Source organism: Fundulus heteroclitus, chromosome 8, assembly GCF_011125445.2.
Source record: "Fundulus heteroclitus isolate FHET01 chromosome 8, MU-UCD_Fhet_4.1, whole genome shotgun sequence".
Taxonomy (NCBI): Eukaryota; Metazoa; Chordata; class Actinopteri; order Cyprinodontiformes; family Fundulidae; genus Fundulus; species Fundulus heteroclitus.
In genome coordinates, this window is record NC_046368.1 from 29,666,826 (window position 1) to 29,811,004 (window position 144,179).

General features: G+C 40.1%; 4 protein-coding genes and 1 long non-coding RNA gene across 8 annotated transcripts; 4 read left to right on the top strand and 1 right to left on the bottom strand.

The window, feature by feature from the left end:
* The first annotated feature begins 1,708 nt into the window (after nt 1-1,708).
* plekho2 (pleckstrin homology domain containing, family O member 2) lies at nt 1,709-30,643 on the top strand. Of its 2 annotated transcripts, XM_012858509.3 has the most exons (7): nt 1,709-1,986; nt 20,130-20,279; nt 20,415-20,537; nt 26,763-26,867; nt 27,521-27,619; nt 28,003-28,266; nt 28,360-30,643. In XM_012858509.3, exons 1-7 carry the CDS (start codon nt 1,978-1,980, stop codon nt 29,650-29,652), a joined length of 2,043 nt encoding a protein of 680 aa, XP_012713963.1. In that variant the 5' UTR covers nt 1,709-1,977; the 3' UTR covers nt 29,653-30,643. The 2 variants fall into 2 exon arrangements, with proteins under 2 accessions (XP_012713963.1, XP_021169841.1); XM_021314166.2 differs by lacking the exon at nt 26,763-26,867.
* A 13,547-nt stretch (nt 30,644-44,190) lies between these two features.
* LOC118563972 lies at nt 44,191-44,576 on the top strand. Its single transcript, XR_004931553.1, has 2 exons — nt 44,191-44,356; nt 44,418-44,576. It is a non-coding gene; the product is annotated as an uncharacterized LOC118563972 (long non-coding RNA).
* Nucleotides 44,577-49,901: 5,325 nt separating this feature from the next.
* znf414 (zinc finger protein 414) lies at nt 49,902-62,539 on the top strand. 3 transcript variants are annotated; one of them, XM_036140542.1, is made up of 8 exons: nt 49,902-50,177; nt 50,320-50,436; nt 52,856-52,962; nt 53,176-53,335; nt 57,215-57,320; nt 57,397-57,923; nt 59,596-59,667; nt 61,453-61,571. In XM_036140542.1, the coding sequence occupies exons 1-7, from the start codon at nt 50,126-50,128 to the stop codon at nt 59,628-59,630; spliced, it is 1,104 nt and encodes a 367-aa protein (XP_035996435.1). In that variant the 5' UTR covers nt 49,902-50,125; the 3' UTR covers nt 59,631-59,667; nt 61,453-61,571. The 3 variants fall into 3 exon arrangements, with proteins under 3 accessions (XP_035996435.1, XP_035996434.1, XP_012713964.2); XM_036140541.1 differs by lacking the exon at nt 59,596-59,667 and having other exon boundaries at nt 49,903-50,177; nt 61,453-62,539; XM_012858510.3 differs by lacking the exons at nt 52,856-52,962; nt 53,176-53,335; nt 59,596-59,667 and having other exon boundaries at nt 49,910-50,177; nt 61,453-61,931.
* Nucleotides 62,540-72,168: 9,629 nt separating this feature from the next.
* On the bottom strand, nt 72,169-108,633 carry mtch2 (mitochondrial carrier homolog 2). The gene is made up of 13 exons (XM_012858814.3): nt 108,493-108,633; nt 107,859-107,943; nt 99,511-99,617; nt 99,216-99,242; nt 97,975-98,031; nt 82,125-82,182; nt 81,955-82,006; nt 81,813-81,872; nt 79,371-79,464; nt 76,594-76,641; nt 76,443-76,510; nt 76,291-76,366; nt 72,169-72,780 (listed from the first exon to the last, which is right to left on the bottom strand). The coding sequence occupies exons 1-13, from the start codon at nt 108,577-108,579 to the stop codon at nt 72,694-72,696; spliced, it is 906 nt and encodes a 301-aa protein (XP_012714268.1). The 5' UTR covers nt 108,580-108,633; the 3' UTR covers nt 72,169-72,693.
* Nucleotides 108,634-132,056: 23,423 nt separating this feature from the next.
* Nucleotides 132,057-135,023, top strand: LOC118564030. Its single transcript, XM_036140722.1, has 2 exons — nt 132,057-132,864; nt 134,845-135,023. Exons 1-2 carry the CDS (start codon nt 132,057-132,059, stop codon nt 135,021-135,023), a joined length of 987 nt encoding a protein of 328 aa, XP_035996615.1.
* The last annotated feature ends 9,156 nt before the right edge of the window (nt 135,024-144,179 follow it).

Here is a 144,179-nt window from a genome sequence, read left to right on the forward strand (position 1 = left end):
TACCTATTAGAAGGGGAAAACTCATATCCAGACTGTTTAAATGAATATGTATGTCAGCCACAACAGAAGCAGTACCTGCACATAAATGGGAACTTGACCAGCCCTTGTCTCCCAGCTCTGACTTTTGGATTAAAATCTGCAACAACATATTCCCCCATCAGTAACCCAAATCTACGACTTATACAGTATAACGTTATTCACAGACCCCACATCACCCAAAGAAAAATGTTTAAAATGGGTCTTGCCACTTCCAACACATGCGTACAATAATGCACCCTGGACAATACCGACAATTACACTACTTAAAAAAGGGAACACTTAAACAGCACAATGTAACTCCAAATCAATCACACTTCTGTGAAATCAAACGGTCTACTTAAGAAGCAACACTAATTGACAATCAACTTTACAGGCTGTTGTGCAAATGGAATAGACAACAGGTGGAAACTAGAGGCAATTGGCAAGACACCCCAATAAAGGAGTGGTTCTGCTGGTGGTGACCACAGACCACTCCTTAGTTCCTCTGCTTTCTGACTGATGTTTTGTCACTTTTGAATGCTGGTGGTGCTTTCACTCTATAGCATCAGAAGGAGTCTACAACCCACACAGGTGGCTCAGGTAGTGCAGCTCATCCAGAATGGCACATCAATGTGAGCTGTGGCAAGAAGGTCAGCTGTGGCTATCAGCGTAATGATAGTGATAGTGATAGTGATCTGGCAGTGCTCCTCCATCAGGAGGAGCACTGCCAGAGCCCTGCAAAATGATCTCCACACATGTGCATGTGTCTGCTCAAACGATCAGAAACAGACTTCATGAAGGTGGTATGAGGGCCCCGCATCCACAGGTGGGGGTTATGCCTACAGCCCAACACCATGCAGGATGTTTGGCATTTACCAGAGAACACCGAGATTGACAAATTCACCACTGGTACCCTGTACTCTTCACAGATGAAAGCACGTTCACACTGAGCACATGTGACAGAGTCTGGAGACGCCGTGAAGAACGTTCTGCTGCCTGCAGCATCCTCCAGCATGACCGGTTTGGCAGTGGGTCAGTAATGGTGTGGGTAATGGACTCTAGAGAAGTCCGTTTCAAGTGGATAATAAAACGGAAAGCATAAAATACTTATGTATTTTTCTGCTGATTGATCAAGTTTGTAAAGTTACTTTTGCTACTTATACTCTGTGATGACAATATTGTTATTATCATAGTTTTGCTATAATAATAAAAATAATACACATATAATATGATAATTATTATTATTATTACTTTTTTCTCTTTTTTCTTCTTCCCTTTTTCCCCTCTAATGTTATAAAAATCGCATTCATTTACTACATCTAACACAGCACCATGGATACTTAAAGGACTACGCTGCATTTTTACAGAATATTTTCGCACATCTTGTTTTGTCTCTGTGTCTGTCTACGTCCCAAAAAAGTAACCAGAATATCATTAAAAAGTTTCACGATGAGTTCAAGAGTCCTCTTTATTGCAAACCAATACGGCCCCCGTCCTCAAAGCTTTCTTTCTGCTTTCTTTTGCAATCTGCATTTTACTTTATAAAGGCCACGCCTGGTTGTTTGATTTATTTATTTTTGTAAGTTTCTACATGCTGTTCTCTGTAATTGTAAAACGTGCCGATATATACATGGATATACAGGATACCTCCCCATCGATATGCAGGCAGCTGCTCGTGTTGCTCCTCCTCAAACATTCACGTGTGAAACGGGACTTGAACCGGAAACCAAACTTCTCTGTTGAAACTTTTTTTTTCTCCTCCGAGGCAAAAGAGGAAAACGCCGCGACCCCTGTGGTGTCATAGACTGCCCAGTTCCTTGTTCTGTGCATTTGGGCTTTCTGCTGGAGATGTGTCAGCCGTCCACCCGCAGGCAGCGGCCGCAGCATTTCTCGGGAGGCTTGTGAGCTCAGTGTCGCGTGACCGTGGATCAGCCATCTAACGGATCCTGCGCACCTATCATGGAAGATGTGAGTAGCTACTCCGCGCGCGTGCCGCCCAGCCTGCTTGCTGCTCGCGTTTTACTCCTCCGAACTGCGCCTTGTTGCGGGAGACGTCCCGCCGCTTTGGACGCATCCCTGAGAATAGATGTTTGGGATGTTAAGACACGTCAGTGGTTAGACACACTTTGGCGCGACCCACTTAGGAGTAAAGTTGGGGCCCCAGAGAAGTGAATTAAGCTCATATTCCAGAGTGGTTTGTGGTTGGTCGTGTCCTTAATTCAAAGCGAAACACTATATCTGCCGTCAGCTCATTAAGGTCCTGTCCACCTGTCAACCTGCTGCTGCAGCTTGACGGTAAACCTCCGACAAATGCAGCCGCTACAATAATAAATAAATAAATAAATAAATAAATAAGCGCCATGAGAGGGAGCAAAAACCCAACTTGTGGGTCACAGACTAGAATCTGCTCACAGTCAGAGGACCGCTGCTATGTCGGACTGAGCAGAACCAGGGCTGTGTGTATGCACACAACCCGGGGAGGAAGGAGCCTGCAGTCGATGGGGGGAGCTGGTACCATACTTCCTAGATCACACCTTATCCGTGGCCGTGATGAAACGCACATATATCCGGAAGAGTTTGAGCAGGTTTTTAATAAAGTTCCGTTTTCCGTGTGGGAGTGGTGGCCAAGTGCTTAGAGAGCCGAGCGTTCTTCTCCGGTATAGGCTCCAAAAGGTCGGTAGTTCGAAGCTCTGGGAGCCTGAACAAGAGCCCTGACCACAGATTGCTCCCCGTGGGCCTGTCAGTGTGGCAGCACATTGCTCCCTACGGGATCGGTTAAACACAGAGACCATTTCCCCTCTGTGGGGCTAGAGAAATAAATGTTTATATGTTCATTACTGAAGAACCAGACTGAGATTAGTGTTGTTTCTGAGTGATGTCTACAGGGCAAAGATGAGGACGGGATCAACATAATTCATACTCGTCTCGGGTCCGTTGTTTAGCAGCAGTTTATGAGCTTCAGCCTGCGGCTTGACATTTTGAGGAAGCAACTTTTTAGAAACGGGAAGTCTAGCAGAGACTACTAGATTCAATGACTTTATGCAGGGAGCAGGTTCCATCCACTTTCACATGCAGGACCACACCCTTACTACTGTTATTCTTTGAGACTTACAGAAACCTCCCGTGACTCATTACCTGCACCCAGAGCATGCGTTAATACCACCAGCCACATGCCACATATACGTGTGATTTGGAAAATATCCTCTTTTGTTATTCACACCACTGCTAGCCAGAATTGATTAGAGACAAAGACCTTTATCTGGCCCTTTAGAAGACATTTGCCCCCCCCCCCCCCCCCCCCACAAAAAAATTAAAATACGACTGGAAAATACCATGTATTGATCATTAGTAACCTTAAGTCCTTCTATTAAAGCATTATCTGGGGCATACAGATGTGTGTTAACACTATTCCAAGGACAGGCAGCAACAATCTTCTAGGTTTCACATCATTCTGAGAAAAGTTAGAAATGGCTGCACATAACATTTTTGGTCTTCACATTTTTATATAAATTTTTCCTTAGCCCATCTCTCAGAAGCAACAAAATAGTCAGATGTGTGGATGATGTAACATGCACTTTAGTTTCAGCTGAAAATAAAGAGAAGCAGCACAGCAAGATATCGGAATTTTAAAGCCTTCTAACTTATCACAAGACGGCTGCATTTCAAGCTTTGAGAACTATATGAGCAAATATCAGCTTCTCTAACCCTGGAAGAAATTAAATAACAGCTTTTTAAGCAAGAGTTGCTATTTTAAAGCACTGAAGCCTCTTTTATCCTACAGAATGCCGTCATCCTGACTCTCTCTCTGGCCATCTTCCTCTATTTCACAAACAGCAGAGGTGGTGGTGGACGCACCAGGCCTACTCCTTTCTCCCTGCTTTAGCCTGCGATTAGCTGTTTACATCCACAAGTTAAAAGCCGGTCAAAGGTCTCCATGGTGGCGACAAAACGATGTGCATCAGAGATGAGAGGCTGCCATCAGATATTCAGGGTCTCTACTTGTTTTATATGATATTCCAATGTGAAAATCCTATTTCACTTGTAGCACTGCTCAAGGGCAGTGGAAGGGACAAGATAAGGACCATCTGTCTGTTGGAGTATCTGTTGGGATGGCTTGTCTTCACCACATTGACCAGGTCATGAGGAGAGGAGGCTGCTAGTCGCATTGCAACTTGCTTTAAAGAGGAAATCCAGTCAACAAGGAAAAATCAGGGGATCATTAGCTATACCTAAAACTAATACGTCCATGGGGATTTAGCAAATTTAGCGTTAATCAATAAGAAAATAAAAGCATAAATTGTCGACTCGATCACTGTGTATGCCCCGGCCATTATTGCCCAAATATGGGCAATAATGGCCGCCCGACATCACATCCTGTGACGTCTCTGTGCGGTAAGGCACTGCGCTCTACAAGCTAATTCAATAGGCACAGCTGTTGTACACAGCTGTGATCAACAACGATTATTTTGGACTTCCAGAAGACTTCACCATTGAAATTCGCGAGAGCTATTGTTAAAGCAACAATGCCCACGTGCATGGCAGTTGGATATAACAATACATTGGGTAAAAGTGGAAAAAACATTATTTTTTTCACCTTTCCCATTCATGATCCACTGGTTCTTTTGTTGGAATGCCTATTTGAAGAGGGAGGATTTTCCATCGAACTTCTTACCAGAGAGAAAACACGTCGTCTGTAGCCAACATTTTGAAGAAGAATGTCTTCAAGATGACATGAGAGTGAGACTTTTCGGTAGGTTTTTCTTTTTTATAATGTAGAATTTGCCGGAACATTTGTTTACCCGATCACAGGGGCGGAGCGATACGACACACTAGTTAAGAATGCTCACTGTTGCGAAGCCCATTTATTTTATGTGACTTTGGTCGTATTTTTTCTAAAGTAGCTTGTAAATTCCATGAGTTGTGGGGTTGCAGTTTTTTTGGGGCTTGTTTCTGAAAGTGAAGTCGATTGTTTTGGCTCTAAACTATGTGACGCTGAAATATCCCTCCGCCTCATAAACCCACTGGAGCTCATCCTGACAGGAGCAGAGTAAACTCAGAAGGAGCCGATCTGCCCGTATCTTCTGCGTTTACGGCTGCAGAGATTGGTTCTAAAGATGACTTTTATACTCATCTTATAACAATGCAGAACCCAACCCATAAACCGTACTTTAATGCTTATCTGTTGTCATTTTATGTCTCTAAAATGTAAAATTAGTATTACTTTAAATTTAAATGCTTAATATCATGTCTATCTTTGTTTAAGACGTTAAAAAAAAATTTTGGTATGAAAACGGATATTTATTTACAAGGGGACAGATAGGACTTTGGGACTTGCTCGACAGCCGATACCGCACAGTGACGTCACAAACTGGGAGGTGGCAGTACTGTTCTTTACCAAGATGGCTGCCCCCATAAAAGGACCTTCAAATGAAAATTACTCTTAATTAAAAAAGCTTATAATTTATTGAACAGTATGTAATAATTTTATATTTAAAGTGCAGTTTGAATTCTGATTTTGATTGGACTTCTCCTTTAAACACATCAGCTCTCTTAAAGTGGAGTCTCTATCAGCAGACACGGCTTCATATTTCTCCAGGATGTTACTGGAGGTTGTGCTGCTAAAACGGGAGATCTTTCATTTCAGGAGACAAAGCTGTGGAATCAAAAATCAAAAACTTATCTCACGATTGAAAGGATTCATATCTGCATTCATACTCGTGAATTAGAGCTCTCAGTACATGAATCTTGTCCTTGTCAACATCAGCATGTGACCCAGTCTCTTTCCTTTTCTTGCTTTCACTCTCCATCAGTAGAGTCAGCTGTCCAACAGCAACCATGAGCTCATCTTTGAGTTCACCACTAGTGAGGTTGTCCTGCTGAAACCTGAGGGAGGAGAGCTACTAAATGTTTCCAACATCAAGAATGTTAGCTAGGAAACAACAAAGACGCTCTGTGCAGATGTGTTTCAGGCTAGGGTCATCACTTGTTGCCACTTGAATCTGGATGGCTAGTAGGTAACCTCCATATTTTCTAGTCGCCTGTCTCCATGCAGACCATTTGATATTGTGAAACCTTCATATTTGGACACTGACTATACCCTGCTCTTCACACATCATCTTTAGTTGTGCAACACGTTTAGCACCCCCTTTCTTTAAGCAGAATCGTAGCAAGCTGACAGTGGAATTATTAAATTACTCACAGTGTGGGACTGTGTGATCAGCTGATTTGGGACAGTTGTCCAGGGTGTGTAGGGCCCTATAATTTCCGCGATCACGGAATCGCGGACAGAATCGCGGAATTGGCAAATTAACGCAGAATCTAGTGTAAACGCGGAATTTCTACATTTGAAATGAAATTCTGTTTTTGTGTGGGAGAAGAACGCACGTCTGGGGGAAATGCACACCGGGGGACGCAAATCTGCGCGACACAACCCCTCCCGCTCTGTCATTTCAGCTTCCCCCCACCATCCCCCATCAAAACATTGAAAAAATGATGAAGCGGCTCTCCACAGCTCCGCTTTCGGCGAAAAAGTTGAGAAACACTGAGGCTGACATCCCTTTGCAAAAGATGACAAAACTGTGTCAGTTTCTAAAGAAGCACTGCAAACAGGGAGGAGCCCTACCTGAAAATGTAAGCACTCTTCGCTAACTTCACCTAGTCATATAACCAGTGTTTCCCGCAGCGCTATCTTTGCGAGGCAGCTGCCTCGCCAAACTCACGCTAACACGATATACTTCCATGTTTATTTGACATTAACACGCGGTTGTTTGTTGTTACTTTCGCGCGTGCATACAGTGATTGGCAGGGAAGAAACAGGCGCCCCCCCGCTCCGTCAGTCAGTCGTCCGCGCAAATCTTGTTCCGGCCAACAACTCACCGCCTCGCCTAAACAAATTCCTGTGGGAACACTGAATTCTGAAATTGAGATGTCCTATAATATTTTTTTACTTGAAAAAGCTAATGGAGTACTTTTATTTATAACAATTGGTTCATAACCATTAATATTTTGTTAGTACTTAGTGTTATGTTGCATCATGCAGTAAAAGTATTGAGTAAATGTGATGTTTTTTACCTCAAATTTAAGGTCATTCCTATTTTATTTGTGTACATTTTAATCATCAACATTAAAAGCACATTCTTTTTACGACTGAAATAACAGTAAAGGGTAAAAAAACTGAATTCGTAAAAATTAAAACGGAAAAAACAGAATTTTCAAAAATTAAAACGGAAAAAACGGAATTTGGGAAAAAATAAAACGGAATTTGGGAAAAAATAAAACGGATTTTATAGGGCCCTAGGTGTGTGCAGTGCGCAGAATATGCGTTAGGGAATGCATGGTGTCCATCATCTAGCGTAATGTGGAAACTAACCCAGTTGTACGTTTCAGTGTTAACAGACCAACCTCGTCTTCCACTCTGTTAGACAGCACGCATGGAAGAGTTGCACAAGTTCACACTCCGTCCTGTGCTGTTCATTTGGCTCCCAGATGAAGTAATCCAAAGAAAATCTGAACCGAAATGACACAGAAATAACATGGACAATGTCACATTCCATTTTTGTTATATCTTCAGATTCTTCAAAGAGCACAGCCCAATATTTAGCTGCTTGCTTTTTTTCTTTCAAATCTGAAAGTTATTGTCTGTGCAATGCTCTGGATAATATGGCTCCACCTTCTCCAGAAGGATACGCGTTCCTGAAAATAACTCCAAGCCCCTTCCCAAGCAGAAATAGAAACACATAGGATATCCATGTTTCACTTTGTGAAAGACTAAAAGGAAAACATTACTCAGAGCTTGATGCTGTTCTTTATTAATTTTGTCTTTCCATTTCTCAGTGGACCATTGGGCGTCTGGTTCTGGCTGCATCTGTTTTCATTACTGATTGTTTGAGCTAGTTTCTGGTGCTCTCTGCTTTTGGCTTTTTTATTAAAAGCTGGATGGCTGAAGTCTAGTACCTGTATAAAAGGTGCTGCTTTTGTCCACCAGAGTGGGAATTTCATGGCATATTTTTTACCACATCTTTGGGCGTTCATAATCCTACAACCACTTTTCCAAGAACACTTCTTTTGCGGCTCAGACCCAGTCTGGCATCTTTGGAGGTGGACGAACACCAACTACTGGAGCTTGCTTCTTTGACAGTTTGATGATGTTCTAAAACAATGGCTCAACATAAACCTATCCTGCACTACAGGTTGGTCACCTATCCATCCTCAAATCTTAGGTACGCAAATGAGCATTAGGACATTTCATCTAGTATGCTTTTTTTTTTTTTTGACAGTGCATGTGCACCTGTGCACTGCCTATGTGCACCTCTGGTAATAAAGCAATATCCAAACATTTTTGAGTTTCATATTCTAATGTGAGAAAAATTAGTTGCAACAGTGAGACAAGTACAATCTTCTCCGGAGTGGCTGTCCGAGATACGAGATCTCACAGATCAGAGAAATTACAAAAATGCCCTATACAGGGGTTTTCAAATTCATTGAATGTGAGCCTCCCCTTAAAATAGGTAAAGATAACCACGCCCCCCCCCCCCCCCCCCAAAAAAATAAAAAATAAATCCACAAACCTACCGCACACAGGTCCCTGCAGCACATGCATCTTTCTTTTGTGTTCCTGGAATCCTGTGTTTCACAAAAATCTGATAGCCCAAAACATGTTTTTATTGTATTTATTTTAACAAGGTACATCCATAAAAAAAAGCCTATTCATAAAATCCATCCATCCAAATATTTCCATTTTACATGCTACTTTTACATCACGGACAGAGGGCCTATTTTTAAAGTTGAACTGTCATTAGAGCAAATTCATAAACTGTCAAACTGAACTAAACAGACGCCAATGTCAAACTGAACTCACGTCAACAGGAGAAGTCAGCTGAAATAATAATAAAAAAGAAAACCTGAATTTAACAGACGACAACACATTTACTTTTTAGGCTAATTATACACAATTTAAACCTATTGCTATTTTAACAACCAATCATTTCATTATTATCACTTATCTGATGTGTTTCTGATGTTTGGCACTTTGTTTTACCTCGTGCTAAAGTGCTCTTTAAATAATGATAACAATGATTATGATCAGAATAAACTTTTGCATCACCTCCCAGAAGCTGGAAAGAAAAGAGACACAAATATTTTTCACACCTCACTTTGTAACTCTAATATTGCAGCATTTTGATTTAATCCATCTGAATGCAGCATTTGCAAGCCATACTCTGATTGGATGGAAAAAAACATGTCTGTGATTGTCTGGTGGAGTGGACAGTTTTTGAAGTCGCAGCGCAGAAACAACCGAGCGAGCGCACAGCTGTTGTTGAACGTGGAATGAGCAGGTGCGCACGAGCAAAGTTGCGCGCGAGCAGAGATGGAACTGAGCGCGAGGAAAGAAGGATGAGAAGAGTTTTTCAGAGTTGAGCGCGCGCCAGACCAGTTTTGAGCGTTGAGAGTTGTCTCACTGCGCGCTTGATTGGTTCCTGCATTCCTGCGACAGAAGGCAAAAATATCGCTACATAGTATTTCACAGAGCTGAGCGGCAGCGCTGGCTTCTTCTTTCTTCTTCTCTGTCTTCTCGCGCCTCCCCTGTGACTCTTTGGCGCCACCCAAGGGAGGCTCACCTCACCTATTGAAAACCACTGCCCTAGAGTTTCATCACTACTCTACAAGCCTCAGTTAGCATGCTAAATGTTCAAGACAGGATAAGGAAGCAGTCTGAAAAAGTATGGCTTGTTAGTGAGGCTTAACAGTTAAGGCCCGGTCTCGTTAAAAAGAATATGACAGCAGAACCTAGGATGCCTTTGAAGAACCACAAGATATTTTGGTTTGGACAAATGACGCCAAAAGAAAGATGATTGGCTGAAATTTACCACAACAGGTTTTGCAAAAAACAAAGGCTGCATATCACACAAACACCTTAACAGGCATAGTGGTGGGGAGCTGATGATTTGGACCTATTGGTGCAGACACAGAACCTGAGCATCTGGTCAACTTTAACTCATCTGTGTACCAAAGAGTCAAACACGATAATATTCTATAACACAACACCAAATCTACAACAGACTCACTGAAAATGAAAATAACGAAGTTGCTGTAATGACCCAGTCAAAGTCCAGACCTCCTTCTAATTTGACACTTGATACCTCACAATAACATTTCTACTGAAAGTCCCAAGATTTAAATACCTGGGATTTTTTCCCAGGTAAAGGGAACCCTGGGTTGTTTATTTAATCCTCGAAGAACTGCGGCAGTTGTACCATCATTACAGGCATGTACAAACGATGAGCAAATTATTCACATCCACATATACTGTGGTGCTCTTTAATCAGATGTTAAAGTTAAATGAAACTATCCGATTATGAAACTTTTCTTTAAACTGATTTTCTCAGTAACAAAAGAAACACTGAAATAAACGAAACAAGAACAGTTAGAAATCACCTGACTGAACGGTATTTGTGTTAAACTTCCACTCTGGTGAAAGGCAACAGGAGTTGGAAGACGTTGTGCCGAGAATCAGAGGTTCTTTCTGGGTGTAGCAGCTGTCAGCACCGTGGGAAAGGACATGTCTGACAACATATGAGCACATTTGAACTTAAGCGATATCCTTAGTTTTACATAGCTATGTAAAACTAAAAACATGGTAAATTATTCTGTGTCAGAGAATGTGTAATATATAAAAGCGATAGTCACATTTTTAGCTGCTGTCTTCTGTCATTGTTATTCTGTTTCAACAATCCGCTTCAAAATTGTATCAAAACACACGTAGAGCTTTCAAAACGACTGAAAGTCCCTGCAATAGAAAAGGGGCTACTGTTCCTGAATTGAAACAGTCTGAAAAGGAAGTAGTGACAAAGGACGGAGGTTTTTCAGTACTAAAGAAGAGGAACATTGACTTCGAACTGCCTTTCACTCATGAATTCTCTCTTTAAAGAAATGTTTACATCTTGTCACTTTTAGAATGTTTGGGTTTAAATGTTGGACAATAAAATAGTCAAACTATGCCTCTCAAACAACTGATTGGTCTAAGCTAACTACAGGGAATGTCTGTGGAAGTTCTAACTTCTCTGTTTCTTTACTCTTACTGTTATCCGTTCCCTCAGCTCTGCTTTATCTTTTACCCCCAAAAACAACGTGACCATTGCAGCATGGTCCTTTGTTTCATCTTTGTGAGCCTTCTCTGTATCTCCATTGCGCTGACCTAGAGTGCATAGTGTGACGTGTCTTCTTCCCTCATCTAGCAAAGAGCCAACAGACTGTCACACTATGTGTTGGCCAGAAAACAATTAACCCTCTCTTGGGATCAGCCTCTACTGCACAATGGAAGTGTGTGTGCAAGATGTCAGACTAATACTCTGTGCTCAGTTTCTGGGAAAGCAAAATTGAGTTCTCATTCTGAATACATGTGAAATCTGGGTAAAACATCAAAGAGTGTGAAAGATACGTTCAGAGTTAATGGAGAGTTTTACATTGAAGAATAAACGCACCAATCAATTGGCTAGTGATGAAAATGTCCCATGATCCTTTTTGATTGGTGACCAACAGCTCCAGTACTGAAATGTCAGATTTTTTTATTCTGTGTGGACAATAATTTTATCAAAAACCTGACCTTTTATTGCACTGTTTCTGTTTCTGTTTACCAAAGATAATCCAATAATTTGCTGTCAGTAATGTAAATAAATATGTTGCAAAAAAAATCAGCTTTTAATAAAATCACCAAAGACATGATTATTGGTAGCCCTGCTCTTAATAAGTTATACAATCCTCCTTTGGCCAAAATATAGTCTCCTACAACATTACCAAAAGTTGGAACATATACAGATAATATCTTGACTATGGCTCTTTGCACACTAGATGATCCGGGGTCCTTGGTCCTTTCTTTTGCTTGCTCTGCTACTAGTTTACTGTGCAGATTTTCTGGTGGACATGGTCTGTGGATCTGGGTGGTTATTTGAACATTCGTCTAGTGTCTGGTGAACTATCTCTTTGTTGTCTTAGCCATACGTTTTGGATCATTTTGCTAGTGGAAGATACGTATAAAATCCGACGTATAAAAATAATTTCACTGCAGTTAAAGAACTTTTGCGCCACTAAAGTCCTCTCATCACTCCCGCCATGGCTGAGGCAAAAATCTCTTAAAGCTGTAAATGGCCCCCAGGCGGTGTTTCCCTTTTCCAGGCATTTCTAGGCCAGCCGAAACACAAACCGTGCGGGTAAAACTGAGCAGGGAGGAGGCAAGCTGGGCTGGCAAAATCTAGTAGGGTTGGTGGAAATGGAATTAAAACGTCCAGTTTTTTTCTTGTGTGATAAAAGTCCACAATTCTAGTTAAAGTTCCAGATGAACATATTTTGTGATTGTAGCATGTTGCCATGTTTCTCACACAGCTGATTGGCATATAGATGTTGTGTATTGGTGTGTCGGTGACCCCAAGATGCTGCTTTCTCTGGCAGGGCTTTTACATTGCTTACAGATCTACAAGTATACAAGAGAGATTATGGATCATAATCCAGGGAAGACAGATCACCCGCTATTACCATCTAATGTAGAACAGATTCCTGGATCAATGTGTGCTTATGTGCTTTTTTGTCTCTCTTGTTGTGTCTCTGCTCTGTCTTCTGTAACCCCCAGTCAGTTGAGGCAGATGACCGTTCATACTGAGCCTGGTTTTGCTGGAGGTTTTCCTCCCCGTTAATGGGGAGTTTTTATTTCCACTGTCGCTTCATGCTTGCTCAGTATAAGGGAATGCTGCAAAGCCATGGACAATGCAGACGACTCTCCCTGTGGCTCTATGCTTCTCCAGGAGTGAATGCTGCTTGTCGGGACTTTAATGCAATCAACTGGTTTCCTTATATAGGAATTTTTTGACCAATCTGTATAATATGATTGAATTTGACTTTGTAAAGTACCTTGAGATGACATGTTTCATGAATTGGCGCTATATAAATAAAACTGAATTCAATTGAATCACAGCAAAGTGGTTGTAATTGAGATTTGCCAAGTCAACAAGGAAGAGATATCAAGCGTTGAAAGTAAAAAGTTCTGTTTTTATCCATTTACGGTTATAATATCCTCTGAAACAGGCATATGGTGTAAATATTGACATAACACATTTTGTTATGAAAATAAATGTTACCGCATTTTACATAATAGAACTATAATCCATCCATTTTCCGACACACTTATCCCTGCTGGGGTCATGAGGGGCACTGGTGCCTATCTCCAGCTGTCAATGGGCGAGAGGCGGGGTACACCCTGGACAGGTCGCCAGTCTGTCACAGTAGAACTATAATGTTTAAATACAATGTTGCTGCTCCTGTCAAAGATCGCTTCATCAATAACTTAACAGTTCCAGATGTTTTCAAATCATTATGCCATGGTTGGGTTCCAATTGGAAGAGAATGTTGGTTTGATATTGAAATGGCTACAATATCAATGGGTACACATCCCATAATACTGTAACCAGCTGCCTTTTGGGTTTTTATCGAGATACTTAAAACGGAAACATCCACTCCATCTGTTCTCTATACCAGCTCAGTCCTGTTCAGGGTGACAAGGGGCTGGTACCCAACTGCAGCGGTAAATGAGCAACAAGGGAATTACGCCCTGAACCACGTCTAAAGTAATTTTATAGTCGTATGTTTTGGGAAAGTTGGAGGACACTTTAATGCCAGCTGAAAACCCACACATGAAAGAGAGAACATTGAAACTTTATACAAGTAGACCCCGGTGTGGACCGAAGCCAGAACCTTCTCACAGTGAAGCCTGATGGATTCTGGGTTTGTTTCATTTTGAGATTGTGCTGACCGAGGAAGTTTGGATGGATTTCTTCAGAGCTAGAGATGCTGGAAGCAGCAGCGTCTTGATGTCATCATGAGAGTGGTGCTGCAAATAGCGCTGGCGTGCATTAGTCAGCTGGATGGTGAAGCACCCTCGCTCATTGCTGCAAACTTTTTCCAGTAACTGAAGCTAAGGTGAATAAAATAAGTCAACAGATGATGTCATAAACTGATTTACATATACATGAGGAAATGAGTGTTGTGCTGACCTTTTAAAGCTTTACCTTTTACTTTGTGCTCTCTGTTCTCTTTCCTATCACTGTTAAAAAGCTCTGAAGTTGGGTCTAGAAAAAAACTCTGTAAAGGTTTTCTAGTTTGCTGTTTTTTTTGTTGGATTCCTATTTTGATCCCACAGGGGTGTTTGACAGTTACCGCCTAACCTTGTTAAAACACGTAGAATGAACAGTACATGTACTCGCCCCCACTGCTTCTTGCCTACATGTACGTCCAAGACGTACATATCCACAGCTACATCACAAAAGTAGCTAAATGTAGTAGCTAAAAAAGTAGCCCACGCAGCACTTGACCCTACTATGAATGGACAGAACTGTGCTGACTCCTGTCAGCTGATTGAGACTGTTTTTATTTTTATTTCAAATGCTTGTTGAAAGAAGCCGTCCAGCTGTCACCAGAATTATTTAAAAATGATCTTGTGATTCGATTTCTTTTGGAAGTGACTAATGAATGCGACCTTTACCAAAATTAGTTTGAGAAGGAGGATCGGCGCCCACTGTGAGATGACGGCTTAGAACTTGCCTGTAAAAGGAAGAACGTGGATGCTCGTGTGCACCGATGTTCTTCAAAAATACTTCATCACTTGACGCTGTTACAGAAATAGATTTCCTCTCTGTAGTTGATCTGTGACAAACCCCAACACCACCATCTTAGCATCAACCACCTGATGAGGTTAATGCTTTTGCTCTGAATATGCTCTAAAGTTCTATTGGGCTTGATGAAACCAAGAAAATGTACTTTGCACACGCACACACACGCACACAAACACACACACACAAACACACACACACACACACACACACACACGTAAGCACACACACACACACACACACACACACACACACACACACACAAAATAGAAATCCATCATCACAATTTATAGTCACTTCACTGACTCTTATACCTCATACCTCTCATACCTCCAGTACTGTGTGGATGGTTTAGTATTTATTGCTGAACATTTGGCTGTGTTTAAACCTGTAACACAAAACCAGAAGTTGGACCTGATAATGACCTTCAGCATATATCTCCAAAACAGGAAGTTGATCCTGAAAATAAAGTGTAGCAGGTCTCTATTGGGTCAGTTTATGGTTTTGCCAGTGTGCTTGAGGTAAAAAAAAAAAAAAGGAATATGCACACTGACGTTCTGCATGATGGCACATTGTTAGCACTGTTGTCTTGTACCTAGAAGGTCTGCTGTTCAAGTACTGGTTGACAGTCTTGGGGTTTGCATGTTATTTCAGCACATGCATAGTAGCATAAGGGTCCCTGCACAGTCCAAAAACACAAGTTTTAGGCTCATTTGTCAAATGGCCTATGAGTTTCTGCCAAAGTGGCTGTTTGTCCTATTTTCTGTTGCCCTGCACTATACTGGCGACCTATCAAGGCGGTACCCTCCCTCTTTCCCAAGGACTGCTGGAGGTCTGGCCCAGGATGGATTAAATAGGCATTGACAACTATGAACGGACGGACACTTCCACACATGGTCCAGTTGTTTCTGGTTATTACTCATTAATTAAGTTCTAGTTCAGTTCTTTTTAGTATATCTTAAATAACAGTTTGTAGAAAAGAGTTGTCCCTCTGGGATTATTAAAGTATTTCTGATTCAGATAGTTTGTGATGTACCTGACACCCATTTATGTGAAATATAAATAATTACATACTTCCTTTTTTTCTGAAGAAGTGGTCAAATTACTAGGATTAATTTTAACAGTATAAACCAAAAGTAAATCAGTCAAGCTTCACTTCTCCCCTAAGCTTTACCTCTAGGAGAGTGTGAGCTGCAGTGAGGCTTGCAGTGAGCTGTGTTGGGCAGGTCAGCTGGAAGATCGATGAATTCCAGATGTTCCCTGACCTAACCCTTCACCAGAAACACATGTCTGCTGAATTGTGCCTCTTTTGCTAAACCCTACACTTTGTTCTCTCCTCCTCTGTAAAGGCTTGCATGAGCTGGCGTTGCTTAAAATTATCTTTGTGCATTCTACAATAGCTTCACCGTTTGTTCTTTAATCTTTTATCTTAATGCTCACCACAAGTTCACAGACAGGACAGCAAAAACATCTGTGGGCTGCTAGTTTGGTTAGTGTTTGGGAGCAGAGTGGACTTCCTGTCTCTGTCCGGAAACGCAGCTCTAAAATGTCATGACTGATCTGCTGGTACAGTGGAAGAGTTCTGGTTGTCAGCAAAAGGTTGACTAATTATTGCACTAGTTTTGATGTAAGTGTTTGGGGCTGTTCTCTTGTGTCTCACCGCATACCAACAGGTTTTCCATGCTTACTTTTATGGGATGCATGGTAAGCATTTTCCGCAGCATATTCAACAGCAAGCATCTTTGTTTTTGCTGTGTTATGTCATTTCTGACTGACTGGCAGCAGTAGAGGCTCTTCTTGATCTTCTGATTGTATTTTTGGGATGTTTTGCTGTTCCTTTCTGCAGCAGCAGCAGCTGCTGTGCCTGTTTATCAGGCTGAGAAACTCTTACACTTGGTGAAAGTGGAAAAGTTGTAAGACGACCTCCCACACAATGCCAAAATAGATAAAATGATATCCTGTGGAAGTTCCTCCAGGAGAAACAAAGCCTGTAAATCTGCGGACATCTGCACCTTGCAGGGTTTTAGTCATCATGGAAATTAGCATGTGGCCTTACACTAGTCGAGATACTGCTCAGAGATCAGCTGTCCTACATCAGTCTTCTGTTGTAATGGGTCTTAAGATCTAGAAAATCTTTATCTATATTTTACATCACCCAACGTACTTGTTGGAGGCCTCTTTGCTAGCTTGTAACTCCAGAAATCAAGAAAGCTGTTACCTGCCTGGTCAGGCCAGTTAGTCAGCTCCAGCGAGTGAATCCACCCTTCTGCAGTATTAGGTTTGACATAAAAACCCTAAGAGCAGTAGGAGTCCTAAACATTTTAGAGGTGTTTACCAGAGAACACCTTTTCTCATAACTGTAATATCTCATCTACACCATTGCTTCTTTGGCCTGCAGACTCAGACAGTGTTACACAGGAGCCTCTAAATTTACTTTGATGAGGAAGTTTGTCGGCATGTAGCTAAAAACCACAGCCACTAAATATTTGCTGTTCACACATACTCACAATGACAATAGCATATGGAGCTTTTTAAACATTCATTACACGGTACACACACAAGCTGATAAAGAACCCATTGAATTTCTGAAGCTGGTCAATTTCAAGCCATTCTACCTTCACCATTCTCAACTTATCTCATCATGTAGCCCACAGCTTTTGATTTATTTATTGAAGTTTTACAACTCATTAACTCATTATCTAGCATGTTGTAAAGCAAGCGTTTTGTGTTTTTACTGACTATATTTCTGATGGGGAACTGTAGCGGTGGGTGCTTACTTTACTCACTTGCATATAGGGGACTGGAGAGAGTCTTAGGAAAATACTTATTTATGTTTTTTTAAACTTCTGTCATGTTTAAGCAGTAAAAGTATCTAAAGGTACTCTGTTGAATACAAAGTAAAGAATGAAGATTAAGTTGCAATATAGTAAGTGAACGGGGGAAAATTTCAATCACCAATTATATACACAAATATCCAAATAATAATATTTTGAAAAAGTTTAATATTAATTCTACCTCATTTTAGAATGTAAACTCATATAGAATCATTATACATAGAGTGAAATATTTTAACCCTTTATTTTAACCCTTTGATTATAGTTTACAGATAACTAAAATTCTAGATTAAGTGTCTGAGAAAATTAGAGTATCATTGAAACAGTCACATGATGCAAACCTATACACACACCCTAATCAGCCAATGAACTCTAAATATCTGCAACGATCTCAGTCTGGATCAGTAGGCTGCACCATAATGGTGAAAAACTCCTGACTGGACAGGTGCCCAGGAGCCAGTCTCCCTCTTTACATGGAGCTAAATATTTCAAACCTTCTTTTCTCAAAAATTTGATAATCATGGTAACAGTCAATGCAAACTCAAAATTCAGTGTCTCAGAAAACGACAACAAATGTTACATAAGACCAGTGCATGCTTCCTCCTGCGGATGAGCTTTGGTACCAACCAACACTGCCAAAGGAACCAAAAGCTGCTTTAATGACCTTGGTGTTACTGTGCTGGATTGGCCACCAAACTTTCCTGACCTGAGCCCAGAGAGAATCTATGGAGTGTTGTCAACAGAAAGATGAGACACCAGAACCAACAATGCAGATGACCTGAAGGCAGCCATCAAAGCAACGTGGGCTTCCTGAACACCTTAGCAGAGCCACAGCCTGGTCGTCTTTATGTCACGCCCCACTGATGCAGTAATTCATGCAGGAGCCTAACCAACTATAGAGTGCATAGAAATAGTTTAATTAATCTATACAACCCAAAAGCTTTGCTTTCTGGATTGAGTGACAAAAAAATTCATAATATTCACATTTTTATTTTTACCCGTGTACAGTCATATTTCATAGAGTTTCCATTTACAGCTTATGAAAACAATACATTTAATTTGTAGCGAGGGTAAAATGCAACATCAGACCAATGAAAACATTAATAAATGTGGCCTTAATGAAGACTCACTTTATTACCTCTTTAAGGGACATTATTCTCAAAAGGTACTTTCAATCTGACAAGCGAGCCTATTTTTACTTTATGAATACAAATATCTACACATATCTCTAGATACAGAGAGAGAGCAATAAGCCTTAGAAAATTATAGTACTAAAATAGTGTGGCCTCTGATGGCTTAGCAGTAAATCTGACACATACTGCTAGATCTTTTCCTCTTACACTTTTTTTATCTGTATATATTTTGTGTGCTTTTGATGTCATCTGTTTACATATTTCATTCCACCACTACAATTATTTTGCAGATGTCACAGGATGTCATATCTAAGAATAAAACTGGCTGAGGGAAAGTTAAACTGCTTAAGAACAATTGCTGCTCTACAACCTCTATACGGGGGAAACCGAGCACGGCACAGAATAGGCACAGAAATGCAAATGCACGATGATTTTTTTTTAGAACAAGTCTTATTATAAAAAATTTATGAATTGCTATCAATAATGCCTCTTTTTTTAGGACTCTGTGTAAGAATCAATGCCATGCTATAATATTAATTATCACTTTATTTGTTATAAAGAAAACAAATTAGTTGGTAGGGGAGCCAGCAGTATTTGCATTATAAACACGTTTTGAGAGCCACAGTATTTCATTACTGTGCTTTCAGTAGTCCCTGTTAAGTTCTGTCATAAAACTGGCATTACATCAGAATATATGTTGAAATCTGAAGGGATTCAAACCATTATTTTGCTATTTCTAACTATTTCTGACAGCATCAGTCTTACAAATGACGACAACAATTTTTTTGCCACAAATTTGATTTGAACTGTTACACTATGTCGTGGAAATATCAACTCAACTACAACAGTTTTAATTGTGGCGTTGTTATCCAATCTCCAACGATCTGCAGAACTGCCTCAGGTTTATATGGGAGTGCTTAGAGAACCTACGACAGACGCATATATGTATATATATATATATATATATATATATATATATATATATATATATATATATATATATATATATATATATATATATATATATATATATATATACATATATATATATGTATATGTATATGTGTATATGTATATATGTGTATATATATGTGTGTCTATCTATATATATATATATCTCTCTATCTCTCTATATCTATCTATATATCTATCTCTATATGTGTATATATATGTGTGTATATATGTGTGTGTGTGTATACGGTGTTGTCTTCTCTGTGCTTGTATTAACCACAGAAGTGTGGTCGTCTTTGCATCGCCCTGCCCCAGATGTGTCCATAAAAAATGTAGAAGTAATATAAATGTATGTTTGCATTGTATATACATATATATACAATATACACGCATATATATATATGCGTGTAAATTGTGCGTGTGTGTGTGTGTGTGTGTGAGAGAGAGAGAGAGAGAGAGAGTCTGCATTTAGCTGCATTTGCACTCTGCTAGTTGTCAGATGTTCATAAGTGTGACTTCCTTCCTCTCTATCATTGCAGGGTACAAAAGAGGACTCGGCCCAGCAACATAAGACAAAGTTCCTGAGTAAGGCTGGCTGGGTGAAGAAAGCTCATGGTCGGCTGTTGACGAGCTACAAGGACCGCTATGTCCACGTGGAGAAGACAGAAATTGCGGTTTATGAAAATGAGGTACAACAGACCATTTGGAGCAGCAGCCTCGGTGTTGTCTTCTCTGTGCTTGTATCATCTTCTTTGTATCACCATGCCCCAGATGTGTCCATAAATTTTTTTTGCAAGTAACATAAATGTATGTTTGCATTACAGGACCTACAGAACTGCTTGGAGCGGCTTGACCTGGAAAACTATGATACATGTCATGAATTAAAGAGCCCCTTCAAGAAGAAGCACAGACTGATTCTGATTCGATCTCTGAAATCTGGAAATAAGGTTAGCAGTGACATCCTTTTATTGTGAAATCAAATAAGTGGGGGTTGGAAAGTAGGTTTTTATTTATTTATTTAGAGCACCCATTAGATAAGTTTCCCATATTATATAACCAGAATATTCAGTTATACAGATTGGAAAGTGAAAGATTTTCTTACTTGTGACAAATGATTCACTTCAAATCAATTTTATTTATAAAGTGCCAATTCACAACACATGTCATCTCAAGGCACTATACAAAGTCAAATTCAATCAAATTCAATCAATTTGATTGAAATTAAACCAGGAAGCCAGCTTCCTGTGAATAATCACCTTCTTTTTCAAGGGAGTTACATTGTCTAATGCAGAACGCAATGAGGAAGTCACACCAACAACAGAGTCAATTTGTGAATGGGAAGAAACAACATTGCTGCCATCTGCCGGGCAATTCTGTGATACTGAGGAAATTGAAAGGGGGACAGAATCTTTAAAGTTTGATACAGCATTATCTGATAAAGATCTACTACAATTAAACCTTCTTTTGGGGTGGAGAACTCAGTTAAATTGAACTCAGAGGTTATTAAAAAGGGTCAGATAGGACAGGGTTGTGAGGAGATACTGTTAATTCTTCACAATCAATGCCATATGTCAGCACAAGGTCCAAGTTATGAAGACAAGAGTGTGTCAGTTTATGGACATTTTGAGCAAAACCAATTGAATAAAGGATAGTTTTAAAGGCTACACTAAGGTTATCACATTCAGTGTCAACATGAATGTTAAAATCCCCCACTATAATAACCTTGTCAGTGTTTAACACCAAATCAGATAAGAAGGCTGAGAACTGATCTAAAAACCGAGAGTAAGGGCCTGGTGGATGATACAAAACAACAAACAGAAGAGGTTTTATTGTTTTGCAGTTTGGATGAGGGAAACTAAGGGTTAAATGTTCAAACGAATTGTAGTTATTAATTGGCCTGTGATTATTAATTAAATCAGACTGAAAGATGGTTGCTACTCTTCTCCCTGTAGTTCTGGGAATGAGTTGACTCATTTATACTAATATAGTCCTCTTGCAGCCAGGTTTCTGTGTGACAAAATAAATCAATCTGATTATAAGAAATCAATTAATTAACTAATTGTTCAGGAATGAGGGGAAGATGGAGCGGGAGATCGACAGGCGGATTGGTGCAGCGTCTGCTGTGAAGCTGGCGCTGTACCGATCCGTTGTGGTGAAGAGAGAGCTGAGCCAAAAGGCGAAGCTCTCGATTTACCGGTCGATCTACGTTCCTACCCTCATCTATGGTCACGAGCTTTGGGTCGTGACCGAAAGAACGAGATCCCGGATGAAATGAGTTTTCTCCGTAGTGTGTCTGGGCTCTCCCTTAGAGATAGAGTGAGGACCTCAGTCATCCGGGGAGGAATCAGAGTAGAGCCGCTGCTCCTCCACGTCGAGAGGAGCCAGTTGAGGTGGCTCGGGCATCTGATCAGGATGCCTCCCGGACGCCTCCCTGGTGAGGTGTTCCGGGCACGTCCCACCGGGAGGAGGCCCAGAGGAAGACCCAGGACACGCTGGAGGGACTATGTCTCCCGGCTGGCCTGGGAACGCCTTGGGATTCCTCCTGAGGAGATGGCCTAAGTGGCCGGGGAGAGGGACGTCTGGGCCTCCCTACTGAAGCTGCTACCCCCGCGACCCGACCCTGGATAAGCGGAAAGAGACGGACGGACGGACGGACGGACGAACAAAGTCTTTGGAGGGAGTGACCTTATATTTAATATAGATTTGAACCAAGATATTAAAATTTTGTTATATTTAACTTGTGCCTTGAGTGTACCCTTCTTCACCTGCTTCTCACAACATTCTTCACTGTGGGTGTAGTGTTATTTTGGTGATATTTTTTGTATGCAGAACATTTAGCAATTCTTTTCTAAAAGCTAACTAGATATATGGAGGCGGAGATTTTATTGGTGCCTCTATGTTTACTTTATAAGTAAAAATGTCAATCTTCTGCTTATTAGTCCAACCATATTGAGAATACATATTGAGAGCTCAGTTCAGGTAGTGTCCAGCAAACAAAGTCAGAACATAAAATCAGGTAGGGAAAAATCATTGGACATTTACAGGCAAAAGGCTTTAAATAATCTGGCACTGCCTGTCCAGTTTAGGCAAATAAACAAGTGAAGGTGATTATCTAGATAGAGCCGCCAAGGGAGGCTGCTCACTGGTGCATCAGAGGTGCAGGATGAGCGTGGCAGCAAGCAGGTAGGCCAGAACATGATACATGTTGCGCCAGTCGCTACAGAAAGTTAACAGTGACACAAATCCCTAGAATTTATATATATATATATATATATATATATATATATATATATATATATATATATATATATATATATATATATATATTAGGGCTGGGCAACGATTAAAATATTTAATCGCGATTAATCGCATTGTATTTACAAACTCAAAGAATGAATTCAAAAGTAGTGTAAAGAGCACTTTTATTTTAATGTTCTGCTGCCATATGAACAAAAGTGTTGTAACATTTGTAGCACTTATACAACACATATTTAGTGTAAAGCTCAACTTAAACATGTAAAACAAAAAATAGCAATAATAATAAATTAAAGCTTATTGCCACTGACAGGGAATTCTCTTTATGGGGAAAAAATCTACCAAAAACAGGCAATTTCTGAGGTAACTGCAGGGAGCAGCATTACCATTTTATGTTCAATACCAAAGTTTAACTTGGCAGTGGTTACAACTAACTTGTTTCTGTCATATTCAATGCTGGAAGAACTTTAAACTGAAATGCTTGCTAACTCGATATGCTTGCGTTTATTTGACGTTGACACGCAGTTTTTTGTTGTTGCTTTCTCGCGTGCATATAGTGAATGGCAGGGAAAAACAGGCAAAAACACATGGATACTTTGAAACGAGAAGCGACTTCACCGACGGCGTCGATGCAGACTCCGCTCCGCTCCGCACAAAACTTGTTCCGTTCGCCAACTCACCGCCTCGCCTAAGCAAATTCCTGCGGGAAACACCGCCTTCCGCATGTCGGCTTTGTTTTTTTTCCGGCCAGCACCTTTCTTCCTCTGAATCCGAGGCTTGGCTGACAGCGAGGTTATTGGCGCATTATCGCCACCTACTGTTCTGATTCAAACCCCTACACCGCAGCAACAGACCTTCACAAAATAAAAGCATGTGAGCAACATGCGTTAATGCGCGTTAAAGAAAATATCGCCGTTAATAGTCTAATGAGTTAACGCGAAATTAACGCGTTAACTTGCCCAGCCCTAATATATATATATATATATATATATATATATATATATACTGCTGAAAAAAGAAAGGGAACACTAAAATAACACATCCTAGATCTGAATGAATGAAATAATCTTATTAAATAAGTGTTCTTTACATAGTTGAATGTGCTGACAACAAAATCACACAAAATTTATCATTGGAAATCAAATTTATTAACCCATGGAGGTCTGGATTTAGAGCCACACTCAAAATTAAAAGTGAAAAAAGACACGACAGGCGGATCAAACTTTGATGTAATGTCCTTAAAATAAGTCAAAATGAGGCTCAGTAGCATGTGCTGCCTCCACGTGCCTGTATGACCTCCCTACAGCGACTGGGCATGCTCCTGATGAGGTGGCGGATGGTCTCCAGAGAGATCTCCTCCCAGACCTGGACTAACACATCCAGCAACTCGCTCCATCCACCTCTGTTGGTGGATGGAGTGAGACATGATGTCCCAGACGTGTTCAATTGGATTCAGGTCTGGGGAGAGGGCGGGGCAGTCCATAGCATCAATGCCTTTGTTTTGCAGGAACTGCTGACACATTCCAGCCACATGTCTAACTTTGTCTCGCATTATGAGGAACCCAGAGCCAACCACACCAGCATATTGTCTCACAATGGGTCTGAGAATCTCATCTTTGTACCTAATGGCAGTCAGACTACCTCTGCTGAGCACATGGAGGGCTGTGTGGCCCCCCTGTGAAATGCCACCCCACACCATTACTGACCCACTGCCAAACCGGTCATGCTGGAGGATGTTGCAGGCAGCAGAACGTTCTCCACGGCGTCTCCAGACTCAGTCACATTTGTCACATGTACTCTGTGTGAACCTGCTTTCATCTGTGAAGCGCACAGGGCGCCAGTGGTGAATTTGTCAATCTTGGTGTTCTCTAGTAAATGCCAAACTTCCTGCATTGTGTTGGGCTGTAACCATAACCCCCACCTGTAGACGCCACCTTCATGGAGTCTGTTTCTGATCATTTGAGCAGACACATGCACATGTGTGGCCTGCTGGAGGTCATTTTGTAGGGCTCTGGCAGTGCTCCTCCTGTTCCTCCTTGCACAAAGACGGAGGTAGCAGTCCTGCTGCAGGGTTGATGCCCTCCTATGGCCTCCTCCACGTCTCATGATGTACTGGCCTGTATCCTGGTAGCGCCTCCATGCTCTGGACACTACGCTGATAGCCACAGCTGACCTTCTTGCCACAGCTCACATTGATGTGCCATTCTGGATGAGCTGCACTACCTGAGCCACCTGTGTGGGTTGTAGACTCCTTCTGATGCTACCACTAGAGTGAAAGCACTGCCAGCTGTCAAAAGTGACAAAACATCAGCCAGAAAGCAGAGGAACTGAGGAGTGGTCTGTGGTCACCATCTGCAGAACCACTGATTTATTGGGGTGTCTTGCTAATTGACTCTACGTTTCCACCTGCTGTCTATTCCATTTGCACAACAGCCTGTAAAGTTGATTGTCAAAAAGTGGAGAGTTTGATTTCACAGAAGTGTGATTGACTTGGAGTTACATTGTGCTGTTTAAGTGTTCCCTTTATTTTTGAGCAGATATATATGTGCCTGGTTCATATGGCAAGATTTCAAAAATTGTCGGTTGGTTTCTTAAAACCTGAGGGACCCCACGCATGACAATAATAATGCTAACAAATCATAGATAGAGCAGGTTTGGTCCCACAGTGTATAGCGTCTGGTCAAACAACAAGCACAACACACCACACAGATTTGCACAAACATTCAGATGTCAGATGGGAAATCTCCCAATAACCTCTCAAGTTCAGGGTAAATGAACATGGCCGGTGAGGAAGAACAAAGGAAATAGTTTGTGGACTAATTTTGACAGAGAAAAAAACGTTACAAAAAAAGACTTAAATAATGGGCTGTTAAATAATGTATACAGGGTGAACAGAGGCTCTTTTTGCCACACTATGATATGGAGGTGAGTTGTTGTGTTTTTTTTTCTTTCTGTGCTTCTCCAGAGCAGCATGAAGGGCAAATATTCCATGGTGCTGGCTTTGTGATTTTTTAGTACACATTTTGTAGTTGAAAAATCTTTAGTGACTTAATCAGTCAGTTTGTACTTCAGCACATCCAGCAAAGCTGTATTAGCCATTTCTATCTGCCTGTTCACTGTAACCTTAAACTTTGATTTGAGGGGAAAATCTATTAGTTTACTCCGCTTCAAACTTTAAACATGCAACTGCTGTGAAGCACAGCAGCATTACTTAAAGCTACCAAGTTGCCGAGACCAACTACTGGAAATACTAAATTGTAAAAATGGCAAAATGATACCCTGACTGACTGATTTCAAACTTACAACATTAAAGTATAAAAAACAGGCTACATATCTAAATCTAAGAATCAATATGTGTGCTGCTTTAAATCTGACCTAAAGTACAGCTCTATATCTGTTTCCTCAAATAAATGTAAATTACCCTGAGACACCCATGTCATGCCTTCTGTATCAGTTTGAACTAACTTAAGTGAAAAACAGTAGGTGTGCGGTTGTGGGTAGAGCATGCTGGAACTGTTTTCCACATGTTACTCAGTATATAGTTTCTAATGATTACTGGCTTATCTGCTCGGCTCAGTGGAAACATTCTTAATTTTATGCAGCTGTATAGCTTATCTGCTTTCTTGCTTAAAAACAAAAAGATGAGTGAAACCTAGATGTGATTTGAAAGCCGAGGCTGTTGCTCTCCCATGGGAACGATCGGGATGTGAAGAGCTATTTGGCTCCCCTTAACGTTCTCCAGGGTAACCCTTCTCAGTTGCGGGGCTGAATGGTAGCAGAAAAAAAAAACTTCTGGAAGTAACACAGCAGCAACAGTGTGTCCCTAAACTTTGACGATGAGCTACTGTTCAAATGTCCCTAACAGCGGAAACCCTTTTTAATTAAATGTGAGGAGGTGCCTGCTTTGTCACTGGCAGATCCATGATGTGAAGTTCCAGACTCAGACTGTGGAGGAAAAGGAGGCGTGGATCAAAGCCCTTAGTGATTGCATCAGTCGAGCTAAAAACAAAGTCTTTGATGAGGTAAACATCTGTTTGAGCTATAGATATATATCATAAAATCTCTGAACGTCTTCTGGTGAATGATCATCTACCTTCCATCCTCTTTTAGATTTAGATTTTGACCACACCAACTGTGCATCTGTCCTGTCTGTTTTGTCACCAAAACTGAACCTCACAGCTTTAGTAACTCCAGCTCTGCCCTGTTTCTTTTGGTTTGTGCACCAATCTCCAAACCTCAGTCCCGTTTCCATGTCTTGGTATGGCTGGGCTCTACTTCGCTCCTCCCGCTCTGCGAGCATATTAGCAACAGGGCCAGCCCGGGTTTCTCCTGCTCTGCCCAGGAGAAAAGCGGCTTATGCATAATAGTGGCTCTCAAGACTATCTTTTAAAATGTTACTCTTGTGTCTTTTTGTCTGTCACAAATCAGCCCTGATGCTCGTCTCTATCCGCTCTGCCCTAACTACCGTTTCTTCTTCAGCTCGGTTGTGCGCTGCTCGTTACATCGAAAGGTCGACCCTCAACAACTTAAATTCACCAATCTTGTAGCTCTGCTTGCAGCTTCACTATTCCACTGCTCTATCCCTCTTATTCACACAAATACATTGTCTTTTTTTATTTGCTCACATAACTTTCATTTGTCTTTAAAAGTTTAGATTTGAACATGTTTATTGTAGGTGAAAGTGGATGAAAGCAGTAATTTAGAGCACATTACCCGGACAAGACCTCAAGGAAACCGTAACCGGCGCCCACCAACCAGGATCCACATGAAAGAGGTACGGATCTTGCCCTTATACGGTAAAGACTGACTCTTCTTTTTGTTATGTTTTTATATAAGTGCAAATAATAAAAACGACATTATACACCATTTTTAATTGTTCTCCAGCATACCGTAGAACCACAAGCAATAACCATTTGGAGGCCACAAAATCAATTTGTGTGTCTGTCAATAAGTTTGAAATACTCTTTTCTGTTAGTCCCATTTTTTAATGCATTAAGAATGCTAATTTCACCAGAAACGTTGTTTGTATTTCGTTTACAGCTAAATATATTTCTTCCTTTACATTTTACACTTTGGAAATATGAGATGCATCCTATATGTTTTAGAATTTGTAGTGTATGTTAATGCATTATTTGTTTGTATTGTTTTCCTCTCTAGGTGGCTGGTGTGTCCTCTGATGGTCTCCTGCGTTTGGATCTCGATCTTGAGGATGCGGTGATGCCTAATGGAACAACTAACGGCAAAACAGATGGTTCTGAAACTTCTGAAACAGCCATAAATCCAGCTTCTGCTGCAGAGAAACAATCAGTGCCGGGTACAGATGAGGAGAAGAAGGTCATCAAACCTCCCATTCCTCCTACTAAGGAGGCCAAATCCAGTTTCATACCTGAGAACGAGCCTAATACACAAAATGAAAAAGAGGTTTGTATATATGTTCAGTGCAGGAAAAACTAGCTACCAATATACTTTGCTTGAATAAAATGATCTATAAAAACTGATTTCATGTTTTGCAAGGTCCTGAAACCACCAATGCCTCCATCAAAAGAATCCAAACCCTGCGTTACAGCTGGGGAAGAGATTATAGAAGACGATGCGCATGTGAAGAAAAATACAGGCCCACCACCAACACCTCCCAACAAACCCAGCTCCAGCGGCTCATTGAGCAACGTTACAGAAGTCTTACCAACCTCGCCAAACCCCCACCCCCCAACACCTCCATCCAAGGACAAGAAGCCTTCTCAAGCTGTTGTGGAGCCCAACCAGCAGATACACGATGGTGCTATTGAAAAGGAGATGGAAGGAGATGGTGAGGATGAGGCAGCAAAAACAATTGTGGGCAATGATGAGATAGACCATCTTGAGAAAACTGTCCAAAATGGTAGACCCATGAGCACCACTGAAGAAGTTTCTGTGGAAATTGGCATTAGAAAGACCTCAGATAATGACCAAAAAAAAAACAATTTGCCAGAGAGAGAGAAACTGAGTGTTTTAATCCCCAATGAGATTCCAAAGAATCCTGTTCAGCCTGACATGCAGCGCCAAGAAGACCCTCCAGCTGCCATTCAGCCTAAAGAGGGATCAGACTCCACCACTTCTGATACCTCAGCAAGTTCTCTTCACGTACTAGAACCATCACCTCACAGTGCTCCCTCTGTAGATGTCTGCCTACATAACCCAACCGCTGAGAGCCTTAACCTGAGTCCACTCCTCTGCCGCTTGCCAGGAGAGAAAAAAAAGAAGGCAGAGGAGAAGTCTGTTGACAGCGGTCAGCACTCAGATGACGAGAGTGAAGGCTCTGTGAGTGAAAACACACTGGCAGCTTCCATGGCTGCACTCCGTGGAAGCCACGCTGGCCTTAATGTGTTGGATGCAACTGAAGATGAAAGTCAAACCTCTGTTCATTTAAGGCCATCGGCCAAGCTTCAGGTTGAACCAAATGTCATTCCCTCTCGGCGCTCAGAGCCTTTTCAGAAACCTCTCAAACCTTCAAGCAAGCCCAGGTCTGCATCAATTGGAGATCTACTCTCTGACTCCTTGGACTGCAATCAGCAGAAGATTACCAACAAAGCCGAAGACAGGAGTGTACCAGCTTCTAAGAATTATTTCACAAAGCTTGAGAGTGAAGTGGCTCTGGAGATGAAAAACACAAGTGAGCTCCTGAATCAGGCTCAGGAGAGAAGTTATGTTGAGGTCATGCCGGAAGATTTGCTGGCTAAAGCTTTGGAGAAGCTCCAGAAGGCTGACTGCGTCCTCAGAGAAGTCAAGAAACTGAAACTCGTAAAGAATTTAAAGAGGATGAGCTGGTAAATACCAATAATAGCCAGTCACCTAGGAATTAACTGAACGGGCTGTCATTCTCTGGTTAAAAGAATATGAACCCAAAACAAGCCCAGATCAGCTTACGTTTCAGATGGGTAGCATTGATTTTGGGAGAATAAAACCATTCTTTTTGTTTTTATGAAACTGAAGTTGGCTTTCATATTTTGCTTTTAAATATTGGTTGACACAGTCTGTTGAAGTGAGGTTAAACTCAGTTAAGTCTACGTTTATGTGAAATAAATAAACCCATATCGCAAAATGTCTTAAAGATGGGTTTTGATGCATGTGGTAATATTTGATTAATCACAGTTTGGAAAACCAATGTGGGTAATGGGTCAGGGTTTGTCCTTTTATTGGCAAATATTTTTTAACATATATAGCATCACTTGCAACGTCTTCTTTAATTCTTTGCACTTTTATAGCTTCTATTTTTGTTAACTGATTTTTCTTTTAAAAGCAAATTAAACACGAGTTTCAATGCTTTCATCCATGAACCTTTGCTTTTCTTTCAGATGTACGTGGTTTATTGGAGGGAATATAAAATGTACATACTTGATGATTTCGCTGCAGCATGTGTATTAGTATTAGTAGTGGAATTAAATACACCTATGTAGCTCAGGAGTTTTTGAACTAACTACATAATTAATGAAAAAAAAAAGATATTACGACTTTACATAAAGGGATCAGTTTTTAACAGTAATATATATTTTTGTATTATTTTGTACTTTTCACTGAGCAAAGCTCACTCTAAACAGATTTTACAGTTTATTTTACATAAATGCTTTTTAACGTCACATTTGCATGCAAGTAACCTTCCTTACAAAAAAAATAAATTTTTTTCAGTACTTTGTTATCAGAAAACAGTTTTAAGTATTGCTCAGCATAATAGAATGTAAGTACATTTTCTGTTAATCGATGCAGTTTTGTACACTGATTAAAAAGACTTTTGATATCGCTGAAATAAACTAAGAAAAGCATATTTGCTTTTGACTTGTTCTTTAATATAGCTAACCACTCTTGGGTGATATCTGTTGGACTGTGGGTGGTGTTGCATTTTTTATGACTTTCTGTTGTCCTTTTTTATCTGGAATTAAATTCTCATCTGCAAAAAAAATCTGCTAAGAGGTAAGGCTGAACCCACCTGAGCTAAATGATCAAAGGCTCAACCACCTGGTGCTCAATAGTGTGTTGCCCCCCTAGACTGGCCTTAGGAGGGGTCCCTCCTTCCCTAGTCCATACAAGATCTGGCAATTGTTGTGATCTGCTGTCTATCGGGATAATTTTTCTTAGTTTGATAATTCCCTTGAAGCAAATTTATTATAGTGGTTCTACTCTCACTCCCAACTGGTCAAATATTGATGCCTGGTCAAGCCTCATTGTCAATGGCTTTGCAGCAACCCCTCATACTGAGCAGGGCATAAAGCGACAGTGGAGAGGAAAACTTCCCTTTAACAGGGAACTTTTAGCCTTGTTCGCCAGCAGCTTTTAGCTGTTGTCATTTCAGCTAAAAGCTGAAATGACAACAGTCATATCAATGCAATGCAAAACTACAGAACAGTAGAAATCAGATCGAGAAAAATAGGCCCTGATGTCCTCCAGTAGCCTAAGCCTATAGCAGCATAACTATAGAGGTATCTCAGGGTAACATGAGCCATTCTAACCATAAGCTTCGTCAAAAACTACATTTTTAAAATTTGTCTTAAAAGTAGACGGGGTGTCTGCCTCACAGACCAAAACTGGCAGTTGGTTCCACAGGAGAGAAGCCTGATAGCTAAAGGATCTCCCTCCCATTCTACTTTTAGAGACTCTAGGAACCACCAGGCGACCTGCAGTCTAAGAGCGAAGTGCTCTGTTAGGAACATATGGAGTAATTAGAGCTCTAATATAGGATGGAGCTTGATTATGGGATTATGATTATTAAGGGCTTATACGTTAGAAGAAGAATTTTAAATTCTATTCTTGATTTAACAGGAAGCCAATGAAGGGAAGCTAAAATTGGAGAAATATGATCCCTCTTTTTGTTTTTCATCAGAACTCTTGCTGCAGTATTTTGGATCAGCTGAAGACTTTGAACTGCATTTTGTGGACTTCCAGATAGTAAAGAATTACAATAGTCCAGCCTTGAAGTAACAAATGCATGGACTAGTTTTTTAGCGTCACTGCTACACAATATAAATTTAATTTTGACGATATTCTGGAAGTGAATAAGTTTAATATGGGATTTAAATTACAAAAATAGCACCAAGGTTTTTTACTTTATTACCAGAAGCCAAGTTAATGCCATCCAGATTGTGATTAAGAAGCTTATTTTTTATGCAACTCTGGTCCAGATGACAACTTCTGTCTTGTCAGAATTTAAAAGCCGGAAATTTAAGGTCATCCAGGTTTTGATATGAAGACATGCCTGTAGTCGAAGTAATTGATACGATTCATCAAGATTTATGGATAAATATAGCTGAGTGTCATCAGTTTAACAGTGGAAATTAATCCCATGCTGTTTTATAATTTCACTAATCAGAAGCACATATATAGTAAAGAGAATTGGCCCTAGGATTGAACCCTCAGGGTAAGCTAATGGATTGCTGCAAAGCCATGCACAATGCAGACGACTGTTCCTGTGGCTCTACGCTCTTTCATGAAGAGTGAATTCTGCTTGTCTTGATGCAATCTACTTGGTTTCCTTAGATAGATTTTTGACCAATCTGTATAATTTGATTGAATTTGACTTTGTAAAGTGCCTTGAGATGACATGTATCATGAATTGGCACTATATAAATAAAATTGAATTGAATTATCCTTTTAAAACAGAATGTCTCCTGAAACCTCTTCCTTTTCCTAGTGTACCAGTATGGATTGGCATTAGTTTTAATTCATTTTTCACTTTAAGAGACACTTCCATCTACCCTTCAGTCTCCCAAAAGTGACAGCCCTTCACTTTTTCGTGATATTTAAAAGTGCCTTGTTAGAATGGCCCTTAGAGGCTGGCTTAAGCAGGAGACTTGAGGCAGAGAAAATGTGCACCCACTTGGTATTTATTGTCCAACCTTGGCAAACAGGTCACAGGAGCAGCCACAATCACACTAGCTTCTTCTTCTTCTTCTTCTTGTTTTATGGCGGTTGGCAAGCAACTTAATGATGTGCATTACGGATCGGGATGCTATGTATATATATTCTCCCACAAAAAATAAATAACTAGATAAATAAATAAATATAAATATAATGATAATAATAATTACATAAATATACTTATATCCTTTCTATCAATTTTGTTTTCTTAAGGTAGCTTATCAAATAACCAAAATACTCAGAATTAGAAATTTTTCCCAAAATATCTTTTAAATTTAACTGTAATTTATTTTCTTGTAATTGACGTAATAATTCTCTTCTCTCCATAGAATATTTATAACAAACCAACAAAACATGCTCCACCGTCTCCTCTTGATAACAAAAGTCACAAACTCCTGTTGGATGTTTTCTCATTTTAAATAGATTTCCATTTAACCCTGTATGTCCGAAACGTAATCTAGATATAATTGTTTCCTCTTTTCTATTCCTTCCTGTTATCCTCATTGCACCAACTTTCCTTTGAATACTATAAAGCCATCTTCCGGTTCTATCTTCTTCCCACAGCTTCTGCCATCTTTCCTTAACCTTTTGTTTAATAATAGATTTAATTTCTTCCTTACTAAATGTTACCACTATATCAATATTAAATATTTTTTGTAGCTTTTTTTGCATATTTGTCTGCTAACTCATTTCCTTTTATTCCTATATGGGATGGTATCCATGTAAAAATAACTACTAAACCCATTGCCTGAATTCTATACCTTAATAACTGAATCTCTAATAAAAGGTCTGATCTACTAGTAGAATGATTATTTTTTATTGAATATAATGATGAACTTGAATCGGAACAAATTATGCTTCTCAAAGGACGAACTTCCTCAATCCATTCTAAAGCTACAATGATTCCCATCATCTCTCCTGTATAAACTGATACTCCATCAGAAATTCTTTTACATTTCTTAATATTAAATTCTGGAACAATGAATGACACCCCATTATTGTTATTTGAGTTTTTTTGAAGCATCTGTAAAAACTTGAATATATCCATAATAGTTATTGTCTAAATATGATTGTATTGAACTAAAATCTAAATAGTTTCCTTTTTCCCTTTCCTTCAACAATGTTAAATCAACAATACTATTAGAAAATAAAGATGGATGAACTGGTGAAAGAGGGACTGTTTGGCTAATATTTATATAATCTAAATCAAATTCTTTTATATTTTCAATATCCCAACCAAAAGATTTTAAATTCTTTTTTCCTTTTTCCCAACTAGGATTTAAATTTTTTTGACATGGATGATTTCCCTTATGTCCCTTTAATTGACACCAATAAGAAATCTTTAACTGTAGTCTTCTAAGATGAAGTGGTAACTCTCCCATTTCTACCAGTAAAGCTGACGTTGGAGTAATCACACTAGCTTCTTTACAAGCAGCCTTTTATAGATCACTAACTCCTCCCATTAACCAGATCTACCAACAAACAAGGGAAACACTCACACTCTAACATACAAACACTGACAAATAATACTGCTAAAAGATTACACTTTATTTAACAAACAGTCTAAAAATATCTGAACATTTATATCTAAATTCCTAAAATACTATAACAACCAAAATACAGTCCCCCCCATAATGGACTCTTCTGGAACCTTTAAATGGTGTTCAGGCGCCCGGGGAATCTTTTAGCCTGAACACCCTGCAGAGGAAGAGACAGGAGGTAAGTCATCTACACAAACAATCACAATTCTAAACAGTAATCAATATTATAAATGGTTTGGTTTGTTGACAGGTCATCAGTGCCAGCTGAGAAGAACTGCACAAACCATCACAACTGAAAATAAAATACTTTAAATCACAGTGCAAGTTATTTGCATACAATATTCTAAAACTGCATTTTAAGTGTCATAGAAACAGTAATGAAGCTTTTCATTACATGCCTATAATGTTAAAATAAAAATATTATCACTTTTCTACAGATAAATAGTATTGGTATGCTTGGTGCCCAAAATAGGTGGAAAAGAACATCTGGCACCTACCATGATGCTGTTCTTCCAGGTCAGGGAGAAGCTTCCAGAACCCACTAACATAGCATTCCAAGTAGTACCAGTAATACAACCTCTTTAGCAGCAGTGCAACACCTGACAGCCACCAGCTCCACAAATAACATGCTAAACTAATCAATCGAAGCACAGAATTTCTCTAAAAAACATCCACCCAGTGAAAAGAAAGTTAGAAAAACAGTCAAAAAGACCTTCTCTCTGCCTTCTGCTCCTTCACCACACTCCTCTCACACAAAGAAGAAACAGCTTGGTCAAACAGAGGGAGCTCTGGGAGATGTGAAGCTAAAAAGGCCAAGTGGAACGAGTCAAGACAGCCAACATTATTAGCTGTGTTTAGTCTGTGAAGAAAGTTCAAGGACAGACCAGAGGGAGAGAGATGCGTTTGGACACTTATCTCTCAAGATTCAACATCCCATGTAGGACAGAAAGAAAACAGAACCTAGAGCTGGTTATGTTGTGGTGATTAACTGTGTAGATCAATTAAAATTCAAAACCTAAAATACAATCAACATTTAAAGGAGCAGAGAAATTCTTTGGCTTAAAATACATTATATAGAAACATTAACAAAGGACTCAGGCAGATCAGGCGAGAAGGACACTTTAATCATTCTGCAGTGGAAGGCTCTGAGTTTAATAGCAAATTAAGAATTTAAAGAATTCATCAAGAAATCTCAGTAAGAAAGACATATTTTCAGGACACTTGGCTCAAAGCAACTTTAGATTTTGTCGACAGAAGATATAGCTGTGTTCACAGAAACAGAAGTGAGGTTCAGTTAGGAGGATGTGTAACGTTTTCAAAAACAGGAATTCGGTTTAGGTTTTTGGCAACAGGAAGACAGAATATAATGTTGAGTTTGGAATAGGAAGGAAAGCATCAAATTGTTCATTTTTCCCATCCATGCAAAAGGCTTTCATCTGAGTCAATGGAAGAACTTGATACGTGTTTGAATGGAAATGTGTTTTAGCGTGGTGATTTTAATGCCCACACCTTAGATGGGCTACTGAAATGATCAAAATGGAACAGTAGTTAAAAAACTAATGGACAATAAAAATTTTATATGTTTTATTAAGGGCACAAAAACTTCATATGAAAACGGGTATAAAATCAGCAAATGGTCTGACAACACAGGTGCTGGTCATATAATTAGACTGTCATGAAAAAGTAGATTTCTTCAATAATTCCATTCAAAAAGTGAAACTTGTAAATTATATTCATTCATCAGTTATCAGTTATAATCATCAAAATTAAAATAAATAAACAATTGAAATATATCAACATGTGTGTCATGAATTAATATAATATAAAAGTTTCACATTTTGTATTGAATTACTGAAAAAAATAAACTTTTCATGATAATCCAGTTATATGACCAGCACCTGTACTTCCACATCCCCTCGCAGAATTAAACACATAGCAGGTAGTTAATGGTACAATAGGAAGTGACCATGATCTTTTAATAACTGGAATAAATATGGTTATTGAAAAGTATGAGACTTGAGGTATGGTGTTTAGGTTAGGTTGTAGGAAACATTTGGTCTTGTTGTGTAAGTCTTGAATATAGATGTTGATCATTTAGATTGTGGTGTTGTGCTCTTTTACAGGCTGCTAAACAATCTATAAAGAAGAAAGGGAGTGATATCAATATGAAGTTTTTACCGATATGGACAAAGGAATGTGACAAAACACTCCAACTTCAAAATAAAGCTGTTAAACACATTGAACAGGAATCACTACTCCCAGAATCTTCTTGAATACAAGAGTAGGAAAGAACTATAAAACATGTGAAACGAGATTTCTGGAGGCAATTTTGTAATTCAGTAGGGGAAAAAACAAGAGATGAAAATGTATATAACTCAACTCTAGAAAGGGAAATTTCTTGGGGTTTGGTTTAATGAAAGGGTGACATGAGCCACACACATCATGAGCATTTAACTGGAAGCAACTGCGGAGCAGATAGAGCAGCGCTGAGGTTCATTGTGTCAGACCTACGGATGTACAGTTTCTAATTCAGCAGCAGACACAACACTACAAAAGCTGGATTCTTTCGGTACGAAGCATTGAGACTTTGTACAGGAGCAATTAGAACAACTCCAACAGCATCATTACAGGTAGAAAAGGGAGAAATGCCACGTAACATTGGAGGAGAACAACTAACCCTCATTTGCTGGACAGAGTTATGAGGTCATGGACAGGATCACCTTGCTGGCAAAAGGAAACTGTAGAAAGTAACCAAAGTCAGAATAGATCTGGTGGGGGAGTGGTGGTTAGAGCAGGGCGCTTGCATCCTGGAGAAGGCACAAGATCCCTGGTTAGAATACCAGGGACTGTCACGCTAGGTCCCTGAGCACAGAGGATTCAATGATCATTTTTAGGAAAGCAGAAAGAAAGAATATTTTTAAACAGAAAATGGAGAGAAGGAAAGGATGGTGGTTTTATGAAACAAGGAAAACTGTAGAGATGTCACGATGTACAGGGAGGAGGAGGGTAAGGAGACAATCCTTTCCCCTTTCAGATCTGGGCCCACTGGGCTAAACAGCTGCACACTATCCATTATAGGGAAACATTGCAATGGAAGATGTAAGTTCTGTGGTGATGATGATCAGCAGCATGTTATATCTGCCTGCCAGACGTATGAAGAAGAGACAAGACACCTGAGTCAAAACACAAGTTGCAATAATTAGAAGTAACTCAAGAAGTAACAGTTATCATCATGCAATACTTAAAATCGCATTTCTATAGGATGAAATTCCGCTCCACACTCCATAACAGCAGAGGGCGGTACTGTGCTGTTTGCCCACTGCCGATAAAGACCAAGCAGCAGGGATCAATTATCTTTAAACTACTGGTGAAATTTACAGGGACAAATAAATGATCATCCAACATTAGAGGTGCTTAAACCTGGATGGCAGAATGAAAATTCAATTCAGTTTCAATTCAATTTTATGTATATAGCGCCAATTCATGAAACATATTATCTGGAGGCACTTTACAAAGTCAAAATCAATCATATTATACAGATTGGTCAAAAATTTTCTATATAAGGGAACCAGTTGATTGCTTCAAAGTCCCAACAAGCAGCATTCACTCCTGGAGAAGCGTAGAGCTACAGGGAGAGTTGTCTGCATTGTCCATGGCTTTGCTGTAATCCCTCATACTGAGCAAGCATGAAGCGAAAGTGGAAAGAAAAACCACCCATTAGTGGGAAGGAAAACCTCCAGCAGAACCGGGCTCAGTATGAACGGTCATCTGCCTCGACCAACTGGGGGTTAGAGAAGACAGAGCAGAGACACAACAAGAGAGACAAAAAGGCACAGAAGCACACATTGATCCAATAATCTGTTCTACATTAGATGGTAATAAAAGAAACAAAGAGCTTTGGATCGTTAAACTCTAAAGTTAATGAAGTTCATTTAAATCAGTTAGATATATGTCAGACAGTTCCATTAACTGCAGTGCCACCTTGGATACTTCCTGATGCTGAAGTTGATTTTTCATTATTAGAAAAGAAGAACAAAGATAAATTTCACATTATGAATAAATATATAGTACAAGAATACTTAAATAAATATTATAACTATATACAAATATACACAGATGCATAACAAAATACAGCTAATAGGGTAGGGATAGCATTTATTGTATGACAGTTTCAAATTAAAGGCATACTATGCAACATTTTTCAGTTAATTAATGTGTTCCATACCGTTTTGGATGATTAAATGAGTAATTTCAGGTCGAACAAAGGTTTTCTCGGCCGCCCTGGGTGTCTGTGGGGGAAATACCGCACTTGCAATTGCAAGAGCTCACGGCCCGCACACACAGAAGTCTCGCTTTACGGCAAGAACTCCATGTGTTTTTGCCCTGCAATTCACTATATGCACGCGCGAAAGCAACAACAAAGAACCGCGTGTTAACGTCAAATAAACATGCAAGCATATCGAGTTTTATTATTATTATTATTATTATTATTATTATTTTATTTTTTTTATGTTGGCGAGACGCTACCGCGGCGAGGCGGCGGCGAGGCGGCGGCTGCGGCGGCTGCGGCTTGGCGAGGCGGCGGCGGCGGCCGCCTCGCCAAGATTGCGCTGCGGAAAGCTTGATGTTCATACCTTCACTGTGTTAGTCATTGTTTGTACTGCCGTTTTTTCCACTTTTCGTTGCGTTCGCCTGTCTGCTAAGCTCAAAACAACCGCGCCTGGCTTGACGGAGGAACCAGAACAGCTGAGCATCTTTATGACAGTGCACTTTTACTTTCGCCCTCTGGGGGGAGCCTCGCTGGAAAATCAACCCCGGTTGCATAGTATACCTTTAAGGTAGGGAAAAGGATTAAGGACGGAGTCTCGGTGTCTACAGTAGAAATGCTTTCTTTGCTTTTAGCAGTTCAATGGGTGGAAGAGGTATTGAGACTCTGTTGTGGAGCAATGAAAACTACCCCAGTTTCAGCTCTACAAGTGGAGATGGGTGAGATGCCAATGGAGCTCAGGAGAGAACAACTAGCCATAAATTACTGGGTAAATATTAAAGGACATACTAAAATTCATCCTCCATATATTACACTGCAACCTTGTCAAGAAAAAGAAAATAAATTAATAGCTTTGGATGGACAATTATAAATAAATTAAAAGATGTAGGAATAGATAACTTTGTAATCAGTCCTGTGGTTATTATTCCTGCTATTCCATCATGGATCTTTGGACAGGCTGAAGTTGATGTAAAGTTATTGAGGAAGGGGAGACAGTAAGAAAAAAGAGAGGTGGAAAGTTATTTAAAAAAAAGAATATTCAGAATATATACAAATTTATACTGATGCTTCCAAAACATTAAATGATAAAGTAGGTATAGCATTTATAATTCCAGACTTAAATATTATAAGGAATAAAAGAATAACAGATAAATTGGCAGTGTATACAGGTGAATTAATGGCTATTTTAATGGCTTTAGAATGGATTGAGGAAACAAGAGAGAGGGAGGTTTTAATTTGTTCAGATTCAAGTAGTGCATTAATAAGTATTCTAGAATTTAATTCAGAATCAAGGCAAGATATTATATTGGATGTTTTCCACTACATTTTTAGGATTAGAAATGGTGGTTCTAATGTTAAATTAGTTTGGATTCCTGCTCACATTGGTATTATAGGTAATGATTTAGCTGATAGTTTTGCAAAGAGTGGCGTAAAAAAGGATCTTGTTGAGTTAAATATTAAAATAAGTAAAAATGAGGTAAAGAATATTATTAAAATGTATTTCAAGAAGAAATGTCTAGAACAGTGGGATAAAGGAGGGAATGCTAGGTTTTAATATAGTATTCAAAAAAAGGTTGGAGAATTAAGAAAATTTAATAGAATTAAAAAAGAAGAAGATATCTAGGATAAGATTCGGACATACAGGATTAAATACTACTCTTAAAATAATTAATAAGCATAATACAGGGTGTTGTAATTGTGGGAAATTAGAAACAGTCAAACATATTTTTTAGAATGTAATAAATATACTCAAGATATGTTGCGTAGAGAGTTAGGCAGAAATAAAAATAAATTAGACATAAGGGAATTTCAGAGATCATCTGGGGATGTAGTTTTTGGGATTATTTTTAATTTTTTAAGAAGAACGGGTATTTTAGAGAGGATATAATAGGTTGTCTGATCCATACTCCATTCTGGAAGGTGGCGGTAATGCACCTATAAGTTGTTTGCCAACCGCCATTAAAAAAAAAGAGGAGAAGAAGAAGACTTTTTTTTTTTGCCAGTGTATTATATACACTGAGCTATATTATACACTGGAGTGCTAATCACCGTCTGTTTGAACGAGTCTCTGTGAAGCCACCAGCCGCCATATTGGTACTCCCTATTTTCCCCCAGTAACTAGGGAATATGTGCGCTACAGCATCAAATAACGAGGATTTTCTCATGTTCAGGGGGGGCTTAAGACTTTTAAAATGTCAAATGCCATATAGTTTTATGTTATGTTCTAAAAATATCAAGTACTGAGAAAGTCATGTGCTGAAATATTTTGCATTTTATTCATTTAAATATATATGTTTAACATTTATAAATATATAAATAAAAATATACAAAGACATATATTTACATATGTGTATACATATATATACATATATACATATACACATACTTATATATACATATATATATTTAATATGAATAACATGTAAAATATTTCAGCACCTAATTTCCTAGTAGTTGCTAGTGTTAGTACATCCACTGACTGTAGAATTACCTGTAAAACGTTTTCACTCAGCCAGAAAACTGCTTGTTGTTGCAACCAAATCCTATGGGATTCTGTGAGAGTAGGGAGTAGCAAGATGGTGGCCAGTGACTTCAGTTTTGCGGCAAAATCAGCACTCCAGTGTATTATATAGCTCAGTGATTATATAGCTCAGTGGTAGTGACCATAGATATTAGTGACACCCCCCCACACCCCCTCTATCCTGGGCCCGGGACAACTGACCCGTTTGTCCCCCCTGTCGGTGGGCGTGTTTACACTCACCCAGTGAAAAAGGATAGCAAAAAAAGTAAGAAAAGCCACTCAAACAGATTTTCTCACATGCTCTTCCTTCCGCTCCTTCACACTCACTCCTCCCACATGAATAATAATAATAATAATAATAATAATAATAATAATAATAATACTCCAATCTGGAAGGTGGCGGTAATGCTCCTAAAAGTTGTTTGCCAACCGCCATAACAAAGAGAATAAGAAGACGAAGAAGAAGAAAAGCATTCTGCTAATGGGTAGAGGAAATAAGACCTCTCAGAGTAATAATTTGTTCAGATTCATCTTCATCATTAATCAGTTTACAGAGAAGTCATTCAGATAGTAGACCAGATATTTTAATAGAAATCCAGCAAACATTGTTCAGAATTCAAATGACGGGAATTACAGTTATATTTTTGTGGGTACCAGCACATATGGGAATAAAAGGAAATGAAATGGCAGATAAGGTTGCAAAGGAGGCTACAATTAGAGAAAACATTGATATCTCAATTAAAGTTAGTAAGATGGAAGTAAAGAGCATTATTAAACAGAAGATGAAGGAAAGGTGGCAAAAGCAATGGGAGGAAGAGAGAAAAGGACGGTGGCTGTACATGATTCAGAGGAGAGTGGGAGAAATGAGTTGTGCAGGGAGGAGCAGAAGGGAAGAAACAATCATATCAAGACTTAGATTTGGGCACACAGGATTAAATGGAACATTATTCAAAATAGGGAAGCATAACACTGGAAGATGTGAGTATTTTGGGGAACAAGAAACAGTTGAGCATATTATGATATACTGTAAGAAATATGAAGAAGAAAGAAGGGAAATGGTTAAAAATTTAAAAAGGAAAAGAATAAAAGTTGATTTAATAGAAATGCTTAGAAGTAATTCAAGAGATGAGTGTTATGGGATTATGTTTCATTATCTTAGACTAAGTAATTTAATTGATAGGATTTATTTTTTTAATTTTTTTTTTTGGTGTTTGTTTTGTTTTGGTAGTTTGGTTTAATTTATTTTAGGTAGTATAAATAAGTCATTCTGATCCACACGAGAGTTGGGTGACGGACTGCGGACGCGTTCTTTCGGCGAATTTTGGAAGTGGCGGAAAATATAAGTATTTTTGAGCTTGGTGGTAAACTGAAGTGTGACTGGATCGGGATGACATCGCAGGTAGATGACGATGAGGACATGGATTTTGATAATTGGACTCCAGTAGGTAGAGGAAGAGGAAGAGGAAAAGGATACTTGAGAAAAGATGACAGCAATCGGTAATCAGAATGTTAAGAGAAGTTTAGAGGAAGACAGCTCGGAAGAGGAAAATAGAACAGTGAGAAGGAAAATGGAAAAAGAGGAATTTAAAATATTACTGAAATTCAGGAAGGAGGATGAGGAGATGATTTTGAGTCCTGTTGCGGTTTCCAGGGAACTGAAGAAGAAGTTAGGTGAGTTGGAAGTAGTGAAAGTTCTGAGAGATGGAAATATGTTGATTCAGTGTAAAACCGAAGAACAGAAAAATAAAGCGATGCAAATTGATAATGTTTGTAAAAAAGTAGTTTGTGAAAGGAAAATATTTGGGGAAAATAAGGTATGTCGTGGAGTTATCTATGGCATTCCGATTGAAGAGGACCTTGAAAAACTTCAAAAAAGTATCCAGGGAGGTAAAGTTAAAAGATTGAAAAGGCTGTTAAGATCAGTGGATGGTAAAAAGGTTCAAAGTTTGTCAGTATTATTGGAGTTTCAAGGAGATGTTCTCCCAGATAAAATTAAAATAGGTTTCATGAGTTTTCCAGTTAGGCCGTATGTCCCTCCTCCATTGCGTTGCTTTAAGTGTCAGAGATATGGTCATATAGCATTGGTTTGTAAAGGGAAGGAAAGATGTCCTAAATGTGGAGGAGAACATAAATATGAGGAATGCAAAGGTGATCAGATAAAATGTTGTAACTGTGGTGGTCAGCATAATGTTGCATATGGAGGTTGTAAAGCTAGGAAAAGAGCAGCAGAAATACAACTTAAAACAGCTAAAAACATTAGCTATGCAGAAGCAGCCAAGAAGGTTCTGGAAGGAAAAAGAACAATTCAAGGAGGTTCACAGATTCAGCAGATTGCAAGATCAGAGCAAAACCAAAGAAATATGTCAGGGTTGGATATAACAATGGATAAATTAATTTTATTCATGGCTTATGTTATTAATTGTACTGAACAAGTGAAACAAAAAACAGAAAAAATAAAAATTATAGTGAAGGGGGCAGAAAAATTCTTTTCTACAAAAGATCTTTCTTGGGAGTTGATAAATAAAAAGCTTGAGAATGATGGTAAAACAGGGGAATGGAGAATATGATTCTCCTTCAGTGGAATGCTAGGAGTTTAATAAGTAATGGTCAAGAGTTTAAAGGTTACATAAATCATTTGGAAAATAAACCGGATATCATTTGTGTGCAAGAAACATGGCTTAAAACAGAATTAGATTTTTTGATAAAGGGATATGATAGTGTACGAAGGGATAGGGAACAGGGAAGTGGGGGTGGATGTATAATATTTATAAAACAAGGAGTTCAATATAGATTTCTAGGAAAAGGGAAAAATTAGAATGATAGCTATAGAAGTTTGGATTAAAAATGGAAATATTAAATTTTTATAACCCTTGTAAAAAGCTTTGTTTAGAGGAAATGGGTGAACTGATAGAAAATATAAATGGAAAGATCATTTGTTGTGGGGACTTTAATGCTCACAGTACACTTTGGGATAGTAGTAATGATTCTAATGGAGAGGTGATAGAAGAAGTAATGGATATGAAGAACTTGGTTTGTATTAATGATTGGAGTGGTACCAGAATTAATATTAGGAATTGTCAGGGTTTTGTTTACCGACGAACTCAGGAAGCGCACACGGGACTAAAGTTTAAGAGTTTTTAATTTAAAGGAAGTGTGCTGGATGGCGGATGATGAAGACCGGAGGTTCAGGGCTGCAAAAGGTCAGGGATGTAGGTGATGCCCGTAGCCACAGCAGGTTAGCAGTTTGTTTGCAGACACCAGGACACAGAGCTGAGCTTCTCCAGGGCGGCTAGTCAGGTTAGCAGAACTTGAGAGACACCAGGACACAGAGCTGAACTTCTCCAGGGCGGCTAGTCAGGTTAGCAGAACTTAGGAGACACCAGAGCACAGAGCAGTGCCTCTTCAGGATGGCTAGTCCAGTTAGCAGTTCTCTGGAGACACCAGGACACAGAGCAGAACTTCTCCAGGCACAAACAGCAAAGTATGAGTCAATAGAAACTGGCAGGACTAACCTTAAGAAAAACAAATCTTCCAAGGCAAAAACGGGGACTGGCATGGAGAGGTGTGGAATGATGACGGCCCAGTGCTGAACTGAAGGCAGAGGGAGGTTTAAATAGAGCACTTCACAGGTGGAACAAGGGTCTGGCTAATTGACTGGTAAATTATATCAGGTGTGACTGACTGCTGAGGAGGTGAAGTGAAAATTGACAGAAAATAACTGATGACTGAAAACTAACAATAAATAAAGTCAAACCTAACCCAAAAGAGATGAAAAAATGAAAATAACAGAAAAACAAAGCCAAACCAAAACTCAACCATGACAGGAATGGGTCAGAATCAGCAATAGATATTACATTAGTATCTAAAGATATTGCAGGAATCAGTAATTGGAAAGTTTTAAAAGATTCAACCATAGGTAGTGACCATTATCCAATACTAATAAAAGTGGGTTGTGAGACAAGACAAAATTATATTGAAGGTAGAGAAAGATGGGTTTTTGCAAATGCTGATTGGGAAAAATATAAGAGAATTAGTGATGAAGAAATTCTCTTTACTATATATATGCTTCCGATAGGCAAAATTATCAGACAGCATGGGATTAATTTCCACTGTTATGCTGATGATACTCAGCTATATTTATCCATAAATCCTGATGAATCCAATCAATTACTTTGACTGCAGTCATGTCTTGATGACATCAAAAGCTGGATGACTTTAAATTTCCTGCATCTAAATTCTGACAAGACCGAAGTTGTAATCTTTGGACCAGAGTCCTCAAAAAATAAACTTCTTAACCAATCACTTAATCTGGATGGCATTATCTTGGCCTCTGGTAATAAAGTAAAAAATCTTGGTGTTATTTTTGACCAAGACATGTCATTTAAATCCCATATTAAACAGGTTTCCAGAGTTTCCTTTTTTCACCCTCAGGAATATCGCCAAAATTAGAAACATTCTGTCCAGGAGTGATGCTGAAAAACTAGTCCATGCATTTGTTACTTCAAGGCTGGACTATTGTAATTCTTTACTATCAGGAAGTCCACAAAATGCAGTTCAAAGCCTTCAGCTGATCCAAAATGCTGCAGCAAGAGTTCTGATGAAAATCAACAAGAGGGATCATATTTCTCCAATTTTAGCTTCCCTTCATTGGCTTCCTGTTAAATCAAGAATATAATTTAAAATTCTTCTTCTAACTTATAAAGCCCTTAATAATCAAACTCCATCATATATCAGAGCTCTGATTACCCCGTATGTTCCTAATAGAGCACTTCGCTCTCAGACTGCAGGTCTGCTGGTGGTTCCTAGAGTCTCTAAAAGTAGAATGGGAGGCAGATCCTTCAGCTATCAGGCTCCTCTCCTGTGGAACCAACTCCCAGTTTTGGTCCGTGAGGCAGACACCCTGTCTACTTTTAAGACTAGGCTTAAAACTTTTCTTTTTGACAAAAATTATAACTAGTGGCTCATGTTACTCTCAGCTACCTTTATAGTTTTACTGCTATAGGCTTAGGCTACTGGAGTATATCAGGATCTAATTTTCTCACTCTATTGAGTTCTACTGTTCTTCAATTATGCATTATGTGTTGTCATTTCTGCTTTAACTTTCTGTTCTCTCTGTTTTATCTTCATAGTAGGTACACCTGGTCTGGCGTTCTGTTAACTGTGACATCATCCAGAGAAGACGGCTCACCCGCTACTACCATCTAATGTAGAACAGATTACTAGATCAATGTGTGCTTCTTTGTCTCTCTTGTTGTGTCTCTGTTCTGTCTTCTGTAACCCCAGTCGGTCGAGGCAGATGACCGTTCATACTGAGCCCGGTTCTGCCGGAGGTTTTTCCTTCCCGCTAATGGGTGGTTTTTCTTCCCACTGTCGCTTCATGCTTGCTCAGTATGAGGGATTGCAGCAAAGCCATGTACAATGCAGATGACTCTTCCTGTGGCTCTACGGTTCCCCAGGAGTGAATGCTGCTTGTCGGGACTTTGATGCAATCAACTGGTTTCCTTATATAGGACATTTTTGACCAATCTGTATAATCTGACCCAATCTGTATAATATGATTGAACTTGACTTTGTAAAGTGCCTTGAGATGACATGTTTCATGATTTGGCGCTATATAAATAAAATTGAATTGAATTGAATTGAAATGCAAAAGGTTGATATTAATTTCGATGTAGATAATATAAATGTTTCTGTTTGTGAAGCTATATTAGGTGCAGCTAGACAATCTATACAAAGGAAAAAAGGAAGCGGGAAGAAGAAAATAGTACCGTGGTGGACAAAAGAATGTGACTTTGCTATTAAATCTCGAAATAAAGCGTTTCGAATGTTAAAGAAAAATCAAAATTTTCAGTATTTTATTGAATATAAAAGGTTGCAAGCTCTAGTCAAAAGAACTGTTAAATATGCAAAAAGGGTTTACTGGCAATCGTTTTGTGAGTCGGTTGGTAGAGAAACAAAAATTTCAAATATCTGGGGAATGATAAAAAGAATGAATGGAATTAAGAGAGAATATGGATATCCAGTTCTGAAGGATGGGGATATATGTGCTGTGACAGAGGAGGAGAAAGCAAATATGTTAGTGGAGAAGTTTGCTAAAATTCATAGCTCAAATAATTTAACTGAAAAAGAAATAAAAGCAAGAGAAGGTACAATTAATGAAAACAGGCAATTGTTAATGAAAAATATAAATAGTAATGACTTATTAAATCTTCCATTTTCTTTTGTAGAGCTTAAGAATGCTTTAGGGAAATCAAAAAATTCATCTCCAGGTAAAGATCAAAATTCATATATTATGATAAATCAGTTAAGTAATTCATCTAAAAGGATTTTATTGGATTTCTATAATAAGATTTGGGAAGTGGGTCATTTACCTAAAGTTTGGAAGGAGGCAATTATTGTTCCTATTTTAAAACCAGGTAAAGAAAGATCAAATCCAGGGAGTTATAGGCCAATTGCATTAACATCGCATTTATGTAAAGTAATGGAAAGAATGATAAATGAACGGATGACTTATTTTGTTGAAAAGATAGAGTATTTATCTAAGTTTCAAAGTGGTTTCAGGAAAGGTAGAAATACAATGGATCCTATTTTGTTATTGGAACATGAAATAAGAAAGGCACAAGTTAATAAAGAGAGTGTGATAGCTGTATTCTTTGACATTGAAAAAGCTTATGACATGATGTGGAAAGAAGGATTTTTGATAAAATAAAGAAGATGGGAATTGGGGGTTCAATGTTTAATTGGATAAATGATTTTCTCAATAATAGATCAATACAAGTAAGAATAGGAAATCAATTATCAGAAAATCTTTATGTTGAAAATGGTATTCCTCAAGGAAGTATAGTTAGTCCATTATTTTTTTTTTAATTATGATTAATGATATGTTTGAGGATGTGGAAAATGAAATGGGTGTTTCTTTATTTGCTGATGATGGAGCAATTTGGAAGAGGGGTAAAAATATAAGTTTCATCATTAAAAAAGTTCAAGAAGCCATTAATAAAATAGAAGATTGGTCTTTTAGATGGGGATTCAAGATTTCTGTAGATAAAACAAAGATTTTATTTTTTACAAGGAAAAAAGTTTCTGAAGAATTAAAGTTACAAATTTATAAATATGATTTGGAAAGGGTAAAACAATTTAAATTTTTGGGTATATGGTTGGATGAAAGGCTTACTTGGAAAGTTCATATTTGAGAAGATGATCGATAAATGCAAAAGAGTTATAGATGTTATGAGATGTTTGGTTGGGAATGAATGGGGAGCTGAGAGGAAGGCATTGAAATCAATTTATATAGGATTAATTAGGTCTGTTTTTGATTATGGATGTATAGCTTTTGGTTCAGCATTAGTTTCATTACTTAAAAAATTGGATATTGTTCAGTATCAAGCTTTGAGATTATGCACAGGGGCCATAAGAACTACACCAACTTCAGCATTACAAGTAGAAATGGGAGAAATGCCACTAAAGTTGAGGAGATTACAATTACTTTCCACTTACTGGTTTCAGTTAAAAAATCATTGTGAAAATCATCCATGTCAAGAAATTTTAAAACCAAGTTGGGAAAAAGGGAAGAAGAAATTAAATTCTTTTGGGTGGATAGCAGATTCTAATATAATAGATCTTGAATTATCTCAAATAAATGGCAGTAGAACAGTTATTAGATCAATACTTCATCCATCTATCCTACCTGAAATTGATGTAGATTTAAGATTGTTGTATAAACGGAAAAATAAACAGGATATTTTAGATTCAAATATGGTTGAGCAATATATAGATAAAGAATATTATGAATATGTGAAAATGTATACAGATGCTTCAAAAGATTCAAATAATAGGAATGGTGTTTCGTTTGTAGTTCCAGAATTTAATTTTAAATCAGGTAAAAGAATTAGTAATGAAGTTTCAGTTTACACAGGAGAAATGTTTGGCATCATGTTAGCATTAGAATGGATTGAAGAAATTAGACCATTAAGAAGTGTAGTTTGTTCAGATTCTAGTTCAACATTATATTCATTTAAAAACAATCATTCAGATAGCAGACCGGATTTATTGGTAGAAATTCAGCAACTATTATTCAGAATTCAAGCAATGGGATTAACTGTTTCTTTTATATGGATTCCTTCTCATATAGGAATAAAGGGAATGAGATGGCAGATAAATATGCAAAAAGAGCAAGTAAATACAGTTTAATTGATATAATAATTCCATTTAGTAAAGGTGAAATAAAATCAGTAATTAAGAAAAGGATTAGAGCAAGGTGGCAGAAACAGTGGGAAGAAGAAAGAACTGGAAGATGGTTTTATAATATTCAAAGAAAAGTAGGATTAATGAGGATGACATCAAGGAATAGAAGGGAAGAAACAGTAATGTCAAGATTACGTTTTGGACATACAGGGTTAATTAGCACATTATTTAAAATTGGGATTCATGATACAGGAAAGTGTGATTTTTGTTTTGTTGAAGAAACAGTGGAGAACGTTATATTATTTTGCAGTAAATATCATATTGAGAGAAATTAATTGATAAATAGATTACAAAACAGTAAATTAAAGTTAAACATAAAATATCTTTTAGATATGAACACCAAATCAGAGGGTTATTCTTTATTATTAAGATATCTTAAAAAGACTAATTTGATAAAACGGATTTAGTTATTTATTTATTTATTTATTTATTTATTTTTATTATTTATAGTAGTAGGATATTAGAGTAGGTCATCCCGATTCACACTCCATTTCAGTTGGTGGCGGTAATGCACCAAAAGTTGTTTGCCAACCGCCATAAAACAATAGAAGAAGAAGAACACTCCAAACCAGTTGGTGGCGGTAATGCACTGTTTCGTTGCGTGCCAACCGCCAGAAAAAAACATAAAGAAGAAGAAGAGAAAGCATTCTGCTGTTTTTGTTTTTAGACGCTCATGCTTGGTAGAAGTGAATGAAATCAGCTGAGAACTCCCGGGTTCCTGCGCTCTGCTTTAGCCTGGGATGTTTGTTTTCTTTGGCGGGACCGCACCGCCCTCCGGTTTTCTGTGGCGTTTTCCTCTGACCTGTCTTTATTGTTTCTGATATGATGTCTATGGAGGACTCTGTCTTGCAGCCGCCCGAGAATGGAAACGGAGGTTTGTTATTCCACTACTCTCACCATGATATTGAAGTTTTTTGGTTTTTTTTTTACTGTTCTGGTGGCTGCTGGCGCCGTAGTCGGTTAGCCAAGCAGCTAGGCTAGCTCCGGCTCATTATGTGTGAATTCCCACCTGCCAGCCCCAGGAGGCCGAAGACTGCCCTGCCCGATGACCGGATGTAAGCGCATGTACGCGGAGGCGGCGGCTTTAGAGAGACACGTCAAGGACCATGATGCCCCAGCGAAGTCCCTGCCCGGTGAGCCATCTGCCTGGGGTCACTCTGCCCCCTGTCTTTGGAGGCATTCCGGGTTATAATTAGTGTTGCGCCGATGCCATTTTTTGGCCCCGATACCGATACCTGGCTGTGCAGTATTGGCCGATACCATACCGATGCCATCTGTTTGAAATTGATGTGTGTGTGTATGTATGAAGAACTGCATACTACTTAGGGTAGTAGAACTTTTTATTGCCTACCTGGAATGGGTGACAATTGTTGAATAAACTTTTGTCTTTCAAAGGCCAAAATAGTGCAACATTTGTGAAATTATAACATGTATAATAGTAGTGCAACAGTAAAATTACATTAATAATTGAATTATCTCTTTTAAACCCTGAGTTTTGGCTCTCAAATGCCAAAATAGTGCAACTTTCATGAACTTATATAACATGTATAGTACTAGTTGGGAGAGAGAAGGCTGCATTCAAGTGACATACAAACATCAAAATGGTATTGGTGCCCCATTTGTTGGTACTCACCTTTAGTGCTGGATCGGGGCCCCGTCCCATACTGGTATCATTATTGGTGCAACACTAGTTATAATCAATGTTTGTCTCACATCTGACTTAAGGTGACCAGATTTCTGAAATCAAATCTGGGGACATTTCTAGCTCGTGGATAAAAAGCAATACACCTCATCAAGATGAAATTGGAAAACTGGGACAGTAATGGTTTTATTTATTTTTACATATTTATTAATATTTAAACAACAAAAATAAAATGTTATGGCTAGGAATGTGCCTCTCCACACTTTTAGTATATCCTAAGATTAATAAAATTAATACATTGACAGTGTTAATAATGGAAAACTAGAAATATGTCTCTGGGTTGGGGGAAAGTGGTGGGGGTGGGAGTTGAGGGGTCAAGGGTGGTTGGCAGCCCTGCCAACCACCCTTGGACAGGCACTCAGCGCGACGCCCTAATGGGTTAAATTTCAAGGCAATGAGGACAGGCGCGGTTCTAGGTTTTCAGAGGATTTAGATGAAATAGAGAAGCAAAATGTGTAGGGCTGTGCATAAAAATCGATATAAAGATTAATATTGATTTTTTTTTTTCTTTTTTTTTTCCTAACGATTTAAAATCAGTATTCTGGTTTGCAATATCGATATACCTCCCTACCCTAGGGGGCGTTGTTACAGCGCCAAGTTACTGTTCACAGCGAGGAAGAATTTGCGTAATGGCTAAAAGAATTGTTGACGCGCCTTTGTCTTTAAAGTCCGACGTTTGGGCACATTATGGTTTTAAAGTCAATGAAAAAAGCCAAGGACTTGATAAAACAAATGCAATATGCAAGTATTGTAATGGTGCAGTACGCTATACTGGAAACACGACCAACTTGCGGGCTCGCCTACAGAGGCACCACGCTGACAAGCTAGCAGCACCAAAGACGCAACAGAAATCTGTAGACCCGAAGCAAATGACTTTGGACAACGCCACGTATAAGTTTCCATCTACCTCACCCCGTGCCATCAGGATTACCGAACCCGTTGCAATATTATTGAAATAGCTGTGCCCAGAAAGTACGAAGAAGTCAAAGAACGTGTCAAAACTTCACTAAGTTCAGCTGCAAGAGCGGCCCTGACGTGTGATGGGTGGACGTCTCGAGCCACAGAATCATATGTGACAATCACATGTCATTTCATTACCGAGGACTGGGAGCTAAAGGCGTTTGTTTTACAAACACGAGCCATTCATGAGAGCCATACGGGGACCAACATTGCGGAGTTACTGAGAACGGCGCTGGATGAGTGGGGCATAGCAGCCAAAAACCCGGCCATCGTCACAGACAATGCAGCTAACATGACCATCGCAGCTGAGCTAACTGGTATGTTGCATTTCAAGTGCTTTGCTCACACTCCTAACCTGGCATCACAACACGCACTGAAGCTTCCCAATGTGGCCCATTTGTTAGGACGAGTGAGGCGCATAACCAGCTTTTTCAGGCGGAGCGCTACAGCGAGCAATGTCCTGCGACAAAAACAAAAGCTACTTCAGCTTCCTGAACATAAACTCCTAACTGATGTCATAACAAGGTGGAACTGCGCTCATGACATGCTCCAACGTTTCCTGGAGCAGCAACCCGCTATATCTGCCGCTCTACTATCTGGTGAAGTAAGGAAGACAGAGAAAGAAGTCTGCACTCTCAGTGAGTCAGACATAACATCTGCTGAGGAAATTGTGGATGCCATGAAGCCCGTGAAGACAGCTACACTTGTAATGTCTCAGGAAAACTCCCCAACCTTATCAGTTGTGGCACCACTTCATGCTCAGCTCCTCCATGACTTTCAAGAAAACCGATCTGATTCTGCATTAGTGAAATAAATAAAATCAGCCATTTGTGAAGACCTGAACAAGAGATACAAGGGTCAACAGAGAGAGACTTTATATGTGTGTGCAGCTATGGATCCAAGATTCAAGGCCCTCCCCTTCCTCTCCGAAGATGAACGTCAGGACATCTACATGAGGGTAGTTGCAGAGGCAGGAGAAAGCCAACAAACATTTCAGGTGATGTATTTGATAAAATTTTCATCTACTAATTTATAAAAAAAAAAAAAAAAGTATAGTTGTATGTTTAGGTTTAAAAAATGCTTATAATTGTTACTTACATAATGTTTGGAGGGGGGGTAGAAACATGGTACATTAACTTATGGTAAATTTAATTTCACAGATACATGTTATATTAAACCTGATTTTTCTTTTTCCTATTTACTTCTATAGGAACGAGCTGAAACTGAGACAGAAGAGCCTAATGAGGTGCCAGTGAAGGACAACACTTGCGTCAATATCGAGAAGCAAGACATTGCTACTAGTCCGCCCACAAAGAAAGCAAGGCAGTCATGCAGTCTAGCAGATCTTCTAGGTCAAACATACAGTACAGGTACTGCAGTGAGACACATAACCACACAGGACCGGGCTGAACAGGAGCTGACACGATACAAAGAAACTGCTCCCATGTCTCTTGCAGGTGACAATCCACTCAACTGGTGGAAAGAGCACCAGACAGAATACCCACTTTTGTCACGTCTTGCAAAAACCTACCTGTGTATTCCAGCAACAAGTGTCTCTTCAGAACGTGTATTTTCTACTGCAGGGGATATAGTCACTGCACAGAGAAGTGCGCTTAACCCAGAACATGTTGACCAACTACTGTTTCTAAACAAAAATATTACGGAGTAAAGTTGCATTTGTAGTAACTTTTTACAAATTTTTTTTGAGGAAGAGTTCATTGACAATGTCAAATTGACATTCTGTTCTGTTTTTCTTCAGTACTGATGTTTCAGCCAGCAGTTTTTGATAGGCTAGTGAGAGTGGGTGTCACTCCTGGTTTTCAGTATGTTAAAAGCAATATGGATGCACCTTTTCTTTATGTTTAAAAAACTGAAGATGAACATTTTCTAGGTTTCTTTTGCACAAAAAGTTGTTATAAGCTAACTACATTGTCCTAGAAAACTGGGCAAAATTTTGGTTTCTGTAATACATTAAATACATTGAACCAAATGCACTTTATTTTTCTGTTCACTGTATCAGTGTTCAATAAATTGAACATTAATAGAATATTTAGCTGGTTTTGTTGATTTAATGACTGAGCATTAATTTAATAGTAGTAAATATCAATATTGGAGTCAAATCAAATCATGCTGAGCTATATCGAGAATCGTATCGTGAGCTATGTATCAAGAATCGTATCGAATTGGCTCATCCCAGATGATACCCAGCCCTAAAAATGTGGGATGTTTTGTAGCACAGTAAATATTACTGAATAATTATAAGTGGTCTGTGGTTATGTAGGACATTTTCCACACAACATACATTGTTTTCTGTATTCTGGGGATTTTCCGAGGATTTTACAATGAAGTAAATTAAAGTAGGGCCCCTACTAAAAGACTTACAACTTAAATATACTGTACAGACATAATTAGAGTTCTGTTTATCAATTATGAATCCATGCAGTTTAACTAAAATAAACAATGGGGCACTAATAAGTTATTTCTGGATTACTGGCACTAATACAGGAACCAGTAATAGTCCAATCCCCTGTCCTATGTGTCCTATGTGTATATATAAATATATATATACACATAGGATAGTCCCACAGAGGGGAAATTTGTTTTCTGCTTTTAAACCATCGCTTAGGGAGCAGTGTGCTGCCGACACTCAGTGGCGCATGGGAAGCAATCTGGGGCTAAGGGTCTTGCTCAGGAACCCAGTGACCAAGTTTTATACCGCCGACCTACGGGGCTTCTCCAAGAAATACACGTCGGCCTCTCTAACCTCTAGGCCACCATTTCCAGTAAGTTAATATTTGTTATTAAGCTAAAGATTAAATATATCAACCTATTATTATTATTATTATTATTATTTACAATTGAAATGAGAGTTAAACCTTTTGGGAGGCTTTAAAATCTATAAAGAAATCATGACACAAGACAGCACTTTTCTGTATGTTTAATTTTATAAAATGTGATGTAGGGCTGGACCATATAGAAAAAAACCGTATTGCTATTGATCGATAATTATTGAAAATATTTAAAACCATATTTTATGTGCAGCTCTGCCTGGACATTTTATGATATTGCTAAATGATTTAATTTTAATAAAGAACACAAACACAGAATTCCAATTAAATCTTTATTTAACCAACTTTTTTAACCATTACAGATTTTTTTTTTTTTTTAAAGAAAAATGACTTAAGAGACCTGAGTTATGTTATTAAATACTGACAAAGAATAAACTAAAGTGACCAGTAAAATGACCAAAATAAATATTCCAAATAAATAAAATAGCCTATTTAGGTGGGAATAGTACACTAGTTACTTCTCAGGTTTCATAATTGAGAGGCTGAGGCAAGGCCGCTTACGCCGCTTGGACGCTTTTTCATTTTATCACAAAGAAGGGAGCCCAGTTTAGTTGCTGTACCTGCTTTGTTTTGGAAGAACTTCCAGAAGATTCCTCCGAAGACACGGGGTCGCGCAGGGCTGACACAGCTCGCGCTGCTGCGGGTGTGAGCGGTTTACGTGATGAAATAAGTTGGTTATGTTACCAGACTTTGTTTTTATCGGTTCCTTGCAAATTGTATGAATCACTGTGGTTTATTTCTGTCAGGCTGGCGAACTAGTAAAACCCCGTTTTGGGACCGTTTCCTCTGCCGCTCCTTGCTGCGACATATTCACGGGCTCTGTGCTGTGGTTTGAGAGGGGGGCGCTTTGTGACGGCGTGCCTGGGTTCGTGATTATGATTGGTCGAGAGGAAGTAGTGACTGTAGCATCAACTAATATGATAGGCTGAAAGGAAGGAAGGAAAACTGTCTATATCGAAGTTTTATCGAACCTCTTTTTTCCTATCGCACCACACGTCTATCGATCGATATATATTGTTATTGAATTATCGTCCAGCCCTAATGTGATGGAAATGAAGTGCTTAAACACATTATATGGACCAAATAAGGATAAATAAAGGAATATTAAAATTAAAAATAAAATGAAACTATGCCAGTCCTAAAGAAAATTCTAAGCCACAAAACTTAGGATTTAACCAGCAACCAACAGGCCTAAGCAAAGAAACCCTGAAGACCAAGACGGGACCAAACCAGGGAATAATCTAGATTTAACTGGAATTAGCCAGGCCTAAACAGGGACAGTGCAGGACTAAATCAGATTAAACGTATTTTATTAAAACCAGTTAACCTCCACTCGAACTGTAAAAGACCCTTATGCTCCACCACAACATTCAAGATTCTTTTTGTCAGTTCCCCTGTGTGCAAAGCATTTTTACCAATATTGACAAATGTAAACTAGTTGTAAACACAACACGAGAATGTCCTTTTCTTCCAAGGTTTTGGGACATTTTGGTGAAGATGGCCTCTGCAGATCCACAGTTTTTCCTACTTGTTGTGCACATCCTAAGGAAGCTGTGAATAAGTCTTTCTTTTACAAAGATCTGTATGGTGAGGGGGTTCATCTTTTTAAGTGGCGAATCCAATATTCCAAATTTGTTGGGCTTTTTTTCCATGTTTCACATCCAGATTTTATCCCATCTCCCCTCTGAGTTCAACCACCGAAGCCAGTCTGCCTTCCAGCGCATCCCACTTGCGGCTCTACTCCTCCAACTTACGGTTCTGCTCGTTCATGGCCTTAGTGATCGCATCATATGCAGTCGGTAGCCTGATCAAGGCCATAATTGCTACCGACATCCACTGAATGATACATCAAAAATTCACTGAATCCAAATGGAAGAAATCCAAGTATCATTAATCCAAACATGTATACGTCTTCTACGTACTCGACTAACAAAATTGAACAACACACCATTTTCCACCCGTTCCAAGAATCTAGGGTGTATCCCACAAAATGTTCCCCATCAGGACAGGATGGGTCCCCTTTTCCCTGCCTTCCCGTCGAAAAAATGTGATCAATAGCATTGAGAGACCAGCTGACTAGATCCATAGTTTCCAGAGTTCGAGTGATATGAAGAGGAAGCTCAAAAAGACAAAAACACAGCAGCAGCGGGGGGGGGGGGGTCAGAGCCGGCGCAGAGGGAAAAAGTGACTGTCTCCGAAGAATGGAATCAAAGTAACGTCTTTGGAGTAGCAGAACTGGCAGGAAAATAATAAACTTTGGGGGGTGAGAAATTAAACAGGGAAGTCCAGCAGACCCAGAACTGCATCCGTGGGTGAGGGGGGATGCTAGAAGAACACGGAGGTGTGAAGAGGCTTGTTTTCCTGTTTGCGATGCTAAACGCTGTGCTTCCCTCTCTGCAGGTAAAAAGTTGCTGTGTTCCACCAGCGGCTGCACCGCTTCCTTCCCCAGCATGCAGAAACTGATGGAGCACACCAGGCACCACTACAAACCCAACATCTACTTCCAGTGAGTTGTGCCGGACAGCTGGTGTGACGTTGTCGTACTGTTGCAAGACGCCAAGACCTTTCTCTTGTCTGTGCAGGTGTGAGAGCTGTCGCACCAAACTGCGGTCCTACAAAGGCCTCCTGGCACACCTGCATACCTGTTCCAAAATGCCGCGGGCTAAACCAAAAGCTGCCGAGCCTGCGGCCCCTGTGCTGGCTGCCGTGGCGGCGTCCAACATGACCCCCAAGGCCGCTGACTTGGCACCCCCTCGGCTTGAGTCGGTGTCGTCGCCGCAGATTCCCATCCAGAGCACACACCCTGATGGATCGCTCCCTGCCGCTGCCCCTCTGCCAGACTCCGCTGACCCCCCTGTGCTCGGTCCACCCATCTTGACCCTCCAGGAACTCCCTCCTTCTCAGCGAGTCATCAAAGATTCTTCCCCGCCTCCTCTCGTGGACAAAGTCTGCAAGGCGCCGGCCTCTGTCGTTGCTCCAAAACCAGCTGCTGACCCCTCCGATGTCCAGAGTCAGCAGCAGGTGCATGTCAGGACCCACGGGGCTGTCCACGCTGCTCCGGGATCCGCAACCTACACGCCTTTTGCAGCTGTCTGGAGGAAGAATCAAGGTGAGCGCCTCTGCGGCGGGCACAAAAGCTGCAGATGTGGACAACGTTGTCGGCACCCATCTGATAATCAAAGAATTCCACCAATGGTCCCAGAAATAACTTGAAACTGACAAAAGCAATAATTACAAAAAATGACTGAAAATTAACCAATGAAAATCAGACATTGATTTATTTTCAATTGTGGTTCAACAGAATCATTAAACAACTGAACAAATGAAACAGGCCTGGACATAAATGATGGCACCTGTAACTTAATATTTTTGTGGAGATCACTTCAGTCAAACAGTTTCTGTAGCTGCCACTGAGACGTCTGCGCCTGTCGCAGGTATTCTGGCCCATGCCTGGTGAGCAAACCACTCAAGTTGTCTCAGGTTTGAAGGATACCTCCCCCAGACGGCGGGTTTCAGCTCCTTTAGACGTTCAGTAGGATTTAGATCAGAATAGTCGTATAGCATCTATTCTTGGGTGGTTCTAGTTGAGTCTTTTGGGTCAATATGGTGTTGGAAGACACATCACCTACAACTGAGACCAAATGGCACTAGGCAGCACATTGCTCTGCAGAATGCCTTGTGATTAGGGGTGAGCGATATATGGAATATACTTGATGTATCTCGAGTTTTCCTCCACGCAATAGTTGAAATGACTTTATCGCGACCATCCACTGTAAATTTTCATGGCAAGATTGAGCCGCTGTATTTAATTCACTGTGAGTTTAGTTTTTCCCACATGCTGTGAACGCATCACTCGCTCCTCCTCTAAACCAGATAGCGCTCAACGAGCCCCTGCACTTACTTACATTGACTAGATGGCGAGAACAATGGTGACAGCGTTTCAGGCAGTGGTTTGAATTTCATAAGAAGGAGGTCGAACAAAATGCGGTAATATGCAAAACATGCCGTAGCACCATTGCCACAAAAGGTAGCAGTAGCACAGATTTGTTCCACCCAAAAAGTCATCCAGTGCAAAACGAAGACTCTTGTAAACTCCGCGTGTCGACAACCCCCCACACACACCGAAGGAAACTTTATTTAACCAGCCATAAAACTGTTGAAACTGTCGTCTTCTTAAGCCAAATCCCATATGACAGAAAAAAAACGTTTGTTTAAAATTTCCCAGCACCTAAAGAGCAATGGAAATATTTTTGAGATGCTCTGAATATGTAGCTGCGACTGGTCAGTTGATTTTATAGTCACAATACAAGCTTTTGTTTTTGGGATTGTCACATTTTTATTATACAAAATTTTATGTCTTAAGCACAAAAGAGCACCTTTTAATTCAGGTTTATTTTGTGTCAGACTTTTCCTTGGTGTTCCTTTTGGCAGCTGGGATGTTCTGTTTTTTAAGGTCCAGTGTTGACCATAAAATAGCTCTAATGTGACAATATTGTAATTTGTGAAAAGCTTCTATGTGCAGCTGTGGTTAAAAATTGGCTAAAATATAACATTTTAAATAAATTTTTAATTTGCAATCAATTTTTCAAAAAAAAAAATTGACACGCTAATATGAGATATACCAATGCAACTTTAGGCACTATGTGGCTAGAAACATTTGTTTTTCAAGCTTATTTAAACATATCGTGATCGTGTATCGTGATATAGCCCAAATATATCGTGATATTAGATTTTTTTCATATCGCCCACTCCTACTTGTGATTTCATTGAACCCTGCACAGATGTGAGACACCCAGGGCCAGATGCAGCAAAGTAGCCCCAGAAGAAGAACTGAGCCTGCTCCATGTTTCACGGTACGGACGGTGTTGTTTTCTGCACATGCTTTATTTTTGTGTCTGTGAACATGGAGCTAATTCATCTTGCCAAAAAGCTCCAGCTTTGTCTTATCTGTTCAAAGAAAATTTTCCCAGAAACTTTGTGGCTTTACAAAATGCTTAGTGGTATATTCCAGTCCTACTTTTTCATGGTTTGCTTTTACAACGGTGTCTCCCATGAAGTCCACCTTGGCTCTAACAGTGGCAGATGTTACAATCTGACTGATGTACCTTGACCTTGGAGGTCGCCTTTAATTTATCTGAAGTTTGTTCTGAGCTCTTTGGTTGCCATTCAATCTTTCTCTTCAGCTTGTTATCCATTTTCCTCCTGCAGCCATGTCCAGGGAGGTTGGCTACAGTCCTTTGGACTTTAAACCTTCTGAGTGTGCAGCTGCAGTCACAGCAACATGAAGCTGCTTGGAGATGGTCTCTCCACATTATCAAACAACTCAGTTACTACTGGTAACCCATTGAATAGACTGACTGGTTACAAGTTTGAGGGCATCTGTAATGTTAATTAGAGAACATACGTCAGTTAAACATGTCCCTACAGTTAAACAATTTTTAATCTTTTCTAGGGGTGCCATAATTTTTGTCCAGGTTGGTTTGATTACCGTATTTTTCAATGTAAAGACGTTCTGCCTTTGAGAAGTTTAGTGTGCTACCATGTACTCGGTCGTAATAATTGTTCTGCACGCACCGGAGTCCGCCTCGAGTATGTGGGGGCCTTTATATAAATCCACTTCTAGCTTCAACATTACAATCAGGCAGTCTTGTAGACACCTTAGGGGTCCAATCAGGTAGTGACACAGTGTACCGTAATGCCGTAGAGTTGTACTTACACATTTTAACCAATTTTTGAGCACATCGTACTACATAAAATCAGCCAGTAAGCACAAAGGTAATCATATATAAGGCGCATCATAAATTTTTGAGAAAACTTAAGGATTTTAGGTGCGCCTTATAGTCCAAACAAATACAGTTGTTTATCCTTTTAAATTATTTTGTTGAACCACAATTCAAAATCAGTGTCTTATTTTCATTGGTCAATTTGCAGTTGTTACTTATTACTTTTCTCAGGTTCAAGTTATTTCAGGGACAATTGGTGGATTTTCTTTGATGAACAGAGGGGTGGCAACAGTTTTGTAGCCTCGTGAGACCATCCTGATCTCGCGAGGTTTCAAGGTTTCACTCGCAGATCAGTCTGGATACTCTCCGTTAAAGAAAATTTGGAGCCGTTCACGAAACGAACGTCCAATCAGCGTTGGCTTTGAGGCGGGTTGAGGTGTGACGCAACGGGAAGCGCGTCAGTTCAGTCTGAAGAACATGGCGGCTTCAGCCGATGAAACTAGCGTTAGCGCGGCTATCGAGCAAGTTTTATCGGAATTACAGAGTATTTCTCTGCTGAGCTAACGAGCCTTTACCTGCAGCAGCAAGAGTAGCTTGGCTTGTGGTTGTGTTTTCGTCGTCGCTCTGTTACGAGCGACGACGAATCTGATTGGTTTATTTGGTCCGTCTATCACCAATATAGGCCAATCAGCTGACCAGTATTTTCGCCCCTTCCCAAAATTACTTCAACGGAAGGTTTCCAGATGGATATGCGGAGCAAATCTATCTGGCGGAGTCAGGTAAACAGTTTTGTCCATCTCTGTATATTGATTATGTCCTCTTCATGTCCTAAAATTAGTCCTATTTTAATGTGAGCAACATGGATCTTAGGGCTAAAGGAGCTTCTGAATCATAACCAAATGTTCTCTGCCTCAGCCACATCGTGCCACAGACGTGTCCTTTGGGAGCACACCAGGGGGCGCTACACCTGCATCCAGTGTGGTCACACCGTAACCAACCGCAAGGAAATGACTCAGCACATCAACAGCCATCACAGCAGCACCAAGAGTGCAGAAGATGCAGGAGGTTCTGTCACCAAGGCTCAGTGACGAAGCGGAGCAGTTCTGTCCACTCCCGGCCTTGAAGCAGCAAGCCGTTTTCCAGCCGAGAGCAGAGCGAATACAGATAGTTTTCAGAGAACGAGATGGTAAAGATGTGCCTGTTTCGCCTCCACAACATAGCAGCATCGCCATGAGATCAAGACAGAGTTTAGTGATGCTTGAACTGAAAGTGGATGATTCAGCCCAGAGGCAGAGGTGGTTGGTGCTATTTTCAAATGGAGCAGAATCATTACGATATTCTTATAATGAAAGATGTTCATTACAACATAAAGTACATTTCTTTTAATAGCCACAAGTTCATCTTCTCCAATTTCATCCAGTCCAACTTTGTTTGTAGAGTACTTTGAGATTCTGCAGCGGATCAGTTCTGGTTCTGTCAGTATGATCACATCTAGCCACCGAATGCAGACTGCTGGCGCAAAGTTTGGCTTTAATTCGCTTTATAATAAGCTTAATACAGCAAGCATTTTAAAAAGACAGACCAACCCAGATCCTCTTCCTTCTGCTGAGAATAGACTGAAAATTAGGTTTTTAAAAACTGGGTCAAAAAGAATCTGCAATGACAGTTATTTAATAAGGCAGAAACTTTTCCAAGTTAGAATCTGCTTCCATATGAATTCAAATACCGTGTGCTCTTTTTGTGGAGCAGGTAGAAAATAAATGTCATTAAAAGAAATAAAACATATATATATATATATATATATATATATATATATATATATATATATATATATATATATATATATATATATATATAATTTTTTTTTTTTTTACTTAGTTTTAACCCATGTGACAATAGGCTTTGACCTGCTTGTTGTGATGAAAGACTTTCTCCTGCTGTTCTAGTTTAGCCCAGTGATGCCTGATTTAGAGTTGTAATAAATGGAACCCATCATCCTTCACCTGCTTGGGGTCTTAATCATGAAGGGGTTTTGCTCTGCACCATGTTTAGGTTGGACAGGCCCAGCTTGCACATGGCAGAATTTAGCCAAAACAAAACTTTTCCACTTTTAGTTCTCTGAAGTAAAGGTCAAGCTCCTAGTGTAACATTTCTTCCTGACAACTTTATTTGAACTGTATTTTTATTGTATATTTGGCTGTTTCTTATTCATCTTACCCTAAATGTTTCTGTCGGAACACAAAAATCCCACATTAATTCAATTCCATTTTATTTATAGCACCAATTCATGAAACATGTCATCTCGAGGCACTTTACAAAGTCAAAATCAATCATATTATACAGATTGGTAAAAAAAATTCCTATATAAGGGAACCAGTTGATTGCTTCAAAGTCCCGACAAGCAGCCTTCACTCCTGGAGAAGCGTAGAGCCACAGGGAGTCGTCTACATTGTCCATGGCTTTGCAGCAATCCCTCATACTGAGCAAGCATGAAGCGACAGTGGAAAGAAAAACCACCCATTAGCAGGAAGAAAAAACCTCCAGCAGAACCAGGCTCAGTATGAACGGTCATCTGCCTCGACCGACTGGGGGTTAGAGAAGACAGAGCAGAAACACAACAACACAAACAAGCACAATACAAAGGCATTTTCATCATCTCAATACAATATAAATTACAAAATAGTATTTTGTATTTGAAATATGCATTTCAAATACTTGTATTAGAAATACTGCTGAGGACTGGGGTAAAGTCATTTTCTCTGATGAATCCCCTTTCCGATTGTTTGGGACATCTGGAAAACAGCTTGTTCGGAGAAGACGAGGTGAGCGCTACCACCAGCCAACTGTATAGCATCCTGAAACCATTCATGGGTGGGGTTGCTTCTCAGCCAAGGGAGTCGGCTCTCTCACAGTCTTACCTAAAAACACAGCCATGAATAAAGAATGGTACCAGAATGTCCTCCGAGAGCTGATGAACAATGCCTTTTCCAGCATGATGGAGCACCTTGCCATAAAGCAAAGGAGATATCTTACTGGCTCAGGGAACAAAACATAGAGATTTTGGGTCCATGGCCTGGAAACTCCCCTGGGGTCCGTTCTTCGTACGTTGCTTAAAACATCCAAGATCAAATGAGACATCCAAGATGATTTCATCCGGCTAATCATGATCCGGCTAATTGGGTTCTTCGAACACACCTGTTGTTTATGATTAGTATGGCTGGATTGAGTTATCTGTGACAACCGCGCGTGCATGCATTTGTTTAAAAGGGGAAATGTATCGATAGCAGAAACAATGATCAGCAAGGTTGCTATTGGCTGTTCAGCATGGCCAAAGAACGCACACAGTTTTTCTCCCAAGCAGAACACGAGCTTTTAATGGAAGGTTATGCCGAATTTGAGTCACTAATTAAAACGTCAGGTAACACCTCAAAGTCTGCTAAAGCCAGGAGAGAGGGTTGACAAAAAGTAGCTGACAAATTAATGCGTAAATACTGTCCATGGTAGATGTTTCTATCACTTTCTACAGTGTGAATTTTAGCATTTTAATAATCTCATATTTACTTTGTTCTTTTATATAAGAGCCTCCACGGGAGCCACTAGAACATGGGGACAAGTAAAAGTGAAATACGATAATATTCTATTAAATGGTAGCCTTTAATTGTTATACTTTATTTTAAAAAGGCACTTGTTATGTCAAGAGATCCAAATTTCAGTGTCATTCCTTAGACACGGGAAGTAAAGGACACGTTATCTATAAAAATAAAATTCTTCCTTTTCCAAGTCATACCCAGTTTACACGGTAAAACTGTATTGCTCCGTGTCTAGATAATCCATTCATAGTTTTTTCTAATACAATATACGGCTCGACAGGAAGCAAGCCTTTCAAAGTAAAACTAAACTTCTTAATAAAATGGCCTGAACAAATCTTTTTACTGAATTTGATAAAAATAAAAAGCAAATCATACAAATAACTTAATTTTTTTTATTTATGGCTCAAACACCACTTTTTGCTCTTTAAAAGCCACTGTTAAATGATGTGTTTGTCAGTTTATAACAGCCAAGGATCCTGTCTATTGCGCAATACGCAATTAATTTGAAAAACTCTGAAATTATTCTTGCACCTTCCGCAACAGGTTGCTGTCGTAAAAATGGACATGGCTACGACAGACTTCCCTATCGCCTCCGCTTATAAGCTGCGATCTAATACTGTTTACATGAAATAAGCCTGCTCGCTAGCAGGGGTCCGTTCTTCGTACGTCGCTAACTCAGCTAGCAGGATTTCATTGTTGACGATTTGGCATGATCTTGGATCGTTTGGTTTTTCGAAAGACATCCTGCACTTGTCATAGCAACATGTGCGCCAGCTTAAACCTGCTCGAGAGCAGGCTTATTTCATGTAAACAAGATTAGATCACGGCTGTATAAGCGGAGGAGATAGGGAAGTCTGCCGTAGCCATGTCCATTTTTACGACTGCAACCTGTTGCGGAAGATGCAAGAATAATTTGCAGAGTTTCTCGAATTAATCGCGTATTGCGCAATAGACAGGATCCTTTAGCGCAGCGCGACAGTGTAATTGTAGAGAGATTTTTCTTGGTGGCTGTTATAAAGAGACAAACACATTAATTAACAGTGGCGTTTAAAGAGTACAAAGTGGTGTTAGAGCCATAAATCTAAAATATTTAAGTTATTTGTATGATAGTTTGCTTTTTATTTTTATCATATTCAGTAAGAAGATTTGTTCGGGCCATTTTATTGTGAAGTTTAGTTTACTTTGAAAGGCTTGCTTCCTGTCAAGCCGTATATTGTATTAGAAAAAACTATGGATGGATTATCTAGCCAAGGAGCAATACAGTTTTACCGTGTAAACTGTGGATGACTTGGAAAAGGAAGATTTTCATTTTTTATGGATAAAGATTTTTTTTTTGTTAAAATTCCCAGTTTGCACATGTCCTTTACTTCCCGTCTCTAAGGAATGACACTGACACATTTGGATCTCTTGACATAAGTGCCTTTTTAAAATAAAGTGTAATAATTAAAGGCTACCATTTTGTAGAATATTCTTGTATTTCACTTCTACTTGTCCCCATGTTCTAGTGCGTCCCGTGGAAGCTCTGATATAAAAGAACAAAGTAAATATGAGATTATTAAAATGCAAAAATTCATACTGTAGAAAGTGATAGAAACATCTACCACGGACAGTATTTACGCATTAATTTGTCTGCTGCTTTTTGCCAGCCCTCTCTCCTGGCTTTAAAAGATTTTGAGGTGTTTTAATTAATGACTCAAATTCGGCATAACCTTCCAAGCTCTTGTTCTGCTTGGGAGAAAAATTGTGGGCGTTCTTTGGCAATGCTGAACAGCCAATAGCAGCGTTGCTGATCAATGTTTCTACTATCGACACATTTCCCCTTTTAAACAAACGCAAGAACGCGCAGTTGTCTCAGGCCGTTTCTCAATTCACGAGAACGCGAGTCCGTACTCGCGTTCTCGTCAAGTCTGTTCTCGGTAAGAACCATAGACATATATAAAGAGTAGACCCCGCATCGACCGTTCTCGCCTATAGGCGCGGACGAGATTTAGGGGCGCCATCTTGGGGCGGTCGAGAACTCAGCTCAGTGTAATGTGTTAACCAGGTGCAGAATCAATTTAAGTCAACTATACTGGCTGATTATTGAACTAATTTTCACGTTGTTTTTTTTCTGAAAACTTTAAAGCTATAGCTATTATAACAAATAGTTCAGTGGAGTTAAATGTTTTTAGAGTGGTTAAAAGCAATTGAATATTCGGACAGAATTTATGTATGCTGCAAAACACAGCCACTCATACACTTTAATCATTTTTTGTTATTACTATATACAAAAACATACATATACACACACACACACACACACACACACACACACACACACACGCACACACACGTTTTTTGTTTGTTTTTGTTTTTTTGTTTTTTTACAAATAACTACTGTGCTGTAAAATACAAATTTGATCATCAATACGAACTGAATGCTTCAAATTGCGGAGATCAGCACCGCCCCACCGCGACCCGAGTCATTGTATTAGAACGGGAGAAAATGAAAAATGTTTATGAAAAAAATACAAAGTACAGTAGGACAAATAGTGACTCACATGTATTTCACTGCTCTTCTGACTGAGCCGCTGCATCCTGACTCCGCTCTCTAGCGTTTTTTTTTCTTCTAAAGCCCGCGGTGCAGGTGTGTTTTTTTTCGGGAGAATAAGTTATCTGTAGTTGTTTTTCTTCTGGGCAAAAAGAATCTTGTAAACTGACATGCTGGTGAAGATTCTCATTTTTGGAATAAACCGACATGCCACCATCGATTATGTTTGAGAACTGTAATGAACGGCTCATCAATGCAAGTCCATGAAGCAGCGAGACCGTGAAAGGGGAACCGCGATATAGCGAGGGTTCACTGTATATAAGAAGAGTTCATTTGCAAAAACAGATAACTCCGTTTTTAGCCAAATAATCTAAAATGTAAGTGTGTGTTTGTGTGTGTGTGTAGGGGGGTGGGGGGGTCCTTGAAGGTGTATTTTTGAGATGCCATTATTTTGTTATGTCGCTCTTACCTGATCAAATTCATCAGGTAGGTTAGTTTGACTGGTACCACCTTAACTAAATAAAAAGTATGTTTTTTTTTTATTTATAAAAACGGAGTTATCTGTTTTTGCAAATTAACTCTCTCTCTCTCTCTCTCTCTCTCTCTCTCTCTCTCTCTCTCTCTCTCTCTCTCTCTCTCTCTCTCTATATATATATATATATATATATATATATATGCTGTTTATTCACTAATGTCTAACAAAGCTCTGATGCTGCCTGCACGGAGCAGATGCGGTTTTGGAGAGACTAAGTCACAAAGACTTGGACGTGTAGACCTGTATCTCTCTGCCTAATTTTAGAAAAATCACATTCTAATAAAAAATATAAACGATATCTGTTCATCTTACTTGTGAAAAGTTATTCCTCGAGCCCTGCCGTAAATAGTTCCTCGATTTAAACAAAAATGAGCCGCACAGTGCTGAGGCATCATTAGTGTGTTCAGCTTGAATCAGCAGGTTAGGGTAGCAAGTCGACCGCCCCAAGATGGCGGCTGTAATTCCTGCGCAGCGACAGTCAATGCGGGGTCTACTCTTTATATATGTCTATGGTAAGAACACAGGAAGATCGGACTTGACGAGAACGCGAGCACGCAGCACGTATTGTGTATTGGAACAGAAGCGTACTCGTGACGTCATCACACCCGCAGCTCTTGAGCATTTCTTTAACGTTCAAAACTATTTATACACTACACCATCATATCTTATTGAAAACGTTTTTTTTTCTTATTTTCTAAAAAGTCTAATAAAATATCTAAAAAAAATTACAGAACTGTGGATATAAAACCAGCAATAGCGGGAATTTCTTTGTTGGGAGTTGTAATTGTTGTAGTTGTAGAGGCGATTGAATCTTCTTTTAAAAAATTAGCACTTTGTAGAAGCAAAATGAGCGATACGAGCAATGTTGCTGTTGCTTCGGTCGTTGGTCAGCTTTACCAGCAGGCTGAAGAGGAGGTGATGCAGTTGAGGAGGAAAATCCGAGCAAGGAGAAGATTGATGCAGCAGAGGAGGCTCAGAAGGCAGGCTTTGCTCACCCATCTATTGCCAACTGGTAGGCATTTTAAGATTGACAGCCTATTTCCTACTTTTATCTTTAAAAAAACCCCATTGATGATGATATTAAAAACGTGATCAGGTTGAAATTGTGACTATTTTTCTATAAATAATTAAAATGAAGATCCAATTTTAACATTAGAAACAGTATGACAGTAAAGTTAAGCCACTTTATTACACCTACAGACCTTCACAGCATTGATCATTAAGAAAGGGAAAAAAAAACACATTTTGATGTCTGTCCACCTTTACAGTGATTAATCTATAAATTATGTGCAGTTATTTCAGCTCATTTTTCAGTGAAATGGTAAAAATACCAGAGAAGGGAAGCCATTTGTTACATTTACTATACATTTTACCTTTGCTTGCTTGAGAACTATAATTTCTCCATGTTAAGCAGTTATAGTTTTATGGTGTGAAAAGGTGACAATTAAAAAAAAAACAATTATGGTAACATTTGTCATTTTTTATTTACAGGAAGAAACAGAAACAAAATATGTGAGGATAAACACTTCCTCCAAATACTTTTTAATGAAGGGGACCTGAAACCAGCCTTCAGGCTAAACAGGGCAACCATCGTCCTCCTCCTTCAGCTGCTGCCCATCCAGAAGGTCCATGGATGGCCACAGGAGATAGAGGTGCTGCTGACCCTCTACTGGCTGGCCTGTGGTGCATCCTACAGGGAAACAGCTTGCCAGTAAGATCTCTTACCTTCTTTTCCTTAAATAGAGCCAGCAATGACACACATGTGATACATAGATTATATAAATTGGATAGAAGATTAAGACATATCAGCATATTACCTAAATTACAAGTTATTTTATTTTTGGTATAGGTCAAGTGGAGGCACGCTACAACAGACACCACGCCAAGGCTCATTAACAACACAATCATTGAGCGTGCCTTTGGTGGTTTGAAGACACGGTGGCGTTCCATCTTCTTAAGGTTGCTGGAGGTCCGCCTGGCGTTTGCCCCAAAAGTAATCGTCGCCTCCTGCATCCTTCACAATATTAGTATAGAGACAGGGGACCAGCTGGACGTAGAGGATGAGGAGGTTGATCCAGAGGAGGATGATCATCCAGCGGCTGAAGACAAGGAGCTGCTCCAGCTGGCTGCATGTTTAAGTGAACATGACTACATCTGACCTAATGTTCACATGCTGCTTCATTTAATTTTTTCACCACCTGTGAAAATACATTAAATAATCGTTAAATAATTTCCATTCCAACTATTTTTAATTGTAAGTTTATAAGCATTGTCTATTTGTATGAGATCTTAATAGTAGTTATTTCTTAGTTTTAAACCATGTTAATAACTGTTAATAATTTGTTGAATATATTACACCTTCATTCTTTTCCAAAGATTAAACATTTGTATAAAACAAATGTCTGTTTTTTCATATATTTTTACTATTATTTTCTTTCCCTCTTTCTCCTCTCAATTATCCGTGTCCTGACTCAGAATAAACTCACTTAGATAGGGAAAAACATTTATAGAATGTATTTATTTTATATGCTGCTGTCGTCCTAGGGAGACATTTACAATTTATTCCAGCAAGTATTGAGTTAATAGAGCAACACACGTCAGTCAGATAAACACAAAACAAATAAATCATGACCAGCGGTATTATGCACACTACTTTTTTTAATTACGCACTAACTCTGTAAACAGGCCACATAGGGAAGCTTAAAAGTATAATATTCTCGCCTCAAACGATCTGAAAACGTACTTTTGAACAACAACAGCAGCAGAAAAGGGAATTTTTAACTTACCGCTGTGAGCTCTGTTTGCACCTGTCTCGAATCAAGCTGCGGCTGCGGTGCATTCTGGGCAAGCGGTCAGTCTGAAGAACGCACAAGTCTGCTCTGATGCATGCTCGATAAAGAGGGCGGGCGAGAACAACATCCGGGGAATTCGGCGCGTTCTCGATTTGGCGTTCTCAGCATTGGAACAGTGCTCGGTCTGAGGCTGATGACGTGTCACGAGCACACGAGAACGCTCAAGAACGCATATTGAGAAACGGCCTCAGATGACTCAATCCAGCCATACTAATCGTAAACAACAGGTGTGTTCGAAGAACCTAATTAGCTGGATCATGATTAGCCGGATGAAATCATCTTGGATGTGTCATTTGATCTCGGATGTTTTAAGCAACGTACGAAGAACGGACCCCTGGTTTAAGCTGGCGCACATGTTGCTATGACAACAAGTGCAGGAAGTCTTTCGAAGAACCAAACGATCCAAGATCGTGCCAAATCGTCAACAATCAAATCCAGCTAACTGAGTTAGCGACGTACGAAGAACGAACCCCTGATCTTAATCCCATTGAAAACTTGTGGTCAATCATCAAGAGACGGGTGGTAAAACAAAAACCTAGGAATTCTGACAAAATGCAAGCATTGATTGTGCAAGAATGGACTGCTATCATTCAGGATTTGGTCCAGAAGTTGATTGAGAGCATGCCAGGGAGAATTGCAGAGGTCCTGAAGAAGAGGGGTCAACACTGCAAATATTGACTTGCTGCATTAACTCATTCTGTCATTAAAAGCTTTTGTTACTCATAATATGATTGCAATTGTATTTCTGTACATATGTGATGACATCTGACATACACACATGAAAACCAGAGGGCAGCAGAAAATATAATTGTGTCATTCAATACTTTTGGCCATGACTGTACTATGAAGAAAAAAAGAAAGAACAAAAAAAGTTAAAAGCTGATATAACAAACAATGCAAATTGGAGAAGAGTAGAACTCAGCAGAGTGAGAGAAATAGACCCTGATGTCCTCCAGCAGCCTAAGCCTATAGCAGCATAACTATAGAGGTAGCTCAGGGTAACATGAGCCACTCTAACTATAAGCTTTGTCAAAAAGGAAAGTTTTAAGATTAGTCATAAAAGTACACAGGGTGTCTGCCTCACCGACCAAAACCGGGAGTTGGTTCCACAGGAGAGGAGCCTGATAGCTAAAGGATCGGCCCCCCATTCTACTTTTAGAGACTCTAGGAATCACCAGCAGACCTGCAGTCTGAGAGCGAAATGCTCTGTTAGGAACATACAGTTAGGAATAATCAGAGCTCTGATATATGATGGAGCTTGATTATTAAGGGCTTTATACATTAGAAGAAGAATTTTAAATTATATTCTTGACTTAACAGGAAGCCAGTGAAGGGAAGCTAAAATTGGAGAAAGATGATCCGTCTTATTGACTTTCATCAGAACTCTTGCTGCAGCATTTTGGATCAGCTGAAGACTTTGTTACTTCAAGACTGGACTATTGTAATTCTTTACTATCATGAAGTCCACAAAATGCAGTTCAAATGCATAGACTAGTTTTTCAGCAGTTTAACATGGGATTTAAATGACATGACTTGGTCAAAAACAACACCAAGATCTTTTACTTTATTACCAGAGGCCAAGTTAATGCCATCGAGATTAAGTGATTAAGATCTTTATATATTGAGGACTCTGGTCCAAAGATTACAACTTCTGTCTTGTCATAATTTAAGTGCAAAAAATTTTAAGTCATCCAGATTTTGATGTCATCAAGACATGCCTGTAGTTGAAATAATTGATTAGATTCATCAGGATTTATGGACAAATATAGCTGAGTTAACGACCTGTTCTGTTCAACTAGCTCAGTCCCTTCCACCGTTTCTGCACCCAGCCAGTCGTGCATGTTTTTGGACTCTGGGAGGAATCGGAGCACAATCAGGAGGAGAACTTATGAGCACCCATATGGACGGAGCTTCCTGCTGCCAGGTGGCACCGCTTCCCACTTTAGGCCTCCATATAACCCCGTTGAGCACTGGTACACAACAACAAGATGGTTAGAGGTATTTACTTAACATGTCAGATCCTGTTTAGCCAAAGAGCTTTTGGAATTGGCCCTGAAAATATTTAGGGTGAAAAACGTGTTTCTACACATTCATTCCTTACAGAGACCACATGGAGAACACAGACTGGGTCAAAAAGGGTTTTATTTGGGTCAGCCAGTTTATACAAGCACCTCTAGGTTCAGCTCAACTTTCCATTCACATACAATTAGACGCATTTCCTGTTTTACAAGGCCAGGCCCCTTCAGAACATCACATGCCTCTTCACCCAATTGCCACATCTCATGTTAGTGAAGTCAGTATCAGGTAATCTGTAGAAAACGTTGAAGGGAGAGGGGGGGAATTTACTCACAGGACTGCGAAAAAAAAAAAAAAAAAAGTTTTTGGGCCGTGCAGGACTTGAACACCTGATCCATTAATTGGTTCTACTCCACCACTTTTACTTCTGTTATTAAATAATGTTGGCCAAAACTAACTGGACACATTACTTCATGTGATGACAGACAGCAAAAATCCACTGTAAACCAGAGCATACAAAAGATTAAGTGCCAACCGTTGGGCCTTCTAGTCAGATTGTTTTTGTTTTAGTTTTTTTATGTTTGTTTCATTTTATTATTACAACTATAATCGAGCTGAGCTTTCTTTAGGGTTTCAAAAAAATCTCTTCTGGTCAAAGGCGTATGTCTTTCCAGCTGGAAGCTTCCGGAAAAACAAACTGTTGCCTCTTCCCATGTTCCCCTGAAAGAGAGAGCAGAGACGAGACTGAGCATTTCTGACACGTTACCAGGACCCTGAAGCAGGACTGAGAAGCGGGACAGAGAGGACACAGACCGGTAGAAATGCAGTTCACACAAACTGACCTCCCTTCTGTAGTAACGTACACATGGCAAAGTTCAGTCAGTCACTTCTAATGTGGTAGCATCCTGTCCTTGGAAGCTCCTACTTCTACAACAAGTCTACTGTTGCTCATTTCACAGTAAAACTCAGATTCCTGAAATATTTCAAGCCTTTATTTCTTCTTACTTTGATGACTATGGGGCAAAGGGAGGTCAGCTGCTGGCCCATTCAGGAGGAAATACCTTTTTGTGTAACAAAATTAGAACTTTTAAACCATGATGGGAAAAAACTGACAGAACAAAGGCACTGTCCACCTACCTGCAGAGGTCAATTACCTCGCTTCCACTACCCCTTTTTGACCGTGCCGAGACCAGTCCAGAGCTCGATTACTGAGATAACTATCGAGTGTAAATGGAATGCAAATCAGGGACGTTTCTAGCTTTGAAGGACACCCAGGGCGCGCGCGCGTTTTCTTTCTCTCTCTCTCTCTCTCTCTCTCTCTCTCTCTCTCTCTCTCTCCCTCTCTCTCTCTCTCTTGCAAATCGGTTCATGACCCTATTATGGTCTGTGACACCCACAATTCCCCTGTCAATGGACGTCTGCTGCGCATGCTCTGTGTTTTCTTATTATTATTTTTTTACAACTTTAATTTAAAATTAAATAAAATGATTCAGACAAAATTAAAATGCGGTACACTGCTTATGACTTGCGTGACAACAAAGCTGCACATTCTTCACAGCTTCACAAAATGAGGGACAGGTGGTCCCCATTTGATAATATTTAACGGGTTTTTGATTTACACACTGTTTAATGTTTGATGATGATCATGTTATTTTATATTTGAGTGAGTGAGCAATCTTCTATCGCTTGTTTCAGCTTCTTCTTCTCCTGTGTTTTTATCTGGAGGAGATTCTGTACTAGAAGATGCCAGTACAAGTGCTAACGTATAACGTTAGCCTGTATGGTAATAATAATTAGCTAGTTAAACAAATAGGCCTACAGTAAATAATGATGATGATCTTCAGACTTTAAGGATATAAAAAACGAATTCTTCACTTACCCATTGACTTCTTTCCAAAAAATCCCCAAAGTCTCGTTTGCTTTATTTTCTATATTTCTTTCTTTCCTGCTTGCTCTGTCTCCGTTGTTAACTCACACTCATTCATACATCTATTGTTAGCTGTAGCAGCAGCTCGCACTGTAGCGCTTGACTGTGCTAGCTCCTCCCCTACCTGCTGCTGCTGCATATTTAACAGAGTGGAAGAAACGGAGTAGCCCATAGGCTACCGACGGCAAATAAATGTATTCTTTAGGCTAGATTATTTTTTAAATCTATTTTTACAGGCTGTATGCAGTATATGCAAAGCCACAGCGCAATGAAATAAAGCAATTTATAAAATCTGGGGTTTACATAGGCTATTGTCTAGAGGTGTGCGATACCGGTAATTTTTAATCCATCCGATACCAAGTACATACAGGGGCAGTATCGCCGATATCGATCCGATACCGATACTTTTAACGTTTAAGCTTGATGTATCATGAAACTGTTGACCAAATAAATAAATAAATAAATAAATAAATAAATAAATAATAATAACAATAATGTTCAGTGTTTTTTTCCTAATCCACCTCATATCTTTCAATCCTTATGTAATTTTGTCTGTATTGTGTGCACCTGCCTGTTGCTATAATTCTCCCCGTCGTGGGACAAATAAAGGATTAGCTAATGTTATCTTAAATAACACTTTTTATTAGGATATATGTACTGGGTTCTTTCAAGGTCTCAATTACATTTTCTGTGTGGGCTCCAGCAACATATGATAGATAATATCTACTTTCAAAGTTAACATGAACTGATGCTGAAGATGACCATGCTTATCTACCTGGATGTTCCCTGGAGGACTGAAACGCCTCAGTCAGTGACGTCAGTCTGTGGGTCTGGTCTGTCGGGGCAATCAGAGAAGTTTCCTGTCGCTCGACGTTTTCTTGCTCATGGTTTTTCACGTGCTTAGATAAATTTGTTGTGTTTCCACTGAATTTAACCGGCTTTTTACAAACCATGCAGCTTAATTTCATTTACGGTATTAAAATATAGCCAAACAGGGCTTATTTCTCTCTTCGTGTTTTTCCGCTCTGGCGGTCTCTCTCTCTCCGTGTCTGAACAGGAGCCACGCGCGGCGGTTGTGTGTGTTAAGTGGAAAGAGCAGAGTGGGTGGGCTGATTGGCTGGCGCCGCTGAGCCATGTACGCGAGGGGAGGGGGAGCAGCAGAGTGCTGTGCCGACACAGAAGGGGAGACTGGTGAATCTGTGCTGCAGTCAGCGCGCGTGGGAGAGAATAAAAAGTATCGATCCTGTTAAAAGAATGTTGTTCAATATCAATACCCGCGTTGGTATCGATAGCATCTATCTTAGGATCGATCCGCCCACCTCTACTATTGTCCAGTTTCATATTTGCTCAGTAACAGTTTTACATTTGGGGCTCGACTCAAAACATTCGGGGCTGAAGCCCCGGAAAAATTGGCTGGCGACGACTTTGACGCAAACTGAACTGAACTGAGCCAGACACAAACGGACCGTGCTAAATGCAGACCAGTTCCATGGGTGGGCTCGGCCCGGTTTTTCAGTAGCCCGGTTCTCTGATAACAAAGAGCGCATGAGCAGACCGTGTCATCTTCTTACAGCCAGCTGACATTTCAGACATTCATAAAAATACTAGCTTCCCTACCGTGACAAAACGGTTTCCAGTGATGATTCTGCTTAGCAGTGTGATCAACCTCAGCGTCTGTCGTTGTTTCTTACGTCTGTAAATACTTATTAGACGTTCGTTTGTCTTATCCACTTCCCAAAAGCCGACTCCTTCAAGTAAATTCACCAAAAGTTGCCGTCCTCTCCTGACTCTCCGCAAACAACGAAATATAACCAAACATAGCTTCCTGAATGTTACGGGCGCCGCCATTTTGATTTGCTTGATTTCCTCCTTCAAACTTAGAGAGCAGTAATAATAATAATAATAATAATAATAATAATAATAATAATAATAATAATAATAATAATAATAATAACAATAATAATAACAATAATAATAATAACAATAATAATAATAATAATAATAATTATCATTATTGTTATTATCAATCCTAGAGAGTAGTAGTACCGCAGATCATCACTAGGAGGCGAGGAGGAGCCATGAACCGAGATAGTGTGATGCGTAAATGGTCGTCAGAACCAAGCTCGGCTTGGTTAACTGATCCAAGCTCGGACCGAACTCGGCATGGATCGGTTTAACAAGGGTAATGGAAATGGGGCTTTAAGCTCTAATGTTCTCATACATTAATCCTAAATGCCATTTCCCAGCCAGCTGCTGCGCTGCCATCTTGCTGTGACAGAGGGACTAGCTTCGACTGTACTCACCTCCCTGCTGAGGTGCCTCCAGCAGTCCACCCAGGTTGGATATACAGATGCATAGGGAGGCAGGCCTCCAGCCAGCCTGCCAGGACAACACAAGTAAGTTTGTTGGATCTGACCTTTGGAGCAAATGTTTCGGCAGCCAAGTTGCCACTCACCCACAGTTATTGACAGCCATGAGGTGGGACACCAAAAGAAAAGGGTATGTGAGCATACTGGCAAAGAACTGGAGGAGAGGTGCAAAGCAACACGTTCAGGTTAGATTCTGCACATCCTGCGGCGCTCTCTGCAGTTGTTCGGCAGACTCACCCCTGTCACCGCCTGGGAGCAGTTCTTGATCTCTCCGGTGTGACTCATCTGCAAACAAAAGGAGAATGCCCTCAAACTCCATACCCTTCAAAATGGGGGTAAACGTAGCGTTAGGGTCGACAAAGTTCACATTGTGAATTAACTGAGCAAAAGGTGTTTCGATCGCTGGAAGCTTCAACCGTCACTGAACAGAAACGATGTGTTTTTTTAAAAAACACATCGTAGCATCCTGTCTACGACAGGATAAAAAGACAATAATAAAAAGTTATTGTTTAACTTTTTTTCTCTAACTGGGTTATAATCCCGAGAAGAGGCCAAATGACCGTCTCAGCCACCGTTGCCACACGGCAGATTATTGGCTGTCACCTCCAGCTGCTGCTGAGCTAATCTGAGAGGTGACACAGATGCCCTCATTAGAACCCAGGTTTTGCTGGACTTTATGCCAGAGTGTAGTTAGGACTCCAGGACAGAGCTGCACTGCTGCAGATCCCCAGGAATGGAGCCGTGTAGCTGTACAATCATCAACTGGAGGGTCAAGTCTGGCTAACAATCCAATATGTCAATTGTAATGTAACGCCAGTTCGGGACGTGACAGACTGCATTTCCCATGATGCAATGTGGTCAAAATGGCCACTAACTCCCATCATGCAACACTATCAAAATGGTCACCGACTGAGATAACGTTGCTATGGTGATAACTATTTAACCCAACCGCACAAGCTGTTTCACTCCGTGGGTTTCAACCCCCACACGTCACGTGCTCGATAATTCTTTGCTGGACCGCAGATTTTCGAAGCAAACTCCATCCCTGCTCAGATGGGCAGGAGGTCGACTTAAAAGTACTTTTGAATTCCCTTTGATCAAAGACTGAGAGCCGCCTTATCTCCCAGTGATCGTAAAAGGGACCACGCTTTTGTTTAGGCCGAACAAAGCGTTCAAACGCCCATAAAAAGAGACAAAGGGACTTTCCTTTCTGTCTTTCCTGTCCTCTTATCAGCGGGTTAAATCTTTTTGTTAAACCTCAGTTCGCGGTCTTTATTTGAACTCCTCATCCAGGCCGCCTCTCTTGTACCACCCCATATTAGCGTAAGCGTTGGTTACGTCATTAAGACCTCCCCTTACGCATCACGCAGGGTGATGCATAAGGGTCACGTGTCATCATAGTCACCATCTTGGAAGGGTATAGCATAGCTAAACTGTAGCTAGCTAAGCTGAATTAGCTTGTTGGAAAACATTAAAGCATCCAGTGAGATTCTCAAAGCTGTTTTGTCTGTCAATGCTGCTACGTTAAATGCCGACGTCTTGAATGTGGTGTTTAAACAACTGAGTGAACTAGATTTGCTACTTCTTATTTTAATCCATTTTTGACCTTTATTTTCACATATATTTTGCATGTTTAGTTTAGTAGTGTTCCCATGGTTGTTGAATCAGAGAATTACTGTAACAGGGAATTGCCTTTGGTTCAATAAAAGCAACAACTTGTGGAATAGTAATTGTTTGTGTTCAATCTAATTCACAGTTGCATGGTCTTTCAGAAAATAGAGTTACTACTTTTCGTGTTAACATCTGACATTAAAACAGAGACACAATCATTGGATTGGTGATAAAGTAGTAAGGGTTTAAACTCTAATTGCAGTTATATTGGGGTTCTCATAGCTTGCTGGGTAAAACTCATCGGTCAGAAGCTGATCGGATAATCTTGTTCCGGCATAAATGAGTTCATAACAGCTAATTAATAAATGCATTAGTGTTATAAATTATTACAAGCTTACCGCTGGTATCACCACCATTTGAGTCATATTTTGTTATAGCTACTATTTGAGTTTGAATAACCTATTATTAAAATTATAACACCAAATTATAATTAATAATAATACTCATATTCAAACAGCTTCTGGCATAACAGTAATAAACACCCTTGTGTAAAATAGTATCAAATACTGTGTAAAAGCAAACTTATTTCAATGAAACTACCTGTAAAAAAATAAAGGCTTAATGATAAAAATCATAGAAAACGAAGTTTATACAACAGGAGTTGAAGGGGGGGCCTCGGTGAGTTCAGGGTAGGGTCCATTTTATGATTAACTCAAAGTCCCAGATTAGACACCTGAAGCTGACTCCACCTGATGCTGACTCCAGTCTGACACACTTCTGTAAAACTGGCTCTGTTGAAACTAACAGCCAACTGTCTCATTTCATGTTACATCTGCAGCTGGAAATAAACCCATCACAATGTTGACAGGAAGTAAGAATATGGTCATTTTTGACACCGTTTTGCTTTTATCTCTCTCTGGAACAAACAGGTTTAAGACCTTCTGCTTTATGTTATGGAATGACATTTAGTTTGCGTCTTTATATTAATGTACTCCACTAAAAAGAAAACATTTTTTGTCAGCTGACTTGTACTAAAATAACCTTGTCTGTTTTACCATTGCTTAGATGAAAGAAAACAGAGGCAGAAAATACAAGAAGGGTTTCTCCACTTATCCAGAGTAGGGTCAGCGGAAGAGAGAATCCTTTCAGCTGCTTCCTTATTCACACTTGGCCTTTTTTTAACTTCCTGATGCAACCAGGATTCAAACCCAGTTCCTTCAAATTAGAGTCATAGACTTAATCCACTTAACCACAGAGGGACTCTGATGACTGCAGATAGATACTTTGATGTTTGTCTGTGTAGCAAGTATCTTCAGCTCAAATAAGGCCTTTTTATTTAGGCTCTTCAGTGAGAATACAAGTGCCTTCAGATTAGGTGTGTTGCATCTGCAGAGCCTACGTACCGAGTCATCGATGGCATACGTGTTGAAGGCGTGAGCCAGAAGGTTACAGATCCACAAAGACAGGACGTCAGCCAGCAGGCGAGGGATCAAACCACTGAGGGGAAAGGAAAATACAAGTTGACCGACTCACGGTGTGTCTTTGGTTCACTTAAGTCAAATGAAATAAGAAAAAATGGCCATAATAAAACGGAATATTTTGTTAATTAATAGGGTATAAGCCAGGATAGCCACTGACTGGATGGACGGGTGGATGATTGGATGGAGTGACGGACAGACGAACGCATGGAAAGTACAACAATGAAACCACTTGAGAACGGTTGATGTTGCTGTCTAGGAACTTTTTCATAAGACTGCAGACATCTGAGAATAAAGCATGGTGTAAATCACCTTGGAGTTGTTTAGATATTTAGACAATTCAGTGTCCTTGAATTGTGCTTGAAAGCATCATAAAACAAAACTGAAATCCTCTGATCAGAAGGACTCGTCAGGACAGAACCAACGTGTCGCCCCATAAGCTGCTTGAGTTCTGCAGGATTTGGACTTCAGTTTTCCCAGCTTTTCATTTAACTGGATGTGTTTTGGGGGGGACGTTGTTAGGTTCAGTGCGCAGCGAGCTGAACGTGCTTTACGCCGTTGCATCATTTGATAACATTTTGGTTAAGTCCACCTTGCTTTCTCCCCTGCAGCTGCATGAGAATCGTTCATGGACCCCAACAGCAGAGTTAAACCTGGGAGTCCGCCGTTTAGTTTTTACGCTGTTCCTAAAGTTGTGCTTCAGAGCGTTGCCTAGTTCAGCGCAAAAACCTTCCGCGTGTGTTCAGGTAGAAAACAACGCTAGATTTGTTTGGAACACGTGCGTACCGAACCGACAGGGCTGCACCGGATACTTGCCGTACCGTCATTCTCCTAATTAGGACTGAACTATTTTGGAAAATAACCTAATTGCGATTTTTTTTATATTGATATTGCGATTTCATGTGATTTTTTTTCAGTTTAATTTAATTTATCGTGTCCTTTAAACATATGCAAACAACAAATCAATCTGTTTCATAGCTGTGCAGATTAGGAGCTAAGCGAGCTGCTGCGTCTGAACTCGGAGCAGAAATGATGGCATTCTGACTACGATATATTTCAACCAAAATTGTGATTTGATTTTGACTACAAAACACAAATGGCCTCTAGATAAAGATGTTTGTAAACAAGGACTATTTAAAACAAGAACTTTTAATGTTTCTATTAATCAGAATCTTATTCAAGAGAACAGCTTTTAATTGACTTGGACATCAATCCTTGTTGAACATAAAGTGCAAAGTGCAACCAACAAGCAAGTCTATGTATTAAACTGATTGACCAGTACTTAATGCTATGGTGAGATTCCTGAAAGTTTGTGGTAAAACAGAGTGATTATATAAACTCTAAAACAAGTAATACAATTAGATTATCTCACTGCTTCCCTTCCATGTGGAGGCAAACCCACTTTAAACACGTTACTGACACCTAAAGGACGCGTCTGATTCACTAATTGTTACATAGCCAAAAAATTGCAGACCTCTGCCATTTGGAAATTTTGGTTTTTTAAATCGCGATTATATTGAAAATGCAATTAATTGTGCAGCCCTACTCCTAATCTGGACTGGAAAAAGGTCAAGTGAATGTCAGGTTATTGAGAACCGCTGCATCTCATTTATTTCCAACTAAACAAAGGAGATGTGTGTACATTTGGCATCTGGCGTTTGCTGTTCCTGTGCTTCACTGCTCAAAGACTGCAGCGTCTGCCTTGTAGGCTTTAGACAGCAGCTCAGTCTCTTCTCTGGATGCACGTTCTACGTTGGCAGAGTTTCAAACCTCCAGCAGAAGCACGCCGTTTTGTTCTCCGCCATTAATGTTCAGATGAGCCGCTGCGGTCAGTTTATTTCCATGTCCACAGTGTGTCTTGAATAATCCACTTTTTAAGTACTGATTATATGTAAATAGTTATTTTCACAGCATTACTCTGCAGTGTTTTGATTTTAGGATTTAACCGCTTATACAGCATATATATATATATATATATATATATATATATATATATATATATATATATATATATATATATACACACACACACACATACAGCATTTTAGTGCTGTATCGGGGCCCCGTCCCATAGTGGTATCGGTATCGGTGCAACACTAGTTGAAATTAAGACGTGCAACACAGTGACGGTCCGTTTGGCATCAAGGTCCAGCCCCCGCCCTCAGGAGGCTGACCACCCAGATTTCAATCTCGTCATTGTTCCCCTGCTATCCATTAATGGTTTCTGTTTCACTTTCCTTATAACGACTATATTTATATCTATACAACGTGTCAATGTGCTTAAGATTACACCAAGTAGGAGGAAACAAAGCAAATAAGATGCTAAAGTCTGTAAATCAAAGATGGGACAAACAAGGCAAAACTTACGCAAAGAAGCCCCAAACACCTTCTTCTCTGTAGACTGTGACGATAGAACTAAACACGCCACTAGAATACAAGAAAAAACACAATATAATGCTTATAGCTCTATATCACAACTGTTTCAGAATTTTAAAACATCAGACTTCACCTGTATTTTGTTTCTCTCCCAATGAACTGAACCATACATCTCAAAGTGATCACTGGAAGAAACGGAGTGAGAGACTTAATAAACAGAACTGTCCTATAACACAGATCCTACCAGAGAATCATGGGATCAAGATGTGAAACACTTCAGAGCTTCAGAGGTGGCAGATGTACCGTGAAACGGATGTGTGATGATGCTGGCACAAGAACGGGCGATCATCTCTTTGGTCGTCTGCAGACAGTGCATGGAAAGAACAGAACAAGTTCAATCAGAACTGAAGGAGAGAAACGTAGACGCTGGTGTTTTAATCATTTCATCCAAACAATCTACCAACGGTGTCATAAAGTAGGAAATTTTTGAAACCATAAAACAAAAGCTTCACTTTTCAGCCATAACGTATACTCTGACCTCAGTTTTGGTTTGCTCACACACTGCTTTCTTTCTGAGAAGGTCACGTTTACTAATCCTAATGATCCCATCTAATGACCTCTGCAACGGTTACATTCTTTCCTCCGCCTTCACTGAGAAGTATGCTTTATGATTACGGTGCTGGTGCTAACGGACGGTCAGGAGCTCGTCTCATTTAATTTCATCTGGACTGAAATCTTTGACAATGTGGCTCCATTTAAGAATCAAATCAATAAATAAACCATGACCACCAGAGCTCCGGTTTGTTTCATGGACTCATGCAGGAATGCAGACAAGCTGAAAAACTAGGGATGCACGGTATCTATCGGGCCGATTAAATATCGGCCGATTTGGTGGAATTTTTTATTGGCCCGATAGGTAAAATTTTCAGATAAAAATAGCAGATAAATTAATTAAATTTGGTAGTATTTTATTCAGGCAGAGTAGCACCAAAGCGGGACAAGCCCTGTGGATTTTGCGCTCCTTACGATCAGGACCTAGGGGCGCAACTACCCAGAATAAGAGGGGTATGCAGCATCAGTTTTGGCGACCCCCCGGATTAAAATAAATAAATAACTAAATAAGTGCCGGACATCATCATGTATGGTCTTTACATAATAAAGTTTTTTTAAAGTATATCAGCCACTGTAGGCCTACCAGTAAAATAATTATATGGTATATTATTAACAATGTTAACACATAACAGTTGCAAATTGACAAACATTAACATTATCATTATAACAAATGCAACTTAATACATGCCTTCAAATGCAAAAGTAAGCCTACAAACAAAGATCCTTTAGAACCCTCTCTGTAAATTATAATTTAGCTTAATGTAACAACGTTGCTACCAGATTCTAGAGCCCTCTTTAGATCCTACTAAATTGTAACATGCCGTGCCTTTGCACTTGCCCATTTATCTAGTATTGCATCAAATGAAATAGTTCGTGCCACACTGTTTTCAATTAAAATTACTGCTAATTGGGTTAAGCGATCATTACTCATGTTGGAACTAAGGTATGTTTTTATCAGCTTTAGCTTGCTGAACGATCTCTCCGTCATAGGCATTGTCTGGAAAACTCTCAGGGCTACTGTTAGATTTGGAAAAACCAAATCAAGGTTCTCCTGTAGGAGGAAATTTAATTTATCCAGAGCCTTTTCATGACCCCTAAGTAGACAGCTCACTGGGTAAATTTCCTGAATGATATCCCTTGAAACATCATTGGTAGCCAGAGCATATCTTGTCACTGATTCCTCCAACTCAGCTTTTGTCATGTGTTCCATTTTAAAGATGAATTTAAACTTTTCGGATACAAGGTGAAGATTGCTGAATCTATCAGACAACTCCTGAATTATTGTGTCAACAATCACATTGAACACCATGCACCTAAAATGGGTCTCGGGTTCCTGTTCATAATGACCAGTGCTGGAATCATCACCATGAAATCTCTTTTGTTTTCTGAAACGTCTCTCTCTAAACTCAGGGGAAGCATCCATCTCAATGGCTATTCTGCATGCAACATCAAGGGATTTTTGAAAGCCCTCCACTCTATACTTACGCAAGAATTCTTTAAGAGAATCTATCATTCTAATGGCGGTGTCCATCGAGATGTTCACTGCTTGCATTGCCTTGCTGACATAGGTGATCTCTGACAATAGATCATACCAAACCAAGAGGCACATGAGGAACTCCATGCTGACAATATCGCCAGAGAGCGACTTTGCCTCCGAGAGTTTTGCCATCTTTTTCCACTTCCTCAAGCTTTTCCAAAGCATCAAGAATCCCCCCTAACTGGAAACGTACAACTTTGACGGAGTCTAATTTTGCTTCCCACCTGGTATCACTCAGAGTCTTCAGAGTGATGTCCACAAATTCTTTCAAAATATCCCACCTCTTCACCGAACCCGAAAAAATGGTGTACAGTCTTTGGAGAGTGCCAAAAAAGTTTAGACACATTCTGTTTGATGATGCAGCATCACATAACAGAGGGTTCACACTGTGGCTACAGCAGTAGTCCGTGGGCCAGAATCTGTAGGACGTCTCCTTAAGAAGTTTTGTATGAACTGTCAGGGGGCAACTTTCTTTCACCGGGATAAGTTGCTACACATCAGTGATCTCAAAACACCAATGTTCCCACGTTTTCACTTGCACATTAATAAGTTATAGGCGATAAAAAAATCTAAACTATGGCGACCTTGATGCCAAACGGACCGTCACCGTGTTGCACGTCTTAATTTCAACTAGTGTTGCACCGATACCGGTCCAAGAGGTCATGTGATTCGTTTTTTGCTGCTCAGCCAATCAGATCGCTGTATTGCCAGCTGAGCGCATTCAACCGTTCATCATGGCTGCGCCTGTAAAGAGTGGTAAACATTTGTTTTCAGACGAAGAAAGCCCAATAATAGCATTTTCTGGCGCCAGTTGACAAAGATCTTGATGGCAAGGAAAAAATAAATTGCCCAAACCATCCATCCATCCATTTTCTAACACGCTTATCCCTGCTGGGTTCGTGAGGGGTGCCAGTGTCTGGTCTTGGTGATATTACAGTAAATTGGGCAAAAGTCTGGGCTATTTCTGTCCTGCGATAGACTGGCGACCTGTCCATGTTGTAACCTGCCTCTCGCCCATTGACAGCTGGAGATAGACACCGGCACCCCTCAAGAACCCAGCAGGGATAAAGCGTGTTAGAAAATGAATGATGGATGGACTGGGCTATTTCCTTCTCCTTGCCATAAAGATCTTTTCCAACTGGCGCCACAAAATGCTATTATTTGACTTTTTTCATCTGGAAACAAATGTTTACAACACCTTACGGGCGCAGCCAAGATGACGTGGTTGAACGCGCTCAGCTGACAATACAGCGATCTGATTGGTTGAGCAGCAAAAATCGAATCATGTGACCTCTTGGACCGGTGCGCCACAGTTAAGATTTTTTAATCGGTTATAACTTATTAATGTGCAAGTGAAAACGTGGGAACATTGGTGTTTTGAGATCACTGCTATGTGTAGCAACTTATCCCGGTGGAAGAAAGTTGCCCCCTGACAGTTTATACGAAAAGTCATCGCACAGATTCTGGCCCACAGGGGATAAATAGTGCCTCTGGAGACTTCTGCTGCACCAATGTTTGCACACCCTTGTGTATACCCCTCATATTTGCGCCATTGTCATAACTCTGCCCCCTACAGTTAGCAAACTCCAACCCCAGGTTATCCAGCACCCCAGTCAGGGTTTCTGTGAGGCGATTACCAGTTGTGTCCTTCACGACTGTGAAGACAACAAAAGACTCATTGATGGTGGTATTCTTGTTGTCGCCTGTATGGACATACCGGATTATTACTGAGGCCTGCTCCTGCTTTGAAATGTCAGGTGTGCAATCCAACTCCACTGCAAAGTACTTGGAGGCTTTAACCTGGGCACAAATTTGAGCAAGTACACATTCTGAAATTGAATCTAAAAATTAATTTTGAGTGCACCAGGTAAGATATCCTGTGGTTTCTTTAGAGGCTACTTTTCTAAGATGCTCTGCTAGTGTGACATCATATCGTGCTATGACTTCAAGGAAACCCAGGAAATTTCCATTTTAGGATCTCCAAATTTAGCATTCTTCCCCCTCAGTGGCAAGTTCCTTTCTGCAAGGAAAAGTATGCAGTCTATCACTCTCACTATCACACTTCTCCAGTGTGCCTTTTCATCATCTATGGCTCTTTGCAATGTTCTGTCAATAGTTTTACCAAAGCGTAAGCGGGATGCTAATTCTTTCCACAAGAGAGAAACATTTATGTGATAACCACTGGTTTCATGGTGCTGCAGTGTTTTTGAAAGACACTGCCAGTTATTGTACCCCACAACAAAGCGCATGTCAACAACTCTAGCTCCTCCAAAAACCTTACATGCAAAACAATACACTTTATTCGTACTTTTGGAGTACAGTAACCAATCCTGCTGCACTTTTTCCTCCATTGGACATTAAACGAAAACAGTATGCTTTGGAAAAACACCTTCTACTCTTGTCTGATCTTGGATACAGCCCATCAGGACATTTCTGTGTGCCATTCTCAACCATACGCTGCCTAAATGAGTCCCCAATTTGGTGTGGTGGTGGCCAGTCAGATGGATCTTCTGAGTCCTCCTCTTCCACCTCTCTGTTCCACATACTCTTCCACCTCATCTTTACCTCTCGTTTTCACATTCTCCTCCAATTCCTTCTCAGTGGTGAGTGGCTCTCTATCTCTGTCTGCACTATTTCCCCCAAAAAAAGGACACAGTGAATAGGTTGGTCAACAGAACTTTAAACCATACTGGACATTTAGTTTTGTGTGGTCTAAAGAATAGAACTCCTACCTGATGTCATCACTGGTCTCATCTATACTTGATGCCATCACCGACTTCATGTCTGTTTCATTCACTCCTTGCCTGTGTTCTTCTCCACTAAGACATGTTGTCAAATAAACAATTTGTAATAGATTTTCCATTATTAGTTTTTTCCATATTAATGATAGTAAGAAATCAATCTGTTGGTATCAAGTGGCTCACCCTACACTTCCACCTAATGTTAGACCTACCTGCCTTCCCCTGTCTTTCCTGATCCACCATCCTCACACCTGAATGAAATTAACTCACAGTTAAATATAGCAGCCTTAATTCAATTCTAAATCAGCCTAGTGATGGCATCAGATAAGACAACTATTATGCAGATAGGTTTTGCTGCTGTTGAAATTACATTTACATTTTGGATTTTAAAAAGTAGAAATATGGATAGCCTTAGCACAAACCTTTAGAGACAGAGATGGGACCCTGTAATTACAGCTCCCATGTCACCCAACAAATGTAAAGCAGCCTACATGTCTGACAGCACAGCTAACATGAACAGCTAATGGTAAAACAAAATATTTATTGCATATTATTTATGCATGAGTTACTGCATAAGTTATGTTTTTTGGATTCTTGTCATTTATTGTACATGCTACCTTATATTTTCTACTATGTCAGCGCAGCAACATTGGTTTTGCATTAAGCTAGAAGCTAGCTGTAAACCCCCATTTGGTTGCTACATTCCCACTGTCAGCAAACACAAGCTAGTCTGTTCATACATATTCATATTGTATGAATATACAAGCCTAAGTAACGGGAGCCAATCTATGCATGATTCCATTGTAAACCAAAGTCATTGCATTAGTTATATACATTAACAGCTAATGGTAAAACAAAATATATTAATGATTCCATGATAAACCAGTTTATGTATCCGTTTTCCAGATTCTTGTCCTGTATTGTACCTGCTACCTTATATTTTCCAGTTTTCAGCTCAGCAACTTCGGTTTTGCACATTCTAAGCTAGCTGTGAACCCCCATTTGGCTGCTACGTTAGTAATCGCTAGCTAGTCTCTTAACGTGAATAACGTTATTTGCAAGCCTCCAAGCACAGCCGTCAAACTTTAATTCCTACCTGTTGCCTTTCACCATCCACTTGTTTAACTGCTGTCGCATCCCTTGACATGCCATCTCCCTTTCCCTCTTCCTTTTTCTATTTTTCGCCCCTGACAGCTTTCTTGATTTATCCATTTTCCATAGACAACTGAACTCACTACTCGTAGGCTATTCCATCTGCTCGTTCAGCGCTCACGGCGCCCCCGCTCCCTCGTGTCAAAATTCTACGGTGGAATCTTATGACATAGGGCGTCTACTCTAGCATGTTTTGTTCTAAAATGTTATTTAAAACATTGAGGAAATTCAGAAATGATTAAGAAAAGCACAATAGCAGCTACATATAGAAAATACCAAAACTTTTTTTTTTTTTTTACCATCACGTTGGCGCCCCCATGGTGCTTCGCTCTTATGCGCTACATATAGTGCATACCACTGAGCTATATTATACACTGGAGTGCTGATTTTGCCGAAAAACTGAAGTCACTGGCCGCCATCTTGCTACTCTCTACTCTCACAGAATCCCATAGGATTTGGTTGCAACAACAAGCAGTTTTCTGGCTGTGGGAAAACGTTTCACAGGTAATTCTACAGTCAGTGGATGTACTAAAACTATCAACTACTAGGAAATTAGGTGCTGAAATATTTTACATGTTATTCATATTAAATATATATATGTATACATATATGTGAATATATGTTTCTGTATATTGTTATTTATATATTTATAAATGATATATATATATATATATATATATATATATATATTTATAAATGATATATATATATATTTATAAATGATATATATATATATATAAATAAAATGCGAAATATTTCAGCACATGTCTTTCTCAGTACTTGATAGTTTTAGAACATAACATAAAAGAATATGGCATTTGACATTTTAAAAGTCTTAAGCCACCCCTGAACATGAAAAAATCCTCGTTATTCGATGCTGTAGCGCCAGTGTTGGGCAAGCTACTTGTCCAGTGTAGTGAGCTAAGCTATCAGTTACTCAACAATAAATTAAGCTTCACTACACAAAAGCTACCACCTATAGAAATATAGCAAGCTAAGTTACACAAATGTGTTAAAAGTAGCTTAACTACATCAGAAGCTACTTAACGTTGTACCAACCTAATGTCAGATCAATTCAAAATGAGTCTGATACACTGGTTAAAACATTTATTAAAGATCAGCCAATGACCTAACACAGTGTAGACATTGCTTTATGAGCAGCATAATAAAATACAAACTGAAGTAATTACTGCTAGAAATAAAACAAAAAGGTTATTGGCCTGGTACGTGCGGTGGCGTTAATAACGTTTAGCGGCGTTTTTTGCATATTATATTATCAGGAGGTTGTCTTTTATATGCTCAGCCACTAGATTTAAAGGTGTTTTACCCAATAAGAACACTGCAGCACCAGACACAACCAGGAGGTCCCTGATCGTTGAGGAAAGGCAGAAAGAAGATGCACCATAAGCTTTTTCATATTTCTTTTGTCATTTTAAACATGAAACTACCAAAGCACAAGCCAAGTAGTAGAACTAAATGTTGAAGAGAAATTAAAAGCTAAATAAAATAAACCAGGTCACTTAATAAAGCTGCATTTTCTGTATGCTTTGTATTTATATTCACATGATAATTTTTCAGAATTAATAATAACATTTCTGTTAAAGATTTCATTTATCTTCTGCACCAAGGGCATAAGTAGGGAGAACAAGCAGAGTGAGTTTTGTGTAATATCAGACTTTATTATTGAACTAAGCAGGATTTAGACAGGATCAGAAAGGAAGGTGCATCTTCTTTCTGCTTTTCCCCAACGATCAGGGACCTCCTGGTATCTGGTGCTGCAGTGTTCTTATTGGGTAAAACACCTTTAAATCTAGTGGCTGAGCACATAAAAGACAACCTCCTGATAATATAATATGCAAAAAAGGCCACCAAACGTTATTAACTCCACCGCACTTATTTTACGCGAGCGCGCGTTTTTTACGTCACCGCGCGTTCTGGCTGGAAACGCGCGGTGACGTAAAAACGCGCGCTCGCGTAAAATACGGGTTGGAACCACTGAGCTATATAATACACTGGAGTGCTGATTTTGCCGAAAAACTGAAGTCACTGGCCGCCATCTTGCTACTCCCTACTCTCACAGAATCCCATAGGATTTGCTTGAAACAACAAGCAGTTTTCTGGCTGAGTGAAAACGTTTTACAGGTAATTCTACAGTCAGTGGAAGTACTAACACTATCAACTACTAGGAAATTAGGTGCTGAAATATTTTACATGTTATTCATATTAAATATATATATATGTATATATAAGTATGTGTATATGTATTTATGTATATATATGTATACACATATGTAAATATATGTTTTTGTATATTGTTATTTATATATTTATAAATGTTAAACATATATATTTAAATGAATAAAATGCAAAATATTTCAGCACATGACTTTCTCAGCACTTGATAGTTTTAGAACATAACATAAAAGTATATGGCATTTGACATTTTAAAAGTCTTAAGCCCCCCCTGAACATGAGAAAATCCTCGTTATTCGATGCTGTAGCGCACATATTCCATAGTTACTGGGGGGAAATAGGGAGTACCAATATGGCGGCTGGTGGCTTCAAAGCGACTCGTTCAAACAGACGGTGATTAGCACTCCAGTGTATAATATAGCTCAGTGGTTGGAACTGCACGTTATTGTACGGACGATAATTTGCCTAATCGGCTTGCCATAAGTTCCACTGCCGTATGCATGCACATGTTTCGATAGATACAGACAGGAGAGGCAAAGTAGAAGCTCGCGCATGAACATGTTCAACCAACAACTCAGATTGATTGTTCACTCTGAATGTTGTTTCAAAATAGCAAACCTGGTTTCATTTCTTAGTTATGTCCTGGATTTTTTAGCGTTTGTGGACGCTACGTCGCTACTTGATCAAAAAAAATAACGTCACTACAGGAAAGTTACTTGATTCATAAAGCAGCGACGCTACGGTCAAGCTACTGGAAAATGTAGTTTAACTAATAGCTTCGCCACATGTAGCGCCGCTACTGCCCATCACTGTGTAGCGCACATATTCCCTAGTTACTGGAGGAAAATAGGGAGTACCACTATGGCGGCCGGTGGCTTAAAAGCGACTCGTTCTAACAGCCGGCGATTAGCACTCCAGTGTATTATATAGCTCAATGGTGCATACCCACTTTTTGCGCCACTTTCAGGACCCAGGCTTGGCTCCGTTATTGCCTGACTGTAAATAGTTAAACATGTCTTCACCAGTGTGGTCGTTTTTTTCTGTATTGGAAGAAGATGACAGCATTTCAGTTTGCAACACCTGCTCTGCAAGAATTTCGAGAGGAGGAAAGAAGACTTCAGGTTACAACACAACAAACCTTATAACACACCTAAAAAAATCGTCATCGTGGCGAAGCAACATGGAAAGAATGCGAAGCAGCCGCGGCAGCAGCCGTTGGTGCTAAGGCTAAAACAACAACACGGAGCGCAGATGTATACATTCAGAAGGCATTTGAAAGTTGTAAAAACTTTCCAAGAGTCAGTGAAAAAGCTAAAGCTATTAACGATAAAGTGATGGAATTTATAGCGCTCGACAACCAGCCCTTTTCTGTCGCCAAGAACCTGGGTTTTCGTAACTTAGTAGCACGTTTAGGGCCCCATTACACCATCCCTAGCCGTTGCTTCTTCTCTGACGTCTTTCTGCCTGCCCTCAATGATGCCGTCGCCACACACGTCCACAATTTGATAAATAAGAACGGACTTCATGTGAGTTTTACCACCGACATATGGACATCAGATGTTAGTCCCGTCAGCATGTTAAGCCTAACGGCTCAGTGGCTGGATCCAGATTTTAACATGCAAAAAGCAATGCTGCACGCCTAGGAGTGCCCCGGGCCACATACAGCGACGGTGATAAGTCAAGCTTTTGAAACAATGCTCGCGCAGTGGAGTATAAAAAAATACCAAGTGCATGTAGTGCTCAGAGATAATGCACGAAACATGATCAAGGCCATGGAGGACTGTGGGCTTGCAAGCTTGGGCTGTTTGGCACACACTTTACAACTCGCGATAAATGAGGCTGTGCTGAGCAAAAGAAGCATCTCGGACTGTGTTTCCATCTGCAGAAAGATAGTTGGGCATTTCAGACACTCTCAGCTTGCCACCTCTCGTCTTCAAAGCTTACAGAAACAACTAGGCACTAAAGAGACAAGGCTTCAACAAGACGTGCCCACTAGATGGAACAGCACGTTCTACATGCTGAGAAGCATGTTGAAGCAGAAGCGAGCCCTTGCAGCATATGCAGTAGAGTTTGAGTTACCAGCTCCTCTCACCCCATACCAGTGGACTTTAATTGAAAACATGCTCACTATTCTAAACCCTTGTGAACAGCTGACAAAAGACATAAGTTCAGCTTCAGCTATTGCAACTGATGTCATCCCCTCCATTGAAGCCTTAAAATGTCTGTTAAATAGGACTGTTCCAACAGATCATGGAGTTAAAACTTTAAAGAGCACCCTACTGCAAGCCATAGAGCAGCGTTTCAGCCACATCTACATGGACTCCCTGTTTTTTTTTAGCTACAATCTTGGACCCTAGATATAAGGACTGCTATTTTGACCAAGCAACAAAACGGGAAGCAACAAAAGTGTTGCACGACAAGGTCAGATGTGCAACATCAGCAGAAAATGTTGAGGAGCCACAGGAGAAGAAACCCAAGGCAGATGACAAAAACAATGTTTCCCTGCTGACGATGTATGATGAAATCCTGCAAGAAAGCAACTCAAAAGAATTGAACCAAAGCCAAATAGATCAGCAGGTAATTCATTTATTGTTTAAATAAAGCTTGCTATCTCAGATAAAATATCAAATATAGTAATGTTAAATTTTCTTTTGTTTTGTTCTACTCCTTTAGATCCAAGTCTATCTGTCAGAGCTCACAATTCCACGGTCCGAGAGCCCCATGGTGTACTGGAGAAACAACAAAACCCGGTTCCCAGAGCTTGCCTCACTTGCACAAAAATACCTGTCCTCGCCTTGCACCAGCATAGACAGTGAGCATTTGTTTTCTGCTGCTGCAAATGTTATTGATGAAAAAAGAAACCAACTTGGATGTGAGAAAGCAAAGATGCTTCTTTTTGTTAAGAAAAATCTACCACTGATGCCCTCATCTAGAAAATAGAAAAGACAATGGAGACAAAGACAGTAGGGGTTGTAAAAGATGAGTAGAAAGTGGTTATTTAAGTTATTGAATTTTTTATTTTATTTTCTCATATTTGAAAAAAAAAACAACAACTTCAAAAATACATTTGCAGTTAAAGCGTTGATCTGTTCAATAATTTTTTATTATTGTTCTATAAATGTAATTGTCTTTTGCTGCTGTTAATTCCAGTAAAGGACCCTGTCTGTTTTTGTGATACCTCGTTTTGTTATGAAAATGTCACCACTGATGCACTCACCTAGAAATTAGAAAAGACAATGTAGAAATTAGGAGTGACAAGTGAAAATAGTTTCTGGGGTTAAATTATAGGTAGAAAGTGACAATTATTTAATATTTTTTATTTTATTTTGAGCTATAAGATTTAAAGAAATCTCTACAATGCCCCCATACAGTCAGGCAACCTTTTGTTGATTTTTCGCCTCATATTTAAGGATGCACTTTTGTTTACTTTATTGATTTTTTTAAACTGAGGCTGATATGCATATGTGTGTCTGAAATTTTTTTTAAGAAGTTGAAATTTTTTCTTTCACCTTAGATGTGGTTATTTTTGAGGGTGCACTTTATTTTTTGATTACATTTTTGTAACTGAGGCTGACTATGTAAACGCATATAATTTTATATTTGATATGAATATTTGACTTCACAAATACCTTTGCAGGCATGGATCTGTTCAGTAATTTTCAAGAGATGCTCTTTGTATTGTGAATTGATTTGTGTCTTTTGTTATGTAAAGCACACTTTTTGTGTGATAGCATAAAAAAATAAACATTTGAAGAGCCAAAACCTTTTGTTTGCTTTTATAAATAAGCCAGAGCTACTAAATAATTGTTTTTCATAGATGCATCCAGCATAAGCTGCTGATTATGCAAAAACTATATTAAATATGAACTTATCGGTATCGGAATCGACCATGAAAAGCAGAAAATTATCGGTTATCGATATCGGTTGAAATTTTTAATATCGTGCATCACTATGAAAAACTATATCAACTTCTTGTGTCCTCGTGGATCTTGAACGACTTAACATAAATATCAAGCTGCTCCAAAGGGTGCCAACTCAAGCTTTCTCTCAAGCCTGCTCTCTTCCAACAGTCATAAGCCTCAAGATCTACTTCCTGTTTAAATCCTTCCAACTCATCTGCAGCTTCTACTGAACATTTTCTAGTTTTCATACATCTGATTTGAGGCCTACTCATCCCTCTATTTCAGCGGGTAGTCGTCTTACGATCCTTTTACATGTCAATGGGTCCCTGGGCAAGGCACACCACATGGCCTACTGATCTGCATATGGATGTATGAATGTGTGCGCGTTAGTGAGTGCAGTTGGGTGATAAAAGCCCCATTTCCACTACCCTTGTTAAACCAATCCATGCCGAGCTTGGACCAGTTAACCAAGCCGAGATTGGTTCTGACGACCGTTTACACATCACGCTATCTCCATTCCTTGGATTCCTCGCCACCTAGTGACGATCTGCGGTACTACTGCTCTATGGGATTTAAGGCGGAACCAAGCAAATCAAAATGGCGGCGCCGTAACATTCAAGAAGTTATGTTTGGTTATATTTTGTTGTTTGCGGAGAGTCAGGCGAAGATGGCAACTTTTGGTGAATTTACTTGACGGAGTCGGCTTTTGGGAAGTGGATAAGACAAACAAACCTCTAATAAGTATTTACAGACGCAGGAAACAACGACAAACGCTTAGGTTCATCACACTGCTAAGCAGAATAATCACTGAAAATCGTGTGTCACGGTAGGGAAGCTAGTATTTTTATGAATGTCTGAAATGTCAGCTGATCGCACAGAGATGACGCGGTCTGCTCATGTGCCCTTTGTTATTAGAGAACCGGGTCAGGGAAAAACCAGGCCGAGCCCACCCATGGAACTGGTCTGCATTTAGCGCGGTCCGGTTGTGTCTGGCTTGGTTCAGTTCAGTTTGCGTTCCATTTACACTCAATAGTTATCTCGGATACCGAGCTCGGACTGGTCTCGGCACGGTTAAAAAGGGATAGTGGAAACGGAGTATTAGGCAGTAAACAGTGCCACATAACTCAGTACATTTACCATTTCAACTAGAGAATGCCTTGCTGCTATTAATAGGTTGAGCCTCAGTCTAACTTAACTGACATCAGGAAACATTAGCTACAGGATTGATTTCAAAATTTTACTACTGGCTTATAAAGGGTCTTACCCTAAACTAAAATGATTACTTTTCCATATTTAGTTGAGAATCCTTTGCAGGCAATGGCTGCCTGAAGTCTGGAACCCATGAACATCACCAAACGCTGGGTTTCCTCCTTTGTGATGCTTTGCCAAGCCTTTACTGCAGCTGTCTTCAGTTGGTTCTTGTTTGTGGGTCTTTCTGCCTTAAGTTTTATCTTAAACAAATTAAATGCTAGCTTGATTGGGTTGAGGTCTGGTCATTGACTTTGCCATTGCAAAATATTCCACTTCTTTGCTTTAAAAAACTTTGGGGTTGCTTTTGCAGTTTGTTTTGGATCATTGTCCATCTGTACTGTGAAGCACCATCCGATCCACTTTGCTGCATTTGGCTGAATCTGAGCAGAAAATATATGCCTATACACTTCAGGATTCATCCAGCTGCTTCTGTCTTTTATTCCATCATCAATAAACACAAGTGACCCAGTGCCATTAGAAGCCATGCATGCCCATGCCATCATACTGCCTCCACCATGTTTTACAGAAGATGTGGAGGGTTTTGGATCATGAGCTGTTCCAATTCTCCTCCAAACTTTATTCCTCCCATCTTTCTGGTACAGGTTGATCTTATTCTCATCTTTCCAAAGAATGCTGTTCCAGAACTGGGCTGGCTTCTTTTCTGGCAAAGTCACCTCTGGCCTTTCTGTTTTTGAGGCTGATTAATGGTCTGCACCTTGTGGTGAATCCTTTGTATTTACACTCATGAATTCTTGTTTTTATGGTAAGACTAAGATACTGATACACCTACTTCCTGGAGAGTGTTCTTCTCTTTAGTGGATGCTGTGAAGGGTTTTTCTTCACCATGGAAAGAATTCTGTGATCATCCACCATTATTGTCCTCTGTGGATGTCCAGGCCCTTTTGAGTTCACAAGCTCAGCGGGGCACTTTTTTTCTCCAAATTTACCAAACTGTTGATTTGGCCACTCCTAACATTCCTGCTATCTCTGATGGATTTCTTCTTTTTTTTCAGCCTCAGGATGGTCTGTTTCATCTCCACTGAGAGCTTCTTTGACTGCATGTTATGTGTTCACAGCAACAGCCTCCAAATGATAAACGCCACACCTGGAATCATCTCCAGACGTTTTAACTGCTTAATTGATGACAGGTTAATGAGGAAGGAGCCCACGCAGCCTTGTTATTTATTTTTTTCTTCTGAGTCAATTGTCCAATTACTTTTGGTCCCATGAAAAAGAGGCAGCTACGTATTAAAGAGCTGTAATTCCTAAACTTGCTCCAATTTGGATGTGAATGCTGTCAAATTACAGCTCAGAGTCTGGACTTTAAGCCAATACTGATTATATAATTGTATCCTGAATATGTTTTCATAAATAGCTGAAATTAAACTTGTGTCACTGTCCAAATATTTCTGGGCCTAACTGTATGTATAATGTACACTATTGTTGGGTTTAAAAGCATAAGTAAAAATCGTTTCATCATTTCTGCATAGAAACAAGTTCTTATCATTGTATACATGCTGGTTAAAAGTTGCTTGCAGACATTTAACCAGAATGCTACAGGTTAGGCAGTTAGCCAGCCGACATTTTCTATGGCAGTGTTAGAAGAATGAAGAGTCCTGTTGACCAAAAAGCCCAGCTCAGAGTCCAGTCTCCTTCCACCACATGCGGTGCCGGTAACAAACCCAGAAGGCTCAGTTACACTTTTAATTAAACTTACTTACAACTTTTGCCACTATCTGCTAAGGTATCGTGGATGCCTGAGCTACGGTATCAGTCTCAACTGAGGTCAGAGCTTTCACCAAGGCCGGAAACGTCACTGAACTGCCAGGTAACACACGACGACAGGGATCTAGGCATGGCCCAACTGTTTAACTCAGACACTGAAGATGAAAGATTTGAGCGATTTGTGGACACAGAACGAGCTGAAAAAGTCATTGTATCATGCTATGTTGTAGTTTATGTGTTCTAACTTAATTTTGAGAGTTATTGTGAATATGCTAACGGTGGATTTAGCAGTTTCGCACTGTTTTCCTTCATGTTACAACTGAACAAGGTTGGGAATGAGCATATTGTGCATACGCTCATTAAGTTTGAACAAAGTTGAGAGTTGTGAACACGTTTAATAAAGTTTGACTGACTTACCGTATATGACTGTTTTATTTCGTTTAGTGGTCCTTATAATCTGGTGCGCTGTATGCATGAAAAACGTTTGAAAATAGACCATTCATCCATCCATCCATTTTCTGATCCGCTTTATCCCTCATGGGGTCGCGGGAGTTGCTGGTGCCTATCTCCAGCGTACACTGGGCGAGAGGCGGGGTACACCCTGGACAGGTCACCAGTCTGTCGCAGGGCAACACAGAGACAAACAACCATTCACGCACACCTCGCACCTAAGGACAATTTAGAGAGACCAATTAACCTAACAGTCATGTTTTTGGACTGTGGGAGGAAGTCAGAGTACCCGGAGAGAACCCACGCATGCACAGGGAGAACATGCAAACTCCATGCAGAAAGACCCAGGGTTGGATTTGAACCCAGGACCTTCTTTCTGCAAGGCAAAAGCGCTACCCACTGTGCCACTGTGCAGCCCTAGACCATTCATTGATGGTCTATTTGCCCTATCGTCCAGAAAATGGCGCTCAGTGAAAGGATTCATTAGCTCTTGATCCCATGGAAGTCCTTTAACCTAAGAAATCATATCCTGGTAACACTAAACTGAAGCCATTGGGTAAAGTACTTGGACAGAACAGTCTGGGTCTTACCTCATTAACAACATGTTCTAGAGAGCCTTCAGCAGGTTTCTGCTGGCCACCCAGTAGCTGCACACCAGAGACAGAAAAATTAAGCATCATTATTATGCAACTTGGGGCCAAATAAGATGTGGGGAAAAAAACGGATAAAGTGATGAATAATGATCTGCAAAGAGTGCCAGCAAAAGCACTAGGTCATAGATGGAACAGGAATCTGTTTGCTACTGGGATTTCTGTATTTTAGAACCATTTCTATATGGAATAAAATGTATAGCTTAAGGTTCAGTCTGGGATTTTGTCTATTATAGGCCCGTTTACACTACACTTTTTTAACCGAGCCGAGCCGAGACCAGTCTGAGCTTGGATCAGTTAACCAAGCCAAGACGACCGTTTACACACCACACCATCCCGGTTCCTTGGTTGCTCCTCGCCTCCTGGTGACGATCTGCAGTACTGCTGCTGTCTGGGATTGAAGGCGGGACAATACAAATCAAAATGCCGCCTCCCGTTCTGTCTAACCATAACATTCAGGATGTTATGGTTAGACAGAGTCGGCTTTTGGGACGTGGATAAGACAAACGAACGTCTAATAAGGATTTACAGACGCAGGAAACAACAACAGACACTGAGGTTCATCACACTGCTAAGCAGAATCATCTCTGGAAATCGTGTGGCACGGTAAGGAAGCTAGTATTATTATGAATGTCTGAAATTTGTCTTAATGGAGGGTGAATCAGGACGTGCAGCCAGATACGCCGGAAAAAACGCAGACAGTCAGCTGACTGTAAGGGGATGACGCGGTCTGCTCATGCGCTCTTCGTTATCAGATAACTGGGATAAAAAAAAAAAACAGTTCGAGACCTACTCAGGAACCGGTCTGCAGTTAGCGCGGTCCAGTTATGTCTAGCGCGATCCAGTTCAGTCTGCTGACCATTTACACACCAGAGTTATCTCGGTTACCGAGCTCGGACTGGTCTCGGCTCGGTTAAAAAAGTGTAGTGTAAACGGGCCTTATGAAACTGCTTCTCTTCTAGGTCCAATCGCTTTTACCGACCTGAGTAAAGGCCCTTCCACATAGGAAGCAGCGCGCACGTCGCTGCGCTTTGAAACCCCTTGTTTTCAGCGGCGTGCGCAACGCTTTTACGACCTCCAGAGGCCAGCGCTGCGCTAAACCCCTGAGAGAGCGCAGTGCACACCGCGTCCAATGTGGAAGGGCTTTAACAAGCTGTGGCTGAGAGCAGAACGAGTCTTACCTGAGGTTTGCCCTTTTCCTGACATTTCTGTAAGAACAAAGTTTCATTATTAAAAAGGTCTAGTGATTTCACAGCCTCCAGGACAAAATAAAATACATGTTCAATAATAACGTAATCATTCAACCTATTAAAAGGTGGCATTAGTAAGACCTGCAGGGATACGCAGGTAATAAGACAGGCAAGGTTCAAACAAGGTTTATTAAGTTTACCAATTAACTTTTGATTTTAGATAATTAGATGAGCAGAATGTATGTTTGATCCCGGATACTTTGTGCGGTGCCGTTTTCAGGCCTACCTGCAGAACATTGCTGTGCACAACTGTACCGATAGCTCCAGCACAGAGCCTTGGACCGAGGCCGTTGTAGAGGCCGCTTCTTCCATCAATTTTAATGATGTGTTTGGCTGCATCAGAAAGAAAATACTGTTAGGTTAACTTTCCCAAGTGGAAGCGCAACATGCCTGTGTTACATTCTCAGTTATCCAGGACATTGCACCAGCAAACAGGCTTGGATCGGAGGCAACCGGGCTTTGGTTCAGTTCTTTCTAAAAACATTTCAACAACTATCCAGAGGTCCATCCTCCTAGGCGCATTCTAAGTCAGATGTAAATGACCCAGCATCACTATCCTGGGTCATTAGAAGCTGTTGCTTGGTGTGAGTGGAGAACTTGGTCACCTGAATGATGGTGAGATGCTGACGTAATCTCTTTGTCGGAGGACGGAGCTGTAAACACTGGGGAGTTGGAAGCACAATCCTCCCCCTCTGCTCAGTGATGGCATTTCTATTTTGACAGAGATGGCCTCTTCTATTCCTCTTTCAAACCATCTGCTCTTCCTGTCCAAAATCTGGATGTCTTTGTCATCAAAAAGTGTGTCCTTTGTTCTTGAGGTGCAAGTGGACTGTTGAATCTTGCCCAGAGATGCTGGCCCTCCTATGCTGTGCCGTGTGTTTATGTAGCTGTTGTTTAATTTCTCTCATGTATGAGTGAGCAGTCCTCGCTGCATTGGAGCGTGGACACAACGCTGCTCAGCTGTGGTTTGGGTGTTCTGTCTTTGGGATGAACCAGTTTTTAGTGTTATTAGGTTTGAAATTTATTGGCATGTTGTGTTGGGGGAAAACCTATCCTGAGTTTCTGAAAGGTGTTCTGAGGAGTTTCAGGAGTATGTCATTACTTGCAGAGACGTCAAAACTGCAGGTTGCTCAAGTGAGAGTCACCAGAACAGAGTCTCCTGGATAGGTGTCGAAACATTTTCAGGAAGAACTGAATGAAAGTCTGGTTGCCTCTGATTTAAGCCTGTTTGCTGCTGTTAAGTGAGATTAGAAAAGACATACAGGTACAGAAACCATAAAGTGAAAAGCATAAATACAACTGACCTTCATAAAAAAACTGGATGGAGTGATAACTGTAATAAAGAGGTGGAACAGCTCACGTCTAGTTATTTTAATTGGCTGTAGAACCGCTGGTTTTAAAGACAGAACATGGCCATTATTCATGCATTTAGGGAGGTGATTACAAGCACATCTCAGTAAACTAGACTCTGCCTTCAGATTAAAAGGACGTTTGAAGAAAAACCTTTAAGCCGGTATTACACATAGCTTTTAATAAGCCCATGTTTGTGTATATAAAAAAAAGGCTTTTTATTGGTCTGATGTTATATTCTAATCTTCTTAGAAAGTCATAACTGGGACTCCATTCAGCTGCTCCCTCATTCAGGGGTCATTACGACTCCCTTTACCCGGGTCCCACGTAAAAAACATGCCCTGCTACTGGTTCATTCACCAATTGCTTTTTATTTTGGCCATTATTTTTACTTTTTTATGTAAACACCTAAATCTGAGCACAGACTGCATCTGAAACTGAAAGTCGTCATTCTCTGGGACTAAACCCTGATATTCTAATAACGGTGGCCATGGATACTGCTGTGCTTTACACTGTAGGACGAGTGTTTCTATTATAAAACATTGTGGGCTGGGAAGAAAAAAAAACTAAAATGCTTCACATTTTGACTTTGCATCTTACGTTCTGGTTGTTCAAATGGTAAACTTTTAACTTTTTGCCGTTCCAGCCACCTAGTTTAATGTATGTTATTCAATTTTCTTTTACGATGCACCAACACAAAGTAGTGCATAATTGTAAAGTTGAAAAAAAAAACCTGCTTTTTATGTTTACAAGTAAAATATGAAGTTTAGCCACTGATCTCTATTATACAGTGGATTGCTAATAGCCCGCTGTTAGAGCAAGTCGCTGTGAAGCCACCAGCCGCCATGGTACGCCCTATTTCTCCCAGTAACTAGGGAATATGTGCGCTACAGCATCGGATAACGAGGATTTTCTCATGTTCAGGGAGGGGCTTAAAACTGTTAAAATGTCAAATGCCATATACGTTTATGTTATGTTCTAAAACTATCAAGTACTGAGAAAGTCATGTGCTGAAATATTTTGCATGTCATTTATAAATATATAAATAATATACAAAAACATATATTTACATATATGTATACGTATATATTTAATATGAATAACATGTAAAATATTTCAGCATATAATTACCTAGTAGTTGATAGTGTTAGTACATCCATTGACTGTAGGAATTACCTGTGAAACGTTTTCACACAGCCAGAAAACTGCTTGTTGTTGCAACCAAATCCTATGGGATTCTGTGAAAGTAGGGAGTAGCAAGATGGCGGCCAGTGACTTCAGTTTTTCGGCCAAATCAGCAATCCAGTGAATAATAGAGATCAGTGAGTTTAGCCTGCATTGTTGCTCAGCTCAGTGAGTGGATACACTGTAGGACCGCCTCTCTCTGCAAGTGTATTCCCAATAAATCGGGGTCAAATGAATGTCCTCCAGATCCGGTGTCCTGCAGCGTTTACACGTGACCCAACACCCTTCACTTATATGGCTGAATTAGTTCCTCGGAGTGCAGTCAGGTTCTCCAAAGTCCAGTGATGGTTTGACTCTGGCGTGTTGGACCAGTGATGCATATAAAAGCCTTGGAGGACTGGAGTTTAACAGCCCTGGACTACAGACAGAATGTTGTGCTCGCCCTTCTTGGCTAAGTGGCTCACACGCAGTCAGATGAGACAGAAAACTAATTAACATTCAGGTCTTGCCGTAGATTCTGAGTTGGCTGGACTGGACCGCTCTCAGACACAGAGGCATGGCTGCGGGAAGTGGGGGTGCTGCAGCACCCCCTAGTGGCAAGAGGGAGATTTAAAAAAAAAATTTAAAAATACTTTGCACAATTTATAAATTTCTTATCAATATTTTGGGAAATGATTTTGACTTTTTTATTTTACTAATACGTGTATTTGGATTTTAATTTAATTATTTTGAGGCCTAATCAACACAACTTCATGGAAGTTACATTGTCATGTAGGGATGGGAATCGAAAACCGGTTCCTGTTCAGAACCGGCTCCGTGTGTTTCAATTCCGTGGCACCGTTTGGCAGCGCGCTTAACGATTCTCTTTTCGATTCCGTTGTGCTGCGGCTCTGAGCAGCGCAAGTACGACGTGACCAGGCGAAAAACCAAACAAAAAAAATGCCGCCCCATCGGGTAAGCGGTCGAAGGTTTGGCTTCATTTTAAGGAAGAGAAAGATGGTAACGAGGCGCTTTGCAATCATTGCAAAATGGCATATACATCCGCGAGAGGAAATAGATCCAACAGGCAGAAACACCTGTGCACACAACATGGCATACAATTTAACGAATGCCGTGTTTTTGATTCTTACCAGACAGAAGCTAAAGTTACGACCAGCATGGAAGGCAACTCTGGTGGTAAGTAGCTAGTTTTACATCACTGGCTGTGCTTAATGTGGTGCCCAGTAAATCATATGCCATCTCTGGAAATAAACCAATTTCCTACCTCTCTTAGGGGTTATTAAGGGAGTGTGCCTTTCTCGTTAATCCAGCCCTTCATTGGTAGCATGTTTAATTAGAACTACTGGTAGCTGGAATTCTTACATGATTCTAAGCATTGCAATGGATGTAAGTTCAGGGAGCGAGAGAAAGGTGACGCTTGTTTATTTAAATCAGGGGGAGATGAGTTTATTTCCCAAAATTGCACATTAATGCTTTTTCATTAAACGGATGCCTCCTCCGTTAGATTTAGATGACTGAGGTTATCTAAAGAGAGATTAATAAGCAACTGTCACAACAAACTTACATTTTCTTGTATTCTAAACACTATTGTATTTAAGTTTGTTCTTATATTCTTTTTTTTTTTTTATTTAAATGAATATAAATGTTACTCCAGTTGCAGATTTTCTGTGGACATCTTGACCTTGTTAGTTTGTAAGGTCATGTGATAGTTAAGTAAACAAAGTTGATGCTCATCAAACTGTTCTCCTTTTTTCCCCAAATTGGAATCGAAAAGGAATTGAATCGTTTCACACAATCGATAAGGGAATCGGAATCGTGAAAATATTTTCAATTCCCAACCCTATTGTCATGGCAACGTCAAACAAGCTAGTTGTCACCGAGTAAAGAGGTATCCCGTTCACGGCAGCAGACTAGTAATAGGCTTTTCGTATGAAGAATTGCCAGGGGGCAACTTTCTTGCACTTGGATCAGTTGCTAAATATAGCAGTGATCTCAAAACACCAAGGTTCCCACGTTTGCACTTGCACATTAATAAGTTATAACCGATAGAAAATATAAACTAATGCGCTCTGGTCCAAGAGGTCACGTGATTCGAGTTTTGCTGCTCAGCCAATCATATCGCCGTACTTTCAGCCATGCGAGTTCAACCAGTTCATCGTGGCTGCTCATGTAAGTTGAGCACTTCTTTTGATCCACAGTTTAGACAAGGTAAGGTTACACAGCACAAGGCTTACAAGTTGACTTCACAAGCTTAGATCACAACACTTGAGTTTGCAATTTGCCTTTTTTTATGTTTTACAGTATTAATGTAACAAACGGATTTTTTACTTTTTTTGGTATTTACATTGATCAAGGTTTTGCATTGTGGTAGTTATGGTTAACCTGACTCTCGCCAGACGTATGTCGCTACGCCTAGCTTCACTCACATACATCTGGGACATCTCCCATAGAGAGTGATTTCTCCAACCAATTTTATTGTCTAGCCAATCAGGACGCAGGGCTGGAGTTTCATACATGTGACGTAGTGGAGAAGCAACCGTGACGCAAGACTGTTTTGATAGCAATGGCGGCTCACATCGAGGAAGCAAGCGTTAATATTGATGCTGCTATTTCTTCCGTGTTGTCCAATCTACCTAACATTGTTTCATTAAAAGATCAGAGAACGGCTCTGAAGGCTTTTGTTGGTGGAAACGATGTTTTCCCCTTCTCCCGACCGGATTTGGCAAGTTTTGTTTTCTGGGGCGCGGACGCACCCCATGGCGGTTAGTGCGAACCATATAAGGAGGCCTTTAGTCCTCAACGCGGTCGGCCCGGGATCGACTCCGACCCGCGGCACTTTGCCGCCTGTCTTCCCCCCTCTTCCTGTCAGCTCACTGTAAAATGCATGCCACTAGAGCAGCAAACACATAAAAAAAATTTTTTTTTTTCTTCCTGCGTCGCTCTCATCAGCGTCACGGGTTAGCTTCGGTGTGAGTGGTTGAAATAGCACGTCGATAAAGATGACAGACAAGTGGCTTATCCAATCATATGCAAGAATTTTTGATAAGGCCCAGCCTTCAAAAAAGGCAATTCCTATGGAGGTGTCCCAGATGTATGTGAGTGAAGCTAGGCGGAGCGACATACATCTGGCGAGAGTCAGGTTAAGTTATGGTGTTAAATCACTTAAAATGTTAAAATGCTTACCAGTTTAAATGTCTAAATAAATCATCCATTTTAGTCTGTGGGCCAGAATCTGTAGGACGTCTCCTTAAGAAGTTTTGTATGAACTGTCAGGGGGCAACTTTCTTGCACTTGGATCAGTTGCTACACATAGCAGTGATCTCAAAACACCAATGTTCTCACGATTTCGCTTGCACATTAATAAGTTACAGCCGATAAAAACTATAAATTTTGCGCTCCGGTCCAAGAGGTCACATGATTCGAGTTTTGCTGCTCAGCCAATCAGATCGCTGTATTGTCAGCTGTGCGAGTTCAACCAGTTCTTCATGGCTGCGTCTGTAAGGTGTTGTTTACATCTGTTTCCAGACGAAGAAAGCCCAATAATAGCATTTTCTGGTGCCAGTTGGCAGAGCTCTTGATGGCAAGGAAAAAGAAATAGCCCAGTCATACCTAGAGACAAATTTAAGAAAGACTTTTCAAATCTACGTTGTTATAGTGTTATTGTGAAGTTTAATTAATAGCGCATATATTCACCTGAGAACTGATGATGTCTGTGTGTTACAGACCCTGGTTGCGTGCACTGAAGTGTATATGACAATAAAGTAGTGAATCTCAAGCTATTCAGTGAGAATGCTATACAGCATTTTCACTTATTGTTTTCCTGTTTTTCTTTATTATTATTCCGTCGGCATCTAACTACTCCTGCATACTTCAACCAATTTCGGTATCAAAACGTTCGGCTAACTTTTACACTTTAAAATTGCACAAAAATATCACTTTTTGTGCAATTTTTTTTGGCTGTTCCCATCGAAATCAATGCAAATTGCTTCAAATTCCTCACATTCTTCAAAGTCTTTCAAATTTGTCAAATTCCTTCAAATTTTCAAATTCTTAAAATCTGATTTCAATGTTTTTCAGCTACTTTTTCTCTTCTGCAGGGATCTTCTGCATATTCTGCTCAAATCAATCTGCAGATTAGCATTCTCACTCGCTGTTACACAGGAACAGCTTTTTCTAGTTATTATTCCGTTGGCGTCTAACTACTAGGGCTGGACGATAATTCAATAACAATATATATTGATCGATAGACGTGTGACGCGATAGGGAAAAAAAAGGTCGATAAAAGTTCGATAGAAACAGTTTTCCTTCCTTCCTTTCAGCCTATCATATTAGTTGATGCTACAGTCACTACTTCCTCTCGACCAATCGTAATCGCGGACCCAGGCACGCCGTCACAAAGCGCCGCCCTCTCAAACCACAACACACAGCCCGTGAATATGTCGCAGCAAGGAGCAGCGGAGGAAACGGTCCCAAAACGGGGTTTTACTAGTTCGCCAGTCTGACAGAAATAAACCACAGTGATTTATAAAACTTGCAAGGAACCGGTAAAAACAAAGTCTGGTAACGCAACCCACCAGTATTCATCACGTAAGCCCCTCACACGCGCCACAGCGCGAGCTGTGTCAGCTCCACGTCATCTTCGGAGAAATCTCCTGGAACTTCTTCCAAAACGAAGCAGGTACAGCAAGCTAAACTGCACTTCTTTGTGATAAAATGACAAAGATTCCAAGCAGCATAAGGACATCACGCATGCAGTAACGTGCTTCATAGTGATGGGTATGCTGCTGTTGTCTGCAGTTGAAAAATCTGGCTTCAAACAACTACTCGCCACTCTTGAGCCGCGATATAAAGTTCCGGGATGCAGGTTTTTCTCTAACAGCGCTCCCTAAACCATGTGGGAGTGCAGGGAATCAGTGCAAAATGAGCTGATATCTTTGTCTTCCCACGCCACAACCTCGGACCTCAGCCCTGCGTCAGCCTCTCAATTATGAAACCTGAGAAGTAACTAGTGTACTATTCCCACCTAAATAGGCTAGTTTATTTATTTGGTATATTTATTTTGGTAATTTTACTGGTCACTTTAGTTTATTCTTTGTCAGTACTTAATAACATAACTCAGGTTATAAAGATTTAATTGGAATTCTGTGTTTGTGTTCTTTATTGAAATTAAATAATTTAGCAATATCATAAAATGTCCAGGCAGAGCTGCACATAAAATATGGTTTTAAATATTTTCAATAAATTATCAATATCAATCAATATGCATTTTTTTTAATCGATAAGCTTTTTTTCTATATCGTCAAGCCCTACCAACTACTCCCACATACTTCAACTGATTTCAACAATTTTGGTATCAAAACGTTCGGCTCGTACCCGGCATGACTGCTATATCTCATGGTTATGCTAACTTTTACACTTTTAAATATTTCACTTTTTGTGCGATGTTTTGGCTGTTCTTATTGAAATCAATGCAAATTGCTTAAAATTTTTCACATTGTTCCAATTCTTCTAATTCTTCAAATTTTTCATTTTTTTTTTCAAATTCTTGAAATGTTTCAAGTTCCTTCAATTTTTTTCAAATGCCTTCAAATTTTTCAAATTATTCACATTCTTCCATGTATTCTAATTCTTCATTTGTTTCTAATTCTTCAAATCCCTTTAAATTTTTTAAATTTATTCAAATCTGATTTCAATGTTTTTCAGCTACTTTTTCTCTTCTTCAGGGATCTTCTGTATCTTCTACTCAACTCATTCTGCAGATTAGCTTTCTCACTCGCTGTTACGCAGGAACAGTTTTTTCTAGTTATTTTTATTTATTGCATTTTAAATAGGCCTACAGGCTCATAGGTCTTTTGTCCAAAAACACACAAAAAAAAAAATTCACAGCACCCGCTGTTCAAAATGACTTCTAGCGGCCCTGCGCAGAGGCGTTAGAGCGGGCCTGGCTGTCAGTGGAGCCTCTCACCGCCTTCTGGGTCAGTTTGGAGCAGTCAGCAGCACTTCTGAGCCTAAGGAGAGCGACAGCAGAGAGGAGCTTACCATACGCAAAAAGGCCTGGCAGCTGCTGGACCTGCCTGCCGAACAGGTTCCGGCCCAGAGTGGGAGGCAGCGGCTCGTGTCCAACCTGTCCACGGGAGAACGGACAGATTAGCTCAACTTCCGGCTTTTACGCATACAACACAAGCGCCGCGCTTTCGTCATTCTCGCAAAGCTCGTTGGTTCGCTTTAGTCCCGGGTTGGTAGATCCCGCTTGGCCCAGCATCCAGCCACTCGGAACCACGCAGGACGAGGCGGGGTTAGCTGCTATAGCCGGGCTCTCCTGCCGGACACCAAACATGGAGCCCGTGGGTTCGGGAGAAACATCAGCCCATTGGTTCGTCCATCCTCTGCGTCCCTCGGAGCCGACCAGAAGCAGGGGGACTCCGGACCGGGCTGCATAGTCCCGCCGTGTTTGACAACAGAAGGTCACCGGGACAAGACAGGAAGAGGTGGAGCTGCTGGTCAGGAACTCCGACAGCCCCCTGGGTCCTGTACAGAACTCAGCTAATGTCCAACGTGAGGAGTCAGCCTGGACAGCGGAACCGGTTTTCCCCTCTGAACACTACAGCAGTAACCTACAGGCTGTTTCCAGAGGTCAGCGACTGGACTAGGAAACGGCTCAGGTCCGACTCACCTGGATAAGCACTTTAATGTACATCAGGGGATGAGAAAGGACGGTGAGCCCTGCCCCCAGCACGACCTGTCCGAACGTGTCCGCCATTTCTGCAGAGACAGTAGACTCTTCTTCTTCTTCGTCGTCGTATTCCACTTCTTCTTCTTCTTCTTTTGTTATTTATTGGCGGATGGCAACAAACTTTAAGTAGCATTACCGCCACTTACTGGTATGGAGTGTGGTTCCTAATTATCTATCTATCTATCTATCTATCTATCTATCTATCTATCTATCTATCTATCTATCTATCTATCTATCTATCTATCTATCTATCTATCTGTACCTTAATATTCCAGTCATTTATATAACTCACTCCTTCTATAATCAAATTCAATGAAATAATTTAGTATTCTTTAAATATTGAATAACTATTTGTATATGTTTACTCCCCAAATGCTTCCTCAAAATATCTAACAAATTAATCTTTTCCTTAATACATTTAAACTCTTTCCTCATATATCTTCTCTCTCTCTTTCATATTTATTGCATTCTAATATAACATGTTCTACTGTTTCATATTTTTCACAATAATCACATTTGCCGGTATTATGCTTTTGAATTTTATAAAGTGTATAATTAAGTCCTGTATGCCCAAACCTTAACCATGTTATAACCCTCTCCTCCTTTCTACTTCGTCTTCCATTTCTTCTTTCTCTTATTGTCTTCTGAATTTTATAAAACCATCTTCCTGTTTTTCCTTTATCCCACCTTTTTTGCCATTTCCATCAGTTTTTCTTTAATAATACTCTTCCCCTCAGACTTACTTATTTTAACTGTAAAATTAATAGGATTTTGAATCACCCTCTTTGCCATTGTATCTGCCCTCTCGTTTCCTTCTACCCCAATATGCGCTGGAACCCACACAAATATAACTATTAAACCCATGTTTTGTATTCTGAATAATGTATGAAATATTTCTAATAAAATGTCCATCCTACTATCTGATTTATTATATTTTAAACTTAATAATGCAGAACTTGACTGTTTTCAATGGTTTTATGTCTTCTACCCATTGTAAAACTATAATAATATTGCCAACATTTCTCCTGTGTATACTGATAACCCGTCTGTAATTCGTTTTCCCATTCTTATATTGAATTCTGGTACTACAAATGCTATTCCTATTTTTTCGTTTATTTTTGATGCATCTGTATAAATTTGAATATATTGATAATAATTGTTTAAATGTAACTGTACTGAATACCTATCTACAATGTAAGATTTATCTTGTTTCTTTTCCATTATTACCATATCTACTATTGCTTCTGGTAAAATCCATGGTGGTATAATTGATATTGGTGTTGTTTGAGTCATTTCTAAATCATTCGTTTTAAATTCTTTTATTTTATTTTCAATTGTCCATCCAAAACTCCTCATTTCTTTCTTCTTCTTTTCCCAACATGGATTTAAAATTTTCCAAGTTGGATGATCTAAGTTATTACCCTTTAAATTCATCCAATAATTTATTTCTAGTTTTGTTCTTCCTAAATCTAATGGCATTTCTCCCATTTCTACTTCTATTGCTGCTGTAGGTGTGGTTCTAAATGCTCCAGTACATAATCTTAATGCCTGATGTTGAATAATGTCTAATTTAGCCAGATGTGTTTTAGCTGCTGAACCGTAAACTATACATCCAAAGTCTATGTTTGATCTTATTATACCTGTGTAAATCTGTTTTAGTGATTTCCTATCTGCTCCCCAGTCACTGCCGGCCAAGCATCTCATAATATTTAAGATTTTCTTACATTTATCAATCACTTTTCCAATATGTATATTCCATTTTAGTTTTTCATCGAACTATAATCCTAAAAATTTTACATACCTTACTTGCTCTAATTCTTGGTTATATAATTTTAATTGTATTTCCTTGTTTATTTTTTTCTGACTAAATATCATTACTTTTGTTTTTTCAATTGAAAACTTAAATCCCCATTGCAACACCCATTTCTCTATTTCAATAATAACCTCTTGCAATTTCTTTACAATAAAATCCAAATTTTCCCCTCTTTTTCAAACAGCTCCATCATCTGCAAAAAGTGAACACCCCATTCCTTTTCCAATATCTTTAAATACATCATTTATCATAATTGAGAACAATAACGGACTTATAATACTCCCTTGTGGAGTTCCATTTTCTACTGTATATTTTCCTGAGATCATGTCACCAATTCTCACTTGTATTTTCCTACTTGTTAAAAAGTCTTTAATCCATTTAAATATTTTCCCTTTAATACCCAACATATATAAATTAATTAATATTCCCTCAACCCACATCATATCATATGCTTTTTCTATATCAAAAAATACTGCCACTACACTTTCTTTATTTACTTGTGCTTTTCTAATTTCATGTTCTAGACATAGCGTTGGATCATTAGTACTCCTCCCTTTTCTAAAACCACTTTGATTATTTGATTATTTAAATAATATACTAGTCTATTATTAATCATTTTTTCCATTATTTTACATAGATTTGATGTTAAAGCTATTGGTCTGTAATTGTGTGGGTCTGAATTATCTTTTCCTGGTTTAGCTATTGGTACTATAATTGATTCCTTCCAGTTAATCAGTAATTTTCCCTCCTTCCAAATTTTATTATATAATTGCAATATTATATATTTCGATTTTTCACTAAGTTGACTTATCATTCTATACCAAATTTCATCTTTACCTGGTGCTGTATTTTTTGTCTTTCTAAGTGCATCATTCAGTTCAGCTTTTGTAAACTCAACATTTAATAAATTATTTGTTTCTTCAACACTCTCTAATAAATCTTGATATTTACATTTTGTATATTCTCTTCCTTTTCTTCCCTCTTCACTAATATTATTTGAACTGTGGATTTTACTAAATGTTCTTGCCAATATTTCAACTTTGTCTTCATCTTTTATTATATTTATATTATCTATTTTTAATACAGGATATTCAAACTCTCTCTTTATTCCATTCATTCTCCTAATTATTTTCCATATTTTTTCTATCTTTGTGTCTCTCCCTATTGTGCTACAAAAACTTCTCCAATACTCTCTTTTTGCATTCTTAGTTCTCCTTACTATTGCTTGCTTTCTTTTATAATCAATTAAATTCTTATAAATTGGATTACCTTTTAGTACCTTAAATGCTTTATTTCTTAACTTTATTGCTTCTTTACATTCATTTGTCCACCACGGTACAATTTTCTTATCATTTTTACACCCTGCTTTCTTTATAGAATGACCTGCTGCTTCCATGATTATCTTACAAATGTTTAGATTTATATCATTTATATCCATTCTCATATTTACTTTTTCTAAGTTTATTTGACTCAAGAATCTAAATTTAATCCAGTCTGCCTTATTGAAATTGAGTTTTTTATTAACCTTTATATTCTTATTATTTAAATTTAATCCTACTCTAATTGTTATGGGATAATGATCACTACCAATTGTTGAATTCTTATTAATGAACCACTCACAATTACCAGCTAAAACATTTGATACTATTGTTAAATCTAAAACTGATTCCATCCCTGTTCTTACATTGATTCTTGTTCCCCTCCCATCATTAATACATACAAGGTTTTTCATTTCCATTAATTCTTCTATAACTTGTGCATTTTTATCATTACATTTACCCCACAATGTACTATTTGCATTAAAATCCCCACACCAAATTACTTTCCCTTCCATTCAGTTAACTCCTCCATTATTTCAGTTGATAATGTTTTACATGGATTATAAAAATTTATTATTTTAAATTTAACTTCTTGTAACCATATCTAAATTACTATATATTCAAGTTCTTTGCCTTCCCTTAATACCTGATATTGTATCCCTTGCTTTATAAATATTCCACATCCTCTTCCACCTCCCTCCTGGCGATCTCTTCTTACACTATTATATCCTTTAATCACAAAATCTAATGTTTTTTTAACCATGTTTCCTAAACACAAATAATTTCTGGTTGATCTTTAAGACTGTCAATATAACCTTTAAGTTCCTGTCCGTAAGCAATTAAACTTCTTCCATTCCACTGTAATATTAACATGAACTACTTTCACCTAATGGTCCTGGTTTCCCATCTCCCTCCAACTTTTTGTTTATGTTCTCCCATGATCCCTCTTTAAACCCTAAAAACTTTTCAGCTCCTCTCACTGTTATTTTAATCTCCTCAGTTTTATGCTTGGCTTGGTCAGTGCAGTTGATAACATATGCTACAAATAATAGTTTTTCTACTGATATTGTGATATTTTCCTCTGAATGTATTTTGGCTTGCAATGGAATTTGACTCGGTGTTTGTTCACTTTTTCTTGTTTTCTGTTCCTTCACATTTTTAACTGCTTCTGCATAGCTTATGTTTTTTGTCATTTTCATCTGTATGATTTCTTTTGCCTTCTTTCTTTCTTCACACCCTCCATATGTAACTCTATGTTGCCCTCCACAGTTACAACATTTTTCTTGTACTTCTTTACATTCTTCAAACTTGTGATCTTCCCTACATTTTGGACATCTCTGCTTTCCTTTACAAACTGCTGCTATGTGTCTGTACTTTTGACATTTGAAACAACAAATTGGTGGAGGGATATATGGTCTGACCTGAAAACTGAGATAACCTATTTTGATGTTTTGTGGCAATTCTTTTTCTTCGAATTCAATGAGAATTGATAAACTTCCTACTCTTTCTCCATTTATTGTTCTGGGCAATTTTTTCAAGGGTTTCACTTTTGCACACCCAATACTTCTCTTAAGTTTCTCAAGATCTTCATCTAGAGGGATCCCATAAATCACTCCTCTAATCTTTTTATTTTCTCCCAACACTTTTTTCTCCAACACCGTTTTTTTTACAAATATTATCCACATTTAAAGCCTTATTCACTTGTTCTTCGTTTTTACAAACAACCAATAGGTTTCCATCTCGCAAAATCTTTACCATTTCGACATCTCCAATTTTCTTTTTTATTTCTCTTGACACCACAATGGGGCTGATGTTATCCTGTTCCTGCTCATTTTTAAGTTTTAATATTATTTTAAATTCCTCCCTCACAAGTTTCCTCCTAACTATCCTTTCTTCATCCGAACTACTTCCTTCCAGTTCTCGTTTACTGCCTTAAATTCCCGTTCCTTCATCTGTTTTATTTCTTCCACGTCCTCTCCCTCTTCCTCTCCCCACTGGCGTCCACCCTTCTAAATCCATACCTTCCACTATTTCTACCTCTATTTCCACCAGAACCATTCACATACCAGTTTATGCCAAAGTCCACCTTTTCCATTACCTGACTCCGCCAGATAGATTTGCTCCGCATATCCATCTGGAAACCTTCCGTTGAAGTAATTTTGGGAAGGGGCGAAAATACTGGTTAGCTGATTGGCCAATGTTGGTGATAGACCGGCCAAATAAACCAATCAGATTCGTCGTCGCTCGTAACAGAGCGACGACGAAAACACAACCACAAGCCAAGCTACTGTTGCTGCTGCAGGTAAAGGCTCGTTAGCTCAGCAAAGAAATACTCTGTAATTCCGATAAAACTTGCTCGATAGCCACGCTAACGCTAGTTTCATCGGCTGAAGCCGCCATGTTCTTTAGACTGAACTGTCGCTCCTCGTTGCGTCACACCTCAACCCGCCTCAAAGCCAACGCTGATTGGACGTTCGTTTGGTGAACGGCTCCAAATTTTCTTTAACGGAGAGTAGCCAGACTGATCTGCGAGTGAAACCTTGAAAGCTCGCGAGATCAGGATGGTCTCACGAGGCTACCTTTTCCAAATCCGATATATTTTTATGTTTTGTTTTTCCCGCGCCGCTCCAAATCCAACCAATTCACCAACTCCTCTTCCGCCTCCCCACTTCTTTTTCTTCTTCGTCGTCGCCTTATCATATACGTAGACGCGTCGTTGGGCGCAACGCTTGCCCTTTATGGCAAGCCGATGAGGCCAATTATCGTCCGTACAATAACGCGCAGTTCCAACCACTGAGCTAGAATATACACTGGAGTGCTAATCGCCCGCTGTTAGAACGATTCGCTTTGAAGCCACCGGCCGCCATATTGGTGCTCCCTATTTTCCTCCAGTAACTAGGGAATACGTGCGCTACAGCGTCGAATAACGAGATTTTCTCATGTTAAGGGGGTGCTTAAAACTTTTAAAATGTCAAATGCCATATACTTTTATGTTATGTTCTAAAACTATCACGTAATGAGAAAGTCATGTGCTGAAATTACACAAAACTCACAAATACAAAGCATACAGAAAATGGCCTCAAAGAAGTGTTCGATAGGTGAGGAGCAGCAGAGCTGGTTGGAGGAACACAGGTGGGAAGATCTTGATGACCTGGGGTGTGTGAAGGATTAGGGAACCAAATATTTCTTTTGTCATTTTAAACATGAAACTACCAAAGCACAAGCCAAGTAGTAGAACTAAATGTTGAAAAGAAATTAATTACTAAATAAAATGAACCAAGTCACTTAATAAAGCTGCATTTTCTGTATGCTTTGTATTTATATTCACATGATAATATTTTCAGAATTAATAATAACATTTCTGTTAAAGATTTCATTTATCTTCTGCACCAAGGGCATAAGTAGGGAGAACAAGCAGAGTGAGTTTTGTGTAATATCAGACTTTATTATTGAACTAAGCAGGATTTAGACAGGATCAGAAAGGAAGGTGCATCTTCTTTCTGCCTTTCCCCAACGATCTGGGACCTCCTGGTATCTGGTGCTGCAGTGTTCTTATTGGGTAAAACACCTTTAAATCTAGTGGCTGAGCACACAAAAGACAACCTCCTGATAATATAATATGCAAAAAAGGCCACCAAACGTTATTAATGCCACCGCACGTATTTTACACGAGCGTGCAGTTTTTTACGTCACCGCGCATTCTGGCTGGAAACGCGCGGTGACGTAAAAAACGCGCGCTCGCGTAAAATACTGGTTGGAACTGCACGTTATTGTACGGACGATAATTGGCTTCATCGGCTTGCCATACAGGTTCGCACGTCAATGTCACCGCCATATTGTATGTGGCAGAAAAAAAGTTAAGTTCTGTTGTAGTGAACGTGGATCAGAGAAGATGCCTCATTCCTGTGCTGCATGGAAATGTATTTGGGCTGATTTCACCACTTGTATCTGCCTTCTATAAACTAAGGCTGCACGATGTTGCAAAACTGGACACACTAAAGCTGCAGAGTGGCAACACTAAAAAAAAGCTGCGCAAGACCATTCTTTTTCAAGGTTTTTAGCTTGCACACAGTACAGACTATTGTATTTAGACATAGATGTGCTTATATATAGATTTTCAAGTATTATAAATAAGCCAAATAAATAGCTGTGTGATTATGTATATATATATATATATATATATATATATATATATATATATATATATATACACAGTGTTGGGGAGTAACGGATTACATGTAACGACGTTACGTAATTTAATTACAAAAAAAGAGTAACTGTAATTCGTTACAGTTACAATGAGAAAATATGTAATTCAGTTACAGTTACTTCCGAAAATATTAAGAATTACAAATTTAGTAACATTTTTTTTAAATATAAAGAAAAACCTTTGCGAAATATGTAATGATATTTTTATTGCTTCGCGCCCTGTATCGCCGTTTCCCGCTACGGCTCCTTCTCTCTATCACTCTGATCCATCCTGTGCTGGTGGAGCCTTCTGAAAGAACAGCAAGCGAGCGGACGTTTCACGGTTTTATTTCAACTCAAGCAGCGCATCAAAAATGACAGCCTTCAAGCTTGTTGACAGCCACCTCTTGTTATTCACACACAACAATAAACCGTGAGAGCCGACGTGTGTTGTGAAACTGCAAAACTTTGTCTTAAGCGGAAAATCAAACGCGCGTCTACACAGCTCAGCGTTCACAGTGTTGCGTTCGTGAGCGTCGGAAAGCTATGGTGCATTCAGGAGCATGGGACATTTCAGTTTTACAACGAAAAAGGCAGAAAACGGAACAGAACTTAACTCATACAATAATGTATTTATCCAGAAACAGTGTGGGCTTTCTTACAATACTGAATGCTCTATAATTGTATTTCTGTTATTTTTGATTATGCACATCTGCTAGCTTTTTATTCAAACAAATCTATAATATTACAGCAGCAAATTATCAAAGTTTTTCAAAGCCTGTTTAAAAGCTCCAAATGGGGCTTCAGATCATACAGCAACAATTGTGCTGTCATTGTTTTACAGGGCAGAATTTGCATTTGCTGACTCCTTTAACAACTGATGGATATACAGGAATAGAGTCATACAAGTGTCAATTCCCAATTCCGTTTTTTTAAGGTTCACATTCAGTTCTCAAAAATTAAATGTTGAACATGGGTCAATACTCATTAAAACCTTAAAGTAATCAAAAAGTAATCAAAAGTAATTAGTTACTGTTAGCGCAGGCTAAATATTTGCAACTTTATGAAAGGTAGACAGACAACTTCTCTCTTTTTAAGCTCCGAAAGCATAGAAGCCTTTTACTCTTTATTTCTCTCTTTCTTCAACAACACTTACACATATAACTTCTCATCAGAGAACAGCACCCCCTAGCGGTGTGGAATAGGTAAGTTATGGTACAGAATACATTCAGTCAGTCATACACATATGTCAACACTCCCACTTATGAGTGACTTGTATCCTGTACACCTTTTTAACAATCAGGGTAAGCAGAGTTGAACCAGCCTTTTTACAGCACATACAGAACTTAACATATTTACAATCCCTCAGATGCTTACACCAAACATGACTTTGGTAAACTTCCTCAGTTTAACCTTTGAGACTGGTTTGGTCATGGCATCTGCTATCATCTCATCTGTAGGACAGTACACAAGTGCCATCTTTCCATCTTTAATGGTTGACCTTATAAAATGGTACTTGATGTCAACATGCCTGCAGCTTTGTCTGTATACAGGATTCTTCACAAGTGCAATGGTGCCCTGGTTATCCTCATAAACAGTGGTTTGAACATATTCATAGGAATCCATAGCTTTCAGCAGTTGCTCTAAATAAATACACTCCTGTATTGTTAGAGCTAAAGCTATGTATTTGGCTTCACATGTTGACAAGGCTACTGTAGGTTGCTTTTTGCTTCTCCAAGATACCAGTGAGCTATCTTTACTCATGCTCACGCAGTAACCAGACGTGCTCCGTCTATTACTAGTGTCTGCGCCCCAATCTGCATCACTGTATGCCCGGAGGCCTAAACCATCACTGCTTTTCTTAAAAGTCAGCTGCTTATCAACAGTACCTTTAAGATATCGCAGCACGTGTTTCACTGTCACCCAGTTTTCCTCTGTGGGGTTCGCAAAATGTTGTGAAAGCTTGCTTACCACGAAACAAAGATCAGGTCTCGTACAAGCAGCTAAGTAGATGAGACTACCTACAGCTTCCCTGTATTTCCTCATATCTGTCATCTTAAGCGCACCATCAGCGTAGTCAAGCTTTTGTTCACATGGGGTCTCGCGTGTTCTGCAGTCAATTCAATTCAATTCAATTCAATTTATTTATATAGCGCCAAATCATGAAACATGTCATCTCAAGGCACTTTATAAAATCAAGTTCAATCATATTATACAGATTGGGTCAGATTATACAGATTGGTCAAAAATGTCCTATATAAGGAAACCAGTTGATTGCATCAAAGTCCCGACAAGCAGCATTCACTCCTGGGGAACCGTAGAGCCACAGGGAGAGTAGTCTGCATTGTACATGGCTTTGCTGCAATCCCTCATACTGAGCAAGCATGAAGCGACAGTGGGAAGAAAAACTCCCCATTAACGGGAAGGAAAACCTCCGGCAGAACCGGGCTCAGTATGAACGGTCATCTGCCTCGACCGACTGGGGTTACAGAAGACAGAGCAGAGACACAACAAGACAGACAAAAAGGCACAGAAGCACACATTGATCTAGTAATCTGTTCTACATTAGATGGTAGTAGCGGGTGAGCCATCTTCTCTGGATGATGTCACAGTTAACAGAACGCCAGACCAGGTGTACCTACTATGAGGAAAAAGAGAGAGAGCAAAAAGTTAAAAGCTGAAATGACGACAGTCATTTCAATGTAATACAATGCAAAACTGGAGAACAGTAGACTGAAGAACAGTAGAAATCAGTAGAGTGAGAAAATTAGACCCTGATGTCCTCCAGCAGCCTAGGCCTATCACAGCACAACTATAGAGATAGCTCAGGGTATGAGCCACTCTAACTATAAGCTTTGTCAAAAAGGGAAGTTTTAACATTAGTCTTAAAAATAGATAGGGTGTCTGCCTCACGGACCAAAACTGGGAGTTGGTTCCACAGGAGAGGAGCCTGATAGCTAAAGGATCTGCCTCCCATTCTACTTTTAGAGACTCTAGGAACCACCAGCAGACCTGCAGTCTGAGAGCGAAGTGCTCTGTTAGGAACATACGGGGTAATCAGAGCTCTGATATATGATGGAGCTTGATTATTAAGGGCTTTATACGTTAGAAGGAGAATTTTAAATTTCATTCTTGATTTAACAGGAAGCCAATGAAGGGAAGCTAAAATTGGAGAAATATGATCCCTCTTGTTGATTTTCATCAGAACTCTTGCCGCAGCATTTTGAATCAGCTGAAGACTTCGAACTGCATTTTGTGGACTTCCTGATAGTAAAGAATTACAATAGTCCAGCCTTGAAGTAACAAATGCATGGACTAGTTTTTCAGCATCACTCCTGGACAGAATGTTTCTAATTTTGGCGATATTCCGGAGGTGAAAAAGGGAAACTCTGGAAACCTGTTTAATATGGGATTTAAATGACATGTCTTGGTCGAAAACAACACCAAGATTTTTAACTTTATTACCAGAGGCCAAGTTAATGCCATCCAGATTAAGTGATTGATTAAGAACTTTATTTTTTGAAGACTCTGGCCCAAAGATTACAACTTCTGTCTTGTCAGAATTTAAATGCAGGAAATTTAAAGTCATCCAGCTTTTGATGTCATCAAGACATGACTGCAGTCGAAGTAACTGATTGGATTCATCAGGATTTATGGATAAATATAGCTGAGTGTCATCAGCATAACAGTGGAAATTAATCCCATGCTGTCTGATAATTTTGCCAATCGGAAGCATATATATAGTAAATAGAATTGGTCCAAGGACTAAACCCTGTGGTACTCCACAAGTGACCCTAGAGTTTGAGGAAGATTTATTATTAACATGAACAAACTGGAATCTGTCCGACAGATAAGATTTAAACCAGCCTAATGCTTTTCCCTTAATCCCTACAGTATGCTCAAGTCTTTGTAGGAGAATATTGTGATCAACTGTATCAAATGCAGCACTGAGATCTAACAGGACAAGTATAGACACAAGTCCATTATCTGAGGCCATGAGAATATCATTGGTGACCTTCACCAGAGCTGTTTCAGTGCTATGATGAGCTCTGAAGCCTGACTGAAACTCCTCAAGTAGGTCATTACTTTGTAAATGTTCACATAGTTGATTAGCAACTACTTTCTCAAGAATTTTAGATAAGAAAAGAAGATTAGATATAGGTCTGTAATTTACTAACTCATCTTGATCAAGAGATGGTTTCTTAAGTAAAGGTTTAATAACAGCTACTTTAAAAGCCTGTGGTACATATCCATTTACCAAGGATAGATTAATCATGTCTAAAATAGGACCACTGATCAGAGGGAATACCTCCTTAAACAACTTGGTTGGGATTGGGTCTAACATACAGGTAGAAGGTTTAGATGAAGCTAAAATTTTAGATAGCTCAGAAAGCTCTACTGCTTTTAAACAGTTCAGACACTGCGCAGGTTCTAAGGATTCTTCCAATGCTGCCTTACTTACTGAGGACGAGGTAATCATGTTTGGGAGGATGCCAATTATTTTATTTTTAATGGAATCAATTTTATTTATGAAGAATCCCATAAAATCATTACTGCTAAGAGCTAAGGGAATGGATGGATCAACAGAGCTGTGGCTCTGGGTAAGTTTGGCAACTGTACTGAAGAGAAATCTAGGATTATTCTTATTCTCCTCAATTAATGATGAAAAATATGCTGCTCTAACTCTGCGAAGGGTCTTGTTATACAACAATAGACTGTTCTTCCAGATTAGGTAGGATTCCTCTTGGTGTGTAGAGCGCCATTTTCTCTCCAATTTCCTAACATTGTGCTTCAAGGAACGCAGCTCTGAATTAAACCAAGGAGCCAGCTTCCTGTGAATAATCACCTTCTTTTTCAAGGGAGCTACATTGTCTAATGCAGAACGCAATGACAAAGTCATACCGTTTACAAAGACATCTATTTGTGAATTGGAAGAAACAACATTGCTGCCATCTACAGGGCATTTCTGCAATACGGAGGATATTAAAAAGGGGACAGACTCTTTAAGTTTTGATACAGCATTATCCGATAAAGATCTACTATAATGGAACCCTCTTTTGGGGGTGGAGAACTCAGTTAGATTAAACTCAAATGTTATTAAAAAATGATCAGATAGGACAGGGTTGTGAGGAAATACTGTTAATTCTTCACAATCAATGCCATATGTCAGCACAAGGTCTAAAGTATGGAGCCAAGAGTGCGTCGGATATGCAGTCCTGCATATCAAATCGGTTGAGGATCTTTTCAGCATACCTCTGCTGTGACATTATTACACATTCATCAGTCTGAATGAAGTCTATGCCTAGAAAGTGTTACAGCCTCCCTAGGTCCTTCATCTTAAACATGTTGGAGAGCATTGACTTCACTTGCTCTAGGCTTCTCATGTTGTTTGTTGCGATTATCAGATCATCCACCCAAATGACTATTATCACCTTCCCTGTCTGCTCTGACTCTTTTGTGTACACACAATGGACCGCTGGGTTCTGTGTGAAGTAGTCACTTATCAAACATTTATGTAGCATTTCGTTCCAATTTCGACCCGACTGTTTTAAGCCATAAATTGACTTCTGTAATTTACATACTAGGTTGTTCCCCAGTCTTTCATAACCTTCAGGTTGGTCCATGTAAATGTCTCGGTCTATTGGCGCATGTAAGTATGCCGTCTTCACGTCCATTTGATGTAGTACCAACTTCTCTTGGGCTGCCTTTTGCATGACTACACACACACTTGTTATATTGGCTGTGGGGGAGAATGTCTCACTATAATCTATTCCCGCTCTCTGGCTGTACCCCTTCGCCACAAATCTAGCTTTGTACTGCTCATGACCATCACCACCCTCCTTAACAGAGTACACCCACCTACCTCCCACTGTTTCTCTGCCCTCTGGCAATTTGGTCAGGGTAAAGGTCTGGTTCTCCTCTAAAGACTGCATCTCCTCGTCCATTGCCCTCTTCCATTTACTTGCCTGTGGAGATGACATAGCCTGTTTAAAGGTCAGTGGTACACCACATACTGCTCGGTAACAATAGTCAACGCTGGTGAGTAGACTATCATCATCATCAGTATCTCCCTGAGTAATGTAGTCACTAATTACTCGGGGGGCTTACGATCTCTAGTGGGATATCTTCTACTGCTTGTGTCCTGTGGCGTCACCTTGTGGTGCTCCTCACCATCATCCTCTGGGGATTCTGGACAGTCAGTCTGTACATCTGTGCACTGAGCACTGGATTGCTGTGAGTCAGTCTTGTCAGTACTTACGATGGGGTCAAATCCTAATCCCTGTGTCTGAGTCTCGCTGTCACAAGTGGTTTTAGTGATAAAATTAAACCAGCCTGTGTTTCTGCACTTTCCCTTTGTAGGGGTAGTAAACTAGAAAAGCAGGGCTCCCTTTGTCATGCCCTACGAAGAAACCCTTCTCACACTTGGGATCTAGTTTACCCTTATTTTGTACATACGCATAGCACTCTGACTCGAATTTGTGCATATTGGCTAGATCACACTTCTTCTCTGTCAGTGCTGTGTACGGTGTTGTGCCAATGTGCTTGTTAAAGCATCGTTTCTGGTGTAGGCTGCTTCCTGTACAGAATAAGGCCATAGGCTCTTTGGTAAATTACTGTCAATCAGCTTACACCTTGCCATCTCGAAAAGAGCATGCCCTTCCCTCTCAGCTATCCCATTTTGGTGTGGGGAATAAGGACAGGCCGTTTCATGTCTGATTTTGTTCTTTCTCAGGAGTGTCTTAAATTCTCTGTTTGTGAACTCAGTCCCGTTATCTGACCGGATGCAATTCACACTTCCATAAGGCGCTACATCAGCTAGGAACTTTTCAGTAGCCATTGTGGCATCACTCTTCGTCCTGAGGAAGTATGTAAAAACTACTCCTGTGCATACATCTGTGAAAGATTGCATGTATTTGTAACCATCGATTGAACCATTGGTCACTGGGCCAGCTAGGTCAGTATTTACCAACTCAAGTGGTGTTTTCACCTTGTCAGTTGCATTTCTGTTTCTCGTCTGAGTAAACTTCCCCTCTATGGACACATGACATTCTTTGTCAGGCTTGCGCTTTGCACCTTTAATGTGCATACCTATGGTTACATTTTGCAGTTTCAGTATGTCGTCATAGTTACAATGCCCCATAATCTCGTGCCAGGTTTGGATATCATGGCTAACATTGCACATGTCGTTTTCATCACACTCGGTTTTCAAATAGTACATTCTATCACACACCTGAATGTTAAACTCTGTCCCATCAGGCGCCACAAGAACATTGTTACCTTCTTCGAAGATTACCTTGGCACCTTGTGCTGTGGCACACTTCACGGAGAAGAGTTCTTGTGGAAATGAAGGAATGTACAGGGCGTTCTTCAGAGTCACTGTACACCTATGTCTGTTGTTGTCCATGAGACATACCTGTGCGTCTCCTCTGCCTTCGGCCAACCCGAACATCCGCCTCCCATCGGCCAGTTCCATACTGTGGCTCTCTGGCTTGAATGAGCTATCGATGGTTTTGAACCGGCTTTTGTCGTTAAGCATGTGGGACGTCGCACCTGTGTCAACAATCAGCCCCTTTTTCTCAATCTGTCGCTGCTGCGCTGGCTTGCAGGTGTCCCCGGTTTCTCCTAGGAATGTGAAGTCGTCTCTCGCCTCGGTCCGTCCTCCACCGCATGCTGTCCGACCGCCAGCACCACCGCTGCCGCCACGCCTGCTGCTGCTGTTATCAACAGTACCTTTAAGATAACGCAGCACGTGTTTCACTGTCACCCAGTTTTCCTCTGTGGGGTTCGCAAAATGTTGTGAAAGCTTGCTTACCACGAAACAAAGAACAGGTCTCGTACAAGCAGACCTAACCCTAACCCTAACCCTAACCCTAACCCTCCGCCGCTTCTGCTGTCTTCAGCGCGAGCACACTTGGAACTCTGTGCGCGCTCTTTCTTCCTGCAGGTTTTGTCGCTGTGGCTCGTGCTTTTGCAGGGACCGTGTAAGTGTTAAAACATCCACTCCTGACAAGATGGCAGCTACAAAGAAAAATAAAGCCGCAGAAGACAGAGAACTGCAGGAAGAAGTTGCTACCAACAACAAGATTTTAGAAGCGGTTAATAAGTTGGCAGACAGATTCGACATACAAGAAAGAAAAATGGAAGAACTTAATAAAAAAAATGGAGGAAAATTCTAGTCAGATGGCTTTTCTGCGTGAAGAAGTAGCTGATTCCCAGAAACGAACGGCTGAGCTCGAAAAACAAGTTGACATGCTGAAGGAAGAAGTGAAAGCAGTCAAGTTGAGATGTGAGGAACAAGAAAGATATAAAAGAAGATGGAATCTTCGAGTGAAAGGATTGAGAGAAAAAGAAAATGAAGATACCAGAGCAGTGGTAATCTCACTTCTCTCCAGGATTGCTCCAGGAGTGGCTTGGAATGTGGATGACATGGTGGACTCTGTCCACCGTCTGGGGAAAAAAAGAGCGAAATCACTCAAGGCAAGTGATCATCCAGTTTGTGAAAAAAGAATGTAGAAATCAGATATGGAGGCTCTCCAAAGACTGTGATGTGTGCAAACAGGCCTGTATCAGATTTGCTGAAGATTTAACGAAGGAGGACAAAGCTGCTAGAGAGAAGCTGTGGCCAAAAATCAAGGAGGCGCGGGACCAGAAGAAAAAAGCCTACTTTCAGGGACCGCTCGGCTTTATTGAGGATGTGCAAATATTTGCATAAAATGTCTCAAGATACCAGCAGGAGAATTTCACAATGACGACACACAAAAAGTTTAATAAGAGGGTCCAATATATATTTTCTATTTTCCTTTCTCTAGGTTTCTAGACTTTTATCAAGGAAAGTTACACTAGCCTATTTATATTAAACTGTTCGATAAAGTTCTATGAACAATTTCAGTTATAAATGTTCGTTTGTTTCATTAAACACAAGGGGACTCAAGGATAACACCAAAAGAAAAGCTATCTTTTTATTTTGCAAAGGACTAAAGGCACAATGTGTTCTTCTACAAGAAACTCATTCCAGTAAAGAAGACACAGCTTTTTGGAGAAATCAATGGGGCGACACAATCTTATTCAGCCATGGAACTAACAAATCTGCAGGTGTGGCCATTTGCATGAACAACTGCCCAGGAAATGTTTTGGAAACTAAAAAAGACTCAGAAGGTCACTGCATTGCTGCGGTATTGAATATTGATGGTCTTCCATTTATTCTACTAAATGTTTATAGATATAGTGGAGAAGCTAAAAACAAACTATTATTAGAAAGAATTTCTGAGGTTATTAAGAATCTTAAATTAAAATATACAACGGATTGTATTTTAATAGGAGGTGATTACAATTGTGTTCCTGATGAATGGTATGATAGATTCCCTACAAAATATCTCGACCACAAATTTAATCAAACAATTACAAAATTTTGCAAAAACAATTCTCTTATTAATATTTGGAGACAGTTTAACCCCACGCTAAAACAGTTTTCATGGTTTAAGCCTAATGGCTCTTGTATGTCAAGAATTGATTTCTGGTTAGTAACTCAGGAAATTTTAAACTATACCTCACAGACTAGTATTTCTGCTGCCCCAGCAACTGACCATTCAGTTGACAGTATCACTCTAATGTCTAAAAAAGATATTACATGCAGACAAAAATATTGGAAATTTAATGCAAATTTATTAAAAGATGATCAGTACTGTAATATGGTTAAAAAGATTTTATCTGATGTTAAAACAAATAGAGAAATTACCAGCAAAGGAAATAAATGGGAATTTTTTTAATACAAACTGAGAGAATATTCTATTAATTATGGTAAAGAAAAAAGTAAGAAACAAAAAGAACAGGAAAGAAAATTGAGCCAAGATATTAATAACTGCTGCAAAAACTCCTTGTCAACAGAAGCGGAAAAAAGAAATATATCGAATTACAATCAAAATTGGATGAATTCTATCAAAACAGAGCACGTGGTGCATTTATTCGATCAAAAGCCAAACGGATTGAAGAAGGAGAAAAAAATAGTTCATATTTTAGTAGATTAGAAAAATCCAGACAAAAGAAAAATATAATTACGTCTCTAAATATTGGAAATAGATTTGTAACAACATCCAAAGAAATATCTTACGAAATATTCACATACTATCAGAATCTATACTCTTCAGAATTTTCAGTTACTCATTCTGACAACTTCTTTAAAACAGTCAAACCATTTATTAAACAGATAGATTTGGATTTTAAAAAGACTTGCGATACTGATTTAAAAATAGAGGAACTAGATGCAGCAGTAAAGAAAACGGCTTTGGGTAAATTACCAGGACAAGATGGTTTAACTACAAATTTTTATCAGTTCTTCTGGTTGGATATAAGAGAATTACTGTATGAAGTACTGAATGAATGCATACAAAACAACACATTATTAACTACAATGAAGCAAGGTTTGATTATATTAATACCTAAACCAAACAAAGACAAAACAATTATTGAAAACCTAAGACCAATTACTTTATTAAATATAGATTATAAGATTCTTACACATGTCCTGGCTGATAGACTTAAAAGTGGAATAAACACAATCATCAGTGAAAATCAATCTGGCTTCCTACAAGGTCGATTAATACACAATAACATCCGCCTAGTTTTGGATCTGATGGATTACAAACATTTTATAGAAGATGAAGGTATCATTTCGTTCTTAGATTTCCGTAAAGCCTTTGATAAAATAGAACGCCCTTTCATTTTACAGTCGTTACAACAATTTGGCTTTGGGGAAAAAATTATAAACATTGTTTCTACATTATATAAAGATATAACAAGCTCGGTTCTACTTCAGTCAGGAACTACAAAGAGATTTGATGTAAAAAGAGGTATACGACAAGGAGACCCAATTAGCCCGCTACTTTTCATAATAGGAACAGAATTATTAGCATTATACATTAAAAATAACAGCAAGATAAGTCCACTAAATTTTCTTCGGTACAAAAATTGATATCACACAGTTAGCAGATGATACAGCATTGTTTTTAAAAAAATGCTGACCAAATACCTGAGGCTTAAAAAACAGTTTTGTTCTTCTCAAAAGCTTCAGGCTTAAAGCTTAACATGGAAAAATGTGAAATTTTAACTATTCAAAATAATCAATCCACTTTAATTCATAATATCAAAGCAAAAAATGAGGTAAAATATTTAGGTTTAATGATTAACAAGGACCACACTGAAAATGAAAAAATAAATATTCAACCCATCCTACAAAAAAAAATCAATAAATATTTAACAGCTGGCTCCAAAGGAACATTTCAATTTTTGGTAGAATATTGTTGACAAAAATGGAAGGAATAGCCAGATTAATTTATCCGGCATATACCTTAAATATATCAAATTCTACAATAAAAAAAATTAATCAAATTCATTACAATTTCATTTGGAATAATAGACAACATCTGATCAGAAAGAACGACATAGTAAAATCTGTTGAAAAAGGAGGATTAAACGTTATTGATTTTGAAATAATGAATGCCGTAATAAAATTTAAATGGCTGCAGACTTTTATTAAGAATGAAAAAAGTTTATGGTTTAGTTTCCCATCACAACTATTTCAAAAAATTGGTGGAATAAAATTTCTCTTAAAATGTGACTTTGATCCTGCAAAATTACCAATTAAATTATCAGACTACCACACACAAGTTCTTAAGTATTGGAAAATGCTATACAAGCACAACTTTACACCACATAATATGATTATTTGGAACAACAAATATATTCTATATAAAGAGAAAATCTCTATACTACAAGGACTGGGATGAAAAAGGAATTTGGGCCATAGTACATCTAATGGATACAAGAGGTAATATTCTAGATTACACAGAATTTAAAAGAAAATATCATTTAGATTGCCCACAGAGACAGTTTCTATCTGTGATCAAGGCAATTCCAGCAACCATGATAAACTTGGTCAAAGGAATGATTCAATATTCTGATGTAACTCCGATCTTTCCCTCTCTTCTTATAGATAAATACGATTTCACAGATCTCAAATTCAGTAACAAAATGACGAGAGAACATATAAATAACGAAATTTTCCCTCTCCCAGTTAAAAAGAATTTATCTTTAAACGAATTTTCAGAGATGGATGTGATTAAGATTAGAACCAGATTTTTCTCATTTCCTGTGTTACCCAAGATGAAAGAAGTTAATTTTAAAACTATAAATAATATTTATCCCTGTACAGAGTTCTTAAGCTTAAGATTTTAATTTGATGTTGATGTATGTAATTTTTGTCAGAAAGATTTGGAAACACAAGAACATCTTTTTTACAGTTGTTGTGTGGTTAAGTCTTTGTGGGACAAGATTCATGATTGGTTATCAACGAAAAATGTGATTCCTAATTTTGAATATAAAGGAATTAAATTTGGCATTACTTTTCAAGATAAAAGGGTAGAATTTCTGTGTAATACTATATTCATTATTGGAAAGTTCTTTATTCACAAATGCAAATTTTTTAAAATTTCTCCAAATTTTCAAGCATTCCAAAATGATGTAAAGAATTTGTATGCTTCGATCAAATTACTGGAAAGTAACAAAGCCTTAAAGTTTTCAGATTTGATAACAGTATACTTTAGCTAAACCCCTGTGTTATTTGTTTTATTTTCTTTTTACTTTTGATTTAACTTTAATGAGACTGTTTAAGTCTCAAAAAAAATCTGGCTATGGCTGCCATATGTTTAATTGTACTTATCTGATATTTTGAAAATTGTATTTTGGATTTGCTTAAATAATAATAATAAAAAAAAAAGTTAGTTATTCGAGGAGAATAACTAACTTTAACAATTTTTTCAAAGATGTTAAAACATGAAAAAAGACATTGTACAATCAATAGTGATGGTGAGATGAAGCCTCATGAGGCATTGCACCACTTGAGCCAACTGGTTCGAGAAAGGGTTCATTTCTTGGAGCTTCATGTGCACACGGAACCACCTACTGGCCAGGTGTATAATCACAGCCAGCTGTATCTTAACACGTGTGATGCATTGATTTTTTTTGTCTATTATGACTCTTGGGAATGACTTCACAAAAGGTGTAGGACGAAATCATTTGTCTACATAAATTATGTATACACATATGTGTATAATAAAATATTGTTTGAATGTATTCTCTGTGTGTAATTATTCCCAAAATAGTATTCATATGATATGGCATGGTGTGTAATAATCAGACCTCTCAACTTTGATCAAAAGTTAAGAGTGAGATGATGCTAATTTTGGGGGCGGGGGTTATGGTCAACAATTTCCCCTCAGCAGCAACACTGAAGCACACAGAGGTTCACGCTGCATCTTTACGCACGATCCAGCTGCTGATGTCTCCCTCGTTTCAGCTCAATGCACTTCTAGACTGTTACAGTTTATAACATTCTCATCACCTTTCACAGCGACAGGTTTCTCAGTCAGTCGCCGCGCTGATCAGACAAATTTCTATTGCTCTCGTCAGTGCGGCGGTGTGGTGGACGGATTTTACCCTCGTTGGTGCGCAGCGTGCGAGGGATAAACAGTGGGGAAAATGCATAACTAAATACGGTAAAGGGCTCCTATAAAGGGAACAGGGGTACTGACAGATCTGAGATGAAGCCCCTGATGTTACAAGTTCTTTAAAATGACCCTAAAAGTGCGCACCTAAATTAAAGCGCGAGGCAGCAGCCCACCGAAGCGCAACTGATTCTATGTTTTTTAAAAAAGAGCATGAAACACAGCTAGTAACTCTCCTATTGACTTTAACTGGCACACGTTGCTACTGATGTGAGGGCATTAAACGTAGTGATTCACGTTTTGAATGGTGAACGGTGATAAAAGCACCTGCTCCGAGGGAAAGGAGGGGGGAGGGAGAGGAGCAAGCGCTGAGGCACAGAAATACGGTGCATGTAGTTAAAAAATGCAGAATTAATAAAAACTAAACTTATAAACAGACCAAGTGGCGTTTTAAACGGCATCTGGTTAGCAGAACTGTTTTATGATCCAGCTTTACGGAAACGCCCCCTCCATTACTCGACACACGCCTCGAAGCCTCGGCACATCACGTAACATCACTAACAATCAACAATCAAACCATCTGACAGCATATCTAATGTATCACAGAAATCAATGTAATCTTCTTCCACATCCAGATCTTCCTCAGTCTCTTCAGAGTTAAAAAAGGCCAAAGCAGAACAGGCTGCTGCATTGGCACGAGTTGGTGCCTTAAAAGAAAAACATGCTTTACAAATGGAGGAAGCAAAATTGAAGTTAAAGATGGAGCAAATTGAGCTAGAAGCTCAAAATAAAGACCTTGCAAAGTGATGAGGTGGACCAGAAACTGTCTTTAGGTGATGGCATGAATGAATATTATAGCTCTCATCAAGAACCACATTCAATAGAGGGCAATGTGGAATTTATGCACTTAGGTGCTATACCAAAAACTCCACTTCAGCGGACCATTTTGGAGAGGGGTAAATCTTCTCCCAGGGGTTTAAGCTCAGCAGAGAATAAACCTCGAAATAAGAATCCCACTGAAAGTGAAACTGAAGCTGCAACATATGATCATAATGCACCTGAAACTGCACAAGATTACCCAGAGGTGGCCGTTACTGCTGATAATGAAAATTTTAATGTTGTTATTCAAAGACAAAATGACATAGCAGAACTCATTGTCAGCCAGCAAAATCTGTCTTTGTTACCTCCAGAGAAATATTTCTGTGTTTGATGGTAACCCTAGAATACCACTCTTTTGTTCATGCATTTGAACAATTAATTGAAGACACGACTAAAAATGATAAAGACAGACTGTATTATCTAGAACAATTTACATCTGGTTTGCCAAGAGATTTGGTTCGCAGTTGTTTACATATGGAAAGAAGTAAAGGCTACAGAGAAGCTGAACAACTATTAAAGGAGCACTTTGGAAATTAAATTAAAGTTTCTGGAGCTTATTTGGATAAAGCCTTGAACTGGCCAGCGATTAAAGCTGAGGATGGAAAGATGCTGTATGCATTTGCAATGTATTTGAGAGGATGTTGTAATGCAATGCAAGATTTACAGTATTTAGAGGAACTTGAAATACCATCAAACTTAAGGCTGCTAGCATCCAAACTACCTTACAAACTGCGAGAAAGATGGCTAACCACAGCTTATGAAATACAACAGAAAACCGGCAGGAGAGTCAGATTTAAACATCTTGTCAAGTTTGTGGAAAATCATGCTAAAAAAAATGAGATGTCTGTTGAGGATAAGCGTTTTATGGAGATTGCTTCTGGCTCATTGTATATTAAAGATGGACACTACCACCTACCACCTCCTTTCAGAAATAAAGACAAAGTTATGCCTGATAACTATAAAATGGTTAAGGAACGCACACTGCACCTTATGAAAAAATTTAAAAGGGATAAGTTGTATACAGAAGAATACACATCCTTCATGGAGGACATTTTGAAAAGGGGCTGTGCAGAAAAGGTTCCATTTGAGCAGCTTTGCAGGAAGGAAAGACATGTCTGGTACATTCCACATCATGGTGTTTACCATAAGCAAAAGTACAAACTGAGGGTGGTATTTGATTGTACATCCTCGTTTCAAGGAACCTCTCTGAACAAGGAGCTCCTCCAAGGTCCTGATTTAACAAACACCCTTATTGGGGTATTGTTAAGGTTTCGCCAAGAACCCATTGCAGTAGTGGCAGACAATGAAGCAATGTTTTATCAAGTCTTTGTGGATGAAAAGGACAGAGATTTCCTGAGGTTTCTGTGGTGGCCAAAAGGGAACATTAACAAATCTCTTGAGGTTTACAGGATTAAAGTTCACCTCTTTGGCGCTGTATCATCCCCAAGCATTGATAATTTTACTCTGCGTCAAACTGCTGCTGTCAACCAGAAACATTATTGTGATGAAATTATTGTAACCATTAAAAGTAACTTTTATGTAGATGATTGCCTCCGATCAGTGGCAACAGTGAACCAGGCAATGAAGCTTGTCACAGATCTTACCAAAGTATGCAGTGATGGAGGTTTCACATTAACAAAATGGGTCAGCAACAGCAATGAAGTGCTGGCAAGCATCCTTGAACATCACAGAGCTGGAGCATTTAAGGAACTAGAACTGGATAAAGAAAAGCTGAAAGAACAAATAACAGTTGAGTCTGCACTTGGACTCCACTGGGATACTCTCAGTGATACCTTCAGCTTTAAAATGACGATCAGGTGTCGACCTGCTACCAGAAGAGGTATACTCTCCACAGTGAGTTCAGTATACGACCCATTAGGACTTCTTTCTCCTTTCATCTTAAAAGCCAAACAATTACTTCAGGAACTCTGCAAATCCATGTATGGATGGGATCATGTCATTCCCCAGGAATTTGCAAAGGCTTGGCAAAGATGGGTCAACGAGTTAAATATGCTACATGACTTTCAAGTTCCAAGATGCATGAAGCCTGAAAACTTTGATCCTGTGGAAACTGCTGAACTACATCACTTTTGTGATGCAAGTGAATCAGGCTATGGTACAGTCAGCTACCTCAGATTATCAAATCACCAAGGTCAAATCCATATCTGCTTCATATTTGGAAAAGCTAGAGTGGCACCTCTAAAGCAGATGACCATACCCAGACTGGAACTCACAGCAGCAACATTGGCTGTTAAGGTGGATCGAATGCTAAAGAAGGAGCTGCATTTACCACTTTCTGATTTAACCTTCTGGACAGATAGTACCTCTGTGTTGAAATATATTCACAATCAAACTAAAAGATTTCACACTTTTGTATCCAATAGGATTGCCATAATCCATGACCTGTCCCACACCAGCCAGTGGAGATACGTAAGTTCAAAAGTAAACCCAGCCGACGACGCAGCAAGAGGGCTCTATGTGGAATCTTTCTTAAGATCAAAATGGCTGACCGGTCCTGAATATCTCAACAGAGAAAAAAGAACATGGCTGAAGCACACAGAAGGTCTGAAAGAAATACCAGCGAACGATCCTGAGGTGAGAAAGGAGATCACAGGTAACAGTGTGATAATGGAGGATCAGCATCCAATATGCATGATAATCAAGTATCATTCAGCATGGAACCGACTTCAAAAGTCTGTAGCCTGGATATTAAAGGTGAAAAGACATCTTCTACTGCTAAGCCAGCAAAGAAAAAGTCAAACTCACCTGACTTCAGAAGTGATGAAAAAACTTCAAAATCAACACCAGACCCAAAACCTGTCAGTGGAGGACATGCAGAACGCAGAGAAAGCTATCATTTGTTTTGAACAAAAACGCTACTTTCACTGTGGACTTACTTGCTTGGAACAAGGCAAACCTCTCTTCATATATAAAATTTTCCAAACGCTCAATGTCGTTTTAAAAATTCTTACATTTAATGTCAGAAATTACAAATTAAAGCTTGATGCATTTCAAATTTTATTTGAAATGTAATTAAATTAAATGTAATTAAATGTATTGGTGGCTTAGTTGACATTGCTATCTAAAGCAAAGTTCTTTAAATGAGACAAAATAAATAATCTTAATCTTTATTAAGGAATAAAGTACAAAACAACACACATTTTACAAAAGTGGCTAAAAAAACTTGAATGATGAAAGAAAAGTATGAAACAAAAGTTCAAGAACACTGGGGAACCAATGGACTGGAGAACACTGGGGAACCAAGGGGCTAGAGAACACTGGGGAACCAAGGGGCTAGAGAACACTGGGGAACCAAGGGGCTAGAGAACACTGGGGAACCAAAGGGGCTAGAGAACACTGGGGAACCAAGGGGCTAAAGAACACTGGGGAACCAAGGGGCTAGAGAACACTAGGGAACCAAAGGGGCCAAGAGACACGGAGAAACCAAAGGGGCCAGAGAACACAGACGTGCCAGAGCACAACCAGGGCGCGGCACATCAGGGAAAAGTACAGGCACTTGACAGCGCCAGGGGAAAGAGCGAGCGCAACACAGCGCCAAAGGGAAGGAACGGGCGCAACACAGCGCCAAAGGGAAGGAACGGGCGCAACACAGCGCCAAAGGGAAGGAACGGGCGTACACAACGCCAGAGGGAAGGAACGGGCATACACAACGCCAAAAGGGAAGGAACGGGCGTATGGAAACGCCAGAGGAAGGAACGGGCATATGGAAACGCCAAGGCGAAGGAACGGGCGTATGGAAACGCCAAGGGGAAGGAACGGGCGTATGGAATCGCCAAGGGGAAGGAACGGGCTTATGGAAACGCCAAGCGGGGAAGGACAGGCGGACTGATATGTTAAGGCTCAACAGCGTAAGGAAACGCTGGGGCACAACTAACATACAGAAACGCCGGGGGAAAGAATGGGCGTGCGGAAACGCCAAGGGAAGGAACGGGCGTGTGGAAACGCCAAGGGGGGAAGGACAGGCGGACTGATACGTTAGGGCTCAACAGCGTAAGGAAACGCTGGGGCACAACTAACGTACAGAAACGCCGGGGGAAAGAACGGGCGTGCGGAAACGCCAAGGGAAGGACACCGCCGGAGCGTGAGGGAAACGCTGGGGCCCAAGGGACGAGATCGCCAGGGCGTGAGGGAACCGCCGGGGCGCAAGGAGAAGGATCGCCGGGGCGTGAGGAAAACGCCGGGGCGCAAGGGAAGAAAATGCCAGGGCTTGAGGGGAATTTCTAAAATACCAGGGACCAGAGGGCGTCCTATCACGCCGGGGAACCAAGAACGGAGGGCGTCTAAACTCGCAGAGAAACCAAGAAAAACACAAACACCAGGAACTAGAGGGTGAGCTAGGCAGCAACAGGCCAGGCGCGCCAGATGGCACACACGGCGACACGGATGCACCGAAGGGCTCTGGCAGCGACAAGCATGCGCTGGGCAGCAACTGACCGGGTACACCAGAGGGCACAGACGACGACACAGGAGCGCCGTAGGGCTCTGGTGGCGACCTGCGTATGCTGGGCAGCGACTGACCGGGTACACCAGAGGGCACAGCCGACGATTAATGAACGTCGGAGGGCTCTGGCAGCGGTACCTAAACTGGGCAGCGACAGGCCGAGAGGACCTGAGGGCTCAGCCGGCATAAAGGTGCGTCGGAGGGCTCTGGCGCCACCTCCCGGGGAGGGCAAGAAAACAGAAAAAGGTGATCGGAAACCAGAGACCTTGGGAGACCAAACTAAACGGAAACAGAGGACTAAAGGGGACTAACCGAACTAAACCAGGGCACAACAAGGAAATAAAAAGAAACAGGGAAGTCTAAAATGAAGCTAATGGGGGCTCGGAAACATCAAACTAACTAAACAGGGGAACTAAGGGTGTAGAGACCTTTAAGAGCGCAGGGAACCTTTAAGAGCGCAGGGAACCTCTTAGAGAGCGCAGGAACCCAGACAGCGCAGGAACCCAGACAGCGCAGGAACTATGACACAGACATTAAGGGGATAAAACAACGAAACTAAGAACAGATACGGAACTAAGACCTGAATTGACAAACTAGACAGGGATCCACAGGGAAAAACAGAAAACTACTGGGCCAAACAAGAACTACAGGGGCTACAGCTAGAAAACCGAAACAAACCAGAACACTAGGAAGGGGACCAAAACCAAAAGAAAAACTATGAGACTAAGCCAAACAGGGAGACGAGGGCAGGGGCAGCTCAACTGAAAAACAACTAGATAACTAAAACTAGAAAAAAGAACACAAACAAAATCTAAGGTAAAACTAGAATTCAGAAACAAAACACGAAAGACTAAAAACAAACCCAGAACAATAGAACTGAGCTGAAATAAATAAAACCCCAAGCAAGACAAAAACTCAAGTAATCTAAGCAGGAACACAAACCGAAACTAAAGAACTCTAAGAAAAACTCTAAGGAACACTGAAAAAACTCTAAAACCAAAGATTAAGTAACTCAAAACCCCTGGGCAAAAATAACTCAAAACAACAACAGAAACTAGAGAACTAGATGTCTAACTAGAAAACGAGAGAACCAGGAAACTAAGGCAAATCTGGAAAATAAAGCTAAACTAGGAAACTAAAGATCTAAGACAGGAACTTGAGCACACAGACAGGAACTTGAGAGCGAGGATCTTGAGACGCCGACAGGAAGTTGAGCACGCAGACAGGAACTGAGACGCTGACAGGAACTTGAGACGCTGGGCTGCGTCGGAGGTGGGCTCCGCGGAGAACGATTCCTCCAGCGGAACTCATCCAGCGGCGAAGACACCCACGGAGACATTTAACTGAGGCGGAGCAGATCCTGCCAGCTCCTGCATCGTGACTCTGTGCGTGCTCGGGTTCACCCAGTGGCTGGCTCGTACTGTCATGATTTTGTCGAGGGTGAACCCGAACACAGCACACACACACAGAGTAGAATTTAAGAGAGTTTATTGCAGGTGGATGGTAGTGACATGAGGAACCAACGTTGTTACCAGACGGAGGTGAATGATGCAGGAGCTGACTGGCAGGTACAGAGTCCACGAGACAGAGAGGAGCTGGGCTGCTGCAGGACCAGAGACGAGACCAAGACGAAGAGACTGAAGCCAGCAGCGCAGCCCAACAAAACCAAAACTTGACGGACCAGGAACCAAGACGGGGAACAGGTGCAGGCAGACACGAGGGAGAGCAACAAACACTACGAGCCAGCAACGAAGAGACAACTGAGGTGAGTTTATAAAGGGAGCCTGACAGGTGACGGGAATGAAGACTAATTAGTGTGGGTGTGATTAATGGCTGTGGGAGGGAGAGCTGGGTGAACTACAAAATAAACAGAGGCGACAACTTAAACCATGACACAGGGTTTTATGAAATAATGAACACCACAATGTTTAGATTTAACAAATTGATCCTTATATTCATAACACATACACACACACGTATGTATGTATGTATGTATGTATGTATGTATGTATGTATGTATGTATGTATGTATGTGTGTGTGTGTGTGTGTGTGTGTGTGTGTGTGTGTGTGTATAAATATATCTATATAAGTGTGGTTTTCACTGCACTATGTATCGCAAAGAAAACTATCCTCATGAATTGGAAAAGTAAAGAAAATCTCAGTATCAATCAGTATAGAGATCTTTTGTTGGATCATATTAATCTTGAGACAGCATCTGCTTCCACATCTGATCGATCTCTTTGGGCTCCTTTGATTAGCACCATCACTTAGTGGAATGGGGGGCGGTGGGTTGCTTCCTGCAGGGCGCAGTGGCTGGGTGGAGGGGTTCCTGGGGCTCTGGGGGCACTCGGAGTGGGGCGCTTGGTGGGTCTGACTCCAGGGTCTGTTGCCCCCATCTGGGAGGAGCTTGGGAGACCTACGGGTGGCCTACAGCGCTGCTTGCGTCGCTCTTGGGGAGCTGTGTGGTGACGGACGTGGGTTACTGACCTGGTGGCTGTGCTGTCGCTGGGTCGGTCCTGGATGGGTCTGGGGTCCTGTGGTCCCTGGGGCGCGCCGCCCTCGGGCGGGGGCCCCGGCGGGGCCTCGGGGGTTCCGGTTCCGGGGGGTGTGCCGCTTGGGGTCTGGGCCGGCGAGCGCCCGGGTGTCTGCCCCTGCACGGGGCCTCTGGTGCGCTGGGGGGCCTGGTAGGGGGGCATGGCCATTAACATCTCAGGGCAGATGCTCTTCCCTTTCTTTGGGTTGGCACTCTGCTACTGGGGGGAGGGGAGGGAGGGGGAGTAGTGACTTACCCAGCCGGAATGTCTACTGTCGAATGTATGTTGAGATGTTTGAATGTTACTGTTGGGGAGGGGTTAAGTCTACGGGGGGGATGGACGTTCTGGTGGGCTTGTGTCCGGCCCCCTGTCCCGGTCCTGGTCCGTGTAGTCTCCCGGTGCCGGTTTCGCCTGGGGGTTGGGGTCTGGGATGTCTCGTGCGGGCTGGCTGGCCAGGGTCCCCCATCTTATTAATTTATTTGTTTATTTATTTTTATTTATTTATATACATATATATTTATTATTATTATTATTAATTTTTTTGGGGGGGGGGTTAAAGCCAGTAGGCTTGGTGGGTGGGCTGGGGGAGGTGGAGGTGTTGGTCCTGGTGGGTGGTTGACTGGCAGGCCCTGCGGCCTCTCCCCGGCCCCCGGGCTATGGTGGTGCCGCTGGAGGGGCCCCTTTCTCCGGGTGGGGCTTTCGGGGAGCGGGGGTGCCTATTGGAGTCAGTAGGGGAGCTGGCTCCCTGGGTTGGCTCCCCAGTCCTTTGCTCCCCATCCCCGGACTCGTCCCTCTGCCTGCTCCATCACGCCGCCACACATGTAGGTCCTTGGGGAGGGGGCGTTACTGGAGGTTGCCACTTTCTGGTGACGTCCCTCTCCCCAATTTTATCATGCATTTTAGACACTTTCACTTCAAACATTTTCACAATGCACATTCATGTAGGCCACGATATGGGGGGTGGGGGGAAGACGTCTGAGGGGGGGGCTTATGTTGTGTGAGCCTCTCTTCGGATGGCTCCCTTCACCCCCTCTCGCATTTAGACATTGAAGGTTCTGGGTAGTTGCTTGGAGGGGGGGCGCTGGCACCAGCTTCCTTCCGGAGGGGAGGTGGGCTGTGCCGTGCACCCCCTTCGGTGCTCCCAGTTTTTAAACACACCCGAGATCAACATGCAACAACACAACATCTGAGCGGGCGTAGGGAGGATCGGGGGTCTTTTGCACACCCCGATCTCCGATCGCGGCACGGAGTCTGGGGCCTGGAGGAGGTGCGGACCACTGGGTCCGGGGTCTTGGCGGGGGGCTGCTGCGGGTAGCCAGCGGCTTGCCGGGTCTGGGGCTGACGCCTCTGCTCTCCCCAGGAAGGGATGGGGGCAGGGGTGGCTAGGGTAAGGTCGGGGTGGGAGGGGGTTTGTTAAGTATATAGTGGGTGAGGGGGGGTTCTGGTCGGGTGGCCCGTACGGGTCATGTTGGCCCCCCCTCTTTGGGGGGCCTGATCCGGGGGTCGTCTGGTCCGTGGGCAGGGCCGGGGGTTGGGCACAGGCAGTCGTATAGTTGAATTGTGGTGACCCCCCCCCCACTTGGGATTTTTGGATGTGAATGTTATGTGGGAATGTGTGTACAGCGTCCATTTTTTTGTGTCTGTGTGTGGTGAGTGGGGCACTAGGGAGGGATGCTGTGAATGAGTTTTTTTTTCCCAGGTTCGGGTCCGGTCCGCTCCCTCTCCCAAGAACATCTCAAGTCTCCGATAGGTGCGGAGCCCATCCCCCCACGTCCTGCTCTCCTCCGCTGCGTTGGCGGGCACCTTGGCCCTCTGGCGCATTGACGGTCCTCGGGTTTTGGGCGGGTCCCCGGGTGGGCGCCGGCCCATTCCCGACGGCGGCTTTGTGGGGCCTGGCCCCCCGGGGGGCGGCCGGGGCCCCTGCCGCGGGGGCGGGGCGCCCCTGAGGCCTCTGGCCCCCAGGGCCCATGGCCAGGACCACTTCAGCGCGGCTGGCTGCCGGGGAGCCCACGGGCTCGTCCCTGCGGCTCTTGGGGGCGTCGGCATTGCGGTGGCTGGGGGATTTCCTCGGGGTCATCTCTCCTCTTTCCTTGGGGGGGGGGGGGGGGGGGGGCAGTGCGCAGCAGGTCTTGGTGATATCACAATGAGCAAAAGTCTGGGCTATTTCTGCCCTGTGATGGACTGCCGACCTGTCCAGTTTATACCCCGCCTCTCGCCCATTGACAGCCGGAGATCGGCACCGTTCCGAACCCAGCAGGGATAAGCGTGTTAGAAAATGGATGATGGATGGTCTGGGCTATTTCTTTTTCCTTGCCATCAAGATCTTTGCCAACTGGCGCCAGAAAATACTATTATTGGGCTTTCTTCGTCTGGAAACAAATTTTCACAACAGCTTACAGATTGAACGCACTCAGCTGACAATACAGCGATCTGATTGGCTGAGCAGCAAAAATCGAATCACGTGACCTCTCGCACGGGAGCGCAACCGTTTAGATTTTTTATCAGCAATAACTTATTAATGTGCAAGTGAAAACGTGGGAACATTGGTGTTTTGAGATCACTACTATGTGTAGCAACTTTTCCCGGTGGAAGAAAGTTGCCGTCTGACAGTTCATACGAAACTTCTTAAGGAGACACAAATTCCGGCCCACGGACTAAGACTCGTTTTGAGGAAACTACGGTTGTAGCTCAGTGTCTGCCATGCGGTGGTTGCAGAGAGGTGTCTGTTTTGTAGAATAAATCATCCGCCGATGAGTTATTGATCTGGAAAGCCGAATCTGAAACCACCGAAAAACATTTCAGATCCCAAATGTACAGCGTTCTAATTCTTCCAGTCTATTAGCAGCTTCCCGTAAGAGGTCGGACACTGAACGTCTGCCTGCTGAGTTTGAAATTACTAAACAATTCTTTAGTGCGGGGGAAAGCCATGTAGATTGACCGATGCAGTAAAAATGCTAACCAACCAATGGGAAGAAGTTGAGCCCTTAAGACACAGCCCCTCCTCATTTGCATAATGAGGCAGAAATGCATACAGAAATGTAAAAAGGACAGGCAGAAATGTAAAAACGAGAGACAGAAATGTAAAAACGAGAAACAGAAATGTAAAAAGGACAGACAGAAATGTAAAAACGAGAAACAGAAATGTAAAAAGGACAGACAGAAATGTAAAAACAGCAAACAGAAATGTAAAAAGGACAGACAGAAATGTAAAAAAGACAAACAGAAATGTAAAATGGACAGGCAGAAATAAATAGCATCGGAGAAATAAATAGGGCAAAAAAATACAAAGAAAGAATAAAACAGACAAAAATATTATAACATGCACATAAATAAATACTTAAAAAAATAAGTAATTAATAAATAAAGTGGCTAATTAAAGGAGATATATACATTTTGTCTCACTGTATAATTTATTTTCTACCTACATTTATTTGTTTATTATATTTTTGGTGGCACATAATTGTATGCATATTTATTTATTGAGCATTTATTTATTTCTGTATTTATTTTTAATTATGGAAGACTTGGTCCTCCATAACACTGGAGAAAAAAAAAAAAAAAAAAAAAAAAAAAGATGCCGGACGCTCTGACGCATCGCAGCATAGGCAGAACCCGCCCAATCACGCGTCTACTCTTATATTATGTTTATGACTTGACCGACAGAAGTGTATTAAAAACAGACTCTGCGGGTCACTCTGCTCCGCTCAACGTCGGACTTTTTATTAAAATTATGCACTAACTCTGTAAACGGGCCACATAGGGAAGCTTAAAAGTATAATGTTCTCGCCTCAAACGATCTTAAAACGTACTTTTGAACAATAACAGCAACAGAAAAGGGAATTTTTAACTTACCGCTGTGAGCTCTGTTTGCGCTGTCTCGAATCAAGCTGTGGCCGCGGTGCATTCTGGGCAAGCGTTTAGTCTGAAGAACGAACAAGTTCCGTGGGGTCTAAAATCAGCTGTTCCACTTAGTGCTCCCCCTAGAGGCCTGGAGCACTTCCGTTGTGGAGTTGGTTTTCTTTTTGAATCGCGTTTATGTATATGCAGCGCGTTTGCTGAATGCTGCACAGGTGTTGTCAAATTGATGAAGTTGGTTTTCTTTTTGAATCGCGTTTATGTATATGCAGCGCGTTTGCTGAATGCTGCACAGGTGTTGTCAAATTGATGAAAGTGGTTTTCTTTTTGAATCGCGTTTATGTATATGCAGCGCGTTTGCTGAAGTTGCAAGGCATTTGCACCTGTCGGCCACCGTAGAAATCAGCCAGAATACATTTCCATGCAGCACAGGAATGAGGCATCTTTTCTGATTCACGTTCACAATAACAGAACTCAACTTTTTTCTGCCACATACAATATGGCGGTGACGTTGACGAGCGAACCTGCGCCCTATGACGTGTCTACGTATATGATGTCTGTGATTAAGGAACATGTTTTCCAGGAGATCTTTGCCGATTATAAATATTAAAATAATTGAATAAGAACGCTGTAGGGCGAAAACAGGCTCGGTAAATGAAGCAATTTCACAGTAATGTCACTGGTTTATCAGTAGAAATATAATTAAAAGACTTACATTCTTCTCAGTGTTGGCAATAACATATGATTTAACTTTGTCGCAGACTAAATTGCTGACAATAATATCCAGGGTCAAAAACGGCGTGAAACAACAAACAGCAGCAGGTAAAATTTGTTGCACATGTGTAATCAATTTAGTTGGTCACGTAATCACCTGAATGTATAGAGCATAAAGTTTGAATCAGAAACGAAAGCAGCACAAACGAAGTACAGAAAAAGTAGTCTGCTTTGGTGGGACTTGGAGAAAAATGGGGGGGGGGGGGTGATGATGTCATCGGTCAAAATAAAAATGGAAAAATTAGACCACAATGGTTGTGCCCCTCATAGACAGGGATCTGATTGGCTGAGCAGCAAATCTCGAATCACGTGCCCTCTTGGACCGGAGTGCAACAGTTTATTTTTATGGGGTTCCGATTGTACCAAAAATAAGCAGATGTAATATGTCTAGATGTTGTGTTGTTGTTGCATATGTGTTGTCTGCATATGTAAAAGTTGCACATGTATTTGTTGTATATGTAGATGTAGCATATGTCTATATTGCACATGTCTGTTGTATATGTCTATGTTGCACATGTCTGTTGTATATGTCTATGTTGCATATGTCTATGTTGCACATGTATATGTTATATATGTCTATGTTGCTCATGTAGATGTTGCATATGTCTATGTTGCACATGTCTATGTTGCATATGTCTATGTTGCACATGTCTATGTTATATATGTCTATGTTGCACATGTAGATGTTGCATATGTCTAGGTTGCACATGTCTATCTGGTATTGTGTTGTTAAGTCACTGTGATCTTGCCAGTTCATGTGCAGTAAACTAACCTACACCTTGTAGTTGTTTTATGATGTTGTTGCCACCTGTTGTTGGTTCACGTAATTGTCTGCACGTCTGTAGCTTCCGTCATTGGTTAATGTTATTGCTCTCAGGGAGCAGGGAGACCCCAGAGCCTCTGATTAAAAAAGGGTGGCATTTTGATAATTTTAAACATCAAAATACAATATTATTGTGGCCTATTATTCAAGTGCACCCTTTTTATAAATTATGGGTTGCATTTTGTTAGAGTCCTCCAAGGATAATTATGTATTGTCAGTTGATAATATAAATAACTTTCATGAAACTGCACCGTTAGCGTCCATTGGTTTATTACGCCCCCTAGTGTCTGAAAAAAGTTTTGGTTGAGCTACGATTAAAACAACCCGGCGATCCAGACAGTAGATACCATATAAAGCACTTTGAATCCTGCCAGTGCGAGCACACATTTATTCACGGGCCATTGGCGGACCCCTTTGGTTTTATTTTAAAGTTTTAAGCCTATAAATGTACCCCCCCCCCCATTATTATCCCAAAGCGATTTGCGCCAGGCCCCCTCCTTCCTCCTTTGCTGTCCTAATTAATGCCTGAAGTAAATACCAGGAGATTCGTGGAAATCTAATCATTTTGGAGCTATTGATAATGAAAAAACATTTTTGTATTTTTTTTAAACAAACACTTAGACAACAGAAAATGTACTTCCACTGTTAATGATGGCGAGGGGAACAGGCAACAAGCACCAACGACAAGGACCAGCGACATGAACCAACAACAACGACCAACAGCATATACCAACAGCTGAGAGCAATGACATAAACCAAGTTACAGACGTGCAGACAATTACACGAACCAACAACAGGGGGCAACAGCATCATAAAACAACTGCAAGGTGTAGGTTAGTTTACTGTACATGAACTGGCAAGATCACAGTGACTTAACAACACAATAGCAGATAGACATGTGCAACATCTACATGTGCAACATAGACATGTGCAACATAGACATGTGCTACATAGACATGTGCTACATCTACATATACAACAAATACATGTGCAACTTCTACATATGCAGACAACACATATGCAACAACAACACAACATCTAGACATATTACATCTGCTTATTTTTGGTACAATCGGAACCATATATATTTTTATCGGCTCTAACTCGGGGATTCCCAAAGTATTACAATATATGGCTACAGTGATTAGTCTATACAAAGGCTTAAGTATTTTATTATTTGGAAAAGCCTATTAATGCATTAATAAAATATATTTCTTTGCAGACTTCAAGAGAATCAAACTGTGAAGATCACCTTTTAATGATTTGAAAAAGGTAGGTTTTTGGAATTAAATGTTTTGTTATAATTTTATAACCATTTTATCAGGCAAGCTTTATGTACAAATGACTACTTCTGCCAAAACTAACACTTTGGAAATTCCTTAGACATGACCAAAATAGACCACAAGTCCATTTGAGCTTCTGAAGAGTGGTACCCTATGAATGTTAACCTTTTAGAGTATGAACTGAAAGATGAGTCATT

Coding starts and splice junctions, on each gene's coding strand:
- plekho2 (XM_012858509.3), top strand. Junction 20,538..26,762: donor CTCTGAAATCTGGAAATAAG/GTTAGCAGTGAC, acceptor TGTCACTGGCAG/ATCCATGATGTGAAGTTCCA. Junction 26,868..27,520: donor AAAACAAAGTCTTTGATGAG/GTAAACATCTGT, acceptor TGTTTATTGTAG/GTGAAAGTGGATGAAAGCAG.
- znf414 (XM_036140541.1), top strand. CDS start 50,126: ATGATGTCTATGGAGGACTCTGTCTTGCAGCCGCCCGAGAATGGAAAC. Junction 50,437..52,855: donor CCCAGCGAAGTCCCTGCCCG/GTGAGCCATCTG, acceptor ATGTGTGTGCAG/CTATGGATCCAAGATTCAAG. Junction 57,924..61,452: donor TGTCTGGAGGAAGAATCAAG/GTGAGCGCCTCT, acceptor TCTCTGCCTCAG/CCACATCGTGCCACAGACGT.
- mtch2 (XM_012858814.3), bottom strand. CDS start 108,579: ATGGCGGACACGTTCGGACAGGTCGTGCTGGGGGCAGGGCTCACCGTC. Junction 107,944..108,492: donor ACATTAAAGTGCTTATCCAG/GTGAGTCGGACC, acceptor TCCCGTGGACAG/GTTGGACACGAGCCGCTGCC. Junction 76,642..79,370: donor CGTATGCCATCGATGACTCG/GTACGTAGGCTC, acceptor TTTTGTTTGCAG/ATGAGTCACACCGGAGAGAT.
- LOC118564030 (XM_036140722.1), top strand. CDS start 132,057: ATGACGATCAGGTGTCGACCTGCTACCAGAAGAGGTATACTCTCCACA. Junction 132,865..134,844: donor GGTGAGAAAGGAGATCACAG/GTAACAGTGTGA, acceptor GGGCTCTGGCAG/CGGTACCTAAACTGGGCAGC.